The sequence below is a fragment of the Homarus americanus genome, unplaced genomic scaffold, assembly GCF_018991925.1.
Source record: "Homarus americanus isolate GMGI-L3 unplaced genomic scaffold, GMGI_Hamer_2.0 scaffold24260, whole genome shotgun sequence".
NCBI lineage: Eukaryota > Metazoa > Arthropoda > Malacostraca > Decapoda > Nephropidae > Homarus > Homarus americanus.
Genome location: NW_024721079.1, coordinates 3,182,027 through 3,326,205, shown reverse-complemented (window position 1 = coordinate 3,326,205; position 144,179 = coordinate 3,182,027). Strand labels below are relative to the sequence as shown.

Here is a 144,179-nt window from a genome sequence, read left to right as displayed (position 1 = left end):
AATAGTAATTCATAATATAGATATTTTTTATTTACTTATTTTTTAATAATATATGCTTCAGTAAACTACGGCACCGTATATCTCGGCTTATAAGACGGAATTTGAACATTAAAAAATCTGCCCAAAGTTAGGGGGTCGTCTTAATCACCAAGTATAAAATTCTTACCTCTTAAATATTGCGGTTTAGCATGTCAAGAGTGGTGATGGAAACATGGTAAACCACTCACAAAGTCCTACCAGGGAAAGTGACCTTGACTGTGACCGCCTGTGGCTATTTTTAGCCGTCCTTGTGTTCGGAGGTGGTCAGTAATGCATATCTGTATATTTACTGATCATAATACTTATCTCCTATAAATAATTAATTTAAAATTAATTTTTTTACAAAGAATATTCAGTAAATGACTGCGTTAATTCTTGAAACTACCGACAGTGGTAAATTTAGGATATAAATGATGAACAGAAGTCACTTCATGGAGTCATGGATTCGGAGTTTGGTCCTTAATGATCACCTACCAGTTATAATGCTAGCCTCCCTTTTTCGCGAAACAAGTATATAAATTAAAGAAAATACTTGCAGTGTGTTTAATGTATTACAGTATATTATAAATAAATAAATAAACAAATAAATCGGCAAATCTATTTTAAGTAAATGGAAATATTTTACTCACACCAACATTAGTTCCAATTAAATAACTGCCGCTTAAGTGAGTCACTAGTGTACACCAGCCGGTATAATTTGATGCCAATACTTGAAGTGAATTGGCATTATTTTAAATAACCAACAATAAATAAATGGAAAAAAGATCAAAGGTGAGAAACATTATATTGTATGTATGTTGTGTTGTCAAAGGAAGAGAAACAATTGAAACTCTGCAATTGTGTGTAAATGAGACAGAAAGATAAATCAGCAACCTAAGACTTGGTCACAATTTTCGTGATGCCATATGGAAGTAGGGTCTACCATTAGACAATACTGTACATTGTGCTTCCAATATCTTCCCAGGCAGTAGAATCTCCCCATTTGGTAGCTGCCTAAAACTTTTAGTAATATTACTTTGATACAACATGATAAATTAGACAAACAATGAAAATAAACAAACAAAAGTTATTTACCAAGACCTCTCTGAGAACAGAGGGATGTAGGGGGAAGGAAGGAGGTTGAGATAAGACAGCTATTTATAGCCTGTCTTTGTGTAGGAAGTCGACCACACTAGAAATAATTAATTTTATTATGGTAGTGTTGTGAGGATGTGTGAGTGGTGTGGGGGGTTGTGGTAGTGTTGTGAGGATGTGTATGTGGTGTGGGGGGTTGTGGTAGTGTTGTGAGGATGCTGTAAGAGTAGTGTGGGGGCTTTGTGGTACAGTTGTGAGGATGTGTAAGTGGTGTGGGAGGTTGTGGTAGTGTGAGGATGTGTGAGTGGTGTAGGGGGGGTTGTGGTAGTGTTATGAGGATGCTGTATGAGTAGTGTGGGGGCTTTGTGGTTCAGTTGTGAGGATGTGTGAGTGGTGTGGGGGGGTTGTGGTGGTGTGAGGATTGTAAGTGGTGTGGGGGTTGTGCAGTGTAGTGTTAGGGAGGATGCAGTATGAGTAGTGGGGGGCTTTGTGGTTCAGTTGTGAGGATGTGTGAGTGGTGTGGGGGTTGTTGTGCAGTGGTAGTGTTAGGAGGATGCGGTATGAGTAGTGTGGGGACTTTGTGGTTCAGTTGTGAGGATGTGTGAGTGGTGTGGGGGGGTTGTGCAGTGGTAGTGTTAGGAGGATGCGGTATGAGTAGTGTGGGGGCTTTGTGGTTCAGTTGTGAGGATGTGTGAGTGGTGTGGGGGGGTTGTGCAGTGGTAGTGTTAGGAGGATGCGGTATGAGTAGTGTGGGGGCTTTGTGGTACAGTTGTGAGGATGTGTGAGTGGTGTGGGGGGGTTGTGGTAGTGTTGTGAGGATGTGTGAGTGGTGTGGGGGGGTTGTGGTAGTGTTGTGAGGATGCTGTATGAGTAGTGTGGGGGCTTTGTGGTACAGTTGTGAGGATGTGTGAGTGGTGTGGGGGGGTTGTGGTAGTGTTGTGAGGCTGCTGTATGAGTAGTGTGGGGGCTTTGTGGTACAGTTGTGAGGATGTGTGAGTGGTGTGGGGGGGTTGTGGTAGTGTTGTGAGGATGCTGTATGAGTAGTGTGGGGGCTTTGTGGTACAGTTGTGAGGATGTGTGAGTGGTGTGGGGGGGTTGTGGGAGTGAGTCATAACCACACACCACCCTCAACACACTACCTCTTTCCTGCATCACCATCCAACACTACCAACGTGCAACACACCTGGTCACCTCTACATTATTAACACCTATACTGGAGTTGATTGGGATCATGTGCTGTGTACATCGATGTATTTCTGCCCGACACTGAATACGTCATCAACCTCTAGGGTCCAGGATAATATTAAGCCCTGGCACGGTGACTCCTCTCTCTTAAAGTGCATTAAGGTGATTGTATTTGGCGTCATCTAATCCCTAACTTCATAATGGAGTTGTCAAGGCTTCACTGTAATTACAATCTCCAGTTTTTTAGTTTCGTTTATTCAACTGGTATTATATCTACAAGAGTTATTTAACCAGACGTGGACATTTCTTTTTGTAAAGTCATATGTAGTATGAAATACAATATTTCAGTATACGAGTGTCATGTTGAGATGGGAGTGGTGACATTAGTGGGGCAGCTAAATGCAATTTTTCAAGAGAATCATGAAAATGGTGGTACAAGCACCAAATTTGGCATGGTAATTCTCTAATGGTTACTAGTCAAGTCTGCCTGATTGGCCATTTAAAAATTCAAGATGGCGACCATTTTTCAAGGTGACCGCCATATTGACCTTCAAAAGTTGATTTTTCTTATAGAAATTGATGTAGTTGGTCAATCTGGGTGATCTTGGTGTCGATATGTATGTTTTCAAGCATGCTTAGATGATTTTTTATAGTTTTAAGTCCATTGTAACATTTTTATCCACATAAAATAACACTTTTAGTAAAAAATATAACAAAAAAGAACTTACTAAAAAAAAGTACGGTAAACAGTGGGAACACAGTCCCACCACCGAGACGAGGTAACACTCCCACCACCGATCGTCTCGTGTGAAGCAAGCATATAAATTAAAGAAAATACTTGCAGTGTGTTTAATATGTTACAGTATATTATAAATAAACAAATAAATCGGTAAATCCATTTCAAGTAAATGGAAAAATTTTACTCGACACCGACATTAGTTCCAGTTACCGGTAAATAGCAGACGCTTCAGTGACGTCACTAGTGTTTACACTACACCAGCGGGTAACATTTGATGACATTACTTGAAGTGAATTGGCCTTATTTTAAAAAACCAAGGATGGTTGGTAGAGGACTACTGAGTCAGTGGGTAAGTGTCACATTTGGGGTACTGGTCTTATACAGCGAATAGAGCTCAAAAGCTACTTTTTAAATGGAAATTTGGGGGGGCCGTCTTATGCACCCCGACGCCTTATAGGCCGAGATATACGGTATACAAAATATTATATTTCTGACACCTACCTCAGATTTTTGGTTTTCATGATGAGTATGTTACTGTATATAAATTCTTTGTAGACACATTTGCATACCAAGATATCCGCACACATCTGTTTGTGCTTATGTTTAATTATTATTACATACTTTTAAATTATAATGAAGCCTTTGCAATGTGTTTCAGAGGTGAGAGAGATAGTAAATGAAAATCGGTCTGTGAGAGACAGAGCAGAGAAACTCATGAGGGAATATATGAAGAAGCCTCACACCAAAGCAGCCTTGTCACATTTCCTTAACCCAATTGATCCAATGTACAGGATTAGCACTATAAAGTAAGAACTCTTAGACATTGTGTTATTGTATGTCTCATATTTGATACTGTGATGATCCTTATCATATCTGCCATTCTTCACTCCTTCAGGAAGCTCCCCTCTAAGGAGGTGACCATGACAGCATAGCCTCCAAGCCACCTTATTACTACATGTACCCTTTTTCCTATCTGTTCTCCTTATTCTCTTCTTGTTCTCTTCTCAATGCATTGCTCCACTTTTCTCTCCCTGATGTAAACTATCTTCCCCTACCCAGTGTACTTATCATGTTGCCTCTCTCCTTATATGTAAACCTTTAGAAGTGACCAGGGAACAAGCGATAACTTTATAAAAAATTTCTCTCAGACTACAGCCAGGGCTTGTGAATCTGGTTAATTCCTCCAGTATTATATACCTTAACCCCTCAAATACAATGCCCATTGGTGTGACATGAAGAAATTTTGAAGGTAACCTTTGTGAGCAGTTATCTGTCAGAGCTGAAGAATGAATAGGTAAATTTAAACAAATTGACAGAAGTATGCGAAGAATATGAAGCGTGTACGACAAGAGTGGACAAAGTACTACTACTATGGTCAAAAGCAAGATTTATTCACAAAAGGGTAGGGAAACCACCCCTGTATCCCAAGAGAGGGTCAGTTACTCAGAATGGAAGTACTGTATGACAAATTTTGCTATTAAATAAAATTATCCATGCATCACTACATGCAGGGCTGACAGGCAGATCACAGAGAGGAAAGCACCAAAGGTCTCCCTTCTTTTTTTTTCTGCCGCTTTGCCACTCTGGTTGTACGCGCCTCATATGGTCTAAGCACAAACATAACAAAATTAATATTCTTTTGTTCAATAAGACTGACCAATACCCAACTCAAAAGAAAGTATATAGCTACAGTATATACAGGCAGTTAGTACAATATCTGACCTATCTGCAACTGCTTTTTAGATAGAGGGAGAAAAGGTAAATCATAACATTTACTCTCGAAGATGTGACTGACAACTTATTCCATCTGAACCCAAAGGTTAGCTTCCCCACTTCACTCTAAACACAGTTCAGGAAATATACTGTATTGGACAAAATTATTTGTTGTCAATAAATATCATAGAGGTGACTTTTCAGCTTCCGAAGGATCTTCATAGTACATTATATTATGTTGGTCTAAATCATATTTATTTGAATGTGAGAGGAAGTGCTTCACTGTCATGGTTGCTTATATAAGTGTAGGGCTGAGGAAATGGACTCTGAGTCTTCCATTGCATAACTGAAAATTACAAATGCTCATCTAGGAAGCTTCCACTCCAAGTTTAAACTCAATTCACTTAAATTACAATGCAATATTGTGGATTGTTTTTCTTTATTAAAGTGAAAATATATTTGTTAAAAAAAATAATTGACTACCAAGAAAATCATATAGTTGATTATTTTATAGGGTAAACAGTGCTTACCTTGCTTCTTCATAATACAGTACGTTCATGTTATTGACAAGATCTTCACACTTGGCATCTGGTCATCACACCCAAAGCGTTAAGATGTCTTGCTCAAGGAACTAGTTCTTCGTGATTAAGAGGTTAAGTGATTGATGAGATTGAGGAGTGAATGATGGAATTTAGCAGTTTGATTGTGTAGTAAACATGAATTACAGAGATTTAGGAATAAAATAAAGATTTACTTGTTGAAAAAAGAAGGTTGGGAAGAAGTGAAGGGAGGAGGATGAGGAGGAATAAAGCTTATGTAGTAAGAGTTATGGTTTTACTAATCAAGGATTGTTCATAACATTGCGTGCGTGCGTCGGCTCCCACCTGTCCACCACCGCGGACATCGATGAAGAGATTCAGCATCAGATCAGATGTGCATCTCAAGCCTTTGGCAAACTCCGTACCCGTGCCAAAGCAGCTACTTTACAGTCACCTAATGAATAGTAAACGTAATGCTGGCGGGTAACTGAAAAGGTATAAGGATAGTCTTAAGACAAACCTGAAAAAGTGCCAAATCGACCCCCTCACCTGGGAGGGGATTACTCCACACTGTAAGGCTTGGAGGAGCACCACCCAAGGTGGTGTCAATACTTTCGAGCTAGCCCGACTGCATAATGAAGCAGACAAGCGCCAACGCCGAAAAGACGCTGCCGCCGCCCCTCCCGCACTAGATGGAGCCCTCCACATGTGCAACATCTGTGAACAATCTTGCCGGTCCCATATCGGTCTCTTTAGTCACCTCAGAACTCACCAACATAGGTGACATCCTTAATAACTCGTACCATTGTATCATAGCTGGATGATCGTCATACTCGATTCTCAGTGACTACAAGGTAGTAGTATTGTGTGTGTGTGTGTGCGTGTGTGTGAGTGCTTGTGTGTGTGTGTGCGTGTGTGTGCGTGCGTGCATGCATGCGTGCGTGGATCAGATATTAGTTAAGTATTGTGTGTGTGTGTGTGTGTGTGGATCCAAGATACAGTAGACCCTTGTTATTCGCGGGTGTTAGGTTCAAGGAATAGCGTGAATAGGCAAAACCGCGAATAGCAACTTATACTGTATACCTACAGTATATGCCACAACTGACCAGCTGCAGCAGCACTCATCCCCTCTTTTAACTTATCTAATTATTCAACATTCTTTGTCAGGGTCATCATTGACTTCTGCCTTTTACATTTTACCCCACTAGCATCACTAGCACTGACACTAGGCAGTCTTTTAGGGGCCATTTCACACAGAAACACTAAAGTTTTGAGAGTATAACATGAGATGTTGTATGGGGTGACTCGTTGTGCTGTGGGAAAAAGCTTGCAAGTTAGCTACCATCAGCTTTCCATGAATTGTCGAAATTGCGAACCGCAAACCTGCGAATGGCAAGGGTCTACTGTACTGTAATTGTCTTTAGGCTGAGCCTTGAGAAAATGCTGGACAGCACATATATATGAGGTGCTTAGGGCATGAACAAGAATTTAACTCTGTATTCTGGTGTGTTGGTGTTTTGTATTTTGTATTGTTTTATCTACGTCTCGCTTGAGTGTCTCGTACGTTCTATTGATTAGCTAGTCAGTGTTTGTATGTACATCTGATTCAGCTGTCACGAACCAACTCCAGGCTAGAGAACACTTACTGCTAGATTTGTTTAGTTAACGTGCCACTCTTGCTGCTAAACAAGAATGTAATAACAAAGCTCAGGTTACAGCAACATATCAACACAAATTAAGTTTGCAAAATTTTGCTTTATTTGCAAAGGGTTTATTATTTTACCCAGCTTTATGATCTTGTTCTGAAGGTGTGTCAAATTCCTCTTATGTTTTTTCATATGGGGATTAAGATCATATGAGTATAGTACCAACTCCACATATGTAAATGATAATCAGATCAAAGACAGAGTTGTACCTTACATAATGGTGTAGCCATTTACAGCTTGTTCTGTTTTATCATGTTATTTTGCTACTTTGTTTAAACTTCCTTGTGAACATGAAACTAATTGTCAGAGCAAGCATGGTTGCAATGATATTGTAATACACTGTACAGTAGATATCATATGATGCATCATCATCTTGATATGACTCAATATTCACTGTTTTATTAGGTCAGATGAATGCAAACCCAAGGACAGCAAAATGGCTCCCCTATGGCTAGTGTTTGAGAATGGTGACCCCCATGGCAAAAATATTTATTTACTCTATAAATTTGGTGATGACCTGCGACAAGACATGCTGACGCTGCAGATGATCCGTGTTATGGACAAAATTTGGAAGGATAATGGAATGGACCTTAGGTAAGTATCTTCTAAATTTATTAGTTCTTAATCTCATTTTTACATAATTATATACATCAGAAAATATGTAGATAGATGTTCCTCCAGTTGTTAGTCATCTGAGAGAAAAACAGCTCTTTAGTTTTGGATCACTTGTTTGACAGAGGAGACTACAGTATGATGTTAGATGGTAGAGTGGTGAAGTGCAAGTCTGGACAAAATACTGTACACCGGGAGTCTTGAATACCTTTGTTTACTTTGGACTGTACAGAGGTAACAAAACATCAAATAAATATTTTGCTTCAGAACTTTATAATGGTGCTCAGTGATACAGCAGTGCTGAGGTAATCAACTTACGAAAGGTTTAATAAATAATCATAATAGTACATAATGCCCTGACAGTTCACAGATTTTTATTTGAGAACCTGACTATTCGTGGAGGACACCCTGGATGTACACCAAGAATGTCTTAAGGGTAGTTTTAAAGTTATTGGCATTTTTGCGGCTGGGACAGGGAGCCATTCATTCTAGAGACAGTAATTTCTTTCATTTGTATTGTAAATTTATATATATATGTGTGTGTGTGTGTGTAGATACACACACATAAAACACATACAAACAAATAATAATGGGAAAATCCTCTCACAAATAATCAGAAACAAGACAACAAAATTTGGAAAAAATGTGAGTCTACCCTCAAGTCAACTCTGTGCTTATGTGTTGGCCGTTAGGATAATTATTGCTTTTACCTGTATTGTATTGTAAATGTGTGTGTGTGTGTGTGTGTATAAACACACACACACACATACACACATATAATACAGGTAAAAGAAATAATTGTCCTAACGGCAAACACATAAAGGCAATATACATTTCTTTGCACAGAAGTAAAAATATACCCCCCTACCCCCCCGGTACCCCGGTCAGCAAATGTTATTCGAGGATTTGGCTATTCGCGGCCATTTTGAGAACCTAACCCCCGTGAATTTTAAGGGCATGCTGTACCATAATAAATAAATTTCTCACTTTACAGAATGAGTCCCTACTCATGTATGTCTACTGACAATCGGGAAGGCATCATTCAGGTTGTACTGAATGCTGAAACTATTGCTAATATTCAAAGACAAAAGGGAATGTTCTCAGCAACTTGTGCATTTAGAAAAGGATCTCTGTTAGGTAAGTGTTATTTTCTTTTAGAAAAGGATCTCTGTTAGGTAAGTGTTATATTCTTAATAACTATTAATTTTTTTTATTGGATGTTATAGGTAGTGAGTAATTTAGATATGTAGAACTTCCAATGTATTGTGATTCAATACATCGATTTCATTATGTAATGGCACCCTAAATTACAGTGGCCCCTCGGTTAACGAACTCAATCTGTTCCAGAAGGTCGTTCGTTAACCGAAACGTTCGTTAACCGAAACCATTGTTTCAATGGGTTTTTGGGTAATTGGTTCCAGCTCACCGAAAATTTCCTAAATTCAACAAAAATGGTAGAAAAGTTCACTTACTTTGAGGTGTGTATGTAGAAGGCTCCTGGATGATGATGATGATGATGGGATTTAGAATGGGGTGGAGGAGAAGGAAGAAGAGAAGGCATTGGGGTGGAAGAGAAGTCACCCCATGGTGCCATTTCACCCATAAAATTTTAGCTCTCTGGTTTAATTCAAGATTATTTTCTTTAAATCAATGCTGCACTGCATTATATATTGTCAATATATAAAATATATTTCAAAATGACCAATAATTTGCTTGGAAACACAGAAAAAAAGCATTTAGTTGAAGAGAGTCTCAAGCAAGATGTTACCTCCAGTGAAAACAGAGAGAGACTGACGCCTGTTTGCTGTGTTAAGAGGCTGGATGCCGCGCATTAAACTAGTCACTTTACCTTCAATTTCGTTCAATAATTGTTAAAATGACTAAAAAATTGAATATTAAACTTTTAAAATTATTGAATAGTATAAACTTCTTGATATTTACAAAAATAGTAAGGAATTTAAGCCCTAGAACCGATTAATGTATTGGCGGACTGATACTAAAGCTGGTTGCCCGGTCAGTGCAAGCGAAAACATGTTGAGGTCGGTTCGTAAGAAGTTCGTTAAGCGAATTTTTTTTCGTTAACCGAATTGAAGATCCTTATGGAAGGCAGTTCGTTAATCGAAATTACGTTAACCGAGGTGTTCGTTAAACGAGGGGTCACTGTACTCACATTTCTTTATTTCTCGGTCAAACTCTAATCTTGCAGTGCAAGCTCAGAAAAATAAATTACTTTTACACTAAATAGACCACCACATTCATCATTTGACAACAAAGTGTTTGTTGTTTATTTTATTATACCCTCCAGTACTTTGAGCAAAAAGAGAAGGGAAAGTAAAATAAATGCTGCTGCATCTGGTGATGTTAAAAAGAAAAGGTATACTATTACTTTGGATAAGAAATTTAAAATATTCCCCTTCAAAGTCCCCCTGAGAATTACCCTTTTACCTCCAAGCAATAATATCTTCTCATATGTAACTATTCCCCAAGTCCAGTATATAAATGTATGCCATGATTTAAGGTTAGAAGCAGAGGAACCACAATATTCTGTAGAGGTGACAGGAATCATTCAGCAGTAAAATCAGCATATGTTGTTGGTAAGAAATTAGACAACATTAAAGTGAAAATATTCAGGAACATATCTCAGTCACACTGTTGCTGTGCTAAAATGATATGAAGTTCACCATCCTGAATATATTTTTTAATTTTAAAGTTTGAGGTACAGTGGGGTATGCTATAACGAATCTAATTGGTTCTTGAACCTTGTTCGTTATAGCATTCGTTCGTTATAGGATTAATCTGTTCCAGGCCCCCAAATACAACCACTTAACACTGAAAAATATAATATAAAATTGTACAAATTGTAAAAAAGTGCATACATATGCATCTAAACCCCTGAAATAAAGAATATTATGAATACTTGTAATAAAAAAACAATAAATTAGTAAAATAAAATAATTTTTTTTTTTTTAAATAATGTTCGTTGTAGGAGTTTCGTTCGTTATACTGTAGCATTCTCAATTTTATAGGTAAAACCGTTCGTTATAGGAATATTTGTAGCAGGATCCGTTCGTTATAGCATACCCCACTGTACATGTTTCCAGAGTCTGGGAATTACACACAGGGTGTCACAAAATCAAGATTTACCATGGAGAGCGGCATATAATTAAAAGTGTGTATACCTGCTTAAGTTATTGGTTTGGGCTATCTTCACTGTCATGAGCATTGTAATCTTGCATTATTGGAATGATGGCTACTTATCTAGTTAGCCAACTGTAATTGAACACCAGACACCATAAGCAGAGCAGCAGTATGAATGATACAAAAAGTTAGAATTATATTTTTAAGGTATTTGTTAGAAAACTGACATGAGATTTTATAATTTACCCAAGATTGACTGATTTATTCATTTTTGCAGCCTGGTTGAAGGATCACAACCCTACTGAGACATTGCTCAACAAAGCAATTCATGAGTTTACACTGTCTTGTGCTGGCTACTGTGTTGCTACTTACGTCTTGGGTATAGCTGATCGCCACTCTGATAACATAATGGTTATGAAGAATGGCCAACTTTTCCACATTGACTTCGGCCACATTCTGGGACACTTTAAGGAAAAGTTTGGTATTAGACGTGAACGTCAACCATTTGTCCTTACGCATGACTTCATCAATGTCATCACCAAGGGGAGACAGACACGCTCAGAAGAATTTGAACATTTTAAAGGGTATTGTGAGAAGGTGAGTATGATTTTTGTATGATATTTTTGAAGGATGTTTTGCATAAACTGTTCTCAGTTAATGACAATGTTTCTTACATGTTTATATACGAGGTCTGTCCAAAAAGTAATTTAGGGTGCTGCACTATATCAAAAGTGTAGTACAGTCTCAAATTGTGCTATATTGAAGGTTTATTATACCTGGAGATTAGTGAATCAGTATGTAATGATTTATGTATTACTGTATGTTGGTAGTATGAGTAAATAAATGATATCTGGAGATGATTTTGGTTCCAGTAATATGGAAGTAACAAGGAATATGGAGAAATAATGTAACTTGCATTATTATTTCTGATATTATACATTCAATTTGAGGTTGCAAGCTTTGTACGAGGTCTGTCCAAGAAGAAACCAACCTTTGAAAATACAAATTTATTGCTTTACTTACAACTTAATCAGACTTGTCTCCTTCAAAGAACTCCCCTCCATTCTTGATACACCGCTCTCAACACTTTTTCCAGTTCTGGAACGCGTCCTGGAACGTGTTTTGAGGGATGGTGTGCAGGTCTCGTAGCGAATTTTCTTCTGTCTCTTCTATGATCTGAAATCGGCTACCTTTCAGGGTGGATTTCAACTTTGGGAACAAAAAAAAAGTCCGCAGAGGCCAAATCCGGAGAGTAGGGCGGCTGAGGGACGATAGTCGTCTCAAGCTTCGCCAAAAAGGCATGGATAAGGAGCGATGCGTGAGCAGGTTGCATTGTCATGGTGCAGCATCCAGGTCTTGTTTGTCCACGCCTCGGCCTCTTCCTTCACACTGCCTTCCTCAAACGCTTCAGGACCTCCAAGTAAAACTCTTTATTGACTGTCTAATCACGTGGAACAAACTCACGATGAATGACGCCCTTCCAATCAAAAAAGACGATCAACATCAACTTCACATTTGAGTGACTCACCTGCTTTTTTTGGTCGTGGCGACGATGTTCCAATCCACTGCGATGACTGCCTTTTTGTTTCGACATCATAGCCGTACACCCACGTTTCATCACCTGTTATGACATTTTTCAGAAAGTTTTCATCAGCATTCGAACGATTAAACAGCTCCTGACTGACTTTGACACGGTTCTCTTTTTGCTCATCTGTCGGCAGACGCGGCACAAATTTTGCGGCAACACGATGCATCTTCAGTTTTTTGGTTAAAATCGTGTGGCACGAACTTTTACAGATGCCTACTTCTTCGGAAACTTCACGGACAGTCAGGCAACGATTTTCACGGATCACAGCACGCACTTTCTCAACGTGATCGTCATCCGTTGATTTGGAAGGCAATCCAGATTTGGGATCGTCTTTGAAATGATGGTACCACATGTGACATTGCGTACGGCTCAAACAATCCTCCCCATAAGCCTGTTGAACATTTGAAAAGTCTCCTTAAAGTTTTTTCCCAATTTGAAACAGAATTTCACGCAAACATGTTGCTCTTCAAGATCCTTCATTGTTCAACTTGCAACAAATCGCCAAGTGCACTAAACACACGTTCACTCTAGCGCGTGTAGCTCGATGACTAATTGATGTGGCGTGATGCGGGACTAAAGCTCAAGGTCACCGCTACACAGCGCTGCTGTCGCGTGCACGCTGCGCCGGCTCGTTATTTAAAAAGTTTTGGACAGACCTCGTAAACTATTCGTATTGATATAAAAAAAAACCCATAAATCTGTTTTAAAGAGATCTTATGTAGAATTTTGTTACATCTTGGGCTAATTTTTTTTTTTTTTTTAATGTAATAGTTGGTATACAGAATTTTGATTTACAGAGAATGTTTTATAAAAAGTAATCCCTCTCTAACTATTTTGGGAGACCATACAACAATGTAAACCATTTCACTGCATCATATATATCTGGCTAGCATTCTAAAAAAAAAATTTAATTAGAAAATACTGTATGAATTCCAAATTTTATCAGTTTTCATATTTTCACTTTAAAACTGAATAATATTAATTATTAAGTGTGTATTTATAAGCATGATACTGTACTAGTAAGCTGTCATATGAAGTTTTCTTTATACAGCACAGCAGAAGCTCTACATAAACATGTGTGCTTTACTTTCAGGCGTTCCTAATTTTGCGGAAATACGGCTCTTTTATCATTTCTCTTTTTGCTATGATGATATCTACTGGACTCCCTGAGCTTCAGAGTGAAAAAGATCTCAACTATTTAAAGGAAACTCTGGTAAGTATATTTATATTGTACATAGTTAATATCCCACGAGAACATGCTGATGTAGTAAGCACTTGATTTAATTTAATTGGTGATCACATTTTTCAATAACCTGGTGTACAGATGTGGGCAAAATTCCCTGTACACTTGGACATTTCAAGGACTTGAGGATCATTAGGTGAGGAGGATTTTCTTCATGTTAGAAATGATTTTTAGTTTTTGCTTTTCCCTCCATTTTGTGATTGTGACAAAATATGTGAAAAGCAACTTTATTTTACATAAGTCAGACATATACAAATATAGCACCATTTATCCGGCGCCCCAGTACTGTATCTGGAATGCTAAAAAAAACTGGCTATGTTCTGAGCGGGGAAATTTCCACACGGCCCTTTTTAGGCTATTATGGGACCCACTTTCACACCAGTGCTGAATACCGTATGCCAGGGGTCAGCAAACTTTTGAACACACTGTGCCAGTTTCTAACATTTCTACTGCCCTGCATGCCAACTATAATTTTCAATATGCAAATTATTGTCATGTGTATTTTGATAAATAATGTTATTTGAAATACACACAATTACATATGAATGGTAAGATATATAATCAAATACAAAATACTATAAAATGCTCTCACCAATTTAGTGTGATCCCTGTCACTGCTTCCGCTTGCTCAGTGTTGCTATGTTGGGAGTATACTGTATCTGGACACCTTAAGCAGCTTAGGATGGGAATCTCATGATCACTCACAGTCGTTTCAAGTGATTTACATAGTTCCGTGAATTCTGCTACCCACAATGAAGACGACTTAAAATTGATCAGCTGCATCTCCAGGTTCCCTTCCATCCACTCAAATAAAGACACAAGTCCAAGTCACTCTCCTCAAAGTTTTCAGGTTTAATTAAAAATGAAAACATTGGGCCAATGTGCTGGAAATCTTGAAATCTGACAAGAGACCTCTGACTTCAGCTCTTGCATGTATGCTGCAATCTCTGTAATGTTCACAGGATGATGTGCTGACTACCTTTTCAGGTGCTTGAAGTAGCGGAAAGTTATAGTTTCAATATCCACTAAGTAAACTGCCAGCTTTGCAACAAAAGCTTTCCAAGTGTCATACAGACCTGCCACTGTTTGTCCTGAACCCTGCAGGTGAAGATTGAGATCATTGAGGTGTTTGGTGATGTCTGGGAGAAACATAAAGTTTTACTACCCATTGGTCATAATCCAATTTGGGGTATTTTTGGCCGTTTTCTTTCAGAAAGATCCTGATTTAATTAAAGCATTCCTCGAACCATTCTAAAACTTTCCCGCAACTGGAATAAAGGGGGTATGTCTCCATATGCACTATTCATTTCATCAAGAAAAGATGGAAATTGTCTGTGTGTAAGAGCAAATCATGCAACCCCCCCCCAAAAAAAAAACATTTCACAGTGGCCATTACTTTATCGAGATAAGTGTTTGAAATTCTGGCTCAGAGATTTTCTTGATGAATAATGCAGTGTAACTTCAGGATGGGGTTCCTGATTTTATCCTCAATTTGCTTGGCAAATCCCCTGTGTTTTCTACCATAGCAGGAGTGCCATCCGTTGTAACTGCAAATATCTTTTTAATATCAACCCCTGTCTCCTCAAAATTATCAATGAATGTTTCAATGTTATCTCCCTGGGTAGTTCCATACATAGGTTTTAAGCAGCACAGCTCCTCATGTACCTCCGTGTCACTGTACCTGGCGACAATAGCCAAATGTGGTATGTCATTTATATCAATGGTCTCATCAACAGCAATACTGAGCACAGTTGCATTTGTTAATGCAAACCATTTTCTGTTCTCTTATATTTGCAGCTATGTCTGATATGTGCCTCTCTACCTTGTAGCTGGCCTCAGTTGCATGATCTTTGTTTGAACTCAGGTTCTTCATTACGCTGCTTTGTTTTTCATAGTGGGATACTGTACTGCCTTCTTAATTGCTTCAGCTTTGTCCGCATTATCCTTAAATGTCTTCTCATGTTTTGTTTCATAATGTCTCTTTACACTTGATGTCTGGCAAACAACATTCTTGCAGCACAGAACACGCACAGCTTGACCATTCTGAAGAATAAATCCAATGTCTCTTGTCCAAGACGGTTGAAACGATTGAATGTTTAATTTGGCTTTCTTGGCAGCTGCCATTGTGGCTACTTAATAATCAGTAGCTTCTGTCACCGCGGCTGAAAGTACTAGTACACTGACCGTGCCTGACGGTCTGAGTAACCAGTGTTGCCACCTACAAATAGAAACTCTGCAAGTAATATAATCTGGTAAATTGAATACTAATAGGATGATGATTGTTTAATTTCAACAAAAGTGTTGTAAATACATATTAAAATTAATAAAACATATATCTTATACACTACAATTTCTTAGATATAGAAAATATCCGAGAAAAAGAATACAAGGCAAACTATGTATTTCATGTTTAGCTAAAATGGCAACACTGGGTCTGACACGACACAAACTACAGCTGAGCAAACGGGTACTGGCTGTATTAGTTCTAGCTCGAGCTTATGTCACAGTTTGTTATTTGAAATGGCACTATTATTTTTTGATTTTGTAATATGTTTTTTAAATCAGGCGTGCCATGGTCAACCTTTTCGCGTGCTAGGGGTTGCCGTCCCCTGCCATATGCTAACCAAAATTACTCTGATGATAATAAACAAAACTTTATACTGTACTGTATTATATAAAATCAGTGTTACACCATGCTTGCTGAAAAAACATGTTCCACAAGGTTTATTTTGGTTGAATTTATTTGGGTACATAAATGACATATATACCAATCATCAAATATCAAACTCTGACTATTATGTTAATAACGAGAGCCGAGAAGTTATTCAGTGTGAAACTGCAGTGATTTTTTATATAATTTCATTAAAAATTACACATTTCTGGTGATACATACTGTACATGTTACCTACTTTCTGATGGTTTTATTGAATTCTTTAAGTTCAAAAACATATACTGTAGTTTGATACTAAAATTTCATATCTAGCCAGAGTAGTTGAAAAGTTTTGATGATTCTGTATATATTGGGTACGTGTCTTCGGGTGGCTGCCATTTTGAATTCTGACCGAAAAAATGAAGTTCCACAAGGTAGATTTTGGTGAAATTTTTTTTGGTATAACCTGACATACTCGTATATACTAAACATAAAATATTAAAATATGGCTGGGTTCAGCCAAATTTATGTAAATTTTTACTGGCCTAATACTAACACTAATACAACATTACTTTTACTTCCTTTTGCAGAAACTGGACTTATCAGAAGATGAAGCCCGAGATCACTTCCGTTCAAAGTTTGATGAGGCTTTGTCCAACGCATGGAAAACTTCTGTCAATTGGGCTTTCCATTCAGTGGCAAAGAATAATCGTTAAAAAGTATCCAGGTCTAGTACTTTATCTTTGGATTTTGTTTGTTTGCTGCTAATATTACCTATTAGCTCATTGACTTTACCAACAAGAAGAAGTTACTCCATTCTAGGGAGTTGTCCTTTCCTGTTAGAACACTGCTGGAGCTACATTGTCACAAAGTGGATTCTGTACATGGCTGGAATATCTCTACAACAGTTAATCACAAAAGTTATAATTGAATGGCTTACAGTGTTACAGTTGACAGTATTTGGCAATAGTTTTGATTTTTGTTTTTAATATTATTTTCATGTTAACACAAGTTGATGCAATACACTCAATTATTGTGCATAAATAAAATTGGTAATGACTTATATACTTTTGAAGAGTGGTAATGAAATAGTTTTATTTGGGAAATGAAGTGATTAATTTGGGGGCCGTCTTATGCACCCCGACGCCTTATAGGCCGAGATATACGGTATTATCTGAGACAAATATATTTTTCAAATGATATCATGTTGAACTTGCATGTACAGTAAAACCTTGATAAATTGGACTTCAATATATTGGAATTCGCCTTTCTTGGACTCTCTGAGGTGCTCTGGACTGCTCCTCTATTCACTAGAAATGTTAAAAAAATTATTTGGAAAATCCAGTACGTATTAGTCTCTGTCTGAGTCCTACCTTCAAATCTACAGTATCAGTGTGCCACACCTCACTACCTACACTCATTTACTTGAACTTTTTGTAGAGTACATAGTATTTTTAACAGGGATACTAGAGGGTTTTAAGAAATAGGTTAAAATTATGTAAGTACAGTATACATATTTTAAGAAATGGGTAAAATAAAAAAAATCTTATGAAAGCAACAACAACACTTGCTTACTGAATACTGTACAGTGATCTAATCAGACATGCTGTAGGCTTAACGAGAGCTAAGACACTACATATGTAAGCAGGCTGGTTGCGGGGAGTGTGGAGGCGGCCTGAAATGGGAGGTTGCTGCATTTTTCAGGTTTATTTATTGCTTCAGTATTATATTCTTGTATGATCAACCTCTTATGGTGTATGGTTCATCATGATTAATATAACATCTTCAATAATAGAGAAAAAATACAATATGTAAGTTGTAATTTGACTTGAAAATAAAAGGGTAAGCTGTATCGGAAGGTATTCACTCAAGATACCTTCGTGTGAAAGTTTTCAGCAAACCAGCTTACAACAGGGTGACTGTAACACACTGTATAGTAATATCTCTGTTAGCTGGAATCCCTCTTAGCTGGAACTCTCTAATAGCCGGAATTTAAATTTGCTTAGAATTTGGGGAAAAATTTCTCTCAATTCTGGGTTTGGGAACGATTTTCCAAGGTTGAAAATTCGATGCATTTTCTGGAAAATTATGAAAATTTTTCAGAAACTCTTCAAATTTTTTTTTTTTCGGGTCTGGGAACAAATTCCAAGGAAGAAAATCAGCTGTATCTTCTGAAAAATCTGGAAACTCTCTGCAAATTTATTTTTCTGAGTCTGGGAGCAAATTCCGAGGATAGAATAATGTATCATTCCGGAAAATTCTGAGACAATTCTAGAAGCTTTCCCTTTTTTTTTCTGGGTCTGGGAGCAAATCCAAGGATGAAATAATACGCAATTTCCAGAAAATTCCGAGAAACTTTTCCTGGTATCATGAAAAATTCTGGGATGGGGAATTTTGGGGGGTTTGAGAGAGTCGTCTTGTTCCCCGGAAATCTGTCATTCCCAGAAGTGCCCTGCACAATTGTTCCAGCTAACAGGGATATCACTTTAATATGAAGATACCTTCCTAATGTCATTTATTACCTTTAAGTGATACATGATGGCTTAATTTGGATACTTGTACACCTAAACAATGGATAAGCCAGTGTATATGCAGATGCATAATACTGTACAATACAACATTACTTCAGTGCTGATAAATACACTGTAATATTATGTATTAGCTGATGATAAATACACTACAGCACAGTATTAATTTACGAAGTGCTGAAGATGGTGTTGTGGTAAGCATGAGTCGTGAAGGAGCTAAACCAATCAGTTGTTAGTCCTTTGTAAACAAACAACTCATGGTGTTGAATGTGGGATTCTTTTTTCAGGAAAGTTGCTTCTTTTATGATAATATTTGATCAACCCAGCATCAAATTAACCTAAATTATATGAGAATTATGATGAAATTACATAAAGAGATGCCATGGTGGAACATCTACTGTGAAACAACCTTCTAAGGATTTCCAACGTGGTTTATGCCAGGATGCTCTTGCTTAACACAATTACTCAAGGTACTGGATGTTTGGACTCAAATTCTAGAACAGGGCGGTAATATCGACAATATATACCTAGATTTTGCCAAGGCTTTCGACAGCGTACCCCATGAAAGGCTGAGAATTAAACTGTAAGGGTAGAGGATTCAAGGAAGTGTCCTAGCATGGATTGAAGACTTTCTTCATGATTGCAAGTAGTGTATGCTGATATAATGGCAAGAAATCATCATGTGTACCTGTGACAAGCAGGGTACCACAGGGCAATGTACTGGGCCCGTTGTTTGTTTTATAAATAACATGCCAGAAGCTATACACTCCTCCATACAAATGTTTGTGAATGATGCCAAGTTATTCAGGGAAATTAAGAACCAAACAGACTGTGAAAAGTTACAGAAAGGTCTTTTGTCAGCTTCAAGAGTGGTCGAAGAAATGGCTGGTATGATTCCATGTCCTGAAGTGTAAGAGGATGCGCCTAGGTCTTACCAACAGTAAGGAGGCATATCACATGTCACAACAGGATGAAGAAACTGCATTAATAGAGATCGAATATGAAAAGGACCCGGGTGTGTATGTTGATAATGAACTGAAGTTCTCGGGCCATTGTGAGAAGGTGATTCAAATAATTAAACTAGTAGGTCTTATAAGAAGGTTGTTCAGATATCTAGGAGGTCCGTCCCTCGTAGCGATCTTCAAGAGTGAGGTGCTTTCACGCCTGGAGTACTGTCACCCCACCCAGTACCCGAGATATGCTAGGAACTGTCAGTTCATTGAAAATGTCCAAAGGAGGGCCACTATGGCACCTTAGTTATCCAGAGAGATTAGAATGGTTGCAACTTCCTAGCTTATACTACAGATGGGAAAGGAGTGACCTAATTAAAGTGTATAAACATCTTAGAGGGCACTACTCAGTCCATACCTGGGGGTCACAGCCACTAGTCCAGAAAACTGAGAATTCTGAACTCTTGGAACAATCTGCTAGAGAGTGTTGTAACAGCACCGAGTGCGAGTTCCTTCAAGACCAGACTTGACCAACACTGGAGCAGGTTTAGATACATTCAGGAGCCAGTGCATGCCCAGTACTTACCAACAGTGTGTAACAGAGACATGACCGACCGGCCAAGTGGCTAACGAGCTGATCAGTGGCAAAGAGTATAAAAGTAAAAGTAAAGGGATCTTTGGGGGGAGGGAGCCGGGAGCCACCCACCTGCACTATCTCCTCCCACCTGCTGTTTCCAGATCACTCTCGTCTCCCACACACAATATACCCCTACGATGATTTTTTTCAAATTTTTATCTTTATAGTACATTACCCTGTACTGTACATTATATAGTTTTCTCTTTATTCATAAGACAACTTCTGTGGTTACTTACATATAAAACTTTACAGTACCTGTACATAACAATCATCTCGGTGGAAACAGTTATACAGGCAACCAGATTTAGGTCTGATTTTCAACCCAGAGTGTTTTGTTTCATGTTTTTTATTGTTGATGTAATAGTGTTTTAATAACCTTGTTATACATTATAACAACTTATTTTCTTTAACACAGTCCAGATAAGAACTGTTATCTCCACCCCCCCACCCCCTTCCTCCTGATTTTTGCATTTTTCAGACGGGTCTGCTCCAATTAGTCCAATTTATCGATGTTCTACTGTATACATAGTAATACTACTATATGGTTAAATTTGTCCAAATTTTAACTGTTGTAGCTGACGTACAAAGCTCTATCTATGTACACAGTTTCTCATTATTTAATATTATCATCACCTTCAGCTTCAAAGAAGTAATGTATATAGTTTGTATTCACTTAAAAAATTAGTCATTGTTATTACAATATTTTTTCTCTCCTAAGCAGACAAATAAATTTTTTGATAAACCTCTTGATATCAGAGGTACATGTTGTGATAGATTCATTAATCATTGTATACTGTACACTAGTGAAAAGCAGTATGGTTGTCTTAGCCTCAATAGTACATTTTAAATATAATCTGTGGCTTTGAGTTACTCATACTGTGATGATTGGGTACTGACTATACTCAATCATTAACTTACAAGTGTGTTAATAACTGTGAATTTAAAACAGAACCTTCTCATGATTTGCAATTTCAGATCAATGTTAGTAAGATAATTAACACCTGAGGAAAAATAATTAGGGTGACAGCGATGACCTATATTTTACCTGGTACTTGTTTGGTAGAGTTGTAGGTGTTATTGTTATAGGGATGAAATGGGTAATGTAGATTCTTTCATATCATCATTTAGTAGCTGTAGCCATACTTAGTTCTAATGCTTGATACCCATGATAGATTGGTTCCTATCTTAGAACCACAGGACAGCTGGGGCCTGTATTAAACTATTATCATGTAAGTAAGACTTGTGCTCAAAGAACTCATGTGCAGTTCTCCTAAGAAAAGTGTTACAGAAATTACAAATCTTAATTGGTTAAGTAATTCATAATTCTTGTTACACTATTTACTTTAACCTGAAAATTAAAAACTGTGTACTCTATGTTGCCGTTAGAAACATAAAGTACTGTATATTTTCACTAGTTTAATCTTGGTCTTAAGATTTTCAATAATATCCAGATATACATTTGTAATTCTTGATACAATATTGATAGCGGTTTCATCTTGTGGCACTGAATTGTTAGGTTCCATTTTTTCTGGAGTCATTACTGTTATTAAGCTAAAAGTTTGAGATGATTGACTTTTATTCAGGTTGTGTAAGCCTCCTCATGAATTACCGGGTATGTTTATTTTTCTCATTCCTATTATTTAGTGCGAAAGAGCAGTGTGAGAAACTTACTTGAGAATTTAAAAAATCACAACTTTCATGCATTACCAGAAATTTCACCACATAGATTTAATGCTTGGTGTATACTGTGTATATTTTTTATTTATTTATTATTTTTTTTTTAAATACTGTATTCACAATGCACTTTACAAAAGGCCATTCTGGACCAAGTATTTTCACCATAGGTGACCTTTTTATTCAAGTGAGTTGTGGTGGAAAAATGGTTATTTTGAAGATATTAGAAGATACAAGAGGGAAATTTAGATTCTCTCTCCTTTCATAGGTGAAGTATTTTGCCCTTATTTTATACCCAGAGGAACATTGCCCTACAGTCTATAGCATAAGTTAAATCAGTAGCCACCAAATATAACATTAATGTAAAATCTGCTAATTTTCTTGGAACAGAACTTTAGTTAATGAAGTATTTGATTGAAAATGAATACATGATAATGCACCATCATTATTACATTTTTTAAGGAGTGTCTTGAAAAATTTCTTTGTGAGATATATGTAAAAGTTACGAAAACAATGTTTGCATCAGAATTTTTCATGTATGGCTGAACCAGTTATGAAATGTACTGTAATGTTAGAGGTAATCCTGTGACCAGATACTCTTGAAACTGGGACATATTATCTCATGACTGGTCTGCAACACACAAGAGATCCAGATTACTTTCTGACTTACTGGTAACTCATAAAGTTAAACATTGAAGTACACTGTTATTTAACCATGATCTTGGGAAAAAAAATTATATTGAAAAGCAAAAGAACCACGAGACATCAATATTCAGTTGATGTCATGAAATTGGCATGTTCAGTTTCATTTGTATCATTATCAGTAATTTTTCCATTTTAGGATCATAAGCAGAATGTTGTGAGCTCTCCTATCTGTTTTGTGATACTTAGGTCACAGGGAATTTTTTTTATTTCTGTTTCTTTTCATAGACATGGGATACCCTAGTATTTGGGCTCCATAGATGGAGCTGTACTAACTTATACATCTCTATTTAGTTTAAAGTACGTACTGTATACAGTACTGTACTGAATTTCCTAAAAGTTATTGATAATTTTTAATCCTAAATTTTTTTTTAGGATATGGTGAAACTGAACAAAATGTTCAGAGCTAAAGTTTAATTCTTTTACTAGTATGTAAAGGCATCATCATATATTTTGAGTTAGAAATTTGATTCATTAGACGTTGTACAGCAGAATAATTAAGTCAGACGTTTTATCATTGTGTGTGTGTGTGTGTGAGAGATATCAACCCTGGCATTATCTGTGTTGGAATTGTGCCTTGGTCACTGCCAGCACAGTCCACACTGGTTACTTGATTGTGGTGATTATGATCCCTTTTATCGAACATACTGCCAGTTAACAGTGAGATGAAGGCAACAAGATCTTTTCATGAAGGTGAGCTGCACAGGTTGATACTTCAGATAGTTCTTATATGTGGTGAAGATTGTCATTTTATCTATTAAATAAGTTATTTTACATGTATTAATGCTTCACGTGCATTACAGATGACCCGATGAGGAAGGAAAGATTAAAATACTGATTAAACAAAAGATTCCTTAATTGAATGAAAAAAATTATGTCTGCCTAGCAAAGAGAAATGCAGAAAAACATGTATACATTAATGTTTGAAAAACCAACACTATGTCATCAACATGAGTACACTTGCTTTCATCACCAGATACTTGTTGTCATAAAGTGCTGCTGCTGGAAGGTGGCAGCATGTACGATCACTTGGTGCTCATTTTAAATTTAATGAAAGGCTAATTGAGGCATTGAGAAAGTATGGTCTCGCCCAAAATTTTGTCATCTCCTTTTAGCACTTAATGCTGAAGTTGGGTCAGATGTCATGCATTTTAATGATTATATAGAAGAAATACTGAATGGAATGATAAAATTCATGCATACAATCCAGCCGTTGTGTCAGTACTGTACTGAGTTTTGTGAGTTCTTTTTGTATTTAAAAAACTATGTTTTAAGAGGTCTCAGCCTATTATCTATTTTTCAGCATACATCAATGTTATTTATGAAGGTGTGTTAAAAAAGGCACTCATTTTTGTAAGTTGAAGATGGTTCTACAGAATTGAGCTCAAAATATGTTGTACTACATGTACTTTGTAAAGTTGGAAAGGTGCTGCTATGTGGTCTTCCTACTGTTGAACTTGTTCCTCAAAGCTATCCTGTAGGTGTATAGTTACTTCAAATACCCATACCTCAAGTACAAAATTTAACATCCTTCCCAGATTTGAGACATTTAAGATATTCCAGCCCTGTGCCTTTGCAATGAGTTACCATATGCTGTTGAATCAAGGGAGTGAAGCTGAACCACTGTCATCCATGACCACGGTGGTGCTAGTCATTTACACTCTCTTGATTTATGGCCAATTAGCCTCCCACTGTTGTTACTAATTTTCTTGAATTCAGAAGATATTTGTCTTTGTGATAAACCTCATATATGGCATTTTGCAATACATGTCATTTGAAGGTGAACAGTGTACAGTATATGATTATGATGGGGATGTACATTCTTTATAAAAAATTGTTTACTTATTATGATGTTTATTGAGAATAGGGTAGGGCCGTGATATTATATGTTGTCCTTCACACCAGTTTTATGTCTTGCACAAAAAGTAAGTGTGGTTTAAACTAATTGGTCAAAGAAATTGTTAGAAATTTTAAGTAAATTATTTATTTCTTATTTGTATTTGTTGGGGAAAAAATCATTAACTATTCATATTCCTTAATCCTTGTGATAGTTTATTAAATTTACTGAAGATTTACTACTGGGGAAGTGTTGTTTAACTCTCTTAATTTTACTTAAATGTCAGGTCACTATTTCATTAAAAGTGTATTTGTTTCATGTAGGGTTGATCCTTAAACTGGTTGATGAAAATACTACAAGTATTGATGTAAATTCCATGTGTATTATGGAGAATTATCTGTTCTTCATATTGTTAATAAGAAAATATGTGTGATATATAATAAAGAGGTCGGAGTCATTTTTCACTCGTATGTTATTATCATGTGGTTCTTGTTGCCAAGAAGTTATTTTTCAACCATTGGAAATTTACAAAACATTTTTATCTTTTTTAATGATATATGCTCTAAAATATTTTGTAACAGCTTTTACTGGTACATTTGGTTAAAAATTGTGTCAGTCTTCCATCCCACCCAGTGTGCCATCTGTGGGTCCAACAATGTGCGATGTCTTGTATTCACAGGTTCATATGTCTCGGGGCTCGTGGATGGGATGGAGGACTGACATGATTTTTTTTCTGTGACTACCATAGCCACAAGTTTCATATACCTGTACATACATACAGGAAACCCCCAATGTACGTATGTCCTATACTGTATATGAAAATTTGTTTTAACAAGTCATATTTTGACACCCATTTACCTCTATACAAAACCAAACATTCACTTTTAACAAATAACAGTCACATTTTAACATCTTTTTTTTCTGTAAAGAATATAAATATTGTGTTAACAGATATGTACAAGGACACATTTTTGCTCTACAGTGTACTCCTCAAGGTTCATCTGCACTTGCCACCCCTCATATGAGCAATGTGCTGTTTTCTTTCGCCACATGCAAAATTCCTGTCCTTTTGTACAGACCCTACATACAGTATACAGACCAAGATGCCTGGTCAATGTAAGGCAGAACCTTCCAGCACTACTCCCAACCATGCCAAAAGGCAACACAGGGCAATTATCCAGGAAACTGAAGTTGGAGGGGATCAAGCAACATGAGGCCGGTGAAAGGCCGACAAGAATTGGTCAGCCTTTTTGTTTAACAGCCTTTGTTTTTGGCCTTTCTCTTCATCTTTGTCTTTAGTACATATATGAAAAATTCTCCAGTTGAGAAACCTTTTCCCTCCCTGGATTTCACCTCCCAATAATACATAGACTGCCATTCAATATACTGTACTTATTTTTACTTAACATATGAATTTCTAGGAATGCAATCCCTTCGTTTATTGAACAGGTTACGGGTCCCAGAACCCCATCCATTGTGTAGGCTCTGTCAAATTTAGGCAATGATAAGTGTAGTAATTTGACTTATTACTAAGCTGGTTTCATGAGGGCAAGAGCATTTTCATGTTTGCACTGTTCCTCAGTTTCTTATATTCACATTCATTATTGAGCTCTTCGCATCCAGCAACATGCTCTTCTTGTGCAGCCTTGTCAGTGATTAATTTCTGCTTCTTGTCTATTAGTCTATGGGTGTCCTCAGCACTTGAGCCTGATTCCTTAACCTTTTCTTATACCCTACCTGGTATATCCAACAAGTATATTGATATATTGACCATCAACTGTAGACAAATTATGTGTTATGAATTTAACGTAGAGAAATAGGTGCTGATGGAACCCATTATTTACAGCCAGGAAGATCAAAATATTCAGTTCATAGGACTAATTTGTAGGATAGAATTAATGTAGGTCAGGAGACAAAAATAAAATGGAGAAATATGTTTACCTAACAAAATACACAGATCAATTATATTGCTCCTAGAGTCCCTATAAACTGAGAGTAGCAACATGGATGGTCCTGGAAAATGAGATCGCTCATTACTGGCCGCTATATTGTTGTCACTCGTGCGTTGAGAGCCCACCTGATTTTACGTCAGTTACCATCTGACCATTGCTTTAGATGGATGGATTAGTGATTTTCATTTGCATTATGATGGGATGTTGTGTATTTAGATGCAACAATAGGTCGGACGAGACTTAAGATGCACAGATACCCAGCAGATCCCAAAAGAAGGAAAGCGTGGGAAAATAAAGTTGGAAATCTCTACCATCATCATTTTTGTGTTGGATAAGCTTTATGGCTGCACAGTACTGTTAAACACTTGGAGAGATGCTTCCTCCTTTACCTGGAAATTGGTATTATATAAAGTGAATACTGTAATATCCATGAGAGAAGCAGATGACAGTCTGTAATAGTGGAAGATAGCGGGTGTAATCTAACGCTAAACTCTTTATTACCACTATTATTGTTATAATTATTTTGATTAAAATACAGGAAATGTGCAACTTATAAAACAATTTATTTAAAACGGTACTCTGCAATACTGAATTATGGTACTATTTATCATTTGTGCTGTAGGTTATGTTAGTCTATAATTAAAGAGCATGTAAGTACAGTATCGCCTATTGTATGATACTGTATAGTAGTACAAATAGGTAAAAAAATATGGTAGTGCGAAAACTGACTAAAAACGTAGAATAAATGTACAGTACATGAAATTCTTGTCTCAGTGTAAGTGCATTTCATTATTGGTTGTTACTAGACTAATATGTAGCACACTACTGAATTTTTGCATTTATACAAATTGTACATGTACTATATATCGGTAGAGAAAATGGTAATCAAACATTCGAAATACATGTACTGTACACACATTTACCAATACATGTACTAAACTGTATAGGTATTCACTGTTACTATACAGTACTGTGCTGCATTAAGGAAAAATATTATTAAAGTATAAGTAGCATTTAACTATAATACATAACCATTGAAAATATTCCAGATTCAGTGAGTGCAGATAACCATACAAATTATTTTATTTACTAACTTCCTTTAGGACCCCATTATGGAGATGGGATAATTAAGCTGGGATCTCATGGGATTTAAATTTGTTGACTGATATAGGTTATAAAATTTCTGGAAGCAAGACATTCATTTTTGATGTAGAATTATGTTTTCGTTTGCTGCTGTCTAGATGATTTATTTTGTTTTCATTGCCCAGTCCGCTATTCTTACCAATCGTTATTATATTTGACAAAAATCTACATAATAATATTGGAAGTGTATTTAAGAAAGTTTAGCCAAAACAATGTTGACTCACTAATTGAAAAACTACAGATTGGGCAACATTTATTTTACATAAGTAAATAATGATATTGTACTTAATCATACAAGAAAAATCTCTCCCTCACTCTCCCAAAGTACAGTATAGTACTTGTGCCATTAGGCTGGCTTTAGTAGCATAATTACTGATGTTAACGAACATTTTTGCACTTTCCAAAAGATTTTAAAATGTTGTTGAAAAATCTTCCAGCAACATTGCTATTACCAAATCTGTGGAAGATAAACCAGAGTATGAGTGGACATAAACTTAGACAAGAAAACATGTATCCTTGCCTGCATGAGAAAGTTTAACCACAGGGACGCACAGACACAGATGGACGAATGGGCGGGAATAGCAAAACATTTAATACCTGTACCACCTGTCAAGGGTGGTGGGTGGGGGCATAGTAAGTTCAAGACTATCTTGAGATGGAAGTACAGTACCTAAGATTCATGAGGAAGTAAAGCTGAAAAAATGGTTTCAGGGAGGTGATGAGTAAAACTTAATATGATAAAACAGTAGAGTTGTAATGTTTTAGCACTTGCATTTATTTTTAAAATGTTATAGCACTGCATTATAAGGCCTATACAGGGTGTATCAGGTCTACAAGGAAGAACAGGTGTACTTACAGAGAGCCAAAAAACGATGCATAACTGTCACAGTCTCCCGTACTGGTAGTGTGGGAGGACTTTTCTGTACTTGTGTGATTTTTCTTGCTGGGTTCGTTGATGTTAACTTCTCTGGCATTACTACTATCAATTTTCACACTGTTAATGTCTGTTTTGTCGGTATCATCATTCATTACACACACACCAGCTCTACACATCTGAAAAGATGGTGCAGACAACAGTGCCCAAGTGAATGTGTGCAGGGTTCAGGGTCAAGTAAGTCACCTCACCAAGGATAAGATGCCAAAGCTGCCAAACACTAACCGGGTTGTACAGAGCTGATAATATACAGCAAATGTGTTTATGTGTGTGGGAGAACTATACCTTGTACAGATTCCTGATTAGAGAACATCTACATTACTGTTTCAAAAATGTAATGTATACACAGTGTTTGTACAGTACAAGGTATCTAAAAAAAAGTACCCGTATCTCCCAGGATGGGTTCATGACTTTCGAAATGCTACAGCAACTCGTGATGTTCTGGGAGGGTTGGTATGCATGGCTCTGGCATTGGGGTGGAAGAGAAGTCACCCCATGGCACCATTTCACCCATAAAATTTTAGTTCTCTTGGTGTATTTCAAGATTATTTTCTTTAAATCAACACTGTACTGCATTATATATTGTCAATATGTAAAATATATTTCAAAATGACCAATAATTTGCTTGGAAACACAGAAAAAAAGCGTTTAGTTGAAGAGAGTCTCAAGCAAGATATTACCTCCAGTGAAAACAGAGAGACTAACGCCTGTTTGCTGTGTTAAGAGGCTGGATGCTGCGCATTAAACTAGTCACTTTACCTTCAATTATGTTCAATAATTGTTAAAATGACTAAAAAATTTAATATTAAACTTTTAAAATTATTGAATAGTATAAACTTCTTGATATTTACTAAAATAGTTAGGAATTTAAGCCCTAGAACCGATTAATGTATTGGTGGACTGATACTAAAGCTGGTTGCCCGGCCAGTGCAAGCGAAAACATGTTGAGGTCGGTTCGTAAGAAATTCGTTAACCGAATTTTTGTTCGTTAACCGAATTGAAGATCCTTATGGAAGGCAGTTCGTTAACCGAAATTTCGTTAACCGATATAGTAGTAAACGAAATCACTGTACATACAATTAGTGGCTTTGCACATATAATGTGTTCTGTACTTCATATTTTCTTTTCTTCAATGTAGTTATCAGCATATACATGGATCACGTGCACCTACCTGTACAGTGATTTATTTGCACACACACACTATATATATTATATATATATATATATATATATATATATATATATATATATATATATATATATATATATATATATATATATATATATATATATATATATATATATATATATATATATACATAGAAAAATAATCATTATATATGTATTTTTTATTATAGTGTTAGTGTAAATAGAATCATCAGTACAGAAGATTAAGAGAGAGATCATCATTACGTGTATTGCAGTACATGTATCAGTTAAAGCCTTTTTCACGATCACGGTACTAATGGTAATATTGTCAGCTGTAACTCTACACTGCAACACTTTCAAGCACTAAAAAAAAATATATACTTGTGTGTCCCATTATTTCTCTCCAGCGTCCAGCGCCGAGAATAAGTGGGTCATCCTACGTGTACCATCATTCATAACAATGAAATCGTTTAACTTGGAACAAACGGGGTGAAGTGAAAATGAACCTTATAAACCCGAGCATCACCAGTTGTGTGACACTGTAATGGGCCCTCCCCCACCCCTACTACCAACCCCAGCACAACTACCACCATCACCCCGACCTCAACACCAACAGTAGCATCGTCACCACCAGCCCCACCGCCGTCACTACCGTCTCTACCACCACCAAGGTCCACCAACACCCATCTATGGGATAGGGTAGGATGTCAAGTGCCTGTACCGACAGACAATAACTAACCCATGACAATCCTAACACATCATTAGCTTAGTTAGGCGGTCAGCCCGCCCTCTCTTACCTCTTCCTAAATTTCTTCAATTTTCGAACTATAACTTCCTTCCCCCACCCCTATTCTTCTTTCACCCCTCCTTTCTCTAAAAAAAAAAAAAAATAATAAAAATAATCAGTTTTCACCACTCCTTACGCTAGCAGAGGGGCGACCGCCTTAAAAAAAAGTCATGGGTGAGGGCGCGAGTAGCTGTGAGGCAGAAAATGGATGCCTCACATTACCTAACATATACATGATGCCTCTCTTCACCCTACACACACACACACACACACACAGGAAGTAGCAGATCATATTCCGTATGTAAAGGACGGTCCTTACATCATTGTAATCCGGACACAGCTACCACATCCGCCAGTGTCGTCTGTCTGGCTGTTGGAGTCGGACTCGAAGATGAATGATGTTATGTTCAGTGTTACCCACACAACGTAAATAAATATATTGTTCACAGGAGTCATCTGTGTTTAGTATATTTGTCATTATAAATAAACGTTCATGTCACGGGTCCACGTTTATCGCCTTAGGCTTACTGTTTTGAAACGCACGCGTGTGTGTGTGTGTGTGTAAAGAAGACTTTTACAGTGCCTATGAACCCCAAAATCAGTCAAGTCACGTTAGACATGTACAAAATTCATATAGTTAGACACACACGTTGTAATATAAAAGGTAAAATCGTGGTTTGTATTCTTGTACAGCTGTAGCTCACTGACATAAGGTATAATCTATAATATAGCATTCGCAAACCAGAATAATTCATCCATGTCTAATACACCTAATAAGTTATTTAATGTGTAAGTTAGGAGGTAAGTGAATCGCTTATTTACTTAATTAGGTTACTTGGGCTTGTTCTGAACGGGGACTATATTCCTATATGTCTAACGGGAGGGGTAATGGATGTAGCAGGGGGATATTGGATATAGCAGGAGGGGTAGCGGGTGTAGTAAGAGGTGTACTGTATAGTGGGTGTAGTGGGCGGGATAGTGTGTTAGTGGGCGGGATAGAGGATATAACAGACGGGATAGAGGGTGTAGCGGGCGGGATAATGGGTTACTGGGCGGGGTAGAGGATGTAGCAGACGGGATAGAGGGTGTAGTAGGCGGGGTAGAGGTTGTAGTAGGCGGGATGGGCGTAGCAGGAAGGGAAGTGACTTTACAAATATTTATTAAATGCTCATTAGTGGAATACGACATGTTGAACTGTCGAATGTTACTCCAGTCTTTCGGCGAATTTAGGGTCAGTAAGGATACAGCAAACTGAAAACACATTTCTTTGGTACATCAGGAGGCAATGTAACCAGCACTGCATTCGACTGCCCTCACACTCCCAAATGTAAATTTAGGTCCCATTCATCAGTAACCCTAAGGACAGGAGGTGAGTATTGTATCCGTTCATCTACACAGCACCCAATTTGGTTGCGGTAAGTGCTTCAAAAAACACGTTAGGCACCCTAGATCAGCCAGGTATGTAATTTTTGGCCTCATAACAAGGCTGCCACGTCCTTGACCCGGCCAGAGAATGGTGGAATGTTATTACCCCAGTGTGTGGACTGTGATTGAGTGCAGAGAGGCAGGTGTGATGACATACAGGTAAGTACTTGTTTGTCTACCTGCGACCTAACTTTCCCTCGCCTGGTCTCTTATAAATACTAGCAAAGGGAAGTGAAAAGAGAGGAAGAAACCTAAGGTAGAGAGAAGAGAAAAGGGGAACAAAGATGAAAGAACTATACAAGAGAGAAAGGAAAAAAGAACGAAGGATGAACAATACAAGAGAGAAGAATATAGAGAAATGTATGAGAAATATAAGAAAAATGAAAAGAAGAGAAAATAGAAGAAAAGAGGAAAGCACCTGACAGTTTTGTCGGCTATATCCTTGGTCAAGTTGTTTTACTGTTTACCAATGTCGTTTACCTACACTGTCTCAGGCTTACGTTACCGTATACTTACATTGTCTATATTCATGATAAACTGTATAACTGCGTAGCTTATAAACATGTTTCTTCAATTGTAAACTTGTGTGACAAGTGACTGAATTATTATTATTATTATTATTATTATTATTATTATTATTATTATCATTATAGGGGATGGCAGGCAGCTCCACCAGAATCATTCCGTCCACTTTGGCTCGCCCCACCTCCACAATACATTTATTATGGCTGGCCCAGAGGACGTATATATATAATTACCTTCTACACACGAATATTGAAATTAAGAGCTACCAGGACAGGAGCGGTAGAGACCTTGCCTCGTCACAGCGACCTGGGTGTGATTCCGGCTCGGAAGCGAAAAGGGCGTTGTCCAATGTGACACTACTGAACATAGCAGGTTATGTCCGGGTACTCTAGTTTCCTCCTCCACTAGCACTGGACAATAGAAGGCAAACACACAACGAACAAGCTACCGGCTTTCTTCCTCCTTCAACAAGGTGACTTAAGATGACATGTTCTACTACACAGATATGACCGAGCAGTGACAAGATAAGTGTCCGAGAGTGTTATGCATATATTGAACCTCTTTCCTTCATATGGTTACTTTCAGATGATTTGTGAAATACATACACATATTTATATATTAATACACATTTGGAGCCTTGTACATGCACGCATACAGAGATTAACCAACACGAGTGTCCGTCAACCCTAGTGGTGGCCAACAAGCAAGTCCTGGTTCACGGATGGTTGCATGAAGACCATTAGGATAAATCATGTTTTCTCTTATATCATCTATCTATTTTTTCTTTAGTTCGCATGTAATAAATTCTCGAGTTTACAATTATTCAGATCATAGGGATGTATGTGTTATATTTAACCCGGACTGTAACACGAGACTGGTGATGGGCTGATCCTTTATCTGAGTGAGGTTGAGCGACCTCTACCTCCCATAGCTAATTCTGAACTTTTTCTATCTTCCCATTAAATAGTTTCATGGCAAGGAAGGGTTTGGATCATCCATTCTCATTATTTCATCGCTTACCTTGACCAACCATAGACAGGCTCACGGAGTGACGCTTAAACTCTTCTTGAGTGGAAAGTGAGTGAGCCTGGGTGGCAGTTCTAACATTTTGAAGGCATTGACAAATTCCCAGGAAGGGCGAGGGAGCGGCCAACTGATACAGTGTAAAGTGTTTCGACCTTTAGAATATTCCCCCGAAGTTCACAATGGTCAAAACCACCTCAAAAATATTATAAATATAGGCTAATTGCAGTAAAACTGATGTATGTCATACTGAGATGAAATTAATAGTTTTAATTAACATTTTAAATTAACAGGTTTCTTTAGAATTTATCATGATACAACTAAAATAAATATGAGAATTAGTTGGAAGAGCAGCAGGAGGGGTTCAAGAGAATCCCCTGCCTTATTCCAGACACAAGTAAACAACTTGTGGAGTTTGTAATGGGGTGACCAGTAGACACATGTAAAATTTACTCCATTTCACCACAAATAAAAGTTAATTCACTTAAGGTTACTATAGTAAAGTGGTAAGTCAAAATAATTATAAATCGAAGTTATTGGTGAAGGCCTTACGAAGTAAATATTGCATCGTGAACACACACTGAAATAAATCTTACAGCATGCATACTTAGCATCGCATTTAAAACAACATTCAAACCTCTACACAGTGTACTGTTAATCAAGTGAGCTTATTGTAAGCGGTGGGTTGTATACAGTCAATGGGAATTTTTACCCACCAACCCTTCCCGTTCACGTACTTGATCTTCCTAGGCTGGCAGTGGTCACTCGCCTTTATGAACGCTTTACTTATCTTTGATGTTTTAGGACCCTTTATAGTCGACTTACGAGCGTTCTGCTTTGTCTTCTTCTTAATTTTTGATATCTGACTCTTTTTCTTTTCCGTCATGCAGTTATTATTACATTTTGCTTCCGTAGGACTTCTGTTTTGGTTCCCCGCCTCCTCCATCATTCGCCGTGTCTTTTTTATCTTTATAATCTTTATCTTCCATCCTTTCCCCTCTACGTACTTCATCCTCTCCTTGATGACGATGTGTGTTGGGGTTTCTATTCTTCTAATTTTCTTGGGCGTTTTCTTCGTCTTCTTTATTGTGTTTTTCTCTTTAATACCTGTCATTACGTCTTTTTTGGTAATCGCTGTCTTGCTCTTGTGTTTATTTTCATTGTTTATATTCATGGTGTTCTTTTTGTTGTTCTTTTTCTTCACTTTTCCCCCCTTTTTGGGTACATCGAACTGACTCATCTCACTATTTAAGGTTTGTGATTTATTTTGTTTTTGAGGATTGTTTGTTTCTCCCGTTTTTGGTTTCTTCGATTTTTTACTCGTTTTTCTTTTGCTGTTTTTCTTTTTAGCTTGATTCTTTATTTCCTCTGTGCTTAGTTTAAGGGATTTTGAGGTTCTCCCACTCCCACCTTTATCATCTGTGACTTTTTTCTTAGCCTTAACGCACGTCCCCCTCTTACACACCTGAAAGAAAATTGACTTATAACAACACTTGAGAATATGATATGCCCGCCCCCAGACGTGGTTCTTATAGCAGTGTGTATTGTGTTTATCCGTATATTGTTTAGTACATTCAAGGTGATTTTTTTTTACTATCTCTTGCTTCAATTTTCAACTTTTTCTTAAACATATTATTTTTGGCTGCACGAGAGAGTCATTGTTATGGTGTACAGTGTCTGTAGTCCTCTCCAACCACTCTGATATAATGACAACAATTGCCACTAAGCTTATCAGCCTGGGAGACCCTACGTCGATGTTCTGGCGTGGTTCCCCAGATTTATAGTGGAGTGAGTGAATGAGTGGGGTGGAAAGATTGACCGAAGAAGTGAGTTAGTAAAAAACGGGTGGAGCGAACCAGCAGATGGTGGGGTGAACCAATGGGTGGAGTGAACTAGTGGATGGAGTGAGTAAATGGTTCAAGTAGTGGGTGGAGTGAACCAAAGGGTGGAATGAATCATAAGGTGGAGTGAACCAGTGGATGAAGTGAACCAAAGGGTGGAGTGAATCATTGGGTAGAGTGAACCAATGGATGGAGTGAACCAATGGGTTGAGTGAGCCAGTGGGTGGCAGTGAACCAATTACGTAGAATATGTCAGAGAGGGGTATCACACACACACACACACAAAGGGGATGGTGGTATGATAATGAGGATGTTAGAGTGTGGGTTAGTGGCGGCATGGAGGTAGTGGTATGGTCTTGGTAAAGAACACACAACAAGGACTACGTGTATAACTGTACGGGGTTGGATGACTCACCTTAGAACCTCCACACAGTGTTCCTTCTAGAGCGGCGGCTGAGGGTGTCTTGAGTAGTCGACCATTACGGCACCAGATCTCCTTACACACATCCTGGTAAAGGCGATACCAACACACCATTATTAACTTAGAAAACTGAATTCAAATTAGTACCAGCGTGAGACGTGTCCAGCTTGACCACATATCTGGGAAAACCACAACGAAGCTTGACACGAACTCGGGAACACCACAACACAGCCTGAGATAACATCTTTATAATATTATACGGTGCACAGGTATTTTGCTAAGGTATATTATGCGCTTTAATGATGTGTATGCAACTGGGCTATTTGTGTGTGTGTGATAACTTACATTAAAAGGCTTCATAGAGTTTGTAAAGTGTCGCCATTCTCTGCCGTACATATAGTGGCACTGCTCGTCGGCATTGAATCTCTTGCCGGGGAGTTTACCGTGATGGTTCTCGTCGTTGTTCTCGAGTTTGCGAGTATTGGAGGTGCTCAGACACTCGCCTCTGTAGGGGGAACAGGTTCTGGTTAATTTACGCTAGGTTAAGTTAGTTTAGGTTAAGTTAGGTTAGATTGGGTTAAGTTCTTAGAGTTTAGTTTGGGGTCAGACTGGGTTAGTTTGGCGAGGCAAAGACAGAAAGAGAGATAAATATGTTATAGCTAGTCGATTCCGGTGAGAGGTCTATACTCACTTAGTGTTGAGGAAGTTGTGAAGGACGTTGCTGGAGCAGGAGGACCAAGTGGTGGCTCCTGACGCCATCACCGGAGACATGATGAAGTTGTTCTTCTTGCAGATGCTGGCTTTCCCTGTACCGTCGTGTCGCATGTTGAAACTGTGGCACACAAGACAAGGAGGTCAGAACTCGAAATGTTCTAAGATTACACACTGTCTCCAGGCCTACATACCTTCTCCAAAGCTACATACACTCTCCAAGCCCACACATTGTCTTCAAAGCTACACACAGTCTAAAAATTGGTACTGTACTTGCTTCATGTTCTAGCAGTAACTACATCTGTTACCAAGGGAAACAGCAATTATTCGAGTAACGTCATCACTGTCAGAGGTAATGCGACGACGCCGGGGGGACTTACCTGTGTCCCAGCTCATGGGCTATGATGTAGGCGGCGGCCAGGGAGGTAGCCTCGTTGACGGTGCAGGAATAAGAGCGGGAGCACATGCCCCCGACGTACGCCAGCCCCACCGTCGAGTTCTTGGAAGGCCTCACGTTCCACAGGTCTTGACCAGACAGTAGAAGAGCATGATCCCAGCTCTTTGACGTAGTCTGTACAGGCCAGAGGACACTTTGTCATAAAATAGGCGAGATACAGGAATGCTTGGAAGAAGACTAGCCTGTGAACAAAACCCCCTGGACACTTCTGAGGGTCATGTAGGTGAGGTCGATTGCGGGGTTTTGATATGTATTTACTAAAAAATTTCTGTGTATTATAAGGTTTTTCATGTTGTTATTTCATCTCTTTATAATAACAGCAACATTCACCATCAAACACCAATGACTCACAAATAAATGCCAGACATTGATGGGTGTCCTGGGAATTATTACGCCACTATACTTTTTCGTCATTACTTACCCGCGGGTTTAACTTGGCCTGCCACCTACAGAAGTTCTTGAGGTATTCGTAGATGTCGCCCTTCGCACTATTGGGTTTGTTGCTGCCCAGGACCTCAACTCTCTTCACCAGCATTCCGATCTTGGCGTCTCCCAGCGAGGGGTCAGAGTACAGTCGGTGTACCTGCAGACACCAATACGGTCAGGGAGAAATAATAACAAATTAGTTCAACTACCTTGCTTATAGAAGCTTAACTGTACAGAGTGCAGTATCCACAGTCTCCACCAGAGTCATGCTTATTGGACTCGCTTTCAGTATTAATGCAATATTAATAGTAAGAATTGTACGCTGCTTTGCATTAAAAAATCTCTCAAACTAATTTCTCTTCCACTGTTGTGAAAGTAGAAGCCTTCTTAGGTTTAGATAAAAACACAACTTATATGAATACGAAAATTTGGTCGCTTAAGCTCAAGGAATACTTTGTCGTGAATCCTTAGTCGAGATTACTAGGGATTACGGAGAGTTCCAGTGAATCGGGTATTGGTGATTTCTGAAAGTCAGTTTTACACCTGACGTCTGAGCTGCTTCCCCAATTCTCTTGGTGTTGTCTGAGTATTTATCTTTACTTATGTGGCTGACCTGTATTCAACTTAACAGATAAGTTATTCTTGTTATTATTGTTAGGAATAATATTTAGAATGTTTAATAGGAGTTTAAATTAAGTCACCATTGTGTTTTACTTCGTAATGTTCGCGCGTGAGTTTTCTTTGTAAATATATTGGTTTGTTTTAAGTGTATTTTTCACTCTGGGTTTTCTCCTTCACATTTATACAACAATTGACCTAATTAAGCCTGTCTAGTTCACTTTGTTGTACATTACAGTAATTTTAGTGCGGATCAGTATTCTCCCAACCTGACTTAGATCTTTAATATACTCTCTTCCACATTTCACTTTGTAAACGATAAAACAAAAAAACTTATACGATTAGGAGAGCTGCTAAAAGGATTGTGTCTGAATATTTCTAAGGTATGACAAAATAAAGAAACAGCAACTTCAAGGCATAAACTTACAGCATTAATGAGGGTCATAACAATCTCAATGAGCTTCTTGTTGGTGTTGCTGTTAGGGTAACGCTTTTTCACGTACGAGAATAGCCCAAGGTCCATAAATACGGCCAGCTCCACAGTGTATGACGTGTTCTCATCTGTCCGCCGACGTACGCGATCTCCTCTTCCGTCTGGCGTCGTGGCGATCTCCGTCCCTGTTTCGTCGTGAGACTTCGTTACATCACCTCCATGTGCCTTAGTAGCAGTATCCAAAGACTCCTCAGTACTGATGGTGAAGCCCGTGTCTCCGTCGAAGTCCGGTAGAACAGGAGGGAGAACTGTTGACAGAAACAAGGGACTGTTGTCTTTGTTGACTCTGAATGGTCTTTGTTGTCGTAATACACCTCATATTGTTCACTTCAGCATAGTGACAAGATGTTGAACAGTCTCTTAGCCTTCTTACAGGAGACCAAAACAACAAGGCAATAGGCAAAACAAAAGATTGACTGGACAACACAAAGAATGTCAAACCTGTTTCGTGGGCAAGGTTCGTCTTCAGCGGATAGATCACCACCAGAGTCTCCCGTGTCCCCCTACGGTATCGAGACTTCGGCTGATACTCCTCCTGGCTCACCTCCTCCACCTGGTAACTCTTCCCGCTACGCTCCACCACGCCCATCTGGAGAGAGAGTGTGACGCTACTAAACTCCGAGGACCCATCATTATCTTCATTCACTCACCAATATCTTCATTCACTCACCTCCATTAACATCCACCCACCAACATCCACTCACCACCAACATCCACTCACCACCATCTACTCACCACCAACAGCTACTCACCACCAACATCCACTCACCACCAACATCCACTCACCACCAACATCCAATCACCATCAACATCCACTCACCATCAACATCCACTCACCACCAACAGCCATTCATTGCCAACATCCACTCACCAAGCCGCTACAGGTGGAGATGACAGCCCAGGTGGTTGAGGAGCCGCCGGCGTAGAAACAGTCAACAGGGATGTCGTCTGCTTCCACCTGCTGACCCGGGAACTCGTGGAAACTGCCAGAGTGACCCGGATGGAGGATGAGTTACTACTGTTACTCAAGAGGAGGTATGGCAAATAAACTTTGATATTTTTGTTAATGCAGCTCAATGTGTTGTGTACTTTCCTGTAGGTATATGTTTTTTTTGTATTTCTTGTACCTCCTTGTAAATGCGTAATAGTATTTTTGGATTTTTTTGTAATTCTTCTGTTAATATTTTTTTTAATATCCTGTAAATCTGTTATTTTATATGTCCCCATAAATGTGTATAGTATTTACTCATACATATGAATAGTATTTTCTCGTAAAACCAAGCTTTTATTTTCTGTAAATTATTTCGTATTTACCTGTAAATATTTGTGTATTTTACTGTCGTTATTATTTCATATGTATATGTATACTGTATATCCTTGGTTCATACGACTAGTGTCCCCCGTAAGTGGAGATGTAAGAATGGTCGACTTGAACCAAGACATAAACATACACTCACACAAAATAACATACACACAAGCGTCAATAATACACTGAGACTATCTTAACAGTGTACCTTCTCGTAGCACCAATTAAGAGAAGACACGAAGCGTACGTAATCTTATGGAGTAAATTCTATACATTGTCCGTTAACTGAACCCGCCTGCGTTCTAACACCTTACCTGGTAAGAGGAGGAGGGTGGACCTACCTCAGTTGGAGGTCCTGCGCTGCAAGATTGACATTTTGGAGGACGAGGTCAACCTGGGAATCAGGAAAGGGTAGCTGGAGGGAGACAGTGGAGGCTGAAGACTTAAGATCGTGGTGCAGGGAGCGTCGACTTCGTTCCGACCAGCGTAACACACGATACTCGCCAGCTGCATCCGGGGGTGACCACAACAAAATGTTACAAAAGTGTACCGGTAGAAAGTAAATATTACTCATGAATAGAAAGTGAAACATTACCCAGATTTAGAGAATCACACTCACTCTTTTTGTTAGGTTAGATTAGGTTAGGGGATTAATTTCTCCAGGTTAAGTTTCTGTGGTGCAAGTTTATCTTGTGTTCTAACTTGAGGCACATAATACAATAATACCATATAATACCCAAGACTATAACATTATATCACACATCAACCATATGAAGACCATGGTTATACACCTTAACCTCTCCTCCGACCATGGTTCACCTCCCACCATCATACTGCGCCCCAACACACTCCAGGTTGTGAATGCCACCAAACTCCTCGGCGTCACTGTAGATGACAAATTAAGCTAGAACTTACACGTCAGTACTATCGTTAAATCTTATAGCTATCGTATCCACCTCCTCCGTTGCCTCGAAACCTTTGGCCTTCCTGCGTCTGAGCTCAAGAATATTTTCACAACCTTCTTCCTTAGCTCTCCTACTTCTGCTTCAACTGTTTCACAATAAAGACACTTAAAACTGTTAATGTACAGTCATATTACTAAATGTGGACAAACTGAGGATTCTTTTCTCCAAAGTGCTCACCTTAAGATTCGCTCAATTTAATCTACCTGAACTTTAATTAGCTGTTCTTGAGGTGACGGTGGACCTCGGTACTCGCCTGAAGATTGGCCCCAGCTTACCTTAACATAATTTTAACCAGACCAATGTAAACTAACGTACATTGAGGTTATTATAGCAGTATTGTTAAAAAAAAATACCAAAGAATGCACCTTCACTTATCACTGTAAATGCTAGACCGCGGCTGAACCATTGCTTGTGTATAGGAAGAGGGGCAGCATCTCTTGTCTGGTCTATTCTCTTTTAACTAGCTGCGAATTTGGTCCTTATGTTGACGATACTGAAGACCTAAACAAGAGTGGGTGGCGTTCGTCCCCGATGATGCCCCGGTTTACGAGAACAGCAAGAAACATTAATTTTCACAATGATATCAGGACCGCCGAGATGGATTAGATTTGCTTGAAAATGCCGCGTGCTGTTTAAGACAGTCGCCATCTATTGGTTAAGTGTAAAGGTGGTGAAGACTGCCAAGAGTCGCCATACTGGACTGTTTTAATGCTTCGACTCATTCATTCGAAGTTTGGTGTTGGGTTAAGTATTTTAATTTAAACCACCCGAGATTGTGGACAGTATGGTTGCCGGCTGTGGGTCTCACTTCCTTCTCCTCCATAGTGGTGAGTACATTATTTGTATTGTGTGAACTGTCTTCACTTATAAGTGTTCCTGCTCTTGTTCGGTTAAGTACTGTATAATGTAATTGATTTAATTGTAGGTTTAATCGTATTGCTTTGTCAATGGCTAAATTCTCGAGCTGAGTAAACTTCCTATTTAGCTATTTTGTCATTATTGTTTCTTGTATGCATTGTAAATAGTTTATATTAATTATATTATTTTACCTGTTGGTTTTGCTTCACCGATATGTGAAGTTAACCAGTCTTTGAAAACGTTCCATGGTAAACAGTCGTATTGCTCGAGAACACGGGACTGGATGATTCACCAACACGTTCACTCTACAGATACTGTACATTAACCTGCACTAACTACAGGTGTGGACGGCACTGGCTACAGGCAGGTGTGTGGTGGCACTAACTACAGGTATTGGCGGCAGTAACAGGTGTGGACTGTACTAACTACATGTATGTACGGTACTGAGTGCAAGCAGATGTGTGACTGTACTAACTACAGGTGTGGGCGGTAGTAACGGGTGTGGACGGTACTAACTGCATGTGTGTACGGCGCTGAGCACAGGCAGGTGTGTGACGGCACTAAATACAGATGTGGGCAAGAATATCTGCAGGTGTGGGTGGTACTAACTACAGTTGTGAACGGCACTGAGTTCAGGCAAGTGTGTGGCTGCACTTACTACAGGTGTGGGCGGCACTAACTACAGGTGTGGACAACAATAACTACAGGTGTGGGCGGTACGAACTGCATGTGTGTACAGCACTGAGTACAGGCTGGTGTGTGGCGGCACTTACTACAGGTGTGGTCGACACTAAATAGTAAATACAGATGTGGGCGAAAATAACCACAGGTGTGTGCAGCACTAAATACAGGTGTGGGCGGTACTAACTCCAGGTGTGGGTTTGGGGGACTCACGTGGGTGGAGAGGGAAGACAGTGGACTCCAACTGAGGGTGGAGCAACTGCCCAGTGTCTGCCAGGTGAATCTGTGGAGGTGAGGCTCATTCTTAGCTTCCATGGTTAAGAGGGGTCCGTGTGAAAGGTAGGTTAGTTTAGGTTAGGTTAGGGTTAGTTTTGGTTAAATTAGGGTATGTTTGGTAAGGTTAAGGGTAGATTAGATTAAGTTACGTTAGGATAATTTTTTGGTTAAGTTGGGTTATAGGAAGATTAGGTTAAATAAAGGTTGATATTAGTTAATTTTGGTTGAGTTAGATTAAGTTAGGTTCGGTCTCTCCTTTTGGACACAAATAAAACCTGCTGACCGTATATGTATGTATGTGTGTGTGTGTGTGTGTGTGAAACTTTCTAGACCCAAGTTCATTATTTACAAAACTCCTTACACCATAAGTTTATTATGTAATTAATTAATCTGTACATTTGGGTCATGTACATTCACACGCCTGGGTTATACACATACACACACACCTGGCTTATGTACACATAGCTGGCATATGTACATATCCATACACACCTGGGTTATGTACACACACACACACACACCTGGGTTCATTCGTAGGTTTTGTGTGTTGGTGTGGGGCAGTGTGTGTCTGCTACCCAGTGTGCGTCAGTACCAGTAGTATTACAATATCACCACCGGCTCGTTGTATGAGTCAGTACTATTAAAAATAGTACCGACTCACACACTATCAGACCCTGGGTTGACTATCTCTGTGTGTGTGATAAGTGACCCAGACCCTCGATACATACACACTAACGTGAATATAGGTCACATTGTTAGGTACACGTCATGCAACTTCCGCTGTTGCTTCACAATGTTATTTATTTATATATTTTATTTTTATTTATTTTTTAGCACGTCATTATTATTGCTCTTATAACTTGACCCTTTGCCTGGCAGTGGTCTGGAAGTGCTTGTAGCAGGTGAATTAGCTTATTTTGAATGAGAAACTGTTACTAAATCTTCAATCCCCCTTGTTTATATCTAGCGGCAGAAACTCAAGGAAAATTAAATGTTTAAACTGAAGAAGAATGCATTTAAAAGCAACGTAAAAATGTATTAAGTAGCACCTTGCTTGAGACTAGAGGTTGTGAACTCTATATTGTGGTGAACGAAAGGGAGTCACATGCAGCTCCCAACTTTACGTTTTATTTAAAATTTTGATTCTGATAAATATTTCCTACAAATATCCTTAATATTTGGTGACCTATTACCAAATCTCACAAACTGGACTGCTGTATATAGGCGTGGAGGAGATCTTACCTCCAGAAAGAACTATTAAGGTGCAACATTGGGCGACTAAATTATTCGTGAACTAAATCGTCTCGATTATCCAAGTTGACTGGAGGCTTTAGGAATGCAGACTCTAAAGACAAGACGCGATAGGCAGGATTTCATAGACATTCTAAACCTTGAAAGGGATGGAAAACAGTATACTATATAGTGTCTGAGGCTTTAGGGTGTGTGTGTATGTCTGCCGAGTGGATACAGCGCTCATCTCCTGTCTCAAGAGACGCTGGTTCGACCCCCAAGTTCATCCGGTTTTGTATGAGTGCCCAACACTACAGCTTTATGCATTGCAGTAGGTAATTAAGGTTATACAGAGCTCAGTTCTGAAGTTTTAGTTCACTCCGTTTCCCCCGGCTTTGTTATTACTATCACACTACAGTATAGCCATAACACACTTGAGGCCTTAGTGTGACGAAAGTTTTGATAAATTACAAGTCTCCACAAAGCGGAAACCTAAATATAATAGTAATCCCAAAGCACCAGAAACAGTGCAAAAGAAGTTTAACCAAATGCCCCCAAGCGTCGTAAGCCTTCACGTATTTGTGGTCTCAACGTACTATAATCAACACAGCAGAACCTAAATACAGTCTACCAGAAATACCAACACACGAGTCTAAAGCTACGAAGGACCTCCACATACCGGAGGCTTCAACAGATCAAAAGCCTCATTCTATGAGAAGTCTCAACATACCATAGCCTCAATGCATCGGCAGCCCCTCCGAGACCAATGTTTAGCAACCCTAAAGGACTTTGTCCTCTCATAAAACATTAATAAAACTCTTCTATCATGAGTAACTATGAAAGTTATCAGTAATTTTGAGCGAGACCAAATAATAACGGATGAATCGAAAGCATACCTGCATTCCCGTGGTAGAGGAAATTAGGAACACAAAGTATAGTAATATCCAATCTGCAACACTCATGTCACTGATTCTGTATGTGGAACTCTTCATATATCACAAACTGGCTGACACAGGTGTTCTCCCGTTTGCTGTCGACTACTGACTCGCTGATTGCAGCTCCTGTTGCTTTACAATTCATTAGCAGGTGAACGGTGCGAGTTGCCACTTTTTTCACTAATGAGTTTTTTTTCAGTTGCCACTTGTTTCTGTTCTTTCAGAGGCGTTTATAATTTATATACTTCTCATACTAACGTAACAAGCTTCCATGCGTTATTAACACAACCTTAAGAAGCTGATACTGTGAAAGCTAAAGACGATAGTTGTCAACAATTGTGGTGGTATTCAGCTTGTAGGCCATGGGTGGGCGAGATGATGACGTTCACAACCAGAGTTATTGTTCATATGTCGCTCGTGGAACCTTAACAGCCTTGTCCAGAACGGAAATACCGGAGAGTATGTGACGTATGTAAACGGCCGCACTTCCTGGGTGTCCGGTAGGTAGCCATATTTAGCCTTCATTCCCGGCACTAGTGGCACTAACACTGAACACGCTTCTTTGGATCTCAAGTGGCACTTCGAGTATCACCTCTTGTTCCTTGTGATGTAAATTGTGCAAACATTGAGCAAGGTGTCACCTCCGAGGTCCAGGAGACATTAATAAGGTGTCACCTCCGAGGTCCAGGAGACATTAACAAGGTGTCACCTCCGAGGTCCAGGAGACATTAACAAGGTGTCACCTCCGAGGTCCAGGAGACATTAACAAGGTGTTACCTCCGAGGTCCAGGAGACATTAACAAGGTGTTACCTCCGAGGTCCAGGAGACATTAACAAGGTGTTACCTCAGAGGTCCAGGAGACATTAACAAGGTGTTACCTCCGAGGCCCAGGAGACATTAACAAGGTGTTACCTCAGAGGTCCAGGATAATTTATCAATGCGCCAACTCTAGGATAGTAAGAATGATCATCCAGTTATTAACTTGACAGCGCCAGAAGTGACACTTGACACACGACTTACTTTCTGGAGACTAAAATAATGCCAAGCTAACTCCCGAATCCAGATAGGGAATCGGACCCGAATCTTCATCCTAAAACTGCGGGTTTGGTAAAATTTGGGTTGGGTTACGTTAGGCTAGATTAGAGATAATAGGTTAGATTGGGGAAATCAGGTTAGGTATAGTTAAGGTAGGTTCGTTTAGCTAAAATTAGACGAGTATATATTCGGTTAGGTTTGGCTAGGTTATTACGGTAGGTCACGTTAGCTGAAACTAGGTTGTTTTACATTAGGTTAGTTTCAGTTCCGGTTCCAGGTCCGGGATATAGAGTTTCCGAGTCCCACTATTTACAATGGGCAATTTACCCAACAAGAAACCTCGTTATCAGTACGTGTTTATGAGTCACGGGTAATGTATTATGTACCAGTGTGTTGTAATACCACCCAGTGTGTCATGTACCCGTGTGATGTAGCTCCACCTAGTGTCATGTACCCGTGTGTTGTAGCTCCGCCTAGTGTCATGTACCCGTGTGTTGTAGCTCCACCTAGTGTCATAACATAAGAACATAAGAAAATAAGGAGTCTGCAATAGGCCGGTTGGCCTGTGCATGGCAGCTCCTGTCGAGAGTTACTACCACTCTCTATCATCCATGAATCTATCTAGCCTCCTTTTGAAACTTTCCAGAGTTCCAGCACTTACTACAAAGTTGCTAAGCTTGTTCCACTCGTCCACCACCCTATTTGTGAACCAGTTCCTTCCTATCTCCCTCCTAAACCTAAACTTATCCAACTTAAATCCGTTGCTCCGAGTCCTATCCTGCTCGGATATTATAAGAACTTTATCTATATCCCCTTTATTGATTCCTTTCACCCACTTAAATACTTCTATCATATCTCCCTGCACTCTTCGTCTTTCTAGGGAATGCAAGTTAAGTTTCTTTAACCTATCCTGATATGGAAGGTTTCTAAGTCCCCGTGTGTTGTAGCTCCGCCTAGTGTCATGTACCCGTGTGTTGTAGCTCCGCTTAGTGTCAGGTACCCGTGTGTTGTAGCTCCGCCTAGTGTGCCATGTACCAGTGTGTTGTAATACCACCCAGTGTGTCATGTACCCGTGTGTTGTAGCTCCGCCTAGTGTCATGTACCCGTGTGTTGTAGCTCCGCCTAGTGTGCCATGTACCAGTGTGTTGTAATACCACCCAGTGTGTCATGTACCCGTGTGTTGTAGCTCCGCCTAGTGTCATGTACCCGTGTGTTGTAGCTCCGCCTAGTGTCATGTACCCGTGTGTTGTAGCTAGTGTGCCATGTACAGCAGAATAGCAGAAATAAGAAGTGAAGTGTCACAGGCTTAACAAACAGATACTCTTGTACACATGTCTATCTGTCTTTAATGAGTCATGTCAGAGGTTCAGAGTTGTATGTGTGTGTGTGTGTGGGGCAAGAGACCATGTGTTTTCGTACTACATACACTCAAATGCCTCCACACACACATACAACTCTGAACCTCTGACATGACCCTTTAAAGACATTTCATCTCTTTTCGGTCAGTCAGCACCAGCTTGTGGATAAAAATTAACCTACATAACCTTCATACTTTCTCCCCCTCTCTGGACGAAGTATTTCAAAATGTTTCCGAATATGACCTCGAAATAACTGTTAGCGGGATGAGTGTGGGAGGTTGATATAGTATGGCTGGAGAATGTATGGTCTCTCACAGTAACGACTAATGTTAATTTTGGTCACCTGAAGATTAGTCCCTTAAGATTAGCCACCATAATGCTGATCTGACCTAACCTAATCTAACCTGTTCTCCTTGGTAGTGTTAGGGTCTTGAATCATCAGGTGAAATAAACTAGGTTAATCTTCAGGTGATCCGTTAATTTTCTCCCCAAACTGGTAATAAGTGAACGTGTCTCGTTACAGTACTATCAGTGAGATGTTGATGCCATTTTGGATTAATGCATTTGTTAAGTCGATAAGGTTCGTATCCTGTACCGTTATATACGTGGAATATTGAACGTACGATCTTTTAAGAATTCTGCCACAGGTTCATGACTTAACACTGGTGTTTGTTATTCATTCACAGATTTCGTGGCTACTGCGTGACCCAGTTCCCCCAAGAGGCACGAGAGCGTCCCACCAGCTGATGAATTCCGCTCAACATCGTTACTCTACCGTCAGGGAGTGACACAAAAACGACTTCATTTAGGGTTCACCTTATAATTAGAGAGCCATTATGTTGTGATACATCATACCTGTCGTCCTGGTGAAGTGGCAACTTACAGAAAACGGATACTTGGGTTGCGTGTGCGCGGGGCGTCACCAGTGGCAGCCTGTTGCTCTGATCAATACATACCCGTCCGATTTCTTAACAACAAGTGGACCTCGGGAGTAGAAACTATTTTTAGGATGTACTGTAGGCTCATGTACCCCGAACCCAACTTTTACGGTGGCTGATGATTTGGTAGTGCTTCGGGCAGAGGGTTGTGGCGTCAAGGAACTGCCACACACGCCCACGGTATCAGAAAGTAGCGGGAACCTTCTCTCTTGGCTTACCAAAACGGACGAGGTGTAGTTTTGTGGGAGATGTTGATGTTCGAATGCTGGAGACAAGTCGATCCGTAGTGAGCGTCTGTGATAGTGGTTGATTCTTTCAGTGGTTGTGATGAGTGTGGTTGAGTAAGGGATAACCGTACAAAGACAGTCGCGGGAGTACAGCTCGGAGGACATCGTGCGTGAGATAATGTCTAGCATCCTGCTTACAAGTGAACGCACCCTGAGGATATGTGCTACAAGTGAGGGAACGGCGGTGCCTGTCTGACCTACAGCATTGCTCTGGAAACTAAAAACTTGGATACTTCAGAGAGAGAGGAAAGTGAGTGATGGCTACAGCAGGCATGGTGAGCAGCGAGTCAGGAGGGCCACTCTGTGGTACTCTATGCTGGTGAGGGTTAAGGCGTAACAAAAGCAGTAGGACCACGGTGTTTCCCAACCAATGTGACCCACGCCCGCCCGTCTGCCCTGCCACCATCACCAAATAACCACCCACACACGCCCACCACGCCACCACACTCCCACATGTTTGACGGTACAGCTCCCAACGTCGTCACACCAGACGCCATGAATGACGGTCGCAGGTCAGTAAAGTACCCCTTTACCTTTGCACGGTGGGGGGGCTCGGTGCGGAAGGAGTAGGGGAGGGGAGTTAGTGGGGGAGGACGAGGGGAGGGAGGAAGGGGAGTTAGTGGGGGAGGACGAGGGGAGGGAGGAAGGAAGGGGAGGGAGTTAGTAGTGAAGGAGGAGGAGGAGGAAGGGGGGAGATAGAGGAGGAGGGGAGGTAGAAGAGGAGGAGGAGTAGGACGGGTAGTAGTGGGGAAGGACGGGTAACAGAAAAGGAGGAAAAGGGGTAGTAGGGGAGGAGGAGGAGGAGGAGGAAGGTAGTAGCGGAGAATTATTCTTAACCAATATTCTCCTTTAATCGACGTCAAACAAAAGGATAGGACGCCTAGATAACAACAAGATGTACTGAACGATTGAAATCAATGGTTCAGCGCATTTGGTAGTTCCAGTGCCATTTAAAAGACATAAAATCAGCAAATGGCCTTGAGTAACAAATTAAATGTCAATGAAAATGAAATGGGTGTTGGTGTTGAGTGAGGTGGATTGTCTTTGGCGAATATCATAATTTCTTTACTGCCAACGCTCACACTAATATTTCTACGTAAAAGTGAGTGGGGGAATGAGACGACTGAACCTGGACTAAAGTATGAGTTGGGAAGTTATTTCTTAATACTTCGGCCACTAGTGTCCTAAAACTTTATGGTTAGAGTTGAGACTGATGATTATTTTTGACACCAGCTGCAGACTATAATTGCTCTTCTACAGGGAAACATTTTACGTGAGTTAGATCTTATTTTTTTACTGATTTTATCCAAAGCGGGAGACTATCAGATATGAACCATATGAATTCAACCAGTCAGCAGGTCGATTTGTCAGGGAGTTAAGGTAGAGAGGTAGTCCTTAGAGCGATACTTGGACGAGGTCAACGGAAGTCAGTCAGACGACATCCTCAGGTAAGAATCAGTACTAAACTAAGAACTGGAACCTCGTCGAATAACTGTGACCTTAACTTATGGGCGATCATAGTTTAAACCACTAGTGTGGGAAAAGATATTCTGTGCCGGCGTGACTGTGTCCACTGCTGAGAGAGACCGTGGCACTACTTGCACTGTAGTATACATAAAGGACCATCCACTGATTAAAGTATAAAGGCAACACGCCAATGAATGCGTCACAAAGAGATAATTACATAGTATACATGATCCATCAGATAATGATAAAAAATAAAAGGTTATAAAGTATACCAAACACTAACAACTTACTTAGCCATTTTAGACATCTTTGCGACCCTCCTTTCGTAGTGAACTTACTGTACTGTACTTCCCGAATCAAAACGCGCGTCCGGAAATATGATAACTAACATAAAACGTAATTACATCAACTAGCAGACATTGTTGGTTATATACATAGCCAGCATACTTTTGGTTTCTCTTCCAGTCTTTGAAACACTTCCCTCAAAGTGGCATCTGGATAGATTTTCCATCATTAGGAATTATCAGAGAAATCACTGTTAGGTTTAATTTACTTCCCTTGTTCCTTAATTGCTACTTTAATCCTCTGATTCCTTCTCTAGTGCCGGTATGACACAACCCGACTCAATATTTTAAAGAAGTCTTTTTACGCCCCTTTTCCAACTCTTAAACAGAACATATCCTATCTTTTAATCTATGATGGATGTGGCGTTATTATCAGGCTATAAGATTAGGTTGGGATCATTTGCACCCTACATATGCAAATACCCTACTTCATCTTTAACCTGTTTATTAAGGTAAACACAGAACAGTGTTACAATACCCCATAATAGATACTGTAAAGTATAGGATATTGGGGTTTGGCACTAAGAGGCAGGAAGACCTATTTTGTGTAGATTTTGCGCCAATTTGTATGCTTCCAACCAAGAACAGTCGCTCGTTATCATGTTTAATAATACATTATTACGCAATATATGGATTTGAATCTTGTTGCACATTACTTCTTAAATCACATTTTAGTAACATTAGTTACATTACAGTTAAAGTGGTTTCTCATATTTTGAAATCGGTAACTGTATAGTGTTGTTAAGAGCACAATCTTGCATTCTTAATAAAGCTCCAATAATTGGCTGGCCTAATAGTGTCTGGAAATCACTTGACTCAATGTATAATCTGCATATCCGTGCGTTAGCTGCACTAAGAGTTTTGCCTCTGGTAGAGGTGAATTTCATTTATGGCTGACGTAAGTGAAGCAACCGAACACTACACACTTGTTGGTCATGCTTTCACACTTTGGTTCCCCACTCTGTTGACCTGCAAAAGGCAAGAAGCAAGGCTACAACATAAAGAGTCAGTGAGTACTGTAGTGGCTTTGGCTGCCTGACTGGAGGCCAAGTGACGCCATGGGCGGAAAAGGATGATTTTCTTTCACTGGTAGCTAACCTAGTGTTCTATAGACCTTGGTATATACAGTATGTGCAGTATATGTTTTTCATTGACTTGCAGTTAGGGAAGACTTTAGGTGTTGGCTAAGATGTTAGGAGAGGTGTTAGATGTTTGCTAAGACGAGGTACTTCGGGAAAAGTTTATTTTGAGTTTTTGACTCGTTTATGTCAAGGCATAGGGAACGATGTCCATTGCTCGTGCATGACATGACATGGGTGAGGTGTACATTGAACGTGTCTTATATCTTCCTATTCTTCAGCAAATTACTGTAGTAAAGAGAGTATTTTAATTCTTGATAAATATAGTGCTGCACTGTATGATAAACCGTGATTGAAAAGAGTAATTAAATTCATTGTCACAGAAGTGTTACACATATCGACCAACCGTGAGCCCACGAATGATCGTATGGTAAAAGAACTTATCGGTAAGCTTGGCGGAGATAGATCCGAATGTTCACAAAATCCAATATTCATATTAATTAAGATGTACAATTATTCTACCATCCATATGTTAACAGCAGGTCACCTACAGGTACAGCATGCTGGAGACAGCGATCGCCATGGCCGGGGTGTTGAACGACGAGCCGGACTTCTCCACCTTTGAGAACAAGACGGGACTGGCGGAGGACATGAAGTTCCTCGCGTCCATGCCTGAACTGTGTGACGTGACCTTCCTCGTGGGAGACACGCGCGAACCTGTCTGTGCAGTGAAGGCTGTGCTGGCCGCCCGCAGCAGGTGGGTCTTTAACAGATGGTGCAACAGGTGGTGATACAGGTGGTGACACAGGCGAATTTGAGTTTTGAATTTTGGTGCAGACAACAGCTAGCTTACTGTACACCCCATACTCATCCTGTGTGCGGCAGCGCAAACAGGATTGAGGAGCAGAAGTCACAAAGAGTGGTTATCAGGTACCAGTGGTCAGTATACTGTGGTATTAACTGATGGAACATTTTCAGTACATTTTATATCTAGTTCCTTATATAGGAGCTGGCTTATCTGTAAAGTGCAAAACGTGAATACCGTTTGAATATATTAACCATCATGCCGTCAGAGACGAGATGCTGTGCCACTGTACAAACGCCAATATTTTCGAACCTGTCCTTAAAAAGACCTATTTTCTCAGTCTAGGAGGTAGTGTTCGAGTGTGTGGCTATATTTTTGGTCATACACTGTACATTTTGTTTTGTTCACATCTGCATGCGACACACATTGCTTAAGGTACTTTTATCCTCATCTTAACCTAGCGGTTATAACATCTTGTGGTCTACTAACTTGCTCCATATACAGTACATGTTTTACTTGATGCATTTCATCATGGTAGACAATGTATCGACTGATGCCTGTTTGTTCTTGTCTGTTTACTTCGAGTTCACCTGCAAAATTGTTTCCAAATTACAGCTTTTAGGATTGTGTGAGATTTCTAGATTATTTTCAACAGTGGATTTGCTAGACGAGGTGATGCAAAGCTCACAGATGAACTACTCATTGTTCCAAGTCCACAGGATGTTCCACAAGCTGCTGTAGAAGCTCTGGTGCTCATTGTTCCATGTTTACAGGGTGTTCCACAAGCTGCTGTATAACTCGTACTCGCCACAGAAGAAGAAGGAGCCAATGAGCAGGGAGAAGAAGATCAAACTGTTCCTCAAGAGATCCTCTGAACCACTGATGAACCTGCAGGGTCAACAGCAAGGAAGGCAGGGAGTTAGTACAGAGAGAGAGAGAGAGAGAGATATCATCAATTTTTAAGTAGTTGTTAATCATCTTAACTAATATTAAGTTTCAGGTATTTCAGGAGGTACGCCACTATTCAGACGTCATTTTAGGGGTTCAAGATGACATGATACTATTTTGGAACCCGTGTGTCTGTGTTAAGAAGACGTTTATAGTGTATTCAAGGGCCATGCTAATATAAACATGTACAAAAATTAGTATGTGTTGAGGAGCTATACATATCCTCCTAAAATACCTGACTTTGTGTACATGTTTATATTCACTGTCCCTTGACACACTGTGCACGTTTTCCTTACACATACAATTAAATACAGTATCCCTTGAATCCCTGATCTGACCAATAACGCCAAAGACAAAATGGAATATGCGTAATAAATCTATATTGAATAAAATCATTACAAATAATATGAAAAAAAGGTATTTAAAAACAATTACATAAGCTACCTTAGGTATTCGATTAATAACATCAAGATTACGCAGCAATTAAGGATCGAGCAATAAATATACGCAAAAAATAACTCCCTTAAAAGAACTGATGCCAGAGTAACAGTTAGTCTTGTAACAGCCGCTTCCCGACCCCTTTACATGCTTGTCAGTGTTGTCATATCATATCTGTTGAAGAATTCATATCTGTTACATGTCTATAGTATGTCCAGAAATGTTTACACTGTGTCTTGATTTGCTCATTTTACATGTCGGGCCATTGGTTAACCATCTATGTACAGTTACTGATGTTTAATATAACTTCTTAGTCCGTATTTGGAGTTTTGGTGCGATGAGAGGCTGGTGATGACAGTCTCTTGCTGGTGACTGTCTGCTGGTGTTCGAGTGTCTGTCTGCTGACGTTGACTATCTGCTGATGTACGATGTTGGTAACTTGATGTTATGACGCTGCTGAATGGTTGTGTATGGAAGAATGCTGCTGATTGGTTGTGGATGAAAGGGCGCTGCTGCTTGGTCGTAAAGATCTTGTTGTGTGGCTGTGGTGAATACTGTCGCCTACCAGCCCTATACGCACGCGAGGGCTAGGTGTCATTCCACACACACACACACACACAGGTCCTTAACGAAGGGTACTCAGTCCTCAAGGTGTGAATGTTTAACACGTGTTGAGAGGCCACTGCTTCTCTCAACACCACGTCTGAACGGTCAGCACCGTAGCTGACTATAGTCCGCACCATGTCTGATCAGCCACAAGAATAATGTCTGGTTAGTAAGCATCCCGTATGACTGATCTTCAACACCATACATCACAAATACACACCAAGCCTGGCAGGTGACTTCATGTGGACACAACAATAACCTCGCTCTCTGGGTGTCTCTTGATGTTATTACTGACGCAAACTTTCCTCCTCATTCTTCAAATTCAATTGTCCCTCTCACAGAAACTGTAGCTTTATTTAGTTCACTGTACAGTGTTGCTTCTAACGTGTCATAACAGAAGAGGAGGTTAACGGAACTTTTGCCATATATGGACGCAGTTTTTTATCTTAAATATAATTTATGCTTCATATTTATTCAGCACTGGAATATCCTTCCACGTATTGAACTGAAAGAGGAGCCCATAGAGGCAATGTGGATACTGGATACAGACCCCTGGATACTCAGTCCTCGGGTACAGAAGGAGACAGTGCTCGGCACTGCAAATCAACAGTCTTCCTCCCTAAACCGTAAAGCAAGGTTTCCATTCACAGCTGGGTCGACTGAAGGTTCACTGGGGGTAAACTGATTAACCTTAGGAATGTAAACAAGCGCTATATCTACGCGGCCACCGTACCTGTTGACAGTTACTGTACTTTGAGATATAAAGGAGTTTTCCTACCCTGTTCGGTGGTCAGCTCTAGAAGTTGTGGTCGTGATAAATCAACTATGGTCCCAGTTTCCTGCTGTTTTCGATTTTTTTTTTCACTGGAACCAACAGGCCAGGCGGCCCACGGGGACAGTGTGGAGGCACAGCATACTCCGTACTAAACCGTTGGGGCAGAAGAAGTGAATGTGTCCAGCAATGAACTCCATAGTTGTCATTTCCCTGACTGTTAAGTACCCACTTACAGACGGGTTGACTGGGGCTACCCCGGGGTCCAATCAATGAGTCTTAAGACAGGAGGTGAATACTGTATCCACTCGGCCACCGCGCACATGTTTTTGAGTAATGTTGTCCACCTTATCATGCCACCTATGGACACGAGAAATAGCTTATCTAGTATAAACTGCCATCTATCGAGGTTTTATCATAAAAGCGTTGCCATCCTGCAGGCGTCGTCAGGTAAAAGGTAGCGTCTGGTGACCGCCTCCCTCCACTTGTTATTTAAAAGTGGTTGAAAGGGCAAACTCCATCGATTCCACTGTTCTTAGTGATTCAGTTCTCGTGAAGTTAAAGGTGATGTTTCCTTATGAGGTGTGACACTGAGGGCTGCTTTACCCTCACTTAGTGGACCCGCCACCTGCGCCGCCGTGCTCTGGTGGGTGTTGGTAGGCTGGCCACCTCATGTACTGAACTACAGTAATGTGGCGGTACATAATAATCTGATCGTCTCAGTCATTGCTAAATGCGTCAACAGGTGTGTGTGTGTGTGTGTGTGTGTGTGTGCGCGCGAGTCTTTGTGTGTATGTGCGTGGGAGTCATTGTGTGTATGTGTGTCAGCGTGCGAGTCATTGTGTGTATGTGTGTCAGCGTGGGAGTCATTGTGTGTATGTGTGTCAGCGTGCGAGTCATTGTGTGTATGTGTGTCAGCGTGGGAGTCATTGTGTGTATGTGTGTGTCATATTGTGTGTGTGTGTGTGTGTCAGTATGTCATCTGAGAGTCCCCCCCCCTCCCCCCACGCATGGGACAGCTCGAGGCTAACGTGTGTGTTGTGTTGTTTTGTCTGCAGCGTTCCGGCTACACGCACAAGCTGGACACCATCCCCGAGGTAGGCTGCCTGCCCCTCTCTCACGGACAGTCTTGTCTCCCTCTCTGCCGACTTAGTTAGTGCCTCCCCCACACAGTAGTTTTGCTTTAAAAAAAAAAGTGTTATGTATTATGTTGTGTTGTCCTGCCACCACCAAAACGTTGACAGGGGAAACAGTAGCCATATGAAAGATTATAGTCACTAAATTATAAATCATCGCGTACTGTACTGTACTGTAGGCGTCACTCGAATAAAATGAATTTGAACAAAACTGCGATAAGTTTACAAGTGATGGAAATTTTGAGGTGCGACATAATGATAGAGTTGTCATGTATGAGCTAAGTTTCCCCTGTTAAATACTCACTTCGCTTTCTTATGAATGAAAACAAAACCATCGACAATTCAGTTTTCTTCACTTCACGGACGTAGCCTTTTGTCGGAAAACGAGGAGGTAGCGAGGCTGGCACTGCAATCAACCGAAGAAGGTGAATCATACGAAGAAACCAGTAGGACTTGCACGAAGTTCTTACACGTATCTAGATAAGGCTTCTTGGTAGTGTGGTGTTCCCCGCCTGGAGTACTGTCATTCTGTTTGGTGCCGAGATATGCTAAAGGCTGTCAGTTGATTGAAAACGTCAAAAGGCGGGCCACCAGACTGGTGCCTACACTTAAACACCCCTCGTACCAATAGATATTAGGATGCCCTCATCTGCCTTATTTATACGATGGACGGGAAAAGGGTGATTTAACCCCTTAACTACGGGGACGCCACTTTTAATATTTTATTTGGCTAATGCCAAACGATTTTATTCAGCTCAGATGCGACCCCGTACACAAGATTATCATATCTGAAGCTAACAGATGCCTGCCTCACTAGAGGTCACAGCCTTCAGGAGCAAACATCTCGGCCAAATGTAAGTCGTTTAGCGGTCTCCCCCGTCTTTGTGATGTTGGTCAATAATATTTTTTGCTTTCATCCCTTCATGACCTAGTGTGGGTCGTCTTTGACCTGCCGGTGACATGTTGATGACCTGCCCGATACCTGTTTTTGACCTATGATGACCTGTCAGACCTGTTGGGACCTGTGTGTGACCTGTTAGTGACTCCTGCGTGACCTGTTGGTGACTTGTGTGAAAATCTTTTAAGGAGTTGTCTGTTGACCTGTTTGTGAACAGTTCTGACATATAATTGATCTGTCTGAGGTCTGTTTTTGACGCGTATATGTGATCTGTAAGTGATGACCGTCCAGTGACCTGACCTTGACCTGTCATTAAATCACGTGTGAACTGTCTGGTAACTCACTACCAACTCTCGTGTTATCTGCCTTAGTGTTGCACGACCTGTATTACTTCCCTGGCATTAGTGCATGGCTTGACGTTAGTTCTTTTATTTGAATAGATGATAAATAATGTGCTGAATTTTTTGGTGACTCTCCTTTCGCCTTAACTGTAACCCGGAAAACAACTAAAAAAATCTCCCATTCTGAAAATAAATAAAATTGTTTGTTTTTTCTTTTTAAATAATAATTGTTTTTTCCTTATTTACTTTCCTCTGTTCGCACCAATTAATTATGAGATTCTTGTGTTAATTACTTGTTCCGTTCTCAGTTTTATAATCTCTCCTGAAGTAGTTATAGAGACAGCAGGTGTTCGGGGACAGATGTCCTTCACACCCGTATTGACGACATACAACACTGGCGTACCATAACAACCGCTACTTGGTGTTCTCAACTCAACTTATGATTAATCTCTCGTTGGGTCCTCTCTGTTGACTGTCCTGGTAGAGAGTTGAGACCAGGGCAGACATCAATAACAGTTTATCTGAAATAACTAAATACTCGATTTTAGATATGATAAAATTTTACTACATAGTTCCACCTAAGACACATTTACCCTCAAATTATGCTGTTAAAGTGTTAATTACATAGCTGATGAGGTTTAAATTAATCATGTGGTGGAATTATCCCCCCCCCCCCCGTAAATAGTGAAGGGCAAGAAAGGTCCTTCACAAATCGGGAGGACACAATACAGGGGGTAATCTTAGGTCAACATCTCTCAGGTAATTTATTCAGACCAAACCACTGTTGAAGAGTTAGCAAGTTTGTTGAGATCCACCAGTGAGTGAGAGCACCTCCAGTTACACGTCTTCTCCCATATCCACAAAAGACTTTCATCATAATCCCATTAAAACCAAAACATACCAGAGTGTTTCATAATAATTTCGCTTTGTTATGTTTAGCTGTCAAGTTTCTTTTCATCCTCATTTTTGTCGATATTTGTAGCCTTTAAGTCCCCCCAGAGATTGTTTCCCCCCTCCCTGACAGGTGTGATCTGTTTACATTATTCACCTGACACCTTCGCCAACCCAGTGTGACTCAGATGCCAAATGTTGTCTTCTTCATCCCCAGCGACACGCTCTTGTCTTTCACACCATCACCAGTGACACGGTTCATGACCCCCCTCACACACACCGCAGTTCATGACCCCACACACACACCACAGTTCATGATCTCCACACACACCACAGTTCATGACCTCCACACACACACCACAGTTCATGACCCCACACACACACACACACGTTTCATGACCCCACACACACCACAGTTCATGACCCCCACACACACACCACAGTTCATGACCCCCACACACCCCACAGTTCATGACCCCCACAATTCGTCCTCAACAGCCACAAGGCAACGTCCACCAGACACTGATTGTGGAGGAGTTCGAGCCAGACGTCTTCAGGCAGTTGATTGAGTACATCCACACCGGCTGTGTCACCCTCCAACCCCGCACCCTCCTAGGTGAGTGTCATAATGTGTCCTCCTAGGTGAGTGCCATAATGTGTCCTCCTAGGTAAGTGTCACAATGTGTCCTAGGTGAGTGCCACAATGTGTCCTCCTAGGTGAGTGCCATAATGTGTCCTCCTAGGTGAATGCCACCATGTGTCCTCCTCGGCGAATGCCATAATGTGTCCTCCTAGGTGAGAACCATAATGTGTCCAAGGTGAATGCCATTATGTATCCTTCCCTACTTAACCCGTCATTCTGTCTTTTGCTATATGTACGTTCAGGGGCGCTTAATTTTGGTGCAACTCCAGACTTTAACTATTATTCATTGTCTTAAAAGAAGTCTTTCTTGTCCCCAGTGATAATTAATCAACACATTGTCTTAAATATGACCTCTGTATATAGTCCAGTGTCGCAGTGTTGGACGGCTTACATAAATGGATATCAGGTAGACTAGGAGTGAGCAATTGATGAGTTCATGAGCACAGTGATATTATTTGACTCCCCTCACGGGATGGGTAATCGAGGTGAGTCTCTACGGAAGCACGGAGAGAGTTAGTGACATGACGCAGTAGTGAGGACCATACCTGCCCTGGCCACCCTCCCACCATAACACTGTTACGTTACAATGTTCGCCCTGTAACACTGCTCATCCTGTCACACTACACACCTGCTGCACAACTCACAGGTGTGGTGGTCCTCCCCCACAGGCCTGATGAACGCGGCGGACTACTATGGGCTGGACGAACTACGGAAGGGGTGCTCCGGGTTCGTCCAGTGCTGCATCAACGTGGACACCGTCTGTGCCCTCCTCGCCTCCGCTGAACGATACATCCAGTACAAGTGTACCAAGTCCATGGTACAGAAGGTGAGTCCCTCTGCCCACACCATCCCAAGGTGCTGTACGCTCACCAACTTGCCTTACGTTCCTTACATTGTGCTCTCATAAACTCCCTGCCTCATTTTTAACTTTTGTCGACGTACTATAATTCCTAACATACGTTTTTAAGTGAGGTGTTCCTGAAAATTCTTTGTGCTGTGCGTATAAGGAACCCGGTGGTCCGACTTTGAATCAAGACACACAGAAGTGAAGCCTCGTGTGTGACTCAAGTTGGGTGATGCTCTAAAGTCTGAGCTTCCATTTAAATTCTGAATAATCGAATAAAAAATTCCATCTTGCCCATAACTCGACAAATAATTTTCTTTTGGCACGTAAGTCGCAAGACTTATTTACACCTGCCATGTTTGTAATAACATTATGGACCTCTACCACCTCTTGGCTGGTTGCTGGATGTGGACCTGAGGGGGGGACAGAGAATGGTCGGTGACCTGTTGGTGTTGTTAACTGTGATGTGTTAAAAACTTCCCCCCTCTGTGTCATCTCGGCCCAAGGAACGAAACTTACAGCGATGTAGATTTTAATTATTACTGGTGATATCGGCCGATTATCTTTAATTTTGATAAAGACTCATATTTATTTTTATAACTACGGCGACAATATTTAAAGGTGAAAACATGATGTATTCCGAACTCTTTGAGCTGGACTTCAGAGTTCTTGAGAATTAAATGGAACTCCAAGAGTCCCAGACTTTAATAATTTTAGGTCAGTAAATTCCTTAAGGCCCATTCCTTATTATTCTCTTTGAGTTTATTATATATTTTCATGGGGGTGGGAGAGGGTTGCATCTCTTGTTAGTTTTTCACTGAAGGGACACATCCATCCAGCTCTGTTAGGGGAGCGTTTGTGGGGTCGTTATCGATACAGAAATTTTGATAAACCTTTAAGTGAATACGACCAATCAGTACGACCATTTCTTACGCCCATTCTTTACGACCCTTAAGTAGACTTCTTCTACTTTTTCTTTTATCCTCTTCATCACTGATCGGCTCGTTAGCCGCTTGGGCGATCGGTCACGTCTTTGTTGTGCACTGTTGGCAAGTACTGGGCATGCACCGGTTCCTGAATGTACCTGAACCTGCTCCAGTGTTGGTCAAGTCTGGTCTTGAAAGAGCTCACACTCGGTGCCGTCACAAAACTTTCTGGCAGATTGTTCCAAGAGTTCACAACTTTCACTCCGAAAAAGTTTGCCCTCACAGTTTTCTGGACTTGCGGCTTCTTCATCAGTACTGAAAATCGCATCAGGAGGTCAAATGTCTAATTTAGTACTTTAAATATATTAGAACAAATACCAGGAAAAGAAAGATGGAATTAACTATTGCAAGTTACTTGAACATTCTTTGTAGGAAGTAGTTAGGAACTTACAATAAGGTTAGATTATGAGAACCATTTACTGTATCACTCAGAACTATGTATCAGACACAGTGTCGTGATACAAGTGCTATTTGGTATTGATACATAACTTGTGTGTTACTTGAATATGATAAATGTATAAGTTGTAGGAATAACATTTGATTGTATCATAAATTAAAACTTGGTATCAGAAAAACGTTGAGTTACGACAAAGCTGACCACTCGACACTGACACCTGAGGTTTCCATCAGGTGCTGGAATTTGTGGACGAGCATGGCAACGAGGTGCTCAATCTGGGCTCCTTCACCCTCCTGCCGCAGCACGTGGTCAGGCTCATCATGGCCAGGGAGGAGCTGCGTGCTGACGAGTTCACCAAGTTCCAGGTGAGGTCCGCTACCCCCAGGTGATTCTAATTGGTGCCAGATAAGTCTCACTACTCCCAGGTGATACCAATAAGCTTCAGGTGAATTTTTAATGTTCCCAGACAAACCATATTAAGTTATTACTGTATACTGAAAGCTAAAAGTTTTTAGCTGGTAAAAGAGAGTGTATATGTATTTTTTCTGACAGGCTGGTCTGATGTGGTCCAAGAAGCACTGCGACAACCAGCCCAACACCGACCTGAAGGAGGTGATCGGGAACTTCCTCGAGTACATTCAGTTCTACAAGATCCCGGCCAACATTCTCATGAAGGAGATCCACCCGCTGGGCCTCGTGCCTTACCACATCATTATGAACGCCCTTGCCTACCAGGTGAGTCTTACTCGACTGACAGCCTACCAGGTGAGTCTAACTCGACTGACAGCCAACCAGGGGAGTTTTACTCGACTGACGCCTACCAGGCGAGTCTTACTCGGCTGACAGCCTACCAAGCGAGTCTTACTCGGCTGACAGCCTACCAAGCGAGTCTTACTCGACTGACAGCCTACCAGACGAGACTTACTCGACTGACAGCCTACCAGGCGAGTCTTACTCGATTGACATTCTCTCAGTTGAGCCTTACTCAAATAACAATCTTTTAGGCGAGCCACAGTCCCGCCTTAAGCTGTCAGGTGGGCAATCGTACAAACCTACAGACAGACAGACAGACACATTATGTATATTATATTTAATATGCATATATAAGCACATACAAGTATATTTATTTATGTTCATGACGTAGTAGTTTATTGAGGTGTACTGTATATGCAAGGTAGATGAGTTCTTTGTGGTAGATGAGCTCTTTGTGGTAGATAAGACCCTGTATAGTATTTTCCATTGTTCAAAATATTGGTAGTACTTTTCTCAGAAATGTTTATGTACAAAGTTTGTATATTATATCCTTTGAAATGTTTTGTAATTTGCTATGTGCTTAATTACAATTGTTCCGTACGAGGAGACAGTTATGTTGGTGGGGTTAAAGCTACAGCCGGTGTCATGTGGTACTGTGCCGTCTCAACAGATACTTCAAATTTTTATCATGGAATATGTGAAATATATTTCTATCAAGTGACCATATTATGTATACAGTACATCCTTGGCTGTGACTCTCGTCTAGTAATGCCTTTATACAGTAACTTTTATCGGAGTTAGTTTTCTTCCATTCATTACTCTATCATAGTAGCGTGTGAACTAGTATTGGTAGGGTCCAACTTTACAGTCTTTCAGAGTTGTTTATTCAGTAGATGGTGACGCATGTGCCACAGTAACAGTATAATTATCACACCTGCTGAGTCTGTCTTGCTAGAGGTAACACATGCTTGCTACGGATGATGTTATGTAGAGGTTGGCACTCAGTGGCACTCATTAACACCGCTACTGCACGAGGCACCGCTACCACCTCCGCTTTCCTCCACACTCTACTCATACAAACACATTTCTTAATATATATATATATATATATATATATATATATATATATATATATATATATATATATATATATATATATATATATATATATATATATATATATATATATATATATATATATATATATATATATATATATATATATATATAATTTTTTTTTTTTTTCCCACACAAACACACTCAAGAGACTAACTCTCACTGTCTTCTGTGCCTCAAGTCTGTGTACTCACCATCTTATAAATAACTAATGTACCGACACTGGACATATAAACTTCGTACAGTCGCCAACAGTCATCAGCAAAGAATTTTCCATGTATATCATCACTGCTACAGTTATTTCTGTTAAGTATTTGAATGACAGGGGGTTCAGTGGAAGCATTTAGTATTGGCAGTGTTCATAAGGCAAGTTCGAATCCTTTACGGGGATAACTGCGACAGAAAGCAATATTCTCATGTGTTGTCACTCACAGATGAAGAGAAACAGTGTGTGTGTAGGTCATAGGCAGCTTGTGATCACATTGTAGATGTTCGCCATGGTCTCGCAGCTCCATTGCCTAACCTAACCTAACCATACAACAACCTAAACGTATTATAACCTAAGTTAACCTTACCTAATCATAACCTAACCTAACATAACAGAAACCGAACATAACCTACCTTAACCTGACCTCATCATAACCTAACCGTTATCTATCCTAACTTAATCTAGCCCTAGCACAATATAACCCTAACCTAACCCAACCCACTGTTTTAATATAATTATCCGGGCTTAATTCGTAGTTTAGAATTGGTATCAGTTTTGCCCCAGTGTGGTGTTCAGATAGTGGACACACACACACACACACACACACACATTAATCTTATGTAGTTGCTGTAGTTGTAGATAAATAGTTGTTTCTGTGAGCTGTAAATCACGTTCCTTATCAGGGCGAGTGGCTTACTGCATCATCTTTCACTGGAGGTCGACAATAGAAACTCAGGAGCTACGACTTAATTTCCAATTTAATGGAGTGGTAAGAGTGACATTCATTCACCCGACGAGCTGGCAGTTGTTGTCTTAAGATCGTATGACCGCTGACCTTCGCTAATCCGCGTGTGCAGTATCTTAATCCTTGCGCAACTGAGTCCAAACACTCCTCCAGGCTGACTCACCCTTCTTAAGTCTCCCTCTCGGTCTTCTCCTTCCTCAATCCTCATACTCCTTTTATTTCCCTCACTTATTCCTTCTCCTTCAACCTTCACATCGTGTCTTCCAGCAGACCAGGACAAACTAAAAAAAAAAAAATGTGCATTGGACATTCACTTCCTAGAGAGAAGGTAACTTGCCATCATACTATCTTCCAGAGTTAAAACCCACTTTTTTCTCAACGTGTTTGCAAGAATTTAGTTCACTTTTATGGCATGAACATCACAAGCAAACATGATTTTAGTGGATACAGGAATCACCCAAACTCCCTGGTACTATCACCGTCTTTTTTAACTACCAGAATATTTGGTGCTGAAGAAAATTCAAACGAAGCTTTTAGTACGTACCCAAAAAAGTAAATAATAACCTGTTGTAGTAAATCCCTAAAGTTTGATTCAATTTCCCTTATCAACAAACCAATTTTAAGAAATAAATTATCTCTGGAGAGGCTTATCTCTATAATTCCATCCAATTTGACTTATCACAGCTCGTCTTAAGGTGAAAAATGTGTTGTTTAGCTCCTCGGACGCCCACGCGCTTACCCTGACAAGGAGCCCGTGATAAACCTGAGTGAGAACTTGTGGTGTAGTGTTCTGGTAGTGGCCTGCGACACGGCCCTTGGTAGAGTTGTTTGTAAGTAGTCTTTAATTATCATACTGACACGTAAGTCTGTTTAGAAGCATGTAGACTGTATTTTAAAATCATTACTCCTGAAAAGTTGTCAATATTGATGATTTCCTCTTTTTTTTTTCATCTTTCCTTCCTGCACATCCTCCTACTTGACGATGTTGAACTGTGAACTGCTCCTCCATCCTCCCCTTGCAACTGCCTGTAGTCGGACCCCCCTTGAAACATGTGGGTAATACGTGTGCGGGTGAGGTGGGCCAGCACACCGCCTGCCCCACGCTAGGCCACCGTCGACCCCAACCCACCTCCCGCGACCAGAGACTAAGTTCTCCACTTTCTCATCTTTACAGCACACAGAATCAAGTTACAACTGGTTGTATGTACTGATTTCCACAACAAAAAATATTTATATAAATGTCATCACATGTAAGTCATATTTGTTTAGTCCAAATTGTTGAAGGAAGAAGTTTGTTTCAGATAATCCTTTAAATAATACCAATGTTTTTGACGTTTGAAAAGAAAAAAAAAACACGAATTATATTTGATGAAGTATACTGTACTGTATATAGAAAACCAAATTTGTATCTAGACAACATGTACAACTGAAATAATTATACTGTACAAGCACTGTGTAAAGGAAACGCCATTGTCACTACAGTATAAGGAAGTGTACGGGTGGCGGGACACAGGTGTGGCCCTCACAGGTGTAGTCCTCGCACACCGGGCGGTAAAGGAACACAGGTGTGGCCTTCACATGCCAGGTGGTAACGTAGCACAGGTGTGGCCCTCACATGCCAGGTGGTAACGGAACACAGGTGTGGCCGTCACACCAGGTGATAACGGAACGCAGGTGTGGCCCTCACATGTCAGGGGATAACGGAACACAGGTGTGGCCCTCACACACCTGGCAGTGACGGAACACAGGTGTGGCCCTCACACACCAGGCAGTGACGGAACACAGGTGTGGCCCTCACACTAGGCAGTGACGGAACACAGGTGTGGCCCTCACATGCCAGGGGGTAACGGAACACAGGTGTGGCCCTCACACCAGGCAGTGACGGAACACAGGTGTGGCCCTCACACACCAGGCAATGACGGAACACAGGTGTGGCCCTCACACACCAGGCAGTGACGGAACACAGGTGTGGCCCTCACACACCAGGCAGTGACGGAACACAGGTGTGGCCCTCACATGCCTGGGGATAACGGAACACAGGTGTGGCCCTCACACCAGGCAGTGACGGAACACAGGTGTGGCCTTCACACACCAGGCAGTGACGGAACAAAGGTGTTGCCCTCACACCAGGCAGTGACGGAACACAGGTGTGGCCCTCACACACCAGGTAGTGACGGAACACAGGTGTGGCCCTCACACACCAGGCAGTGACGGAACACAGGTGTGGCCCTCACATGCCAGGGGATAACGGAACACAGGTGTGGTTCTCACACACCAGGCCTACACTGTTCCTCAGCCATTTATCACCTGCTCCACTGTTAACACGTGACTCAGTCTCCACTCACCACACGGCTGAGGTGTGTTCACTCCAATATGCGTCTGCTGCCTCTTGGTGGATCATGTTAGGGGTCAATGGTGGTACGATTCTGTTTTTTTATTCTAAGTGTGCGTGTGTGTGTGTAAAGAAAGGTTTCTAGTGTGTTTCTGGGACAATAATCACTGCAGTGCCAACTAGGAACACACACACACACACACACACACATACATACATACAAGCTCCAAAAAAGTACCGAGCCATCTTTGAACCTCTACCATGGTCTCTTAAATCTATTGAGATAGTCATAATATTGTGTACAAATTCCTATTCATAAAGGGACTTCATTCATTTCCATCGCTCGTGACATAGAGGCACTGGTTAGGTTCCATCACCGAGAGATTCATTGTGACAAAGACTCCTCCTGGCCAACCACCTGTATCATCCACAAGTTTTAATATTCACATGTGTACCTGTTGTCAATGTGTCATTCAGCAAGGAAACATTTGTAAATAACCCTCATGTATTTTATCACTTGCTGATGACTACATATCTGATATCACTTCACCTTTGTTAACTATTTCCGTATGCGTAAGCAGTTTTATAAGAGAGGCACAACTGTACTTCTTTATTTGTGTTCTTGTTTCTCTCCTTTAAGCTTCCTGCTAGCTACTATCTTCGATCTTTTACCCTAATGTAAAAGTTTTGTCGTCTAGAAATAAGTCGATTGGGTGCATTTGTACAGTTTGTTGGGTGCAGTTGTTCAGCCGCTGAACACCATGTGTGGTAAGGACATATATCTGGGCTTGACATGGAACTCCTTTGAAAAAAGATTTAACCTCAAAATGACAACCTACACAGGTATGACACAACCTTGCTGTAGGCTGTTCGTTTCGGAACAACATATCTCCGTTGATCCCATTCGTTCATAGGAAAGTTTTAGAAAAAAAGCCTCAACACAGACACCCCCGTCACTTGCTAATCGACTGAATAAGAGACCTACCTCTCTTATCCACTCCCGTTGATAGCGTTTAAAGTCAATTATTATAAATTCTTGTTTGTTTTCGTTCTTCCTCATTTCCGCACGAGGCTGGGTAGGTCAGTTTCCCTCTGCTCCAATGAATTTGAGACTATTTTTGAGTTTTGAGTTGCCCCTTAATCGGAGCCTTCATTCACAAAAAATCTGTACGTTCACCCTAACTGGTGTTTGCTGGATGTATCGAGTAGTGTAGAGTCTCGGCGGAATTTTTATACTATTTTGGATGTTTTAGTTAATGTTAGATAGACGGCCCACAATTATTTGGTCTTCTAATGTAAAGTGAGTATTTGTCACCCCGCTTACACTAGATATATCAGCCACAGTTTGGCACACCTCTCACACTGATAATTTCCTTACTAACAGTAAACCAAATTTGCAAAATAAGAATCAATTAGAATTATTTAAGAATGGTGTTGATCTTTTGGGTTTTATGTTTAATACAGTATGAAAAAAAATCTTAATAAAATAATCCTTATGCAACCTAAAGAATTTGTTTTCTAGAATAAATGTAAAGTGAATGGGAATTAAGGTACTTATTTATAACTGCATGCAATGCGAAACAACTAAACTTAACCAAAATATAAGAGTGATACAGTAATTTGTTTTCTGTTAAATGTGGTCATAAATGATGACTGCTGTGACGGTTGATTAGAAACAGCTGTCACCTTTAGCAAGTTCGAGCCCGAAGGCACTTCCACTCCACGAGTTGGGAAAGTAAAGGCGGTCGAATGCAGTGCCGGTCACGCTGCCTCCTTGTGTACTGAAGGCTTAGTGTGTGCTATGTCCACACTGTCCCTAACGGGCCGCCATGCCAATAGGACGCAGTTTTACTGTCACATGAAGTTTGTTTGCAAGACCGTGGCGCTACATGGTCGCCTTATTTTCTAATGTCACTCGTGTTGTGTGTAAAGCATTGTTGAATAGTATGCCAATGAACTCCAGAGTGCATAAAGCTTATGTTGGTGACAGACTTCAAATAATCTGAAGATTAGACCCCAACTTCTTTTACTTTAAAATTAACTTAACCTAACTTAACCTAACCTAACCCAAAATAAAATATCATAACAACATAACCTATCCTAACATAACCTAACTTAACCTAACCCTTCAGGTAGAGTTAAGGTGTTTAATCATCAGGTGAAATAAACTCGGGAGGATTGGGTGCTAATGTTCAGGTGATCCGAGACGTCTTATATTTCGTGCTGTGTTCATTATGGTGCCCTCAAATACTATGTTTAGTATGATACCCTCAAGTGCTATGTCTAGTTTGATATCCTCACATACTATGTTTAGTATGAAGCCTTCAAGTGCGACGCTACCCATTGCTTTATTAGATAATTTTCCTTACATTTAAGAGATTTCACCCTTTACTTTAGCTAACGTCTTACGAAGTTACCTGATAAAGTTTGTCAGCAGGACATGATAACATCTGATCGCTATACGTAATAACATTGGCGGCTTTATTCGATAACCTTTCTTAGATCTACCTGCTTTTATGTAATAGAAATATTTATGTAACTCTTTTTGGTAGTTGTATTTACTGTGTAGGGCAGAATCTTGTAAAAGGTCTACAATCTACATGATCACAGCTAAGCCACTCAAGAAGCCTCACTGATGTCTTCGAGCCAACAATTAATATTACTAGATTTGTAATTGACGATCAGAGGTTCTTTTATGTTTTGCTTTATCTCTTTATTTGATTACTTCTTCCAATGAATATTAGTTCCCTAGAGAAATATCCTTGTGAATTAAGTCTTCGCCATCTGTCTATCACTAAACTAAGTCGGTTTAGTAGCGCTGTGCCTTCTGTCTCTACCAACTCTTTTAGAGTAGGCTATTAACTCCCTCTTCCCTAAGTTACAACAAGTCTAACAAGAGCAGTTGAGAGTGTAATTTCAAAAGGTGTAGTTGAGCTGTATGGGAAAGGGAAGTTAGATATACAAAGCAAGAAATACTTAATTGTGGGTAAGGAGGGCGACGTTGTTAATTAAGAAGAAAACTAATATTGCAGGAATTGAAGGAGTTAACATTATTCTGAAGGGCAGATGATATAATAAAAAGAGTTGGTATGTTATCCAGGGAACAAAGTCTTTAGTTATGTAATTTTCAAAATATAGAGATATGAGTATATGACATCACACTGATGAAGCCTTCAGGGGCTCGGTATGGTTATAGCGACACATCCCATACTCTAATAGTGATGGCGTTTTCATTATTCCCCATAAGACTTTAATTATGTTGTAATGACCTCACAATATACGGAACAGTTGAAATACAGAAGTACTGATTCATATATAGATTCAAATTCATATTATGTACACGAAACGGGAGGTATGTTGTGGTACGGCGTAGAGACTGTATAAACAAGGTCATGGAGACTGCTCCAGACACCGGGTGAAGCACAACACAAAAACTGAAATTATAATTTTTTCACAAAAGGAAGCCACATGAGTTCAGAATTGACACGATATTGCAAGTAGAGTGTGTGTGTGTGTGTGTGTGTGTGTGTGTGTGTGTGTGTGTGTGTGTGTTCGTATCTAGTGAATTTACTGGCGAAAACATCAGTGTTATACCATCTTTGAACAGCTACAGTCACCTTACGGGTTCAAAGTTGGCACTACATTTATTTTTGGTCCTTATTCCTTACACACACACACACACACACACACACAGGCTCTAAAAACAGTGTCTTGCCAACTTCTAACATGTCAATTGCTTAAGCTGTTACAAGGTGACAGGAACAAAGCTTCCTCCTACTGGTAACAGTACACGCTGTAGAATGTGTGTTGAAGGGGGCCGCAAGTGACAACGGTACGGAGATAAAAATAAGAATGCATTAAGATCCTCGACAGCTGTGTGTGGTCGTGTTCATTTAGTGAGATATGCGAGTCAACATGTACTTCGTAATCCAACTGAGTATGAAGCTTGATCCATTTTTTTTATCAAAATCTTCATCTACTTATCCATCTGTAACCGTACCTCTCATCTCTCCTTGCCTCTTCATTATTAAGTAGGAGTTTCATCTTTCATTTCAAGTATTCATAGCATAAAATCCAACTTGGTAGTACATGCAATTATTATTACGTGTTTAGGTCATTTTAAAACATTTGACAATGTTTAACTTTCTTAATGTTTTTTTATGTCGATGTATATGTATCACTGTTAATCGTAACTCGATTCTGTGCCTGATTGTATTTGATGTGCAACAATAAATTAGATGAAATTAAATGTCGAACTAGTTTCTGGTCGATTCCCTCCTCAGCAAAACGCACCTCACCGACTCCTGTACTCCCCATGGACAATATCTGCGAGTAGTGGCTGCACCCTTCACCAGCAGCAAACCTGAGTCCATTATCATTTCTCTATCAGTTGAAGAAAAAAATATTTGTAGAATAGATACACGAGTGACCCTCTAAACCACAGAGTGAGACATATGCTCCGTTGCCCAACACTCACTTCTTCACCCTGCGACCCCCTCCTCTCTCGCTGCCTACCTATACACTCCTCTCCTCACTTGTCATAATTACGCCTCGTTTCATTACGAGTATGACGTTCTACTATCTCCCCTCAGTATTCTCTCGGTGTCTCTATAGTCCCATCTTCATTTGATCTAACACGTGGTAGCAGTTTCATTGTCTCTATCCTCACCACTGATCATCGCATGATAGCACCCGGCACTGTGCACTTCTTCACCACTACCATGATGTAGCACCGCCCTTCTTCGTCCCCTTCCACAGGCCGATCCGAGCAGCATCGACCCAGCCAAGCTGTCTCCGAACAGGACCCGTCGCTACCCTGGCGACCGCTCCATGTCCGTGCAGAGCTCCCTCGACCCCCTGGGATCCAACACAACACTTTCCTCCTCTGCTTCCTCCGAGATGGAATCTGGAAGGCACTCGTCTGAAGGTGCTATAGGGGGAGGAGGAGGTGGATGCTCGCCACTCAGCCACGGACGGGAGATGTAGTAAAGACGTCCATGTAGGATATAGAGGTGTCCTCCGGACTGACATCGTGGGTGTTTTGTGCGGGAAGTATTTGTGTATTTGTAGAGGCATACATAGAATGGTATCTAAGAGGGTCTATTTGTGGGGTCATTATTACATAAATTGGTTGACGGGTCAGGTATGGAGACATTCTCTGTAAAAGCAGACGTTTGGCCTTCGAGTGTGTGGGTAAACATGGATGTATTTTGCTTTACGGTACATATAAATGTATTATTTGTTGGGGGAGAGAGGGATATGTATTTTTGGTGAGGATAAATCTTAATGTATTTTTTGAATACGTACACATCTGAGTATTAATCATAGAGGAAAGTAAGGATGTTTTCTTTCAGTGTGACATATACTGTAGAAGTAATCCCTGGGAGATGATGTGCATGATTCTATTTGGTATAAACACAGGTTAGCTTTGTTGAGGTTGTCTTTGTAGAACAGACACAATACACATACCCTTTTTTGATACGTCAATACGAGTATGTGTATATTAAAGTAAAAAAGAAAGAAGTGCTTTTTGTCGACTCTTGTGGCGGCAGACAAACTGAGAGTTTCATGTGAGTAAATTTGACAACGTTCTCTTTCCTAACGGAGACTCAGAGATCATCACTATAAAGGGACACAACCTGGTCTGTTGTTGTCACAGATGGAGAGAGAGAGCCTGCCTTAACCTTGAGGGGAATTTAAAGTTGTCTCTTTCATAGGGAAACACAGGGCGGTATTTTCTTAGAGACAAGTTATGTTATTAAAAAGAAGCGTCAGCTCAGGGTGCTTGCCAGGAGGACGTCAGCTCAGGGTGTTTACCGGGAGTACGTCAACTAAGGGAGTTTATCAAGAAGACGTCAGCTAAAGGTGTTTATCAGGAGGACGTCAGCTAAGGGTGTTTATCAGGAGAAAGTCAGGTAAGGGTGTTTATCAGGAGGACGTCAGCTAAGAGTGTTGTCAGGAGGGCATCAGCTTAGGGTGTTTGTCAGGAGGACGTCAGCTAAGGGTATTTGTCAGGAGGACGTTAGCTAGGATGTTTGTCAGGAGGACGTCAGTTAAGGGTATTTGTCAGGAGGGCATCAGCTTAGGGTGTTTGCCAGGAAGACGTCAGTTAAAGATGTTTTTCAGGAGGGCGTCAGCTGAGGGTGTTTGTCGGGAGGACGTCAGCTAAGGGTGTTTGTCAGGAGGGTTTGTGTGTGTGTTGTCTGACAATGACGAGAAATTATTAGGGATTAACGTAAGAGAACTTTTCAGAGCCAAGACGTTTATAGAATATTTAAGGTACACAAATCAGGTGTGTTGGATATATCTGATGGCTTGTGTAAGTTCAGGGGCTGAAAGTTTGCATGATCATTAGTGTGTGTGTGTGTGTGTGTGTGTGTTTGTGTGTGTGTGTGTGAAAGACTTACATACAATAGTGTGTGTCAGGCTTCAAATTCAAGGTCTTGGTAACTTTGAGCCCCAAATTTACATGAAAATTCAGCTTTATTGGGATACATATGTCTCCCAGCACATGAAATTTTCCACACACACACACACATATGCTTAATAATAATGCCAAACCTTGACTTTCCTTATGTAAAGCCCTAACAGAAAGTGTTATTTAATCTGAAAATCGGTTTGATGGGTCAACAACTCGCTGTGGAGTGAGGTGCTTCACTATCAGGTTCGGTAAACAGCTGTGAGACTCTGGTCAGACCAAGGAAGGTTTACTAAACTATAACTGAAGCGAAAAGTATGTGTCCCAGGCAAGTACGCTATCCTTCACCCCCCCATACACCACAGCTATAAGGTAAGCTGTCCTCCACACCACACATTCCTCTCACCAATGTACTGACTTAGTCACCACTATTCTGGCATTCGTGGATCGATTTTAACCAGGGTGAAATAACAGGAACAGAATCATGGGCTATAAACTAATTCACTCATCATTTAATATTCCGACGCATTAATAAACATTAACAATACTTAGTAAGATATGTAAGACTTAGGTCTGGTTATATCAAGATAGTGACGTAAGACTCGGGGGTGTGACCACAATGACCTCAAGACCCTCAACCTACGACTTTTTGACCAGAATACGCCGCTAAAGTGAACCTTTTTAATGAACTTTCTGAAAGGCAATATCACTGTGCTAAGGTAAGATAAGAAAAACACAAATCTCGACCTCACGTTCCCTGTGTGTGTGTGTGTGTGTTTACGCATAGTAGAAAGTGAGGGTCAAGAGTGACGTTAATAAGTATGATAATTAAAGACAAGTTTAGTGTTAAGAAGCAGAGCGTAGTGAATTGGTCAACGACGCTGCTGACACCACCATCTGGTTGTACTGTACTCAAGTTGCTACACTCAGACGCTACACGTGTACTACACATATAACCTCTTCAAGTGCTTGTGTTTGTGACCATATGAGGGAAACATCCAACTACTTTCAATAAAAAAAAACTTAAGAGAGTAAAGTGTTTTATTTCTACCATAAGAGGATAGTGTTGTGTTGTGTTGTGTTGTGTTGTCGTAACTACACATCTGTGTTGATATCCATTGTCATCACCCGACCTAAGACACAGTACATGAAAAAAAAATCATCGATCTTACGAACTGCATATTACACAAACAATAAATTACACCATTAGGTTCACTACAATAAGCACCTTGAACATTCATTCAGTACGTCTTGTAACTTTAAACTTTAATTATCTCATGAATATTTACGCTGTTTTATCTCGCACATCAGATTTTAACATGGCAAACTTCTCAACCACTGATATAAACCTTTCATCACCCCTCTCCACGCACACTACCACCCCCATCCCCCGTACACGCTACGTCCTTCAGAGAGCTACAGCTTAAAGACGACAGATGAGTCGCAGGTGGCATCAATATTTTTCACCCCTCAAGCGGACGCCGTGGTCGACTCCAGGGAGGGTCACCCGCACAGGAGAAATGTTACTCATGTAATTGTAAAGTGAGAGCATTTTTACAAGTCACGGCTCATACTCTCTCGGGGAACTTTATGAAAGATTAATTATCTTCGCTCTCCAGCTGCTGTAAGGCATTCCGGATTAGACGCCAGAGAGGATATAAAGCCTGTAAAAATAGTTCAAATCCAACTCTATGACTGCACGAGGTGGTGGTGGTGGTAAGAGGTGCGTCATGTTGTGATGCTGAAGGTTGTAGCAACTGTCAGCGGTACAGGTAAGGGTATGTTGCCTTGTCTAAATGATAAAGGTTGTTCTTGTTGTAGAAGTTGTACGACAGTATTGTACACGAGTGTTCACGCTGAAAAACAAAAAAACTTATGAGTGAGTCCCTCAGGTAGTGGAAAAGATATCCTATCTTATCTAGCGTAAACCACTTTTACCACTAAGCCAGTGTTCGCCAATAGTGTGTTCAAAGACTCCCCAAAATACTTTATCTACATGTACAGGTAAGTGTGTTTATATCATCATCCTGTTAATAAGCATAACTTGAGGGTATTAGTATACTGTACATAGATTTCAGAATTATATCAACATTTGTAGTGTCATTGGTAATCATTCAAGTTAACAATGAGATAATCCTTCGTGATTTTACTGGGTTTAACAAACAAACTTTACTCTTTTCTGATTGTCGCTTAAGCTTTTTCCCCTTAAGGTCAATTTCAAATAGGAATGAGAGTCTTAAGTGTTGTTCTTTGAGGTTTAGTTATCCTTAGCCAGCAGTTACATACAGTAGAAAAGAGAAATTCCCTCAACAAAGACCGGACCTTTACAGTGACTCGGGGGATTATACCGATATTTTAAAATGTGACAATTTTCTAGTGATTTGTACCTCAAGGAAGAACTTACAGTATAATATATAGGACTGACACATGGTTATTGACACACACACACAACACACACACACAACACAACACTATTGCAAAATGAACCAATAATATAATCGTTATCAAATTATATGTATCGGGAATACAATAGTGAGTCTGTGAATACACGGTAGTTACTCGTGACGGAAGAGGATGTGGACACTGAAAGGCGTTATGGAACTAAAGGCGTTTCAAAGCCATTAAATTCCTGGATTTTTCCAAGAGCTTTTGTGTATACTACCATTACACTTGGTTGATGGTATACCAGGATATTAAAGAACACGTAACTAAAAACAATTCGAAATAAATGACCATTAGCAACATATCTCTTGGCTACACTGAAAGATAATCTGATGAATGTGTGTACTCATGTATAAGATAGATGTATTATGTGGTCTCATCAATTAACATGAAATCGATAATTTACCACCACCCAAGGAATACATTTGCATCACACTCATAAACGCCTAAAAAAATAAATAAAAAATAAATGCTAATGCTTACAACAGAATGTCTTGCTGTCCTACAGGTTTATTTATATCCTCTTGAATATGTTTCTTAACCCAATTCAAGCTTACGTGATCCTCTAGCTCATTGACATCTGTAAATATAAATATTTTGTTACAGAGGTTTAGGCTAACATGACTGTCAACAGGTGTCATGGATGCCAACATAGCTACAAGCAGTTGTCACTCAGGGTGTCAACATGACTACAAACAGGTGTCAGGGTATCAACATGGCTACAAACAGGTGCCAGGGTGTTAACATGGCTACAAACAAGTGTCACGGATGCCAACATACCTGCAAGCAGGTGTCAGGATGTCAAAATGGCTACAAACAGGTGCCAGGGTGTTAACAAGACTACAAACAGGTGTCAGGGTGTCAACTTGGCTACATAAAGGTGTCACGGTTACTACCATGGGTACAAACAGGTGTCAGGGATGCCAACATAGCTGTAAACAGGTATCAGGGTGTTAACATGACTACAAACAGGTGTCAGAGTGTCAACTTGGCTACAAACAGGTGTCAAGGGTACTAACATGACCACAAATAGGTGTCAGGGTGTCCCAAATGGCAACAAATAGTAGTGGAGGCAGCAGCGAACCCTGAGGTAATAACCTTCTCTAGATTTTTTTTCTAATTAGTTTTACCAGTTAGTCCTTAAACCTATCTTCTGAGATCTCACTAATGATGGAAGGTGAACTGATGTACAATTGTCCCAGTAAACCCGAAAACGTTTAGATATGAGAATTGCACTTCGATTGATTGTGTGTAGTGGTCATACTTTACGTCTGTGGGCAGTATGACTATTTCTGTGAAGTGTGTTAGGGGAATCGTTTTACTATGTAGTGTGAATACTTTTATGAAGTGTGTAGTTGTTGTATAATGGTCAACAGTGTGGTGGGTATCGTTTTATTGTTTAATGAATATTTTTCATTATATGTGGAGGGAGTTCTAGTAAAGGAGAGTTCTCTTATGGGAAAAGTTTGAATTCAGAATCTAGGGGGGCTAGTGTTTACTGTTTTAGTTGAAACTTTTCTTGTGTTGTGAGAAATATGAATCCTTAATAGTTTCTGGATATCGAAGGTAGAAGATGTTGCTGAGGTTAAGCCTGTAGTAGCCTGATATAGTTGTGTACGCTGGGAAGCTAACGTGAGGTCATCTGCGTAGGAGATTAGTGCAGTGGAGTATTGAATATGGCACATAGCGTCCTCCTTGCCAGTCGTGAGTCAGACCTCGCGAACACATGGCCCTGGAGAGAGTTTTCTCAACACAGCCAGAGCTTCCCCAAGTGTGGTAAGTGTTGCTTAAACTTATATATGTAGTATATACCTTGAAAGCTGAGAATAATTTAACGTGTATAAATGTGTTGTTTGGTTTACAGTGATACGTTAAATCATCAGGTACAGTACACCTTAATGAAGTAGATAGTTTCAGTTGTTTGTTCCGACTTATTCATCTAAAACATAATCTCTCGAGAATGTCCAGGACACCAAATACGGTATAGAAGGCTTACCTTGTCAATCAGTCAAGGTGCTTTATTTATGTCTGAGGGTTGGCGACCGCGATCCTCCGCTCCAAATGATTTCGGACTGACTCTATGAACACAGTTTTACATCTCTTTAGGGACCACAGCTTTTACATTCATTGATTCCTATCCTCAATTTTATTTATTAATATCTTAGCATTATTCCTTCATCTCCAATTATATGGCTAGATTAATTAGATATATACAGTATATATTTTTTCTTTCTTTCTTCCAGCTTTTCAATCATTACTTTGTTTAGTACACCGCCCTTCCACCCCCATCCTGTTTTTCTTTCTTATTTGATGTCTTGCTTATATCTCAGGCTAGGAACCTGAATATTGGACACATTTGCGAGCAAATAATAATAATGATAATAATAATAACTATTTTTATAATTATTATATTTTTTAAATTTTTTACTCGTCTTGTTCATGCATGGCCTGGGAAGCGGTGTACACTATTCATGGTATCATTGGTATGATACGGTGTAAACTTTCCATGATATGGTATGGAGCCCCCTTAACACGCCTATATGTTATAGCACCTTAAATGTAAGAACGTCCTTATATGTCAGGGGAGCCAGCATAGCCATAGACAGATGTCAGGGTTTCAACAAAGCTACAAACAGGTGTCAGAATGTCAACATGACTACAAACAGGTGTCAGAATGTCAACAAAGCCACAAACAGGTGTCAGAATGTCAACATGGCTACAAACAGGGGTCAATGGTGTCAACATGGCTACAAACAGGTGTCAATGGTGTCAACATGGGTACAAACAGGTATCAGGGATACCAAAATGTCTACAAACAGGTGTCAATGGTATTAACATGGCTACAAAGGTGTCAGGGTTGCCAACATTTCCATAAAAGTAATTTTGCTTGCCAGTTTGGTTCTGTTCTAATAATATTGTCATAATAACACCATCAGTTACCACGTTTATAATGCCTGAAGGGTAATATTAGTATTACCGCTTCATTTAAAGCGCTTATGAGTTATTTGTGAGGCAAATATAAGAATCGATTATCAATATTGTTTTCGTAATTATCTCAGGTCCTGGAATAATTATACAAACCAAGTTTCTGACGTTGAAAAGTTATTCAATTGCAAGATCATTCAGAAACAAGTTGTTTAGTTATTATAGAAAATATTACTTGTAACAGGATACTGTGTGTTGATATTACTACCTGTTAGATTAAAGGATTTTGTGCGGGCAACATTTTCAGCTTTTTACTAAACTTATAAAGTCATAGAAAACCTTCTGGGAATATTTCTACTAACAATCGTATCTGGTATTATTTACTTGCTAATTATGTTAGAAATACACCTCTTTAGTCTGAACTTGTTTGTTTGTCCTGACCACTTCATATTGTTAGGTGATGTGTGACGTCTGTGTAACCCCCCTCTATAAATACATATATACGACCGTGTTCTGTAGCCCTTCTCTATACACACGCACACAGTATGTGCACATATAAAAGGAACTGTGATGTTGTTGCAGGTGTGATGCGGTCTGTGACTGTTACCTTGTGGGTGGTGCTGCACGCAGCAGGGGCGCTGTACACATCAGGTCAGTTCAAAACAACTCCTAATCACTTCGTACAAGTAACTTGTTAACCTAAACTGTGTGGTCGTTTTAGTTACCCTAATTTAACTACATAACTTGGCATAACACCGGTGAGGGGGCAAAACGTTGACATGGTACACCTAAGAGGAGTGGTGGGAATGGTAGAGGTATTGCGCATATTTATCACTATTGTGTCCTGGGTTCAATTTCCGTCTCGAGACAGATGTGAGTCTTTTCAGCGTACTCCGGTTTTCTTGCGTACTAACACTGACCAATAAAAGTCATAACAAAGGTTTGACCGTGCGGCTAGAAAACTGGTAAGTTGTGAAATTTATAAAAGCTTTTATTTGGCATCAGTTAGAGGACAAAGCAAATGTACGGAATCTCTGAGTCCAGACCGTGGCTAGCACGATATGTGGTGATGTGGGTAACGTAAGGTAAGTGTATAGTAATGCTTTGTGTTACAGGTGATGGTGATGGGGGTGGTGGTGGTGATGGTGGTGGCGCCTGGCAGAGTGTCGCTCAGGCCACCCTCACCAGCGGCCGCCCACTCGGTTTCAGGTACTTGTACGCCTCTTAGTTGTCTTCTTCATTTCTCATGCAGCTTGTCTCCTCCCCTCCTCCACTCTCTCTACCCATAACAGTGAAGACAAATCACATTTTGTTTAAAGCAACAATATACAGCTCACCTACTAACAATATATGTTCATCTCTATACACAAGAGTATATTTTTAAGTTGCGACAATAACTCAGCTGTGGTCCACGGGGCTGAGGACAACCTGTAATTATTATACCTATGCTGGTATGTTTAAGCTTAACTTATTTGTTCCCAGATCAATATTGCAGTATTGTTTTTTATCTGATTTTGCAGTTTTCCGAAACACTAACTTTATATTTGGCAAAAGATCATTACTGGTTTCATTACCAGGAATTTGTGTCATCTTCAAGTACAAAGCGCTAATGGTCTTACTACGCGAAATCTCTTTAATATTTATACCTTTACCTCTAATGGTTCCATTACGTGAAATATTGACATATTTCTTCATTTAGTTCAAAACATAATCGCTTCACTCTTAACCCACAATTGGCAAATAATTTTGGTCATGGCACAAATCGTCTAATAACCTCTACTTAGCTATTCTAACGCGATTAAATGCATGTAATCACGATTGTTATCGATTACATCACTTTTTTATAATCATATTTGATTATATTACCAATGTAATCGCCCATGTTTGGTGGACACGGCACTTGTCTCCTGTCCTTAAGGTCACTGGTTTGCTCCCTGGCCACCCCTAATTCACTTTATAGTTGGGGAAATTAAGATAATCGAGTGCAGTGCCACCCACTGAGCACTAGAAAAGGCTTAGTCTACAGTTTGATGTATCCGCACTGCCCCTAATGAGTAGCAAGTTCTACAGGACCCACCTACACTCCTCTCGTGTGTTGTGTGTTGTGTGTGGCAGTAAGAAATTTGTGTTGACAGGTTCTCACGAGCACCACACTTGGTGGTGGCGGCAGAGACCTGGCCACCCCACATCTACTTGCACTCAGCCACCGACGGGTCAGTTAAGGTGACGGGTCCCATGGCTCTGCTGCTGGACGCTCTGGCTTCCTCCCTCAACTTCACGTGAGTTGATCTCTCCTCCTGCGTCGCTCACAGTATGTTACACATTTTCTACTTATCTGTCTATCGGTTTCTGTAACGCCTTTTCGCCCTCTGTAATAAGAGCAGTATAGACATAAGGGGAGTTCCTCGCAGATAGATTTCCTCTTAGGTAAATGTACAGGTATCACTGGAGAAGAGAGTAATCATAATCTGATATAATAACCATGGTGAAATATGTATTTTTCGACGTTAAGAGTGTATTAGAGTGTACCAGAGTGTTGGGTGATTCATTGCCTTTTACATACTTCCGTCCTGAGGCTCCTGTAACTTGTCAGGCAGTGGAATTCCAGTCTGAGGTTCTATCAGATAGGGTGTCCTTATATCACAGGTACAGTATGCTGCAGCAGACTTATGTTACAGGTACAGCGTGGTACAGGGAGACGGGTACTGGGGAGCACCTCAGAAGAATGGGTCGTGGAATGGCATGATTGGTACAGTGATGAGGGAGGTGAGTGCCGCCCTCACTCTTGCCTTCACTTGTGTAGTGCATATCGGTCCATCTTGCGGTATTCTGTACAGGGGAAATTCATGGTTGAAAAAAAAAAGAAAAAGTTTAATCAATAGATTTTCTTCCAGTTACTATTAATATTAAGTGTACGGAGGCCGAGTGGAAACAGTCCTCTCCTCTTGTTTCAAGGGTCAATGATTCGATTCCAGGACACTTCCATTCCATTCAGTTGTAAATGGATATCACTTTTTACGGTTGCGGGAATGAAAGTGATTAGTGTAGTGCTGGTCCGCTACTTCCTTGCATATCGAAGCCTGATTTCATATGCCCATTATTATTATTATTATTATTATTATTATTATTTTTATTATAAGGATAAACATTACAACTGTCATTATTATCATTAAAACCACACTCACTGTCAAGACAGGTATATATATAACTGCTTGGTGTGTGTGTGTGTGTGTGCCAGGAGGCGGATCTCGGACTGGGACCTTTCGGCATGTCGTACAGCAGGAGTCAGGTGGTAGACTTTACCATCCCTGTGTTCCTGGAGATGCTTCACGTCCTGGTGACCCGCCCCTTACCGCAGCCAGACCCCTGGGGCTTCCTTGCGCCCTTCACGTGAGTACTGTAATTTGTCCTCCTTAAAGGCTTGTGTGACTTACCTCTCCTCCCCCAGGACTGTGTGACTTATATCTTACCCCGTAAAGCTAGTATGTCGTACACTATGGTCTGTTTTCCTCAGCCCTTGTGAGAGTTGTTTCACTGTCCGGTCATCCTACTTTTGCCTCAGTCATATAGTGAAATAGTAATAAACAAGTAAGATAACATGGCGTTACTGGGGCGGCAGGTGGTACGTGTGGGTGGGTCTTCTGGCGGCGCTGCTGGGGATGGTGCTCACTGCTGTCATCTTCGTCAACCTTCTGGGCTTCGGAGGACCCAAGTCTACGTGGCGATATGTGTGGGCGTTCTACAGCATTTCCTTCACGCAGAGTAAGTATTACTATGACCCGTCTGTGGTGGAGCTTCCCATCACTACATTAAACGATGACAACATCCTCAGTGCAAAAGCCTGACAACTATTAAGACTAGGCAATATCACAACCATTTATTGTCAATAAGGTTGTTTAGACAGTTTAAACAAAAGGGACAGGTTGGTTGTATTCAAATTCACCTGTCAATATTGTGCCATTCAGTGTGTAATAGTAGTCTGACACCGTGGGATGAATAACACATTTCTAGGGAGGAGGAGCCTGTTTTTGTTAGCACGTGTCCTATAATGGAAGAACAATATTTGTTTACGTGGCGTGGTGCCCCGGGATGGCAAGGTGCCAGTGGTTGGTGTGGTGGCCTGGGTTTGAATATTGTGAGGGTTCGAAAATTCTAGGAGTTTCAAGATTCTTCAAGTCTTAATATTCTGCTAATATAAAGTTTCTTAGTTTCAAAATTCTTCCTTATATTTGTAACAGTTTATACTTATATTCGTGACACATCCCATATACTTATAACACCTCCCTATACTTATGACACCTCCCTATACTTATGACACATCCCTATACTTATGACACATTTATTCTCGTGACACAGCCCTTACGCTTATGACACATCTTCATTCTCATGACAACGCTTTATATTGGCAGATGTCACTTGGCTACCAACCACCGCCTCACTCCGGTTTATCTTCTGCATGTGGCTCTTCATAGTACTGATCGTCGTCCGAAGCTACAGGTAATGATGATGATGGTGATGGTGATAATATGATACGATGGTGCTGTGATGGTGATGATTGTGATAATGATGTTGTACTAAGATGGTGATAGTATGATGGTGTGTTACTGTGGTAGTGAATGTGTGCTGTTGTGACAATGAAAGTGTGTAGTTATGATGCTCATGGTGTAGTACTTCTACAGTTGACTTCAGGAGCTTACAAACTCTGACACTAAAACAACCCCCACAGTGTTCCTCAGCTTGGCTCTAACATATCCTGACTCTCACACAACTTCCACCGCACTCCTGTCGAGACCCTGACACACTTTAACAACAGACCCCCCTAGTCCCCAGGAAGTCCCCGACACACCCTGACAATAACACCAACTTTATTCTGGTCCTCAGTGGGGCCCTGACGTCACTGCTGGCGGTAAAGACGGTAACGATGAAGTATGACTCCCTGAGGGACGTTCTGGATGATCCTGGCCTCACGCTTCTAATGGAGGGGTCCACCGCCCTCACCGCCCACTTAGAGGTACTGTACTCCCCCGCCTTCACCGCCCACCTATAGTCTCGCCCACCTAGACGTACTGTACCTCCCCTGCCCTTTAGGTACTTCCTCCACGTACAGTATATCCTTCATGATGAACTTTTCAGGTATCACACCGTCAAGGCCACCTGTAACTTTGGTGGTTAGGTATTGCGTGCACACCAGCACCTCAGGTATCAAGGGGGGATTAGAACATCTGCAGCTGATAGTATAGACGGACATGGGATGATTTAATAGAAGTTTATAACCACCTCAGAGGACATTACTCAGTCAAGTGTCCATATCTGGAGCTAGCGGATGCCCACGCCACCAGAGGTCGCAGAAGCTATAAGTACAGACACTTGTCAGTTATTTTTTCGAGTAAGGATTGTAAACTCCTGGAAACACCTACCAGACTGCACCAAGTGTGAGCTTATTTAAGTCCAGATCTGACCAATACTGACGCAGGTTCAGATACATTCTGGAGGTAGTACATGCCCAGTACTTGCCATTAGTGCAAAATAGAGACATAAGTCACATAACCGACCGCTGAAGTGGCTAACAGGCCGATCAGTGGCTAAGAGGGTAAAGCAAAGTGATAAGGACATAAATCAATACATCACAAGCTGAGTTTTTAAGTATTTGGTTAAATAAATGTTTCAGTTTAAACAACGTTACCGAACTTAATACAATATATGGCTTAGGATTATTCAATCATTCGCTGATAACTTCACAACTCGTCCCACGCCTTAATTCCTTTCACAATTCAGACAGTTACGGGAGGCGTGTACGGGGAGCTGGCGCGGGAGAGTCGTTCCCGGGCTAAGTACGTCCGAGCCAGCGAGACTTACGGGGCCGCCTACAGTCTCATCCCGGACGGCCGCCACGCCATGCTTGTAGAGAACGTCGTCTGCAGGAAGATATACTCCGACCACTTCAGTCTCACAGGTCAGTGGGGGAAGGTGAAGAGTGTAAGGAGGGCACCAAGAAGGAGGAGGAGGAGGTTAGGAGGGATGGAGTTTGAGGCAGGGGTTTACAGAGGACTGAAGGTAAAGAAGAAGAGTAGAGATAAGAGACACAAACAGAGAAACCTACTTACTCATCATAAAAGTGCCATGTACTCCCCCAGGTCGGTGTGACTTCTACATGTCGACTGGTAACTTCTGGCGTCTGATCTACGCAATGGTGGTGCAGCGAAACAGCCCCCTACGCCAGCTACTGAATGCAAGGTGAGCTACTTCCAAAACCCTCACTACCATAAGTGCCATCCACTGAGTAAATTATTGTTGGCACTAAGTAACGCCCCAGGCTCTAAATAGCACCCCGGTTATTGCAGGATCCTGGCACTACGAGAGTTCGGGATCTACGACCGATGGGCGACGAACCAAATGCCTAACATGACCCATTGTCTCAAGACACCCAAGAAGATCAAGCTCCAGGAACCTTACTCCTTAGTTGACCTCTGGGTGAGTGAGGGACATGAGTGACCGATCCTTAGGTAGGAACACTGGCTGACAGGAATCACACATTGAATCAATAATCTATAAATACATTTTTCGTTGATTTATAAAAGACTGTGAGGTAAGGTAAAGGAATTATTTGGATAGGTGAGCATTACTGCCTGGTTAACTTGTATAGAGAAGAATCAGGGTTAGATGCTAAGTATTCACAGGTGTTACACTCGCTTGATATACTGATTAACCTTGACTGAATAATTGATCCAACGGAGTGGGTCCCGACTGACGAACCTTTACCTAGATGAATGGTTCAAGCTCACGGGGGTAATTCTGTGACTCGTTAGAATAGTTGTTCTTCTAGAGATACAACAGATGATAAGACTATGTGAAAAATTTAACAAGAGGAGACAATAAGCAAGACCAAACGCACAAATTGTGAGTGAGGAAGAAAGACCCACTGACAAGTAAATTGGGCTATTGGTAGGTAGAACTGCTAGTTGATTGGTGACTTAATTTCTCTGTCTGTCTGTCTCTCTCTTGGTGTATATCTTTGTCTGTCTGTCTGTTGCTTTCGCTCTATGTGTATCTCTATCGCCCTCCCTATGTTTGTATCTCATTCTGCCTGTCTACTTGTTTTTACCTCTGTCTTTCTCTATGTGCCTCTCTCCTTCCCCTCTCTCTGTCTGTATTCCTTTTGGGTGGACCTATGCTGGAGTGGGCGGGGAAGCGGATGCCTAAATTGAATTTATATATGTTTTTTAGCTTCAAATTCTTCAATGTTAACTATTTATCCATTTATGATGTGATTTCTTCTACATATTTCTGGCTTGTTATCTTCCATCAGGCGGTGTTCCTCCTGCTGGGTGGTGGCGCCTTCCTCTCTACTGTTTCCTTCGGCTTCGAGTTGTTGCTGCCTCCCTCTCACTAATGAAGAAACCCTATATATCACCTTTATTTGTGAAAACCCTAAGTCTTCAACCTCACCAATCTAGTAACCCTTTTTCTCCACCCAAACACCTTTTCACAGTTCTTAATACCTAGGGATCTTCAAGACAATGCTGAATAATATTTGTTGCTTTCCCGAGCGGCAGCTTACATATTTATCGGGTCCACACCTCCCTCAAACATTCAACTACAAAGTGTTCTTATCTGATGATAATGGTCATTAAAAAAAACTGAATGAATAAAGTAAAACTGACACCCATTAAAAAAGAAGCTGCGTATAGTATTTTGCTCCATCTTTGAAATATATAAAAGTTAATCTAATTTGTTTTTTGTAAGCTTATTTTCTAACACACAGTAGGTAATATTATGTTATAACACTCCAATTTTTATCTTGTAGCTGAAAAAAAATATAGGCTTACCTTTTGAACATGGCAGTTGTAATGTTGATATTACTCCATTCTTACAAGTCAGACTTTCGGTAGTTCAAGTTGTGTATATTTCAAGTTTTCCTCAAACGCACTGACCTCAAAAAGCAAGCTGCATATATGGGCTTGGAAATTCAACGATGCAGTGTACTGACAGACGAAAAAGGACATTTAATTTTATTACTTAAGTAGCGATAAGCTTTTGGGCTTTAAACTACTGTATTGCCAAGCTTACGATATTTTACCCTGGACAAGATACCTTTTTCTCTTGTCGTGCGATTTGTACGATAATAATTTAGGTAAAAATCTAAGAGCACGGTTATTGCATACCCAAATTACCAGTATCATTATGGCTGTCTTAGTCTGCCTCCTAAAGTACTAAAATTTTCAATGAGTGTCTTATTTTTCCTACCAACATTACCGATAGCTCATTAATGCGGAAGTTGATGACCAATGGAGAATATTGCCACTGTATCAGGATAAATTAATTGATGGTGAAACTGAGCCACGATAGTTTCTGGGCTGCAGTGTCACAAAAAGTGTTAACAACGTCAATCAAAAGGTAACTTTCCAATAAATAAAGCAAATGTACGATAGTTTTAATAATAAAACAATAATTTGAGGATCCAGCACATCTGAGACCCTGGCACAGACTCTAACCTGAGGAACATAACAACAGGCGAGTCACAAACAAGAGAACCACCGCTGCCTTACCGAGCGTTCCAATGCACTTTAAACCCAGCAGTACATACAAACATGGTGATTATTCTAACGTTAACTACTTGTAGGAAACCCAAATTACCAAATATTGGTCGACGTGATCGTTAGAGTAGATTGTAGAAGGTTCGGACAGCCCGGACCCGAGCTCTGCCCTTGTGTAAATGAATCCTGTCGCAAAAATGTAAACATTGAACTGGGATTATCATTTGCTTTAGGCTGGACCGAATCTTGTACTGGAACATAATTGAGGTTTAATTAAGGCATTAAAGTAAAGTTTAATGGAATTTTATTGAGTGTAAGCTGAGGAGGTACATAACTACAGATGGTGACCAGTGAGACCCACACATTCACAGACCTTGAGATGAATTGAGGTGATCGTCACCGTTTATATATACTGAGGTAGAACACAAGACTGGCATCCTCTGGCACTGTGACAACTGGCCTCTACAAGACTACGTGACATGGCTTCAGTGGTGAGTGAACCTTGGTGAGAGAAGCAAGATGCCCAGATATAAGTACCTGGCCAAGGAGGTGACTTGTTGAGCCTACTTTACAGAGGCCTTACTGTTCATGTAAAACAGTGTTATACAGTACTGTACTCATATTCCTTATCCAAGAATTGTTTTTCAAGTTATCAAGATCCAGACAAATTTTTTATGATGTCTTGTACAGTTATATTTTGAATGTGTTTTTTTTGGTGAATTTATAGTCTTGTGACTAAGCGAATGTAATCATATTGAAAAATTAATATCTCGTTTATTCTTAATTTCCTGTGGAAATATCATAGAAGAAAAATGTCTTAGAATTGTGTAAACATTACGAAGACCGGCTCACGACTATAAATTTACCTTTTATTTTATTGATAATGGTATACTTCAGTAGCCACCATATTAATAACAAGAACAAAATGACTTCCCAAAATAACACTTACATGTGTTTTTGAGCCTCTAGCTCGGTAATTGTGCCCTTTAGACTCGCACAATTACCGCAGTAATGGTTTACTTTATTAGGAGTTCTTATTTAATGACTTGATTTAATGGATATAGTAGTGGCAAGTAGGCTGTGGCCTGTATACCTTCAGTACATAAACAAATTGAAGAAGGAATCTGTATCTTGGAGCAGATGGCTAACACCAGAACGCGTTGTTTGATTTCGTTCATTTTGTACACATGTTCTTTGGGTGATATTAAGAAATTAAAACGATACAGCAATCCACAAAATCTAATACAGTAGAACTTGACCTCACAAACCAAAGAAACCTACCTAACCTTATCTAACATCCTAGCTGGGAAGTCTGACCCCCGCCATATTAAACAGAAAGAACTTATTTTTATATTTGGTACCAATTAAGTCAACTTTGTTGAAGCGTCATGACTTAATTTTACTTTTTTGTGGATGTGACAGTGCCCTTGAACCGAGCTAGTCAGTTGTTGTATGTAAAACAAAGAGCAGATAACAACGCTCCTAGAACTGCAGATTTTTCGGAAGAATATTTACGGTAAATGATAAATTTCTTCACGTACAAAGCACATAGAGATATCATTTTAATGTGATATAATCTGCTTTTCAGTGTGTTGAACCCTGCAATTTCCCTCTTCCTTCATACCTTATTCACTACAGGTGATTTATGATCATAGAGAAAACTAAAAAAATCTGTGGAAAAAAAATCGAACAAGTCCTTCTGGTGTTAGCCATCTGCTCCAAATATTACCAAGGAATCTTCTACAGAGATTTTTGTCAATATACGTTAGTGACCATACACAGAACTCTGTCTTGATTTTTATATAGGAAGATACTTGTATAGCAATAATTAAATAAATAAATACTGTAAATAAAAAGAAAAGTAAATACAGTGGGGTATGCTATAACGAATGGATCCTACTACGAATATTCCTATAAAGAACGGTTTTACCTATAAAATTGATAATGCTATAACGAACGAAACTTGTACAACGAACATTATAATTTTTTTTTTTTTTTACTCAAGGGTTTAGATGCATATTTATGCACTTTTTTTACAATTTTTACAATTTAATATTATATTTTTCAGTGTTAAGTGGTTGTATTTGGGGGCCTGGAACGGATTAATCCTATAACGAACGAATGCTATAACGAACAAGGTTCTAGAACCAATTAGATTCGTTATAGCATACCCCACTGTAAGGGTAAAGGTGGAGGAAACAGCCTAAATTACCACTTGCAAGTAAATTCAGATAAATTCTTACAGTAAGTGGTGAAATGATAAAAAAAAAATCCATTTCTAATGAAAGTGAGGATTTGAAATAACTTTTATTCCCAATGACTGCATGGGAATACAGTACAGTAGTGGTGTTTGACTATCCTTGACATTTAGCTACCAGTCAAGCCTCTGGCATTAAATCAAATTTGAAAGATAATGTAAACTACATTTACAGTACCAAACCAATCTATTAATTTATTAATTATTATTTTTTTAAATAGTTTAGCATAGTTTGGTTTATGTCCCTTACAGATGGAGAATGTTAACAATGGTTACATTCCTCTCTGATTCATGAGGAATATTTGGTAAGAAATTGTATTTCTCTAATGTTATATAACTTGTTGTTTCCAAACTGGGAATAAATTCTTAAATAAAAGTTATGGTAGTGGAAAATTTTGGGTACTGTATATATATTTGGGAAGTAACATTAGCTGTGATGGTAGATGTGCAAAAGAAACCAACAGATACCGTCGTCTTGAGCTTGTGATGCAGGTGGACCAAATGGTGATATGATACAGAATGGCCTGCTTTGTCTTATAGCATCTACTGTGGCAGCTGGTCTAACTGTCCTCTCCCTCCATGAAGGAGAGAGGCACTTCAGGAGTGACATGAGAGATATCCATCACCAATGAAGTGCTGAGTCATGATGATGGACAGGATGATGACGAACCATGTGGTGGTGGTAATGTTAAGGTGGTAGATGTTAAATATCTGAAGTTGAGGGCTGTAGGCTGGAGCCAGACACACTGTCACCACTGGTACGAGGCAATCCGCCTTACGAAAAAAATCTCTTAACACCTGAGGACTGGAGCGGGGACCTTGGGCAACTAGTCCCCAATCTTACGCTGTTTCATCTAGGTCCTTTTCTGCAGTTCATCAGCAGCAACTGTTCTCATCTGAAGGTTCTGGTAAAAGGGGAGGAAGCGGAGGATGTCAGTGGTGGCTGTAAAATTCAGGTCGTCGTCTAGGTGTGCCCTCACCTTTCTGAGACTGGTGGTGGGAATTTCCTCCAGTTCTTGGTCTCTGTCATCATCTCATCCTGTCATTCTTCATAGGCCCTGACGACACCAGCTGCTATTTCTCTGGGGTGAGAGCATCTTAGCCACGATTATTGATGTCCACTTACAAACACTCATCCACGTCCTCTTCGGTCACAGCAGTGTCACCACTGTCATGAAAAAGACATTGGTTTCCTTCCACTTTGAAACTCTTAAAATCTGCATCCATCTGCTACACAGCTTCTGCAGCAGCACCGCCACCACCATTCAGGAACTTCTTCCACACCATTCCTCAGTGTAGTTTCCCTAATCTTTTCCCACACTGCCTTGAGGTTGAACACTACATCCCAAATGTTGTAGTCCTTGATGTTCTTCAATGTCCTGGCTTCCGAGTGTCTTTTCCCCCTCTGGCACTGATTCCACCACCAAAATATCATTTGAAAGGAGGTGCCTATTGTGGTGTTTGCAGGCCAGAATGATGCCCTGGCCCATGGGATGTATGAGTGAGGTTAGGCTTGGCTCTCAAGCATTTTGGATCTTTGAAATTCTACTGTAATCTCCCCCTTTTTGTTCTCACATTTAACCTTTTAAATCCAAAGGGTACTTCACCCGTGTCCTAACATACAGCCGAAGCATGTATGTATTGCATATGTCCTCTGTTCACCCATCCAAGTGTAAGTGCTTGAATGGTCTCTGTATGTATACATAATTGAAAAACATAATTTGTAATATTTTACTCGTGTAAATTTCCACAAGCATCACTCACTCTTGAACAAAATGGCAGAAGGATATAGATCTGACCACGCATCTGGTAGCTGGGGGGTTGGTTGTGCATCTGCCCTTGGCAATTGCAAGTGCCCACTGACCATAGAGGAAAAAGTGGAAGTGTTATTGTGCAAGCATGGTAATACTATAATAATTTTAAGGATGAGAACTTCTAAGGAAATAAAAACAGTGATTCAGATGCTAATTGCAGTATATGTATGGGAAAACACATGCACAAGCAGTGGAAAGTGGTGATAATGACATTGATAGTGTGAGTCAGGGTGACACAAAGTTCTGCCTCTAGTGATCTGTTTACCCAACAAGTGTTCTTCATATTAGAGAGAGAAGTGTGGGGGAGGGGAGCAACAAATCCTCAGTCTGCCACTTGGGGTACCAGCCTCTTCCTCCTTTGCCCAACCTGTCATATGACAGTGGAAATCATAGTGGGATTACTACTACAGTGAAGGTTTGTTTAATTGTTTTTTTTTTTTACGCCTGTTTACCATATATATGTTGATTTACAAGATCAGCGTGTTTCTTATATCTTTTATCGATTACTCTACTGTATATTTGTATACCTAGCTGGGGGGAATATGGTGCGACCCACTCCCAGTGTTAAGGGTTAATTCTTTCTGTTATATAGTACAGTAGTTTAATCACCACATGTTATTTCACATCGCTTATGCATCTTCAATATTAAAAAAAATCAAATCAAATCAAATCAGATTTTTATGTCCCTGCAACCATCTGCTGAAGGCAATAAGTGTTTACCTTTTCTATTTGTTCATCTGCACATCTGTTTGTGTGTCCATGTTAGGTTTGGCTTGGTCAGGTCAGTTAGGTCCATGAATGTTGGTGGGTCAGGTCATATAGGTCCTTGTATGTTGGTGGGTCAGGTCAGTTAGATCCATGTGTGATGGTGGGTCAGGTCAGTTAGGTCCTTGAATGTTGGTGGGTCAGGTCAGTTAGATCCATGTATGTTGGGGGGTCAGGTCAGTTAGATCCATGTATGTTGGGGGGTCAGGTCAGTTAGGTCCATCTAAGTTTGGACAGAATAAATGCTCAGTCAAATGAAATTAACTATCCTTACCAGTCAACTCATTTAAATGGACCGTTCTACTCAACTTAGATGCAATGATTTACCCCCTGTCTCTCTATTCTTCTTATGTACAGGTCAAGTTGACATTTGGCCATGCAATCCTATTTTTGCCCAAATCTCTTTTTTTTTCCTGTTTAATAATTGAGTACATAATACAATATGTACTGTTAGGCAAAGGCAAATGTTTGTAATGAAGAAGGCAAATTACTTACTGTTAATATATCTAATTGTCGCTTTCTTTTAGAAATGCTGTAATAATCACACAATAGCTGACATAAACGTAGGCTTATGTGGACCTTTGTGTTGTTTGGATATGATAGAGTTTTAATTTTAATTGGTGCTTCTTAACAGTTAACACATACCTGAGCAAGGCTGAGTTGTGTAGCTTTATGTAGGATGTCTGACTAACTTTTTTCACTTCAGGATAGGGTTTCATTGTGCTTTATGTTTCCTAAATTCTGTTTATTTTTTACCTTTATTGAAAATTGACATTATGAGTTAACGAACACCTTTGGCTTGAAATAATATCTTAAGTTAAAAATTAATTTAAAGACTAAATAAACTATACTGTACTGATATTTACAGGTAATTCTGTTTAATTTTGCAGGTGTTGGAACAGCAAAAGGTGGCCAAAGGGAATGTTCTACTAACTTCAAAGCCTTTTGTATATCTTGTGAATGGATCTCTCAAAGGGCTTTATTGTGATTACTGCCTAAAAAAGTATGTTTTAAAAGAGGCTTTATGTTCATTTGTGAGGATAACTTAAAGATTTAGACTGTGGGTAGTATAGGTAGTATCAACTCAACAGGCTGATATTTAGGCATACTGTACAGATACTTACTATTAGTTGTAGTGATCCTAATACATAGGAGTTATGGTTCAGGGGCTCTACCTCCACAACTTCCCTCTCCCTTATAGCTGGTATGTAGAGAAGAGATACATTTGTTTATCTTGCATCTTTAGGTAGAAAAATTTGCTTATTTTATCTCATTGTATAACATGAGGGGCCAAGATGATCAGTAGAGAGGATCTTAGTTTAGATATGATTTAGGTGAGGACAGAGTGCCATGGATGTTGTCCTGCTTCATTACTGTTAGTTCATTACAGGCAGTGCCATATTTGTGTTTATTTGGGAAGGGCTTATAAGTACCCATAGTACCTTTTTCAAATGAAGAATGTATAAATTTTTCGGATGAAACTTATGGAAAATGACACAAGCAAAGAGTTGTACCGTATACTTTGTGATTGTTGCCCAAATACAATACAGGAGGTTTCCTTTCTTAAACAAGCTTCTTCATTGTGGTGGAAACTTAGATTATAGTTTATATTCAGTAAGGTGTTGAAACCTTTAATCTGAAGTATACGCTTGTGAATTACTTGGGTTTGCTCTCTTCCTTTTAGTTTTACAGTACTTCCTATTGATCATTAATGAGTGGCTGGTAAGATAGTGCCAGCTAGAATAGTGAATCTGTACTCCTTGCCCGGCTGTAGAAGTTAAAGTTGTCTCCATTTATAACGGATACAGTGGCTGGCGCGTTTAGCGAGATGTGGCACCACTGCTCACCAGACAACAGATAGGAGCTAATGACGTTCTACTTGGTAATTTAAATTAAAACTCTAACCATGTAGTAAATGCACATATACTGTACACAGATAGAGGAGGGACTGCTTATTTAGCATCCTTGGTCTGGTTACTAAAACGAGGGTAGTTCTGCTCATTCTGCTAGTTTTACGACTATGTAAACAAACAGTGGTGCCACATCTCACAAAACACGCCAGACACTGTACCCATAATAAATGGAGGTAATTATACATGTTATCGGTTCCTTGTTCTTTTTATAAAAAATTGAATACAGTATACTCTCGATTTAACGGAATCTGAGACTATAACGAACTCTCGATTTAGCAGAAGGAATTTTTTCCGTTTTCACTTGATTTAGTGAACTAGTTCGCTAATTCAGGATTAATTCCATTAATACACTCACAACTACAGAAACACCTCAGACACATGATATGTGCCGGTATGTAGAAATATTTGAAATATTATTCCTGGCTTACCTTAAACTGTAGGGTTCGGTGTTTGTTTTAATTTTTTTCTATGATTTCCAAACTTTTTTCTAATTGATAGCCACACTCTTTTGACTTTCTTCCCCACACCACTTCCTTTCTGAGACTTCTGAGAGACTTTTGGGATGATGTCTATGCACAGTAGTTAGTTGAATGAGATGCAGACTGAGAGGTAGCAGTGAACAATACACACGGTGGCGGCAACACAGACTCAGCACATGTAAACAAACCCCACATGCCAAGCGGCGTATTTGGCGTGGAATTTAACAGACTCATGCCCGATTTATTGAATTAGTTTGCTAAATCGAGCGAAAATAACGGAAATTTGATTTAGCGGAAATTAAAATTTAATGGAAAGGGGTGGCTCGAATTACTGTAGTTCGTTAAATAAAGAAAATACTGTACGTCCTTGGGGTTTTAACTATAGGTGCTCAGAACAAATGAATCCCTTACACAAAGGGTTAAAACTCAATTAGGTGTTATGACAAGAGGTGGGCACTGCCAGGGGTATTTAACAGTAAGGCTCTCACTGGTCATTCATACGACAGTAAAGTACTCGGTTCATAAAATGTGATATCGTGCTTCAGTTGTTTGTTTCTTAGATCTGACACATTATTCACAACATACACACTCATGGCAGGGTCAAGCTGTTATATATACCTGTATATATTTTGTCTCTTTTTGGAAAGGGTTTATACACAATGATATTAGGGATGAAAGAGGTTTTTAATGGAAGTACAACAGGTGAAGAAGGAAAAGGAAAACAACACATTGAAACTGAAATATGCACCTATAAATAATTTTGTTTGCTCAGTGTGTTGACAGTGTATTGTAATACAGTACAGTACAGTATTTGCATTAGTAGTAGCTGTATACCTCAGAAAGGTGTAATTCTGTGTGTGTGCGTGCATGAGTTCTTTTCTGCTGTGTAGTTTAGCATACCAGCAAGAAACTGTTTTTATTTTAAAGTTCAGTTTACAATACTAATACTGTAATTTCTTGCTTAATGAGAACTCTCTCTGCCTAAATGGGAAGAGTAATAAATGATCTGCTCCTTATTAGTACAGCACCGTCCTTTTTTAAATCTACTGTATATTTGCTACCGCACATCTCAATGTACTCAATCAGATGAGATATTTTTGTCACTAGAAATTCCGTCATTCCACAGCCCTCTAACCCTTTTACACAATAATTGTATAATGTAGTTAGCCACCTTCCACAGTCCTCTCACCCTTGTACACTGTGACTATAATGTAGTTAGTTACATTCTACTGTATTCTTACCCTTATACACTGTAACTATACTTTATAATGTAGTCAGCCACATTCTAACATTTACCATCTGCAGTGTTTGTTAAGTCTTCATAATTTGTATCATGTCTGGGACAGGAAGAGAATATGTACCCTGCAACGCTGCTCGGGCTGCAAGGCAGAATGTTATTGTGACAGAGACTGTCAGCGTGGGGCCTGGGATATCCACCGATATGAATGTAAAAATCTTCAACGCATACATCCCCTGATTCCCCCGGACACTGCCAAGCTAATGGCAAAAGTCATCTTCAAGCTTAAGGTAAGGTAACAAATAATTCTTGTAGCAATACATGTCAAGTCTAATGGAATAAGAATAAATAAAAACTTCAAATACAGTATCATGTTAATATTGGCTCCACCTCAGTGAAGTAAAGTAAAATTATGAATGACTATAAATTGTGTAGCTCTGCTGCCAAAGTCGAAGCATAATTTATTCTGGTTGTGTTTTATCACCTGTTATTGTTTACAGTACCCATAAAAAGCAAAGGCAAGATTAGCCTAAGTCTCTCCCTGTAAGTGTTAACAAAATTACATTAAAAATATTTTTATAATACAGGTACTATAAAACCAAAATTGTATTGTGTGAACTCATGTTAACCATATACAATACAGGGATGGTTACTTGACCATACTAAACCATATTTTTGGATATCACATTACATGAACTCGTAAATAATATGGGAATGCTTTATATGTTGACGTGGCATCCATCAGTGTTGTAAATGGTCTCTTGTACTACAGTACAACTGTATAGTCTTGTGCATAAATACTGTACAGTACCTGCATAAACTTTTAGTCTTTTTACTTCCTATCATATTCTCTGTGATTTCATACCATCTCAGTTTTTTATACTGTATCATTTACTCTCTTCTTAATTCCTTATGTTTCTTAAATGTCATTTAATAAAAATGTAATTTATAAAAAGATTATTAGATATCTTTGATTCTCTTGTAGAATGGAGGTGACCAGATAGAGGAAAAATTATCAGAACGGAAATCAAGAAAATTCAAGGACTTGATGAACCGTAAGTACAGTATTCCACTTTGTTATTGGGTGATGGCTGTGGTTACTGTTGTTATTATTGTATATTTTCATGAGGAGGCATTTACCAATAAACACTAGGTAAAACTAAATATTCCATTCTTTGTAACTAAGTGGAGATGAGCTTGTGCATTCAGTTTTAATCTAAAAACACTATTTTAATTAACCTGGAGAAATGGACATGGAGAAGGAGAGGATCATCCTTTGTTTCTGGTCATGGCTCATCATATCTAGTTGTTAGGTGCCGGGTGAGTCACACATTAGAAGCCTGTACTGCCATCCAGTGAGATATAGGGGAAACTTTCACTATCTTGTTGTAAGCTGATCACTTATCCTCGGCTGATGAATTTTGGGGCCCATTTTAAATTGTATTTAAATTTTCTGGCTTTATGAGTACTACATCATGAAATAAAAGAGTTTGATTATCGGTATGCAATAAAGGTAAATGAGAGTAATTTAAGGTGCAGTGAAATAGCAAAAGCAAAGTATCAAACTGGGAAATAATGAGGGTCTACTGCATAAACACTTGTTTGAATGGCACTACTGTATGGCAAGCACTGTTTTTTCTTTTACTACATGAAGATAGAGACAAAATGATTGTGAGAGCACATGGCTCTTTTCATGGTAATTCTGTCTTAACACTGTATTTTATTTTTTTGACTGATAAATGAAGAGAACCTCATTGATTTTCTCTCATTTTCTTCTATCTTTTAGACTACACAGATTTAAAGGACGACAAAAATCGGCAGGAGCACTTGACTTCACTCATAGTGGTCCTGCGTAAGTACATTGGATCAAACAATCTTCCTAATGAAGTTGATCTGCAGGGCATATTTGGCCGGGTTAGTATCTTGTATTTTCTCTCATACTTTTATTTCAGATAGAAAATTTCTTTGTTGGAATAATGATATTATCTTCCATAAGATATTTGTTCTGTTATTATCTTGCCGTGGATCTGAAATGTGATGTTTATGTTTATCTATGACCCATACCTTACTAATGTGTGCAACAATGTAGAACTTAGATGACATGGTCACCCACTTCCTTATACTGTACTGCAAGGCGGTATGAAGTGGTTAGGTCATTTTGGCGTGAACCTGACCAATAATTTGCCAACTTATTAGGGAAATACTGTAAATTTTCATGAAATAACATGATCAGACATTAATAAAAGCCGTTTGGCAACCGGATTGTTATTATATTCAACTGGGTTTAATCACATTACCAGAATGATATTGGATAAAGGATCAGTTCAATTCTCCCGCTCTTGGAGTCGGTATTTTTATTTATTTTGTGTCCAGGAAGTTGCCGATTTTTGTCTGGATAAAGTAAGCTTCTTTCATGTCCACTTTCTCCCTCATCAGTTTCTTGGTCACTCTTTTCACAACTTTCATAACTTGATTTAATGGCTTAAAGAGGCATCATGTCCTATGGTCCCTGTTAAACTGATTTCACTGCCCTTCCACTGTGTGCTGACAAACATCTTCACTGTATAGTTATTTGTGTACATTTTTTCTTTTTCTCTTGTTGTGGTTCTTACAACTTTTACCTTGAAGCATGTAGAAAACATTGCCATCTAGAAGCAATTTACTTTAGTTGTATATGCTTACAGAATTATGCTACTGTATGTCTTATTTATTGGCTAATTTTAATTGCCATTTCTGTTTCCAGATATGTGTTAATAGTTTCAGTATTACTGACCAAGACATGAACACAGCTGGCACTGGGGTCTATCTGGCAGCCTCAGTGTTTGATCATTCTTGTCAACCCAATTCATATGTGACATTTGATGGTAAACGCCTCATGTGCCGTGCATTGGTAGATATGCCAAGTCTAGATTGGTCCAAGGTTAGTGTATTTGATATGGGACTTAAATGTTATATTACTGTACTGTGTTTCCTTTATTGATATTGCCAGTGAGATGAAATTTAACATAACTTTTTAGTTACATCTTACATTGTGCAAGGTCTCATGTTATTCCTGGGACTTAAGTGACTGATATATTTTCTAGGCCATAACACCTCAGTAAATGTCATCTCTCAGCCTACTCCTTTATCCACTCTTCCACATTAATACTACAAACTTTCTACAAACTCCTATTGCCAATATATTTTTTGACATAACTGACATAACTGAGTTTGTGATGGGGAATGGAAATACCATATAAAAAAGATCTGTTCCAGTAATAAAACAAGATGAGTGGTAGTGAAAAAAGGGAGAGTTTGTGTTGCTCATTATTTTGGACATCCTCTATTATACTATTACATCTGTATGAAAAATAATAAAGAGAATGTTTGATGAATTTTTTAGTGTAGTTTTATCATATCTTGGGGCTATAATTTTCCTTGCAGGAATTTATATCCAGTTGTATAATAAGTTTCTTTATACTGTATACAATTTTGAGATGCATTAAGCTTTTCAGAAATGCATATATTTTATAGAAAGAAGGAAATCTGTAGAGTCAGTGCTTGCTTTAAGTACATGAAGCATTTATGAAAACCTTTACTTTAACCAGATGTAGCTGCTAGTGTCTCTCTCTCTCTCTCTTTCTGAGTTTGAGTTACATCTGCCCACCTGGCACTGTTGGGCTGCACATACCTATATACAAATAGCAAAGGTCAATTGTATCATTAGAATAAGTGATCAGTGTGTGTTATTCATAATCCTTGTATTCCACTTTCCAGCTTAGAATAAGTTATATTGATGTGATGAATACCACCATGGACCGTAGAAATGAGCTACACAGACGCTACTACTTCTGGTGTGATTGCCGTGCTTGCCATAACCCTGAACGAGACAAGCTCATGTCTTCCATCAACTGTGGTTAGTGTTGACATCCTTATGAGTAAATGGAAGATTTATAGCGTGATGGATACTTGTTTGTTTCTTTATAAAGAGGAAGGAGGGAGGCACTTTATAACCTTTCTTATTAACTGCTAAGACCTTTTATTGATCCTCCTTGCCACTGATACTGAGTCAGGGGCTCTTATTCCAAGAAAAAGTTTCATAATTAAAAACAACATCAGACTTTTTTTTTCACTTGTTGATGAAGCAACTTGTAGACAAGAGTACTTACACTTTTACTTGAGTAACTGTTTCTTGAAATTTGTCCACCATTACCCTTAGTCAGCCTGACCAAAAGATGGGAGAGGAGTAATGATAGAGTGTATAGACAGATACCAGGGAAAGCATTGTGATAATCCATGTACACTACTACAGTATACTTCCATAGTAACCCTGGTTAATATGTTTAAAGTATTTCTTGACTAAACCCTATCTTTGTTATGCAGTAGTGAGTGGATACAGTGCTCGCTTCCTGTCCTTAGGGTCTCTGGTTTGAGCCGAGGGCACCGCAGTTCACTCGGTTCACCTGACTGTATAGTTGTGGGAGTGAAGGTGGTTATATACTTGTGTGTAGTGTCAGCCACACTCCTTACTTGTTTATTGAAAGTTTAGTATCTAGTGAGCTGTATCTGCACTGCCTGTAACCTATTGGACCCACTTTCAGTCTCACCATCTTTTCAGGTAATCCAAAATGCACTGCCCCAGTGCATATTGATGAAGACGATGACATGGATGCACCTGTGGGACCATGTACTGTGTGTGGCTTCAACGAACTGAGCTCTGACACAAGAAAAAAATACTGCAGCATTGCCAAGTATTGTAGAGAACAAATGGAAGTAATGAAAGACAGTTATTGTATCCTTTTGTTGAAGTATGGAACTAGTTGATGCAGAAATCCTAGAATAAATTAATATAAGTTAGAAATAAGAAATATTATTGAAGAGTGCAAATACTGTATTGTCTGTATACATATGTTAAATTTTGAAATATTACATGGGATATACTGAAATAAGCATTCCATCCAGTTGACTGCCCTATGAATGCAAACAGAGAAATTGATAATCAGTGGAAGAATATTGCTATATCATAGACAGCACTGTACCTAGGAGTTACAGTGCTGTGTAATACCATACTTGTACAATTACAATTAATTGGTGTAATCATGAATAATCAGTAAAAAAAAATTCAACTCAAGGTGTACTGAAGCTACTCTGTTGAGGTATAGTGAGCAAATGCAACCATTATGGAATAGAAGTCATAAAATTATTGTTACCCAATCTGACCAGTGAGATGTTTTTTGTGTGTGTGTGTGTGCTCATGTAGCAACTCTCTTGAAGACGCACAATTATATCAGCTACTTCTTTGAATTAAAATGTGATCACTCTTTTCAATGTCATAATATCCAGTGTCTCTTTATGAAAAGCTTAGGTAATTAATGCATAACTTGTTATTCCTTAACTCTTTAAAAGATCTTGACCTATCTCAGAGAGGACTAGAGATGCAAGGAGATCTCTTTTACAAACTGAATTTACTACGTGTCAAGTTTCTAGATGCTGCTTTTGAAGCTGCTATTTGTGTGGAGAACTGGGACACTGCAATAAAATATGGCATGCAGAATATTGAAGGAGTGAAGTAAGTTGCAGAAAATGTTCTTTGTAAAATACTTGAAATAATTTATTTTGATGCTTTGAATACAGTACAGTGGTCCCTCGGTTAACGAACTCAATTCGTTCCAGAGGGTCGTTCGTTAACCGAAACCATTGTTTCAATGGAATTTTGGGGAATTGGTTTCAGCTCACCGAAAATTACATATAAAGTAAAAAAGAAGGTGCAGTAAAGTACACTTACTTTGAGGTGTGTATGTAGAAGGCTCCTGGTTGATGATGCTGATGTGAATTTGAAGTGGGAGGTGGAGGAGGAGAAGGGAGAAGAGAAGGAAGTGGGGGTGGAAGAGAAATCACCCCATGCTTGATGCCGTCATTTCACCAATAAAATTTTAAGTTCACTAGATGTAATTCAAGATTATTTTCTGTAAATCAACACTGCACTGCACTATATATTGTCAATATGTTAAATAAATTTCAGAATGACCAATAATTGTACTGTAAAAACGTAAAAATACTCTGTGTTCAAGAGACCCACAAGCAAGATGTTTCCTCCACTGAACAGAGACACAAACTGACGCCTTGGTGGGTGAATGAAGTGGCTGATGGGCGCACCAAAAACGAGTTCCCTGTACTGCAATTATATTAAATAAGTGTTAAAACGACTAATAATTTTAATATAAAACTTGGAAAAATATTGAATAACACAACCTTCTTAATATTTACTCCAATGGAAACGAATATAAGCCCTAGAACCGATTACTGTATTGGCAGACTAATCTTCCAGCTGGTGAGCAAGCCAAAACATGTTGACATGTTTTCATAAGAATTTCATTAACTGAATTGAAGATTCTTATGGAAGGTAATTCGTTAACCGAGGCGTTCGTTAACCGAGGGACCACTGTACTGTATATGGGCTTTTATTGGTGAAGAACATAGGAGACATGTCTCCCCACAGTTTCTCTGTACAGTATACAGCTAGACCCCGACTTACGATGGGGTTAGGGACCCAAATCCAGGTCGTAAGTCCGAATGGTCGTAAGTTCGACATGGATTAAAAAAAAAAATCTACAATGAAATACAGTACAGTAAAAGTAATAAATAATGAGGAATGGATACAGTACAGTGAAAGTAATAAATAATGAGGAATGGATACAGTGTGACTGAGCACTTACCTTTAATGTAGTCAGCTGAATGCACATGGGGCCCCCATAATTTTCTAATTATACATGGAGACTACATTAACTGGAAACTTTTCGGTATAGAAAATGCATGTGTCATTTGGAAAAAAATTAATTGAAAAAAAAAAATGGTCACAACTGCGGCGGTCGTAAGTCCGGACGGTCGTAAGTTGAAGCAGTCGTAAGTCGGGGTCTAGCTGTATATTTGTTTACATATTTTAAGAAACTGGGTGTCATTTCCAGGTGTATTTGGGTCACAGAACACTATGGTAAACTCATAAACATGAAATTCTGACTACGTAATATACCGAAGTTTTTTCAAAATGATCTCCCCAAATTTGGATACAAATAAGGGTCAATTTATAGTACTGTACAGTGTGTATGGTAATTCGATATTTATTTTATTTTATTTTATTTTTATTTTATTTATTTTTTACTAATGATAAGTTCTGACAAAAACAAGATGATTTTCATCCATGGAACTTTTGGCGCATTTTACTTGTAAACAAGATATCGGGAGTTGAAAATCAGAAAACTACTAGAAAAGCTATTACAGTATAGTATACTATTGCATTGTATTTGTTGCCACCAACCAAATCTCATAATTTTTTTTTTTTTGTAAATAATAGCTTAGACAATCTTCAAACACTTTTCTTCTGTGATGTTTCCTTTGCAAATGACGTAGAACCAAGGTATTTAATATGCTGGGGGTCTGGGGGTCGGAGCCCCTGGTTGGGAAGTTAGTTTAGGTTAAATGGGTTTGGTTGGTGCTGTCAACCATGTATTACTAATTAAGTTATCCTGTGAAAGATATTTTAATTTCTTTTATATAATGCCCTGTCCCAGTACGATCCTACCTAATGGTGTTATAAAACTCAGAAATATGCATCATCTTTTGGGGGTAATTTACAATCATATAAAGAAATGGGCCCAATAGCCCCAATTTATGATATATATTGGTGTGATTATAGTGAGATGAAATGGAATGAAAATAGTCAAAATTAAATTTTTGAGACCTGATGACAACATTGTTCATTTATGGTTCATTTAAAAATGAAAAATAAAAGCAACAAAGAATATTATTTCCATTTTTCTTTTGATAGATTTTCACTTATTTCTTGGATAGGATGACAATATTCAAACATCAGTTATATTTAACTGATATTTTGTGTAAGGGCTTCCACCCTCAATCACATTGGCGCTACCATCTTTATAATGCCTAATTCACATGGCTACCATAGGCTTAGACACAACTACCTGCCTAGTGATTTCACAGTTGCTGAGACCATAACTGCCTTCATAATAAGTAGCCAGGTATGGCATGAGTTTGTCATTAACTATTATTGTTGGCTTGCAAAACAAAATTTATTACAAAAGACAAACTTCAATTCTAATAATTTTACAATACTGTACAATGACTATTTGAATATTTTTTCTCCATTTTTTGTTCACTTTAAAAGTGGAATTCGTCTGAGCTGGAGTTGACCTCATGATATGCCCTGAAATATGATTAAAGTATTTTGAAAAATAAGGATAAGGGAAATGACATAGCAACCACACTTACCAACCTTGTCGAGACAACATGAGAGGTATTGTTCAATTTGAAACCCATTGCACCGAGGGGTAAAAGTAATTTATGGTCTGACTGTACAGTTCAGTTTTATTCTCATTTGTTCCAAATCTTTTGTTGCTTCTTGCAATGCCTTCAAAGGGTTTGTTTAATTTTGAAATTGAATTCCAGATTTTGCTATGGAGAAGATCATCCAAACATTGGCTTAATGCTGCTGAAACTAGGCAAGATTTGCCTTCACGTGTATCGAACACAGGAAGCATTGCAGTATCTGAAGCAAGCGGAGCCCGTATTACGAGTAAGCCATGGGACATCACATCCAACATACAAAGAAGAATTGATGGCTCTTTTACAACAGGCACATGAGGAGCTCATGTTTATGTCACAGAAGAAGAAGAAAAGGATAAATGACATTTCTGTGGTGAGCTGAGTGTATCAGATCAAGTTTAATGTTTATTCCATCCCTAATAACTACTTACAGATATAATAGTGTAAATATTTATTTCTGTTACAATAGGCTTATATGATAATGCATTATATTTTTGTATTAATTTGTACTATATTTTGTTGTTTTTCGGATAATTTTAACCCTTTCATGACCTGCCGATAACAGTGTTGGTCAGAGCCAATGTCATGTTTATACAGGTATCCCCCAATTTACGATAGGGTTGCTTTCCTGGAAACCCTAACGTAAATTGAATTAACGTAAATCAGGAGACTTTTAATGTGGGTTTAAATGGGATACGTTCCTGGCTTGTCTGACACAGACATGTATCGCAGAAAAAGCTATCCTACACTAATTAAAAAAACAAAAAAAAACATAAACAACACTCACCACATTAATAATAACAAGCCTGCCACTTAACAATGTCTAACATTGTCTCCAGAGACATGGTCTACTCAAAACCTTGACTTTACCAGAAGTGGGAGACTCCGTAGGATACTTGCTCGCCATTATCAAAGATATTAATTACTTCACAGTCACCAAAGCAGAGCAAAATCTGAATGATATTGTTTTCCTCTCACCATTAACAGCAAATATCACAGCGATCACAAGGTTATGCAACAATAAATAACGATAAAGTTGGTTACACTTACGAGGGCAAGTGCGATCACATTGGAACAAAGGGTGGCCGAAAGCAGCGTGCATTTCGGTGAACTGCGTATAGGGTGGAAAATCAGTTCCTGCACATAGCAGCCATCTTGGATTTGACCAGTAAAGGGAGGGATGTGTTGCCCCAGTGTTTACATTCTGCGTCAACGAATTTAGCCTCCCGATAGCTATCGTTAACTTGGAATTTGCCGAACATAACTCTTAAGAGGGTGTTAAAACCTGACTAACATTAATGCAGATTATTGTAAATTGGAGAATCGGGGGATACCTTCCTGCTGTGCTCAAAATCTTTGTCATAAAATACTGGCTTGTTTAGTCATCATTTAAATACTGGTAGCTTTATGCTGAGCTTCTTTCAGCATTGTACCTGAATATTTTATATTCTATGTTGGTAGATGATGTATATATTTCGTAAATATAACTCATACTAATACATTGATACTTACAGGTACACTGTGAAAAAGATTTTAGCGAGATATTTTTACACTGCATAAGACTTTATTTCAGTGAAACTCCTTTTCATCTGTCAGATGTGAAACTATACTACAGTATGTAAATATTATTAAGAATATTGTATCACAACTAGCAACTAATGGAAAAAGTGGCTTTGTAGGAGTACAATGACTGAATTAGACAGTTTGATATGAAATAGTGATCAGTTTTATACAATTACCGGGTATATAATGTGTACTCTTTTCCAACTGACTGATTTTTCATTAGTGATCCTACACTGACCCCTACTTTGTTTATGTGACAATTATAGAGTAAACTGACCCCTACACTCTTTATGCGACAGTGTTGGTCAAGTGCGGTGCCGTTACAATCTTCTTTGGCAGGATATTCCAAAAGTTCACTACTATTACTCCACAAACATTAGTTCTGACAGTTTTTGTACTTAAGCTTGAGGCTGTAACCTTTAATGGGGCAGCCATTTGCTAGCTCCAGATAAGAATATTTGACTGAGTAATGCCCTTTGAGGTTCTTTTACATGTTTCTTCAGGGAGACATGGTTCTTCAGAGGACATAGTTCTTCTAGGGATACTGTTCTTCAGGGGATACACTGTTCTTAAGGGGCTACTGTTCTTCAGGGGACATAGTTCTTTAGGGGACATGTTTTTTGTGATTATTTTTTTGTTACAGTGTCTGTTTTAGTGTTGGTGATTTGAGAAACAACATAAAAATTGATACAAGAATTCATCTCTTAATACAAATTTAGAGACTGTACCAAAGAAGTCAACACTATTTTAGTTTAGTACCAGCAGTGGGATGGGAGGAAACCCAGACCTACTCTTAGAGTTTGCAAACAATCTGCACTCACACATTATACACAGCCCATACTCAATTCAAAGCTTACTCTATAGTACAGGGGCATATTGTTCTTCAGGGGACACTGTTCTTTGGGATGCAATGTTTTTTGGTGGGTAATGTATATTTTGGGACACTTAGTAGGTGCTAGCTATTGTCAGAAGTTTAAAATCTGAGCTTGTATGCAGATCATATGTGCTAGGTATAAAGACACCAGTGATAGCTCAGTTGATGTGAAAGTTCGTGAAAATTATTTAGAGATGTAGCTCAAAAAGTTGAAGCTGACCTGCCCTGTACAATGATTTTTTTTCTTTCTGTTCAATTTTTTGCTTTTTTCTTCCCAAATACCCACGAGGCCAAAATTTTTAAAAGTAATATGTTAAATACAGATTATGCACCAACTAATAATACTGTATTATGAAATGAATGTTTTCATAGAAATATAAACAGTAAATGTCTGTATTTATGATGTAATGAAAAGAGTGATGCTTAAAGTGGATAAGGTTAAGTGTGACTTAATTAATATGTTGAAATGAAATTACGTACCATGTTGGTTCATGGTAAATCATCTTCATTAATTCTTCATTGCTTTCTTAATTCATGAGGTGGTACAGCTGCACCCAACTTCACAGAAAACTATGATAAGCCAATCATGATCAGAAGAGTTTAAAAAATAAACTTGAAGACCTCTGTATTTTCTGAATGGTTGTTTCATAACTTACAAGTTTGCCCTGATATTTTGCATAATAATTTTCATTATTTTTAAAATATGAATTTTATCTATGAACCCAAATGATAGAAGTTAAAGTACAGCATGCCCTTAAAGTTCGCAGGGATATGGTGTCTCAAAATGACCGCGAATAGCCACATCCGTGAATATTATTTGCTGACCAGGGGTGGGGGGAGGGGAGGTGCATTTTTACTCTTGTACAAAGAAATGTATACATGGGTATTTCCTTTGTGTTTGCCTTTAGGACAATTATTTCTTTTACATGTATTGTATATATGTGTGTGTGTGTGTGTGTCGACACACACACACACACACACACACACACACACACACACACACACACACTCATACATACAGTATACAATACAGGTGAAAGAACGAATGGCTCTCTGTCCCGGATGCGAAAATGCCGGAAACTTTAAAACTACCCGCAGACATTTTTGGGTACATCCAGGGTAATTGAGGACCGTGAATTAAAGATCCGCGAATTGTCAGGGCATGCTGTATCACTAATCATGGATGTATAATTATAAAAAAAAAAAATGAAACATGCAAGATTTCTAAGTGAAAAAAAAAATAATCAAGTGAAGGCTACAGTATTATGGTGTTAGTATAGCTAATGTGAGCCAGGTTGAGCTCAAGTGCGTGACCAGTGAATCCTCTATTTGTGCAAGAACCTTTTATGGTAATAGTATCCAGTGATGTAAATTATCCCTGCAATTGTGCTTAGTATGTACAGTAAAGTCAGGTGTACAGCAGAAAATCGTTCACGTATTTAAGATTTTTAACTCCATTTGATTGCTCGCAAGACGTTAGATTTTCGTTGTTTTTGAAAACCTGGAGGTGAGATTTGATTTGAGCAAATTCAAATTCGGTATGCATGAGGCTATCCAAGCACTTTATCCCTTCATAATATAGAGCTTAATGAATGCATGAAGAAATGACCAGCAACTGGTGGAACATTATATATTTATGAAATAGTGAAGATAACAAGAATTTTCTTTATACCTGGTACATAATATTAAATGGACAGAAGCCTTATCAGTGGACTGTGATTTCTGGAACGTGTAAATAGAAAATCTCTCGGAATGTATATGAAACATGCGTAGTTGTAATTCTAATTCCAATTCTTTTTTAGATTATTGAAAAGAAATTAATGTTTAGAATGCTTATACATAATTGAAATAAAGAAATAAATAGTTACCAAGTAGTTAAAATTTTGATAATTATTTAACCATTGAAGAAGGACTCCTGGTTCTGAAAATTTTTCAGCAATATGATTTTATGTGTTTGACCTTTACTCATGATGAACTGGAATACAGAAAAGTAATTACAGTATCTGTTTATTTTTTGATAATGTGTAAGTAATCCATCTCCAATATAAAATCTAATATACTATACAGTAGAATTTAATTTCGAGGCTTCAGAAGGACATGCAGTAATATTACATATTAAAATGAGGTAGGCGGGTAGTCTTTGATTACCTCGGAGTTGCGACCCTGCCTTGCCAGCTATTCCCACCCTGTGGGTTGGTGTTAAGAAGAGCATCCAGCCGTAAAACTTTGCTTCAACATACCTGATGGCAAATTGGGTCATCAGAGCTGTGCGCTTACCCTGGTCTCTGCTGCACTTTCTGGGCAGGTACCCTGAGTTTGCAGCGATGAGTAGAGAGGAACATCCTGTAATGGTTTTACCTATCAACTGCCACCAGATAATCATGACTAACTCACGCAAGTGTGGAAAATGGCCGTAAAACGTTGATGATGATGATGAGATACAGTAGTTGTGTCTGAAAAGAGAGAGTTCTCTATCTTTGACCCACCCTCATTTACAATAAGGTAAGTGATCCTTACTAGAAGCAATTGGCTTTTTCCTTACTCCAAGTTTAATTCATATTTAATAAAAGTAGGTAAATTAAGACATTCACATTCCTTGATTGGTTCACCCTATTCAATTTACTCACTATAATGAGTCAATAGTGAGATCCCTTTTAACATTTACCATTCCTTTTTCACTTATAATTTACTTGTCATGAAAAATCATTAAATAAGTCCAATAATTTGTAATATGGTCGAGAGATCTCAATAAATATTAAGTACTAGTGCAATGAATTTGCACAGTACACTACTCAGTACAGTACAGTACTTTGTGTATAACATTCTGCAAAATAACTCCAAAAGATAGATGAGAAAAGAATGTTCAAGTGATTTAAGTCAAAATGAATTATGTAATTCAAGTACAGTACAGCACAGAATTTGTTCATTCATCAAAATGCTTAACTTGCTCTAAAAGATTTTTAATGTACCTGTACCTGTATTGTACAACTACTGATCACTTGTTCATAACATGTGACACAAAATTTGTTGTAGATTTGCAGAACCACCTGTGGTTAAGTAGCGGCAGGCCTCACAAGTGGTGGTCTTCTTTGGTCTGCAGGTGCTTGTTGGTCAACATTGCCTCGTCCGGCGTTCCTCTCTGCTTTTCCTCGTCTGATGTTCCAATCTGCCTCTCCCCGTCATTTGCTTCTCTTCACCTAGCGTCCTTCCCACTGTTTGCCTCTCATGGTGTAATGTACCTACTCTATATCTCCCCAGTGGTTGAAATAATAATTTTTTTCAGAGTTTATATAATGTTGAAGTTGATGTATGTTGTTACAACTCCTCTTTTAATCTTGTATAATGAGGCATTAAATAATATGAAGCTGAATTTTGGATTTCTCATTGCACAAAAGTCATTGTTGGTTGCAACTTGGTATCTCAAAGTACAGCACTAAACAGTACTTTATTATTGAATCAGACTTATACAGTAGATTATTGTACAATACGTATTGTGTATAGAAAATTAAGATATGAAACTCATATAGTGCCACTTACAACTGCCTAATATAAAATTGGTTTAAAATCCACTAATTCCCATTATCCATGACTTATTACTGGTATTATGACCTACTTACTGTCCAGGGGCCTCATTCACAGAGGTTTCTATGATGTATACTTCTCATGAATGACGATGTAAGAATGATCCTGACTGGGTGACTTTAGCTAAAATACTCCTGTACAAAAATAAGATAAAGGATATTACAGTACGGTATCCCCGTTAGTTGGAAATTTCAATCCATAGAACTTTCCATTACCCAGAAAAAGATTGGAGCATTCCGAGAAAAATCTCTCCATTCCGGGCATTTAAACAAATTTCTGAGATTGCATTATGCTTCAACGTGTGTACAGGTTTCTGGCATGTGGGTGGGCTAGCTGCATGGGGAACTTAGGCCTTAGGCTTGTGTGCTGTGATTGGCTACTGTACTGTCATGTGACTAAATGGGATACTTGTGATTGGCTGATGCATCTCCCAGCCTATCTCCTCAAACCCTAGCATTATGATATACTACTTAGTTCATAGTCTGCTGCCATTGTACATTACAAGCTTGTTCACTCACTCTGTTGTTGTTGCATAAGGTCTGTGTTATGCAGTACAGTACTGTCCATGACTGTACCAGGATAGAACCAGCCAAGAATACAGTTAAAGGCAGTGTTAAGACATAAAAAATGATTACAGTAACTTGTAACCTGTACAGTACATTCAGTAAGTGTGAAAGTACTGTACATACAGTACTATGCCTACTGTAGCCTAATGTGTAGAGGGTGTGTTTACGTTACAATGCACAGCATGTGTACAATGTCAAAAGCTACAGACAAATCTTGTGGCACTAATTTGCCACAGTAAATGGTACAGGACAAAACAGGCCATCCTTTATCTGATATAATCATTTGGCCTGCCTGCATCACAAGCTCAAGACGACAGCATCTGCTGGTGAGTGCAGTGCGGTGTACATATTGTGTATCCAGTAGTTTACAGTATTTTGTTAATTTACAATTTATTGTACGTGTAGTAGTGTAGTCGTGTACAGTAATGTTTGCATAAATAAATACACCTTTGTGTCTGGCTAATTATAGTTAAGCTTTTGTAGCAATGATGCATAATTTAGACGTGAAAACATTCACCAGTACCCGGAAAAATTCTGTCGATAGATGAATTTTTCCAGGGATAAGATCATTCATCTCAATACCTGTACCTGGAAATCTCTCAAACCCAGAAATGCACTGAACTATTTGTTCCAGCTTTCAGGGATATTACTGAAGAATTATATAGAGACTTCATTTTAACTTAATACCCGGTACTTTAATATTTTACTGACCATAGATTAAGAGGATTACATCCTGTATAAAGTTCTTTGTGAAGAATTTTACTGGAACTTTATCTGGTGTTAAGTTAAAATATCTAGATAAGGTAGAGTCGGAGTATAATTTTGATGATATATCTCTGTTATTATACCCCTCGTGTACTGGGCCACCTCTGAGTTGAATAAAATTGTCTGGCATGAGCCAAATAAAATATTAAAAGTAGAGTCCCAGTAGTGAAGGGGTTAGTGTTTTAGCCTAAGTCCAACAGTCGAGTACATTATTATATCTTAAGTAACAAGGGATATTCATCGTATAAACATTGGTGAAACCAGACCCTTGCAAGCCTCATAAAAACTCTTTTGAGATAAAAACTTTTGGCAAAAATAAAATTTGAATCCACAAAATTAGTTTTGTTTTTCCTCAGATGAATAAAAATATTGTGTGTCCCTGATACATTTACATGATCCAGTAATCAATGCCCTGTAGAATTCCCCAAGAAATTTGTTGAAGTACAGTATTAGTACAGTACAGTAGTTGGTATCTAGCTTTGAAAGGTTTGGAGAGGTGTGTAGGTTATAGTGTAAGTATGGATGGTCTAGTAGTGCCACAGGGAGAACAAGTATGTAGATAGTGAAGAGTGTGTTCTAAGGCCACAAGGAGAATACCAGTAATTGTGTGGTTAATTAAGAGTGTGTTCTTAGAACCTCAGGGAGAATAAGTGTGTGGTTAATTATGAGTGCATTCTTAGGCAGGTCCGTAAGTACATATGATGGTCACCGAAGTCCGGACCTCAGCAATTTTTTCCCCCATTATTTAATTTTTTAAAGTGAATAAAAACATTAAAAACTAAATATGATCATATTGTGAACTTTAGACTTTAACTCCTTTCTCTTTGATCCCGCCAGATCTCACCTCATTGACTGCTTTCACTGCTGCATAAAGTTATATCTATTTTAACTAACTACAGTACCTAACTAACTTTACAAGTCAACTGAACCAACTAGTTCTATTGGTGTGGTGCCTGCCAAGAAGAGGATGACAATGAAACAAAAGCACAAAGACAATGTACTCCCCAGACAATTAACGAACACTTTCGGTTGAACCTGTTCTACCCATTCATTGACCACATTACGAACCAACTAGAGTAGATATTTCTAGAGAGAGATGAACCAGCCATGTTGCATGTTAGCATCCTAATTAGTACCAAAATCATTGTCAAAACTAACCGAGGAGAAAGAGGAAAAGACAATAGATTGGTAGAAAGGAGACCTTCCTCATCCAGACACAATTAAGCAGGAGATTCAGAGATACAGGCACAAGTTTAAAGATTACACTGCAGATTCCCTGCCAGCATCACCCATGGAGACTGAAGATTACCCAAATGATCTAATTCCCAAACATTCTCTGCATTCTCAAAATGGTCTTGTGACCTCATGCTGCTGTGACAGATCATTCTCTGCCTTGCACAGATTGAAGAATTGATTCAGAGGAAGCATGTCAAATGAGAAACTCAGGACTTGCCATGCTGCATGTTAACAGAAATTTGACAGTGGATCCAGACAGAGTCCTTGGGAACTGGGATGCCGCTGACCACAAAAGGATAACTTTTGGCTTTGGCATTCAGTAAAAAGGTAATGCTCAAAGATGTTATTTTATACATTATTATATGTACAGCATTTAAAGTGAAATAAGAAGAAAACATTTTCTATTAAACAAGTGTAAACTTCCAAAAGTATGTATTTTTTTATTTTAGGATAAAAATGGAAATTTGTCTTTGGGTTCCATTGCGTGTAATTTGCCGAGGTAAATGAAAAGCATTTGAAGAGATGGAGGTATTATTTGAGATTAGATGTTGTTATTCAGCCTCCATGAGGATTTATGATTTTGAGACTGCCCTGTGAATATAATCAATCTATTGAAACTCACCAAGTGTAATACATGTGTCTCTGCCTTCACTCTTTTCAGTGAGGAGAACTCGAGAGAAAAGTCTACATCACTTTATGTATGTGGGATAGGGATGACGGATGAGGAGTTCTGTTTTACTGGCATAGGTGAGGTTGGAATTAAATGGTGTACCCCTTATGTTCACAGAGGTACCCCCTTTTTTTATTTTTTTTGCTACCTATACAGTATTGTACAGTATATACTGTACATCACAGATCCCCAAAATATCAGGGTAGCTTGAAAGTTCAAGTAAAGATATCACAGATTCGGGCAAAATGTGATCCCGTCCCTCATGGCCTTTCCAGACAGACTGTCTCTGGTCATTAGATGACAAACTCAATTGACCTTAGAATATGCCCTCATACCCAGTGCATATGGCCTCAAAATGCCTCCGAAATTGGTCATATTTCAATAATTTTCTTGGTGGCTTGCTGTGCACCTCTGAAAGTTCCCCTGCTGGATGAGCTTGTCATGTGTTTGTGTTACAATGTTCTCTTTTCACACATTGCGGTTAGGTTATGCTCTAGTACTAGGAGATGGGGAAAGAAAAACTATTGGACAAATATGAAGTTTATTCTGCATCTCAGAATCTGCATGCAGTTTCAAAACCAAAATACCAAATCCATGGATCTTTCATTATCATAAATTTTTAAAAGGCTTAATTAAACTCCTCCCACACCATTTTTATTTTATTTATGACCTATCGCTGTCACTATAAAATCATTTCTTACCCATGCACAATTGGTTAATGTATTTCAAATTCGGCCTCCATAGAGGGGGAGGGGGGGTGCAGTGTTTCTACTTTGCTGAACACTCCTGTGAGACATAAGGACATCAGTTTCCAATCGGACGAGTGTGGTCCTGTTGGATGTCGCTTGAGTTAAGTGGGTTGATCCAAAACTTGACGGTGGGCTGATTTGTTTAATCTGCAATTTATAGTGTAAGAGTCCCACATAACCCTCCTCCCTCTCTCCATTGAACTGGTAAAATAAAGTTGTAATGCACGTTGGTGTTTTACAGGTACATTCTATACTAAACTTGTACTTAGCCTGTGATAATATACAGTATATATATATATATATATATATATATATATATATATATATATATATATATATATATATATATATATATATATATATATATATATATATATATATATATATATATATATATATATATATATATATATATATATATATATATATATATATATATATATATATATATATATATATATATATATATATATATATATATATATATATATATACAGTATATATATATATATATATATACATATACATACATTATATATGATACTACGGTATCTTTACATCATCGAGTCATGCTATTTTTCTCACTTGCATACTACAGTACTACAATAAATTCTCACTATGTTCATGTTGAGTTATATCATTCATTACACCACTGACACTAACCATCACTACTGACACTAACAATCACCACTGACACTAACCATCACCACTGTTACTAACCATCACCAGTATCACTAACCATCACCTCTAACACTAACCATCATCACTAACACTAACCATCATCACTAACATTAACCATCATCACTAACACTAACCATCATCACTAACATTAACCATCATCACTAACCATCATCACTAACACTAACCATCATCACTAACATTAACCATCATCACTAACATTAACCATCACCACTAACACTAACCATCATCACTAACACTAACCATCATCACTAACATTAACCATCATCACTAACATTAACCATCATCACTAACACTAACCATCATCACTAACATTAACCATCACCACTATCACTAACCATGATCACTATACTAACCATCACCACTAACACTAACCATCACCACTATTACTAACCATCACCACTATTACTAACCATCACCACTAACACTAACCATCACCACTAACAATAACCATCACCACTATTACTAACCATCACCACACACTAACCATCACCACTAACATTAACCATTGCCACTAACACTAACCATCACCACTAACACTAACCATCACTATTACTAACCATCACCACACATCACCACACACTAACCATCACCACTAACACTAACCATCACCACTAACAATAACCATCACCACTATTACTAACCATCACCACTAACACTAACCATCACCACTAACAATAACCATCACCACTAACAATAACCATCACCACTAACAATAACCATCACCACTATTACTAACCATCACCACTAACACTAACCATCACCACTAACACTAACCATCACCACTAACACTAACCATCACCACTAACACTAACCATCACCACTATTACTAACCATCACCACACACTAACCATCACCACTAACAATAACCATCACCACTATTACTAACCATCACCACACACTAACCATCACTATCCAATAAATACACCGACGTGAACATTCTCTCTCCCTCCCCTCACATCACCACCTATTTCCGTAGCAGAAGCGGATGTATGGAAGTTGACCAAATGTGGTGTGGTAGATGCCAGGTGCGTGGAGTCGGCGGGTATTTCAGGCACACGGGGGAGAGTGAGTCAGTCAGCTGTACTTGGCCTGGGAGGAGTTGAGAGTGTGGGAGAAAGCCAGAAAGCCATATTTTAGCACTGACACCTTCCTTATTATGTTAGTGGTTTTGTGAAGTTATGATTTCACATGTTTATTATTACTGAGTAGGTAAAGCGCTTGCCTCTTGTCATAGGTGTTGTTTGTTAACACTTAAGGACCGCTGCCCTAGTTCACCCAGCTGTAAATTGGGTACCTGATTTCACAGTTGGGGAAGTGGAAGCGGTTGAGTGCACTGCCAGTCACGTTACCTCCTCGAGTATTGACGGTTAAAAGTTTATAATTTCGCGGGCTCTATATTGGCCTTAAATGGCCTTAAATGTCTATGTTAATCCTATGGGATCCACTTCCCATTATTCCTTAAAGAGAAATTTTGTGAATTGTCTTTTGGGCAGAAGTTAAATTTTATTAGCTTTTCTGCATCTCTTGTCATTGTGTCAGTCTGCCTATCAGTTTCCCCCCCTTTCTCTCCTTTATTCTCTTCCTCTTTCCTTCCTCTCTTCTTTCTCCACCCGAGTCAAAGGTCATTAGGTCAGTAGGTAATAATCAGTAAGTCAGTGCACGGAGGTCTTCATTACTATCAGTCTTCATCACTGTAGGTGTTTAGTCAGCCAATGCCCACCTTTCATGACCTGGCTGATGGATTTTTGTTTTGAGCTTGAGGGATTGGTCACCTTTGTTATGATTCTCCATGAATTTTTTCTTAATGTGGGTGTCCCTAGTTTGACAAGTCTTGGTGCAGTTGTCAGCAGTTTCTATGATTTTCCAAAGTTTTGTAATATACTTCTTTTTTAATGAAATAAAAGGAGTTCAAATAGGTCCTGGAATTCTTGGGAAGTCATTAAATATTTATAGAATCACATGGTAATAACAATAGTCACGTTACCCACCCAGACCCTCTACGTCCTAGTCATTGAAAAACTACATCCTTTTAGGGTTAGGTCGAAGCATATTCTCTGTGCGATGGCGAGGCACTTTATGGAACAGTCTGCCAGGTCAGACTGTGGAAGCGGGAACACTCACCACGAACATCAACACTGGTCACCACACCCACCACCACTCACCACACCCACCGCCACTCACCACACTCGCCACCACCACTACTCACCACCACTCACCACACCAACCACCACCCACCACCACTCACCACTCCAACCACCACTCACCACTTCACCCCCCACCACCACCACTCACCACACCAACCACCACCCACCACCACCCACCCCACCAGTGGGCGGAGTATATTGGCATGGGGATTGGGGGGTGAGAGATATTTACGTGTTAGTCTCGTCCTCGGAACACACCAGCACACACCCTCCCTCTATCCCGGGACACACACTGTCACCCTCCCTCTTCCTCCAGGTAACTCATAATTACAACATGGATATTAATTTACCTGTAAAGAGGAGTAATTTGAGTGACCGGAAGTGCTGTTTTTGAAAGCTTTATGTGTGTAGCATTTGTTGATAGCGTGTGTGTTTGTGTGAAAGTGAGTCCCACAGGCATGACTGTTCGTTAGGGACAATGTGGATACAACACACTGTAGTAACTCATCTGTTCGCAAGGAAGCAGGCTGGCCGGCACAGTACTCTATCACCTTCACTTCCTAAACTTGTAAAGTTAGGTAGCTGGGTGGACTAGGCGTGCCTGGGGATCGAACCACTGGCCCATAGGACAGGAGGCGAACACTGAGCACTGTATCCACTTGAACACCGCACTTTCTTTTACATATGTATAGAGACATTAATGGTGTGTACAGTAGTATATATAGGAGACCTAAATGCATAGAAGACGATAATACTGATCTATGTGTGTATCTGAAACGTTATTAGTGAGTTAAGGGTATAAAGGAGACGTCAATAGTGAGTTTATGTTCGTTAAGGAGACGTCAATTGTGAGTTTATGTTCGTAAAGGTGACGTTAAGTAGGATTCTATATATGTATACAAGAGACGTTGATAGTGTTTATGTGTGTATAGGAGACGATGTCATTTTAGTGTATGTGTGTACGGGAGACGATATGTATATATACTAGAGACTACACTGGAGTCACTATATTTTAAATTATTCAGACATTGTAGTGGAACGAATAAGACAAAGGTGTCTCTCCCTGTGTCTCTCTTTCAGTTATGTCTCGTCAGATTCCCATGATGTACCGAGATCCCTTCTTCCGTGACTTTTGGGGCGATCGAGGAGACTTCTTCACCGACCGGCGGGAACAAGTCTTCGACCGACCGTCCAAGGTTTTCGACCAGGTAAAGACCAAAAGCTGAAGTGATTCGACCAAGCCCTCTACTTTAAGATCTTTCTACCAACTATGACATTATAACGTAACTTAACTTTACCTTACATACTTTAGGTATAAACTTACCTATTTTATTATGGTAAACGATATCTTAATTTTAACATGTAAATTGATGAATATTGACATTATTGGATAAATAGGTAGATTGACAGATATTTAAGTTAATAGATAAACACATAGTAAACAGCTCAATAGATTGAATTAGCATATTCTCTGACAGGTAAATGCAATAGGTAGATTGACAGGTAAATAGATTACTTTGGTAGATTGACATACAAGGAAACATATAGACAGACGGTTGAATAGACAGATATATATGTATAAGCAAACTGGTAGACAGAGGGAATGTGGGTAAGGTTGACGACACTTTACACACAGCACTTCGGGTCAGTGATGGCGGAGGAGGATGTGTCTGCACCCAGCGCCTCTCTCTACACCCGTTGTCGTCGTCCCCCCAAAGAGCGATCAGGTATCTCCACGATGTGTCAAGAGAAGAACAAGTTCACAGTAAGTGGTTCATTTGATACTCCAGTTAACAGATCACCTGCTATAATTATCACCTGTTCCCATAAGTATAACAATAGATTTCACTTCATTTTTTGGGGGTATTCATTTCTGCTCTTCCTTTTATTTCACGACAGATGTCCCTGGACGTGCAACAGTTCAAGCCAGAGGAGCTGAAGGTTCGTGTGGTGGAGGGCGTCGTTGAGGTGGAGGGTAAACACGAGCAACGCCCTGACGAACATGGCACCATCTCTAGGCACTTTGTCAGGTGAGTGACATCTGTGGCACCTTATCTAGGTCTTTAGGATACATTTTCAGCCTCTATTGACCTGCTAAATCACTCATAAGGTTGAGCTAAAATGGTGAGGACCCGTTTGCCATTTGATCCATAATATCTTATTCTTTATCAATCATGAAACCATAGAAAAGATTCCGTCTATATCGACCTTTTCTAGTCATACAACCCCCGACATGAACTGGGACAACTTGTTTATATATATCATGTGTTTTAATTGCGAAAGAACGATAATCTTAATACTTTTAGAACATTTAAATTGATCTGTATTTAGGGACGATCATGTAGATAATCATACTACAAACTACAGGCAAAAAACGTCATTAGCAATCTAAGCATATCTTACATATGCCACTTTAGCCATAGTTTGGTTACATTATGATAGTCAACGGTATTTTAAATGTCCCTATTTGGCAGAGTCATTTGCTTTTTAAGGCTTTGTCGGCAGATTAACACACACACACACACACAATGTAAGTTTGTTGAGTGGTGTTCTTATCTCTCTTCAGGAAGTACACACTGCCGGAAGATGTCCTCACAGATATGGTGGGTTCTTCTCTCTCTCCTGACGGCGTCCTAACCATCGAGGCCCCAAAGAAGGTTCTAAGTTCCTAGATGATTGCCTTAAGTATCATTAACAGTTATATTGCTCTGACAACTGTAATCTGGTCAGTGTGCTAGGCAAAGCATCCTAACCAGACATGAAGGTGGTGCAGTACTGTACTGTACTGTACTGTACTGTACTGTACTGTACTGTACTGTACCAGGTGTAGCAAGAGCCAACAAGTAGTCACTTTATCATTAACATGCTGATCGTAATATGTGAAAAATATATGTGAGGATATGGATATTAATTTTACTTGTATGTATATTGTATATTCATGTAAGTCAAAGTTTGTACGTACACATACTTCCGTGTATATGCATACTCGTGAATAATACTCGTTTGTGTACACATGTACATGTGTATATACATTGTGTCTATGTATGTGTATGTGTATGAAAATACAGTAAAACCTGTGTAACCAGACCACCCAAGGGACTGAGCCAAGGTGGTTTAAATATACAGATGCAACCACTTAACATTTCCCCGACCAGTTTACTGTAGGTCTCTGAGCTTACACAGGGAGTTGGTGTTGGGGAGAGTTCTTGTTTCTCATTTGATGTAGTTGGGGCTCTCATTTCTCTCTTTGTGTAGCTGGGAATCTTCATTTATCATCTGGTGTTGGTAGGTGATGAGGTCTGGTTTTATGGGACAGACCGCCAGGCACTGTCCTTAACACTTGTTTCCATTATTTTCGAATTGGAATTGTCACTTTTGTATATCAGTTGTGGATTGATCGTCAATCTTTGCCCTGTAATGTTGGCGGGAGGATGTTGATAAATGCAGGTGGGGAGAAGGAGGTGGGGATAGGGGGCCCAGCAGACTGGGCCTGGCACCTGCATCAGCAGTGCCTAGTAGTATGCCCTCGTCCCTTGGGGACTGTAGACATGTGAATGTATGTATGTATGTATGTATGTATGTATGTATGTACAAGGTGGCTAGAAAAAAGTTTTCACATTAAACAGCATTTATTTCAGAAACAAATTTGGCAAGTGAATTGTTGTGACCGAGAAAGAATCCATTTACTTTGTAGGAGGTGGATCAGAAGTCAAGGTCAAAGTTCATGGTTAATAATGTTAACCTGAGGTGGAATTTGACCTCCAGTAAACAAATTTGTAGTATTGCTGTTGTAAACATTCCATATCCCCAGCCCGTGGAGCCTCCCCAACCAGCACAGCGCGACGTCCCCATCCGCAAGACTGAGGAACCCACTAAGATGTGAGGTAGCTCCCGTCATCGTCGACAAGATGGCTTCTCGCAAGACCATGGTGCTTAGCGATACCACTCTGCTGCTTCCAAGATGCTTTTTACAATCACTCTGCCGCTTCCAAGATGCTTTCTACAACTAACGTCATCTACCGGAATGAAGATGACGTCCAGCATCGTCACTCTGTCACAATATCTACTACTACTACTACTACTATATTACCACAACCAAGATGTTTGGCACTAGTTTATAACAGGGCCACGACGGCTACCACAAACATAAACATAACACCACCACCCGTTATCAACAGGAACCATAGTGATCTTCTCAACATGGTGTTATTATGCCCAGCTTCTTACGATTCACTAGCACAACCTGTTATCTGTCTTATCACTACGACCCCTTATTAACGTGAACTTCTGTAACCTATACCAAATGTCGCTCATCCACGAAGTTTTCTAAAATGGTTTTGTCATTGTCTTTATGGCTCAATATATAATTTCTTTGTGTGAAGGTTAACTAATTTTGTACTATGATCTTTTTTCTTCCTCCTCTAGCCAAGGGGAATTTGATAACATTTTAGATCGTCTTTTCTTACGCTGACTCAAGTAAGTAATGGACAGTTAAGGACAATAATTACTTTATATTCTGATTTGAAACTCGTTCCAATAATTTAGGGACTCGTTCCAATTGTTTAGGGTCTCGTTCTAATAGTTTAGTGACTCGTTCCAATAATTTAGTGACTCGTTCCAATAGTTTAAAAATTCGTTCCAACAGTTAGAAGTTTCCGACGTGTAAAGGAATTTTGTTGGTGACTGCACATTGCTACAACAGGGGCTGCCGCCTACATTATATAGTCAGAACTGTAACTTAAGTGAGTTTGGTTATTTCATCAACAAATTTAATTAGATGATTCTTAAAGAATTGTTGAGTTTGTTTTACAGCATTTCCTGTATGTGTCGTGAGGAAATAAACGCCTAGTGAGGATACTATTCTTTGATGACTCCTAAATGATCTAAGTTCAGGAGCGCGGCAGTAGAATTGGTCTTAAGAATCTCAATGGAAATAGACTTTTAATAGGTTCTTTGGGTTACTATTGGTTGAATGAATTTTTTTTTTACCAGTCGGAATACTGATCCAAATTACTCATGAACATAAAATAATTTGGGTAGACCCGTTTTGGAGGTTGCTGTTTGTAGCTACACCCGCTGCCACCAGGTATTGTGAACTTCCCCAAATAATTATCATTATAGTATCTGAAATGTCTAGATTAGAGACAATGGATATGTTGTCATACTGTTAGAGGAACAGTGTAAAGATCACTTGAATATTTTCAGATTATACTGCTTTAATTTTATTGGTTGAATCAGTCGACCCAATGCCCGCCTCTCCTGACTGATTGACCACCAATGCCTTTTGCGTGTTAGATCACCAAGGAGATGAGACAAATAAGTGTGTACGAAGTTCTAACCCCTCCTACAAAATTTTCCTCGCATTCTAACTAGTTCATTTGGTTTGTGTATTCACGCCCTCCAATTACAGTATGACGGCTGAAACAAACAGTTCGAGTCCCTCAGAGCACCTGGGAAGTGTTGAGGCAATGTTATATAATTGACTCTCTGGGCAAACTTGTATGCGATGACAGTTACAAGTGCACAGAATTATCAGAATATGACCCATTTTCTGTTAGTCATCTGATCAGTGTGTGGTACTCTCATGGTTAAGTGACTTAAGTCATTAACTTGTGTGTTGAGTGTGTATATGTGTATGTGTGTGCGAGTGTGTGTTTGAGTATTTAGTAAATAATCTCTGTTTGCTGCATTGTTGCTTCACTCACCTCTCATTTACAGGTACTGTGGTTGTCGGGCACACTAGGGTGGCCCGTTATAATACATCCTTCATTCCTCACACAGCCAAACTGTGGAATGCTTTGCCTTCTTCTGTGTTTCCATCCTCTTACAATCTGCCTCGCTTCGAAAAACTGGTTTTCCGGCATATTCGTGGTGTAGATTAACGTATTATTTTCTCATGTCTCCCCCTCCAGGCCCCGTTTTGGGTCGATGACCTGTGGCCGGGTGGGCTATTCCCCATAAAAAAATGTGTGTGTGTGTGTGTGTGTGTGTGTGTGTGTGTGTGTGTGAGTTCTTGTCATGGAGATATTCAGTGGGGCGTCAAAAGGAAAAGAACTCTTGCATTATCCCGTCAAGTCAATATGTACACTCCATTAACGCAGAGAGAGAGAGAGAGAGAGAGCCATAAAAACCATTTCATGTACTTTATACATAACGTTTTTCACAAGACTCCACTAGCACACACACACACACACACACACACACACACACATTTTGTCAATACTTCTGGAAATAAAAACAGTTTGATCTGAAATGGAAGAGAATACGCCAGAGTTACTGCTGTAAAGGTTAACTATATATAGTAATAGTAAAAGTTATATATGGATGGAGAAGAGATAAAATGTTGAACGGTATCGGTAACTCTAACAGGCAACTACCGCAGGGTTAACAACAAAAAGTAAAGGAGCGTTAACTCTAATAAAACAACAGCAACAACAGCATTACTCTCATTAGCATACGAGTATTATAACAGGTAAGGGATAATGGTAGATTTGGTGAGATTAATAAGTCTCCGTCCATAGTGACAGGTGATGTCTTTTATCACTGAGAGATAGTATTCCATCTACCTGTCAATTAAGCTTCCCGGAAGCAAAACGTCCCAGCTCGGCGGGAAAAAAAAAAGTCCCAGAGTCTAAGCAAATTTCAGGACCCTTTCAGTGAATTTTTGGGTTAATTTTTTGTTATGGTATTATTTAGTCTACAACACTGTCAACTGTATCATCAATAACGACTACAACACCGTCAACTGAATCATCTACAACGACTACAACACTCAACTGAATCATCTACAACGACTACAACACTGTCAACTGAATCATCTACAACGACTACAACACTGTCAACTGAATCATCTACAACGACTACAACACTGTCAACTGAATCATCTACAACGACTACAACACTCCCAGAAACATCACCTCCTTGCTGCCTGACTATGCCCCCTGAAGTTCAGCAGGAAATTGCATCCCTCAAGGAGAACATGTCTCTGATACAGACTAAAATATCCCTGGTGACTCAGGAACTGGTGGAGTGTATGAACAACGCCACTATTCTCGATCGTGCCATAACGCTTACTAATACCCTACGTGACCTGGTGTTAAGGCTGAAGGAGGTCTTCGTCAGGCTCCAGCAGTACCAGACCTTACCTCAGAGGAGCAGATACAATGATGCTTGCGGGTCAATTGAGCGATCGCTTTTGCAGAGGAGCTTAAGTGGCATGGCCGAAGGTAAGAGTAAATTCACGTTTATATACCTATAAAAATAATTCAATATGCGAATGTGTGGATTGGGTGAGCACTGTAAGGGTGTGAGAAACGTACGAGGGTGGGTTGACTGTGAGGAGTACACGTACAGTGTAATTTGAGTGTGTGTGTGATGATCGTGTTCTGCTTTGGTGTTCTCCTTATAAAACTTTTCTGAGGAAGAATTCCTTGATACGTGTTTGTGAGTAAATGCTTCATGTAACCTGCAACACTTACGTACCTTAAGTCTTGTGATAGTTCTCTTCTTATGTACTGTACCATCGTTATGACTAGCCATGGTTAGTAAGAGAAGGTAGGTTGGAATCTCCCTTAAGTGTTTAAACTAAGCTCTTATTACTAATCCGTGCAGGTGCTGGATTTTGTTTATTTAGTTAATTAGGTTAAAGTATCAATGAAATTATGAATGTCTATTATAAATGCTCGGATAACAGAAGCACTTTCTAACATCTGTGTCCCGTGATGCAGTGGAATGTGGGATGAGGAGCGAGAAGGTTGTGGAAGCTCTGGAGGAGATGATGAGGGCCGCCAGGGAGATGGCCAGCGACCCCACACAACACCAACTGCAAGACAACACCATATGTGCCACTCGGCACCTCGTCAACACCTTCACTGCGGTATGTTGACTGTAGATGATTATGTTATATTAAATTTGGTTAGATTAGGTTAGGTTAGGTTAGGTTAGGTTAGGTTAGGTTAGGTTGGATTTGTTTAAGTTAGCAGTACTTCATGTTTTGTTTATTTTTCTTTGCCTATCTCACCCCCCCTTTCTCTCCTTGTGTGTTAGTTTGAGGACAATCTGTCTCAGGCTGAACATTTAACCAACCGGTAACGCCTCTGTTCACAGTTAATACGAGGGTCGGAGGTACTGAGTAGAGAGGAATCTGCCACCTTGGACCAGCTGCTTCAGCAATTGACGACCGCCAAGATGGATCAAATTCACCGCGCCATTAGTGACGTCAGTACCTGGGCTACCCCTTACTACCTGTTCTTCCTCTCTTTAATAAAGTATCCATAATAATAATAATAATAATAATAATAATAATAATAATAATAATAATAATAAGGTCCTCCTATCCATTCTTAATAAGTCCGTTACCATTCTGTACACCTTTATTTTTGTCTCCACAGAGTAAACATGCCAACGATATCTGGGAGACAACCCTAACGGCGGAGCTCGAGGCACTCGCCCATGTTAAGGAAGACCTGAACGAGAAGATACAGGATGTCCAGAATCGGCAACAGCAGGAGCATCAGGACAACAATGAGACTTAGAAACCTTATTAAACAGTAGAGGAATGTAGAGCATACAAGGGACCTCTCCATAGTGAAGCCAACACTATTTTCAGGATGACTTCGAAAGGTTTTGATGACACATCCATACCCGGCTGGCTGGATTAAAGGTAATTTTAGGGATATCTTAGAACAATTTATTCAAAGAAAAGCAAAATATGAATTGATGATAATTATATGGTCATAGTTAAAGACTTGACAACTAATGTGAATTGATAATAAGTACTGGGTTATCAATTAGGATTCTCGACCTCGTATGTCAGATAATTCTTAGAAAAGCTTCACTTGTGTAATACTGGAACATTAATATCACTGTATCTTGTTATCTTACACCAGTTGTCACGTTATCTAACAACTGCTATTATGGTTATCTTACACCTGTCATGTTATTTAACACCTGTTGTTTTGTTATCTAACACATGTTATGATTTTAACTTATACATGTTATGGTGTTATCTAACACCTATTATTTTGCTATCTGGCATCTGTTACAATGTTATCATACACTTGGTAACATACATGTTAACACATTTTATAAGATATATTGTTCAAATACTTAGGAGATAATAATTCCCGCCGCATTAAATTATTTCATATCGTCAATTATATTATATAAATCCTTTTTATAACTCAGGCTTATATAAGTAATCCTTGTTCCTACTTGTTCATCTTAAGCTTTTAATACAAAGGGAAGATAAGGAGTGAACACACAGGTTATCTCTGGATCACTGAAAACTTGGTGTTCCCGATTTGCAACGAGCGGCTCCTTGGTACTCTGCATGTCTCGACTTAATGTGTTTAGTACAGTACCAGGAAAGACCTTTGTTTTATACCATAGAAAATAACATTTGAAGGATTTTTAACAAACCTCAGCAAAATCAGTTTAAATTAATTTATTCCCTCAGGTAAATAAAAAGTATGATCGTTCTATACAAAAGGTGTTTTGACTTACAACTTCTTGAGAGGTTACACACACACACACACACACACACACACTGACTCTTTAATGTTCTCGTACTACACCAGAGCATCCACAGCTGACTTAGGAATAAGCAGTGTCGTAAACTTCATCCGAGGTTTGAGACACATTGTCCCCCATGGACTCGTATAAACTTCCATTATCCACGCTAGGACCCCTACGCTGCTGGCCTGGGAACTGATGAGACCTTCTTGGCATTTGGCTATTATTTGTGGCTGCGACATTGATACGAGCAGGTAGTGGTACTATCTGATGCAGCCATTGGTCGCTGTTGCTTGGGGCAGGTGGAATGGATCGTGCAGTGAGTGGAGGAGGGAGCGGTCGTTGCGATTGTTCCTGGGTGGGTGGCTGAGGGAGTGATCGTTCCTGGATGGGTGGCTGAGGGAGTGATCTTTCCTGTGTGGGTGGCTGAGGGAGTGATCTTTCCTGAGTGGGTGGCTGAGGGAGTGATCTTTCCTGAGTGGGTGGCTGAGGGAGTGATCGTTCCTGGTTGGGTGGCCGAGGGAGTGATCGTTCCTGGGTGGGTGGCTGAGGGAGTGATCGTTCCTGGGTGGGTGGCTGAGGGAGTGATCTTTCCTGGTTGGGTGATGATGAAGGCTTGGGATTAATTCTTCGCCTGATCAAGTCAAGGGGACTGGCGGTATACCTCTCAGATTGGGTCGCTGGGTTGTCAGGGGTGAAGGCGTTGTTCTTGTACCCAGCATGTGGTCGGTTGTTCTGTCTACGATGCTGCATTTCATGAGTGTGTGAGCTCGCATTCTCACTTCCACGTAATGGCTTGTAATACTTCTGATAAACGAAATAACCCAAAGCTGCAATGAGAAGCCCGGCGGCTAACCCACCGAAGAACGCCCCGCATATGGCCCCCGCAGCAGAGGGACAACCACCGGGCGAAGGGGGTGTTGGAATGGGCGTCGTCACAATGCCACAGGCCACGCTGATGGAGGCCACGTTAGAGTTTCCACCATCCTGTAAAATGGTGTCGTACGCCTTCACACTGTAGTAAAATTCTTGATCACATTTTGGCGGTACCAGCTGTACCTGGGCAAGAGTGCCACCCTCCACCACCACGTAGGTGAGGTCCTCCAACCGCTTCCACTCCTGGACCTGCTGACTCGGGTCACTCCAGAATACTCGGTACTCCAGCGCTGCGGGCAACAAGATCAGTTAGTTGTCTTATCTCTTTCTTATTAAAATCGTGAACATAATAAATTGAAATAAAAGAAAAAGGTAACCCGGAGATTATTGGAGCAGTGTGTGTGTGTGTGTGTGTGTGTGTGTGTGTGTGTGTGTGTGTGTGTCAGTTCGACAATTTACAATACTATCTATAACTTACAAGTCCCCATACTCAGTCCTCACTAAATAAATCTCATATAAAGCCTCCAAACAGAAATGTTTGGAGTGGATAAGACTATGTTTCTTAATCCCTTGTGTATACAAACGGGTCTATGAAGTCGTTAACATACCATGAATAAATGAAACCGAGGTTCAATAAATGTGATAGTAATTTAAGACTAAACCTGGATTCAATGATCATATTATTCATATTAACGGTAACTATGCTCCCCTTGTGTGACTAAGTCTTCTTATCACTCAGTCACTTGCTGCTGGTAGTTTAGATTAAACACCTCTACTTCAAGACGAAAGCTTGAAATGTACTTTTTTTATTGTCTTAAATCCTAACACCAGTGAAGATGTCCTATTTTTCTTAATGCTGAAGTTTCTAGCTTGGAGGAGGGTTGGCCTCTGTTACCTAATGAAACGAGTGGGAGGAGGTACTCTACCAACGTCTTCAATATGGGATAATTAATTTATATTGCATATGTTTTTTTGTATGCCTGTACTGGCATTTCCTGTATTACTTTCTAACGCTAATTTGTAAAAGAAAAATCATTTTCGTTTTCCATTTGAATGATTTTAATCTATAACTAAATTTAGATTATTACTTATAATTCTATTGTGTGAGTTAAATGTAAGAAACAGCAACTTTTGGTGTTACCTTCTGTCAAATGGTCACTGTGCTATTACCTACTGTCAGTGGTCATTGCTTGTGGTGATATCTACAGTACTGTCAGATGGGTCTTTCTTGTGCTACTGGTATACTATCAGTTGGTCTCTGCTTATGCGCAACATTTTATAGTTGTAGGACATTGTCAGGTCACAAAAAACCTACCATAGCCTCGGTCGAGGTCGTCGCCAGGAGCGGTGAATGTGAGGGTGACCTTGTCGCTGGATGGTTGACCTCGAAGATCCGTGACCCGGGCTGGAGGGAAGACGTCTTCCTTACCTGCCTCACTCGCCACTACGGCTGTACCCACCTGGCGGCACGAAACACCTTTTTTATTAACTCTTTAGAGACGAAGACACACGTTCAAAAGTTGTGTAATACTTTCTAGTTGTATAAGTCAAGGAAGTAGGGTCAGCAACCCCATGGATCCAGAGCTGATGTACACGGAGCGTTTGAAATCACGGAGGATCTCATCAGGGCCACGTGTACAAAGATACTGTACTCAGGACAGTGTAGTGGCCACACCGTATGTTGAAGAAAACAAAAAAAAGTGGGGGGGGGGGCTGTATAGTGACGTATTTACACAGTGGAAAAGTTCCCATACAGTAAGACACAATGTTGGAAAGTATCCACACGACAGGAGACTAACCACTTGGGTAAAGGTGTCAACGAAGTCTTCTGCAGGCAGGTGGTTGAGGACGAGTACATTCCCACAGCACTTCAGTCCTGCAGCAACAATACATTATCTCGCCAGTAGGTCACACCAAAACAGCAAAACGTTTGTACTATACAAATGTTTAAATAATCTTGCAAATATTTCAGTGGGTGAAAAAAAAAACCCAATAAAGCTTTAAAAAATGTCTGAAAACTACAATTACGTGAGTTGTCTATAAATGTTAGTAAAATAAAAGTACTGTACCTTTTTGTGACATTGAAACAGTCTTGTAAATTTTTACGGAAAATTTTGGAAATTGTTATGGAGAATTTTTGGCCTCCTTCATAACCTTGTCTAGTAAATCAAAGCATTACAGCTGATTCACGAATTCACCTATAAGCTCATGTAAAACTGTCTCTACGCTCAAGGGTTATTCTTCCAATTGTGGCTTAATGCGGCTAATATCATATAGTTCCTGGTCATCTTTGTTTGAACACCGAGTTGTACTTGTAAAAGCTACCCGAGGAGAGTCATCCCTGGTAGATACTCACCTGTTTCGACCTGACTGTTGGTGTAACCCACTACTTGGGATGACGACGTAGGCGACACCTTCACTACTAGGGTGTAGATTTTAACACCTTCGGGGGCAAACACCCAGTAGCGTGAATACACCCCGTCATCACCAGTCACGTCCGGGTCTGTCCACCACAACACCCAGGTATTAACATGTAGAAATTTATTAAAACTATGTCTTATATTTAGAAAGATGAAAATATATGACGTTGATGAACGAGTCTACTATTAATGTCATAAGTCTTAAGGAATATAGTTCTTCATTTTCAAGTTGTAAATTTATCAGAGGACGAACACCATGCATGTCTGTAAGCAAATAACCCAAACAAAAATTCTCACACTAGGGAAACCAAAATAATTATATACAACTTTGATATTATCTTTCCAAATTTTAATATAAATGTCACATTACACAATTCTGTTAATTTATGAATAATGTGTAGACGTGAGGGAGGAACAGAACACTCACTTCCACCGCCGTTGTCGTACAGGGGAAGGTCGTATGCGCTGCTCCCCACCTGCATGACGACCACTACCTTGGCGCCCACGACCGGACGCTGCGCCTTAGTCACCTGTATCCACACGCATACACATATTCATTATTTCATAAATTTAAACAGGTAGATATATACTCCGCCAGTACATACTCAACACTATATTCATTCCTCTGACAGCGAAGTGTTGAAACTCTTATACGGTCAAGATTTTTACAGGACAACGAATTAATTATCTTAGTATTATTTATCATTTAATCTTTTTGTTGTCTATTTCTCCCTTATATTTGTTCTCAGAAACACTGAAGATGTTAAGGCTATCGTTCTCAATTTGAAATAATTAGTATATTAATGAAAACTTCAATACTGAAAATTTCGTACACAAAATTTACAACTGGCGTGAATGAAGTATTGTGAAGAATTAGGGTGCAACAAGACCTGGAGACGACACACATTTTGTACTACAGCTGATGCGTACAGATGGCACCTTGGTCGCCCACCTCCCCCCGTCCGTGACAACTGTAGTACCAAACATCTTCCATGGCAGTACTATATAGGGAGCCAGACACTCTTATAACATCCGCAGCAAGCAAGCCACCAACTACCTAGTCAACGTTTCTTGTCTTAATATAAGTCAGGTTTGCCATTACCTCTGCAACGCTCCTTGGGTCAGTCACACTTCCCAACCATCTGTTCCACACACGTAAACTTCGCCTCCTACTAACCTTGACAAAGAGAACAACTGGGTCGCTTCCATTTCCGAGGTTAAGGGTAGACAGGTCGTGCGAGGACCACAACTCCACCTTCAGGTCGTCCTTCAGTGACTTTACCATCACCTCCAACTGATGGGACTCTAGTGTTTGCGGGAACACGATGTTAATACTGTAGCTACCATTCTGTGTTTAGGCGAGTGAAAAAAATATTCATCTCAGTTAGTAAATATGGGAGTTTTTATCAAGATTTATTTCCTCCACGTTACCAGTGTGGATCAATAAATAAATAAATAAATAAATAAATATATATATATATATATATATATATATATATATATATATATATATATATATATATATATATATATTATGTATACAACTCAAGATAGGAATAATTGCGACTAGCGATAACTTCTATGTTTTCTTTTTCTTGAAAATTTCTGATTGACCATTAGCCCCTTACCTGGCCTCTGGAAAGAGGCACCTTGAAGGACGTGTTGGTGACCATCTGAGTATTTGCTTCATGTCCGTTCACCGTCACGTAGCTGGGAATCGTTGACGAATATATGAAGAGGGCGGCCGACTGTGTGTTAGCGAAGGAGTTAAGGCTCAGGTTGAAGGTGCTCGAGTCTTTATTCAGCTGCCCCTGATTCATCTGTGTCGAGGAGGAAAGGAGACGACACCATTTGTTAGGCCCCTACTACAAACTACAATTCCAGTACAAACAATCAACAGCACAAGGCTCTCTCCTTCAACCTGCTAACAATGCAGTTTTGAAAGTTACACCAAACGGACACTGCATTGTTTCTCCCTTCCTCTGAGAATGATTGAAGAAGCAAGGAGTGCCATCTCTCACAACCTAAAAGTCGCTGAGGCAATCGCTAAAATTCGATAAGCTTCTCTAAAACTAATCTTAACTCTGCAAGATTTACTAAAATCACCTTGAACCTATTAACCTTCATTAAAATCTGCCTAAACATCCTGCTTGTATGATGAAGGTTTAGTATTCAGTGTAAGGTATCCCTAATGGGCAGTGAGACACATAGAACCTGTTTTCACTACTGTATACAAGAAATATATTTTGACTTGTATATTTATCTGAAAATTTGTTTATATATATATATATATATCTGTTGATGTTATTTTTAATTGAGATATTTTCCATGTCATCTTCAATATTCTCCTTTTCATAATATATATATAAAGTCTCCGAGATTAGTAAACACAAACCGGAAAGTGTTATAGTTGAGGGTCATGGATGATTCATTTACAGCAGTGTGAGAGAGATATATACCCTGTACATGAACTCGCCTGCAGCGTCGGGATGTAGGAGGTGTAGCGAAGAGCGGTGTCCTGGATAGTACGTAGTTGTTGTATCAAGTTTCTCTGCACCTTTACCGACTGTTGTATCCCATTAGTCATGTCTTCCACCATCAACACCCGCCCTCTTGTCTTGTCTGCCAGGTCCTTTAGCGGGATAAATAAAAACCAGGATTATTCTCCCTTAATCTATTCACAAGAAGCACTAATTTATACTGTCTGAATTAGAGTGTTTCAGGTCTAATGCAGTATGTTTTAAATCGAATTGACTCGTGATATAACAAATGAGAGACTTTAGGCGACAGATTTTTTTTGTACTGATGAGAAACACCTGCGAGATATGTGTAAAGAAACCCGACAGATAGGTATAAAAACATCTGCCAGATATGTATAAAACACCTGCTAGATATAAGCACGAAGCAGAAAATAATACTCTCAGCTCTTGAGGACGTAATATAGGTCTTTGTAACTCACCTTGAAAAGAGTGACAGAACTAGCTGAATTTTCAACCATGAAAGGGAACAGGATTGGCCAGACAGCGTTACCATTGGCAGCGTTGACCATGGCTTCAAGCGAGTCTGAGGTCGTAATGCTTTCAGGTGATACTATCAAGATGATGTTGCCGCCTTTACCCAGCTGAGAATATAATAGGCGAGTTTATATGTGTCTGAACTAATATTATTTTATATACATTTATTAATTAAGAGAGGCGATGCATTACCAACTCACCATAGACTGGCTCACATTTTGTAAAGCCGGTGTGATGCTCTTAGAATATAAGATGCCAGGGAGGGTGCTTGACACAGACTCCGCAATTTTTTGGCGGGTGGTGTTGGATATTGTGGTCATAGAATTCTGCAGATGAAATGAGGTATCAAATGTAGCAACACCGAGCATAGAGGCATCACTGATGTCCTCCAACACCCAATGCATCACAGCTTTCTTCAGCATATTCCATCTCTCCTGCGGAAACAAAAGAGCGGGCCACATAAGCGAGTTTCCTATGCACCTCAGTCCATCATTCGAAAAATTAAGACCCATTTGCGTGCCTCTAGTCCTACACATTCTCGGCCTTTAACTGCTAATAAGGCTTTAAATAGATACATGAATACAGATACAGGATGTTTATGTTTGTCGGGCTACACAAGCTGATGGTCGGGCAGTACACCGAATATGTCTGTATGAGGCCTGAAAATGATGTTGAATCTGATGGACGGAATATATCTGGTGTTGAACCTTTTATTATTATTATTATTATTATTATTATAATTATTATTATTATTATTATTATTATTATTATTATTATTATTATTATTATTATTATTATTATTATTATTATTATTATTATTATTATTATTATTATTATTATTATTATTATTATTATTATTATTATTATTATTATTATTATTATTATTATTATTATTATTATTATTATTATTTATTATTATTATTATTATTATTATTATTATTATTATTATTATTATTATTATTATTATTATTACTATTATTATTATTATTATTATTATTATTATTATTATTATTATTATTATTATTATTATTATTATTATTATTATTATTATTATTATTATTATTATTATTATTATTATTATTATTAATATTATTATTATTATTATTATTATTATTATTATTACTATTATTATTATTATTATTATTATTATTATTATTATTATTATTATTATTATTCTTACATAGTTTGGCCAGTCAATGAGAAATGACTGAACAAGCAATAAGTAGACTAAACAAAATGACCCCCAAATTAATGCTATTGAAATAAAATGAAATTCCACGTAAAAATTCCACCTTTGATTTGTTTATATGATATAAGGGGAATTAAGTGAGGCCATGTCTAATTAGTCTGTGGGGAAGATTTCACCAGCAGACGACCACTAATGCTACACTTTTAAGGAAATCTTTATACAATGGAGTAACTGCTACTCTGTCGTAAGATGATGGTGGAGTAACTTCAGGACAAAATATCGTTTATATCTGCATTAAAAAAAAATATATATATATATACAGTATATAACTATATATATATATAAAAATATATATATACATATATATATATATATATATATATATATATATATATATATATATATATATATATATATATATATATATATATATATATATATATATATATATATATATATATATTCTTGTTGGGGATATATGGTTTAGCGGGCCCCCGCTTGAAAGCCACGTGCGATCTGTTTGGTAATTCTTAAAACATAGTAAGAGTAAGAGAGAGTTACTTTAGCTGTGATATAGCAAGTGACTAGTGGGCCAATAGAATGCAACTAGTGGGTCATATTTAAGAGCTAGTGGGTCAATAATAGCCCTGTTACCGCATGAACAACTGCGGATCTAATACCTATTGGCTAGACATGAGTGATTAGTTTATAACTGGTGGACGTTGTATTACGAAATTTGTCAGAATAAAAACTTGACCAAAATATCCTATAATGAGAAAAAAATCGATACCAGTAAAATGTTCCTAGTCTGCAACTGTACTTGCATATTTACAGACTTAATAAATGAGGGTAAAGGCGGGTTAGCCTAATGGCTTCTTTACACTTACCGACATTTGGGTGTTGCTCATGACTTGTGTTGCCTCCATCAGCATGACATATTTGGCCAAGGAATTTATGTCGTATTTGGCAATCGCCATTCTTAAGGTGGCGCCGTCGTTGTCAGCAGGACTGGAAGATAGACCAGACGGATCACACGACTTAACATTCTCATAAAAGTTTAAGTAGTATCTCTCTCAAATAGTAGAATAGGTTACTCAATAAGTATTGCAATAACGTAAAAGATGTGAAGGACAGAGAAGAACTATGTAATTTATAACGTCCCAAGTAGATTGAAATGCATAAGGTTGACGGATAAACAAACAGAAATGAAACAATGATTTCGAGGGAACTGACTATCGCCAGGAGTCTTGATGACGAGCGTAAATCTCCATGACACTCATGCCGCCACACTGAGCATTGTGTTTGGTCGGTGTCAACGGCAGGTGGGTCTCGTTGTCGCAGAAGTTGGTAACCTGACGGGACACACAACCTACACGTCATACACACACTCGGGGTATTTCATCAAGAGCATATATTACCATTACTCCCTCGTATACATACATTATGTCATGGTATTGGCCGTAACATTTTGCTGTTTATTTTTATTTTAGCAGCATAAAAGACAACAGGGACACCAGGCAGTGGTGTCTGCTTGAAACAGATGATTGTTCCACACCTCGGAGAGACGAGAACATTAAATCCTGTTAGACTGTGTGTGTATATGTCCTAGGTGTGAGGCGCACAAAACTTCATGTTGTGTACAGAAAGAATGGCGAGAAAAGGTTGAGTGTCTTATTCAGAGAAGCAAGAGTTTATATGAATATGATTTAAGGAAACTTTGCTGTTATAAGACATAAAAGGATATCATTTCATAGGTACAATAAATGAGTTTTACTCATAAAAGTCAGTAGCATGTGATGGGACCACAAGGGAAGTTATTTCTTGAGGGCCATCCAGCAGGTGGTAGCAACAATAACCTTACTGTACTTACGGATGCGACGGTGGGCAGGGCCAGTAGGGAGGACGTCGCTTCCTGCTCCTCTGCCAGATAGAATGGACAGTCTGGAAGCTGGCATGACTCACTATGGTTGAGGAACAACTCACTATTACTCTTGGGTGCTCACAGAGGATACAGCTTAATATGTTGTTTATATTTTCTTTTCACTAAACCAAGAAGCACAGAATTAATATATATATATATATATATATATATATATATATATATATATATATATATATATATATATATGCAAATAAATCACTGCTGATAATCACAAAGGAAACAAGAAAACACGAAGTTTCCAAGTGCTTTCGTGTAAATCACATCTTCAGGGGTGAGTACAGACTCACCACTGAAGATGTGACTTACACGAAAGCACTTGGGAACTTCGTGTTTTCTTTTTTTCTACGTGGTTGTGATTGTGTCAATGGTGACAAATCTTCCTTTAAGGTGTTAATTGATTTTTGGAAACAGCAAAATTCTTCCCACAAGACCAAACAGTCAATCAGGCTAGTTATGTAGAAACCACACTTGGCCCTGAATTATATTTGGCTGTTTCCAGAATTTGACCCCCCCCCCCCAAGAAAGAATATTGTGTTTGTAACCACTGAGGATAGTCATGACTATGACAAAATTAGAACCAATGTTTCCTTACTTGAAAGTACCAAGGAGGTTTACGTCAGAGCAGTAATTGGGGAGCCAACCGTCCACATTATCAGGGAGGGTGGCCGTCTTGGTGTAGGCCAAAGGAAACACTTCGTCGCCTGCTATACCCAGCTCCTCAAACACGCCCCACCTGAGCTTAGCCCACTCGTGAACCACACGCCTTCCTGCCCGCCACCAAGAGGAGGCGAATAGTGAGTATTTGTTGGATCACCTGATACTGTCTCAACTAATATATTAATGAGAGTATTACCACTGAGATAGGGAGAATTATGGTACATTATTATGAGTTAAAACCAATTCAGAATTTTACTACAGCAATGAGAATAACGTTCACTGGTTACTGATAATTTCGTTATTAAGGACAAATGGTGGTTGATGCAAATATATTTCGAATTGATATATATATATATAAGACACTCGTAGCTGAACGTGTGATTAATGTTCATATATATATATATATATATATTTTTAAATTTCGACAGTTTATTCCACATTATAGGAAACAGGGTCCTAGTGCTGTCACTAGGTACTCCTGTACAATGTTACCAGCAGCATCTGGCACGAGTATCAAGTACTTTACATACAAATTAAATAATATAAAGGGGTTTATTAAATCCCAAGGAAGGAAGGAATATTATTTACGAAATATCTGACCAGCATTCTTTACTGCCCCCATCATGAAATGCAAACAATTTATTTTTACCAAGAGATAAGGTAAACTGTGTTTAGTGTTCGGTTATTATGATGAAAACTGTTTCAACATATTTATCAATCACGGACAACGTCACGGGGAAGAGGGGGAGGCAAAGGAAAACGACCAAGGCGTCTGGGACAACGTTATAGGTGACAGACACGTGAGGTGGTCAGCAGCAGTCCCTCACCTCTCATCAGGAAGGACGAAGACGACATATCTTGCCTGAGGAAGGACTGGGAGAGATAAAATAAGTCCCCAGGCTTGCCACACCCTTGAGTTTGTTGCACCCATGGCTCCCCTCCGAACAGCGGGTGCTCCTTGCCTGCCGCCACGTGCACCTTCGGCCACTTGGATATCGTTGGAGTTTCTTCGGGCTACAGTGTAGCCAGCACCAGCACCGACAGGAGGAGAATTAAAGACAGGACTAGTACATATTACCACTACTATACCTACCAATGTCTCTACCTCACCTAGATGACCGAGACAGATTTTCCCTTCACATACAAACACACTCATTTAAAATCACATTCCCTTCATTCGCTCTCATTCATCCAGTCTCATTCATTCACTCTCCCTTCATACATCCGAGCATCACCCATCAGTAAAGCCTCTCAGTACTACCTGAATAACCTTTCTTGATATCAACGTCTGAATCATTCTCTCTCTCATTCTTTTACCGATTTATCATATTTATCATTGTACGTAATGTCACTTTCTCTTCACTTCTTCCTCCAATTCCACATCTTCTAATTATATATCCATGTTTCTTGTTCCTTGTATTCTATTCGCCTTACACATTCATTTCAAGCACATCATTACATGTCGACTCTAATCTGATTCTTCTTTTTGTTTCCAGGGTTAAGGATTCACACCTTTATAATACTGTCAAGTGTTTGTGTTTTGTTCAAGCCAATTATATATTTATTTCCTATTCACTTGCTTCCTTGTCTATTTTAGTAATTGTAGTAATAGTAGTAGTGGAAATACACACACTCAACGATAGTAGTAGTAGTAATGGGAAGAAAAGCCAGTCAACAGTAGTACAGTAGTAGTAGTAGTGACAGTAGTAGTAGAATAGTAATAGAAGTAGCAGTTGAAAAGGGGCCACCCAGTACACCTTTTTGCACTTTACTCCCACGGAAATTCATAATATATAGACAATATTTATTGTACCACTGCGTCACAACCTTTGACACCATCTCATTATAATCGACATTCCATCAGATTACTTCGACATATATGCAGATATTACACCGACAGATCACCAAAATACATAGTCAACTGTATTGTAAGTATGAATATGGGTGTCTTACGGTATTCGAACCCATAAAGCACTCAATCAGTCTCCTAGCAGTACAGCATTCCGCTTTCGATAATGTTACCGTGTATATATTGTAATATTATCAGTGTTATTATTATTTGGCCTTTTGGCGCACATATTTTTATAAAATGTCTGTTTAGACACACTGTGTCTGACTGTTATGAAGCGTGTCGCGAGTATTGTTTCAATGATATTCCTTTTTTTTATGAAACTGATTCGAGTGATATTTAATTGTTTCGAGTTCTGAAATCTGTTCAAAATAAACTGAAAAGTATTGGGACAAAGTGCAAAAAGGGGTAGTAGTGTGAAGAAGGACAACTCAAGAATAGTTTCAGTAGTGGTAAGAAAGAGCAGTGGACGGCGGCAGGAAGAGTAACTTACAGTTCCACAATCTTGACTTAAGCTCTCTGGCACTAACACCGTGAACTTGGTGAAGGCGAGACGGCCTTGCGTGGCGTTGTACAGCAGCTGCGACGCCGACTCCAAAATTTTCTGCAAAACAGGAGTAGAGATTGAGTATCGTTGTTTTGTTTGGAGGTAAGTGTCACGGGCCCATGTATTTTAGTGTTATGGTGTCTTAAGTTATCAATGATTTAGACAGATAGCTATACTGTCCCAAAACTTCCTCAAGGAAAGGGAAGGGAAGAGAAGGGGAGGAAAAAAATAGAGAGATAAATAAATCAATAAAAACGACCCCCTATCCTCTTGATCAGGGGTCACCAAACTACGGCCCGCGGGCCGGATCCGGCCGCGACGTCAGTTCATCAGGCCAGCCGACGGTACTTTATTGTAATGTTTGCTTTCGTTCTGGCTTGCAAGTATTGAACAGAATGATTATGCGGCCCGCGCTCGTCATTCTTTCAGTTATCCGGCCCACTGTGAAAAAAGTTTGGTGACCCTGCTCTTGATAAACGAACATTGACTAGGAAAAAAGAACACCCAGGTTATCGACAGAACAATAATAAATACGACATACTTATCGTGAACGCCCTCGGGTGCAGTACGGGGAATTATATTGATTTTACAATTAAAAAAACACCATAAAAATACCGAGGGATTAGATTACAGGAAGGGTAGCTATAACGCCTGCACAATGTACGACTGAGTCAGGCAACCACGATCCCCTGTAATCAGAATCGCTCATGTTATCTACCTACCTGACTTTTGATACGGTTGGCGATACTGGAAGACGTATAAAGAGTTCCATGCATTACCGAAAATGTTACTGAGGTCATTCATGCTTCCAAGTGCATAGTATCTAAAGAGTAAGTTAGGATATTCATAGTAATTCATCAGTTATGTTGATTTATCATTGGTTGCTAAATGACTCAAACCTCTGAGTACATAATTATCGTACTCTTGGGAGTCGTCGTCATATTCAAAGGCATTGAGATATCATACTAAGGGTTTAAAGTTTCTGTAGTCAAGGATTTATATATCGTGCTTAAAAGACTAACATAATCTTTACTCAGTGGGCTAATTTAATGTACTCGGGGTTATAGCATCGTACTCAAGGGTTTAACATTACAGTTTGGTCCACCAGTTTATGAAATAATTTCGTTAATAAACATCTTAAATCTGTTTCAGAAATTAATATTGAGAGAGTTTGTGTCCGTCCCTACTAGAGATGACGTGTAAACTGGACGTATTCAGAATGCGATCCTTTACTTGGCCACTCACGGTATTATCAGACAGATAGACAGACAGAGCGCGAAAGATGCATGTATTACCGGGTATTATTATTATTATTATTATTATTATTATTATTATTATTATTATTATTATTATTATTATTATTATTATTATTATTATTATTATTATTATTATTATTATTATTATTATTATTATTATTATTATTATTAATCACTTATTCTATGTATTCGTTCATCTGTAAACAAGACCTTTTCAAAATGAGTGAATTTTTTGTTGTATAATTGGCATCGTTACTTTTAATACTCAAAGAGCCAATACTTATTTATTTATTTTTATGTTTATTATATTTACTGTGTTGAGTTATATAGCTTAGGTTGGCACATCGGGTGGGGAAAGTTTATTGCACATATAAATATAATTGCTGATAAAGTAAGTGACATTATAGTCTTAAGTTTGTTATTTTTTTTAGTTTTATTATTGTGTTTTATTAAATCCAGACGAGGGAAAAATTATCACACCCCCACATCTACCACACATATACCAAATGCTACTACATACCTACCAAATACTACCACGCACTTAGCACATATCTTCCACACTACCTCACAATACCATACACTACCACATACACTATCATACACTATCACACATTACCAAGCACCTGCTAGCCACTATCACACATTACCAAACACCTGCTAGCCACTATCACACATTACCAAACACCTGCTAGCCACTATCACAAAGCTACCACATACTACCACAGAGCTACCAAACACGACCACACACTGTTGCAGACGTACCAAACATTAACACAGACCTACTACACACACTACCATACACTACCATGCACACCACACACTACCACACACTACCACACACCTACAAAGTGTTCCCGATGAAGTAAAAAGGGCAATTGACCCTAAAACGCCTTACTCTACATGACATGACAAGATGGATGTGAGTGGAGAGTTGACATGACCTACACTGGAAGACCTACACTGAAAGACCTACACTGTATGACCTACACTGGCAGACCTCCACTGAAAGACGTACACTGTAAGCATACCCTCATATTGGAGACGAGAATATTACAGTTTTTCACGCCGGGGTCCATTCTAACAATCAGATTCTTGTATGGATCATCATCGTCTTGAACATCAAGTAGGAGGTCCTGTGAAGCCGCCCGGGACATCCACACCAGGAGCACCGTCAACCCACACCACCACCAGTGCTTAGTCATTACCTCGGCTACTGTGTCCCCCACGGTCACACTCTATACACTAAGGTCCCTCTGAGTCGCTGGCCAGTGATCTGTGATATTGTTGTTTATCTACCTCAACCTGTGACGCAATTGGTCAGAGATAAACGTTATCTTAGGAGGATTGCAGCTCCGACTATAAAAAAAAAAAAAAAATCGAGAATTGGAGGACATATCTTTATGATTATGGTAAAGTGATATCACATGTAAGCTATGAAAATGATGCTGCTATTGTTACAGACAGTGAAGACAAAATACGAATATATCAAACAAAAACAACTTTTGATAATAATCTGAGAGACCTAATGAAAAGCGAATTTAAGTTAAATTTGAGAAAAAAAAAGTCTGCTGAAATGCTACGTATAGGTCACAAGCGTGAACACTTTCCGCAGACACCAGAAGAAAGTCAGACGCCCTTAAATGTGGTGCTACAGGAGAATACTAAAAATAAGTTACATTGATGGTAAACAAATGAAAAAGTCCTAAGATTGGTCAAAGGGATTATAATAAATACTTGAAGTTTATAGAACAGGGAAAATAAAAAGCTTTGGCCATGTGATTGGGGATGAGGAAATAATAGCTGAAATATCAAATTAATGGGCAAAATTGAGGGTAGGAGGGCCAAGATAAGGTTGAGGCTGGAATGGGTGAATTAAATTAAAAGTTGTTGTCCCCAAAGAGATGCAAAATCAAGCCTGAAAACGTTTAGAATGAGTTAGCTGTGGTCGTCATCCCTCAGATATAATGGTCGAGATAATTGAAAGTATGTGTATATGATTATTTTAGGGGTTATATGTGTGTTTATGAGCATATGTACGCAGGTGTGCCTGTGGGTATGCATGTATTGACAAATTCAGTTGATAAGATCATTTATCACAGTGTTGCTTTCACAGACGATAAGGTGTACACGAACATTGGTGACTGTTACTCACCCATGCGGTAACTGTGTACCAAGTGTGTGCACAACTGACATCCTCGTTTAGGATTCAGAAATGATTGACATAGCTCAGAAGAGAGAGACGGCCAACTAAGAGAATCTTGTTTTATCATGTTTGTTCTAGTCAGCCTTTCACGAAATATCTTATCCCTTTGAGTACAATGACTTTACCCCTTTAGTGCAATATCATTGTATTGTTATCTTACCAAAAGAGTTGACATCATTGTACTTAAGGGACTAAGATGCCTAACTTAAAGAAGCTAATTAATTTTACTCCAGGGAGGGGGCGTCGTGTACGGAGTTAAAATTATAATAAAAACGTGAATTTTTTTTAGCGAAATTTGTAATATTAATCTTCCGACAACGATTTAATTTATTCCCGGACAACAGCAAACAAAAAACATGTTTTATCTTTGTAGGTGTGTTGTCGATCATCCAGGAGTGCAGATAACGTGCAACCTCAGTACGTCTTCTTATCTCTGTGTTACTGTACTTCTCTGTTGATAACACCATAGGCACAACCTACCTCCTGTCGGCCATGTTACTTCTTTTGTTATTACCTTGTCCTCTGTGACTGCTTGCCAGGGTGTTGTTATCAGTCCTGTATGTCTGTCTGTGTCCCCAAAATAACTCGAGGACGGGTAAGCTAATTTGAACAAAACTTGATAGGTTTAGTCAGCATGTGACAAGGTCCACAAAAGGACCCAAGATTTGATTTTTTTTTAAATTTATTGATGTTTCGTTGAAAAAAGTTTGACCAAATTTATTTTTCAAGCATTATATACGGGTATATATTTTTACAATAAATAAAGAAAAATTAATTAAGTTATATAACGATACATATATATTTACACATGTTAGCAACACACACTTTTGATAATTAATTAGTAATATCAAATTATATCAAATAAATACCAGATTAAAAAGAAAATGAAGTTAATAATATTGATTGGTTTTGATATTCTTCAAGAGGAAAGGGCGACTCATCAGTCGAACATTTACTGACGTCTGACTGCCCAAATAGTTATCAATAATAAAAAAAGAAGGAAGTATTTCACATTTGTTAACCATGGAAGCCTGTAATTGGCCTGGGTGTGTACTGTAATTTATTGTGGTTTTATGTAAATCATTTTAATAATATTCTTTACACAAAATTTGGATCTTAGTACAATCTGTACATATCAATAAAATTGTCTTTGTCATGAAAATAATTCGAGTTTTGTTGGGAAAAGATAAACCGTAACAACCATCCTCATTCCACAATAGTTTGCTGTACATGAGGGACCGAGTCACGCCATATTTCCTATTTTCTACAACGTATTTCATTTGTGATTAATGAAATAAATGGTTAGAAAATTCTCTAAAATTAACGACTTTAGGTTTTTTAGTTACTGGCAATAATATCTAGTTTACGTTTCGAGAGGAGAAGCATTTTCTATTTTTTAATTATCGGACTCTGGCAGACAAGAGAAGTGAAGACGGCATGAATGACCCGTGTGTAGTTGCAGACCCGCCGGGCAACTAAGGGAAGAGGTAGACCACGCTTTTGTTGCGAGTGCTGATGTGTCACCCATTGGTTGACTTAGACCCTACAACTTCCAACGGCAAAATCAGATGCAAGTATGTATTTATTAGAAATGTTCAAGTATTCTAGTTCTTGTTATATAAAATCAGGAAATATGATGTCATGTCTGATTCGTACTAGGCTAACCGAGAACTAGTTTGGAGAGAGTTCACATTTCTTATGTATCTCCTTAATTCTGGAAAGTTTGTCGATATCCAGATATATATAGGAAGGTGAGACATTCATCTTGCTATATGTGGCCGAAAAAAAATCTGAACATTTTTAATAATCTTGAAAAAATTAAAGTTAAGTACATCGGTATGTGGGTTTCAGGTGGCAACACCGCGCTTGTTTCAAGACGCGAGGGAAGATTCCATGTAGTTTTTTAATTTTGCAATGTCAGTCAATATCAGTTCACCCAAAAGACCGAGAGGCATTGTTTTTGCCACGCCTAACAAAAGAAAACAACAATATTGTCCAAAATAGAAGAAAAATAGTTACATCACTTAATTCACCGGCGACGGTCGTGATGCTTAACACTTAGAGAAACTTGCTCTGTTTTCTTAAGTATACATAGTAAGGTAATATCCTGTTGTCCAGAATTCCCCCAGACATTCACCTTGTCATGTCAGGCAAAAGGAAACTCTTTACAATGCTAATAAGCTCAACAATTGAGTTGCTTCGTCCATGCCATCAGCGAAATATCAGGTTCTATTAAGCTATGTGCATTATCGTATCTTGTTTTATTACTTATCATCCAAAGAACATCTGTGAGAAAAGTGAGTGAAACTGAACAACTCCTTGTATTAACCTCCTGCTCCTCCTTTACCAGACATTATATACGAATTGTCCATTTACATTATTGACCATTTTCTTTGAGACAGCATCATAAAAAGCGTAAATATAATATGAGTAACTATATTATTTTGTTTATGCAACTGTGATATAAATCTTAAGAAATTGTAGTCTAATGTGGACTTCTGTCCTCAGTACTTAGTGTGGTTCATTTTATTGACGATAAATAATATAAGGTATCGCTACAGTATCTGGTACTTAAAATTCTGGACGAATATTGACACACCGCTCGTGATTTTATGGCAGTTAAATATGATTACCATAGTTTTAATTGTCCATAATATTATTCTGAAATGTTATTTATAATT

The 144,179-nt window shown here is 39.3% G+C and overlaps 8 protein-coding genes across 20 annotated transcripts in view; 6 read left to right on the top strand and 2 right to left on the bottom strand.

The window, feature by feature from the left end:
* The window catches only part of LOC121861444 (phosphatidylinositol 4,5-bisphosphate 3-kinase catalytic subunit delta isoform-like), a 58,569-nt gene extending 41,232 nt beyond the window's left edge, over positions 1-17,337 (top strand). For all 5 annotated transcript variants that reach the window (XM_042359178.1, XM_042359176.1, XM_042359177.1 and 2 more), the window contains 6 exons: positions 3,696-3,843; positions 7,401-7,589; positions 8,602-8,744; positions 11,023-11,342; positions 13,427-13,546; positions 16,817-17,337. In XM_042359178.1, coding sequence (XP_042215112.1) covers positions 3,696-3,843; positions 7,401-7,589; positions 8,602-8,744; positions 11,023-11,342; positions 13,427-13,546; positions 16,817-16,942 — 1,046 coding nt within the window. In that variant the 3' untranslated portion in view covers positions 16,943-17,337. The remainder of the gene's footprint in view (positions 1-3,695; positions 3,844-7,400; positions 7,590-8,601; positions 8,745-11,022; positions 11,343-13,426; positions 13,547-16,816) is intronic.
* Positions 17,338-27,889: 10,552 nt separating this feature from the next.
* LOC121861443 (A disintegrin and metalloproteinase with thrombospondin motifs 16-like) lies at positions 27,890-44,810 on the bottom strand. Of its 2 annotated transcripts, XM_042359172.1 has the most exons (13): positions 44,672-44,810; positions 42,483-42,552; positions 40,107-40,272; positions 39,331-39,442; positions 38,901-39,048; positions 38,394-38,707; positions 37,344-37,505; positions 36,846-37,036; positions 36,446-36,586; positions 36,100-36,259; positions 35,749-35,841; positions 28,506-28,702; positions 27,890-28,106 (listed from the first exon to the last, which is right to left on the bottom strand). In XM_042359172.1, exons 1-13 carry the CDS (start codon positions 44,765-44,767, stop codon positions 28,028-28,030), a joined length of 1,929 nt encoding a protein of 642 aa, XP_042215106.1. In that variant the 5' UTR covers positions 44,768-44,810; the 3' UTR covers positions 27,890-28,027. The 2 variants fall into 2 exon arrangements, with proteins under 2 accessions (XP_042215106.1, XP_042215105.1); XM_042359171.1 differs by lacking the exons at positions 27,890-28,106; positions 28,506-28,702 and adding an exon at positions 33,748-34,957.
* A 3,190-nt stretch (positions 44,811-48,000) lies between these two features.
* Positions 48,001-73,527, top strand: LOC121861441 (serine-enriched protein-like). 3 transcript variants are annotated; one of them, XM_042359168.1, is made up of 9 exons: positions 48,003-48,841; positions 51,773-51,976; positions 52,798-52,942; positions 55,847-55,885; positions 58,553-58,670; positions 59,366-59,523; positions 61,158-61,289; positions 61,477-61,659; positions 70,837-73,527. In XM_042359168.1, the coding sequence occupies exons 1-9, from the start codon at positions 48,783-48,785 to the stop codon at positions 71,062-71,064; spliced, it is 1,266 nt and encodes a 421-aa protein (XP_042215102.1). In that variant the 5' UTR covers positions 48,003-48,782; the 3' UTR covers positions 71,065-73,527. The 3 variants fall into 3 exon arrangements, with proteins under 3 accessions (XP_042215103.1, XP_042215102.1, XP_042215104.1); XM_042359170.1 differs by lacking the exon at positions 70,837-73,527 and adding an exon at positions 64,779-70,327 and having other exon boundaries at positions 48,006-48,841; XM_042359169.1 differs by lacking the exon at positions 55,847-55,885 and having other exon boundaries at positions 48,001-48,841.
* Positions 73,528-74,191: 664 nt separating this feature from the next.
* LOC121861440 (probable glutamate receptor) lies at positions 74,192-86,236 on the top strand. Its single transcript, XM_042359167.1, has 13 exons — positions 74,192-74,268; positions 78,446-78,514; positions 78,979-79,072; positions 79,999-80,142; positions 80,542-80,629; positions 81,102-81,253; positions 81,483-81,625; positions 82,273-82,360; positions 82,745-82,874; positions 83,639-83,816; positions 83,998-84,097; positions 84,205-84,334; positions 85,170-86,236. Exons 1-13 carry the CDS (start codon positions 74,235-74,237, stop codon positions 85,251-85,253), a joined length of 1,434 nt encoding a protein of 477 aa, XP_042215101.1. The 5' UTR covers positions 74,192-74,234; the 3' UTR covers positions 85,254-86,236.
* Positions 86,237-86,349: 113 nt separating this feature from the next.
* LOC121861439 (histone-lysine N-methyltransferase SMYD3-like) lies at positions 86,350-110,867 on the top strand. 6 transcript variants are annotated; one of them, XM_042359165.1, is made up of 11 exons: positions 86,350-86,454; positions 92,124-92,236; positions 94,972-95,152; positions 95,848-95,917; positions 96,649-96,776; positions 97,606-97,782; positions 98,619-98,757; positions 99,460-99,633; positions 100,248-100,410; positions 103,305-103,554; positions 108,652-110,867. In XM_042359165.1, exons 1-11 carry the CDS (start codon positions 86,452-86,454, stop codon positions 108,673-108,675), a joined length of 1,422 nt encoding a protein of 473 aa, XP_042215099.1. In that variant the 5' UTR covers positions 86,350-86,451; the 3' UTR covers positions 108,676-110,867. The 6 variants fall into 6 exon arrangements, 5 of the variants coding, with proteins under 5 accessions (XP_042215099.1, XP_042215097.1, XP_042215098.1 ...); XM_042359163.1 differs by lacking the exon at positions 86,350-86,454 and adding an exon at positions 86,511-86,946 and having other exon boundaries at positions 107,924-110,867; XR_006088024.1 differs by lacking the exon at positions 86,350-86,454 and adding an exon at positions 86,512-86,946 and having other exon boundaries at positions 103,305-108,120.
* A 5,378-nt stretch (positions 110,868-116,245) lies between these two features.
* Positions 116,246-120,887, top strand: LOC121861438 (alpha-crystallin B chain-like). Its single transcript, XM_042359161.1, has 6 exons — positions 116,246-116,348; positions 117,113-117,240; positions 117,669-117,797; positions 117,932-118,062; positions 118,599-118,689; positions 119,844-120,887. Exons 2-6 carry the CDS (start codon positions 117,115-117,117, stop codon positions 119,913-119,915), a joined length of 549 nt encoding a protein of 182 aa, XP_042215095.1. The 5' UTR covers positions 116,246-116,348; positions 117,113-117,114; the 3' UTR covers positions 119,916-120,887.
* A 120-nt stretch (positions 120,888-121,007) lies between these two features.
* On the top strand, positions 121,008-125,183 carry LOC121861437. The gene is made up of 4 exons (XM_042359159.1): positions 121,008-123,258; positions 123,760-123,908; positions 124,139-124,249; positions 124,423-125,183. The coding sequence occupies exons 1-4, from the start codon at positions 122,967-122,969 to the stop codon at positions 124,564-124,566; spliced, it is 696 nt and encodes a 231-aa protein (XP_042215093.1). The 5' UTR covers positions 121,008-122,966; the 3' UTR covers positions 124,567-125,183.
* Positions 125,184-125,462: 279 nt separating this feature from the next.
* Positions 125,463-140,548, bottom strand: LOC121861436 (calcium-activated chloride channel regulator 2-like). Its single transcript, XM_042359158.1, has 17 exons — positions 140,324-140,548; positions 137,986-138,096; positions 136,471-136,657; positions 135,579-135,753; positions 134,915-135,005; positions 134,278-134,396; positions 133,932-134,052; positions 132,056-132,289; positions 131,801-131,962; positions 131,318-131,473; positions 130,470-130,661; positions 130,019-130,189; positions 129,269-129,371; positions 128,778-128,924; positions 128,221-128,297; positions 127,737-127,881; positions 125,463-126,711 (listed from the first exon to the last, which is right to left on the bottom strand). Exons 1-17 carry the CDS (start codon positions 140,495-140,497, stop codon positions 125,627-125,629), a joined length of 3,450 nt encoding a protein of 1,149 aa, XP_042215092.1. The 5' UTR covers positions 140,498-140,548; the 3' UTR covers positions 125,463-125,626.
* Between the last annotated feature and the right edge of the window lie 3,631 nt (positions 140,549-144,179).

Coding starts and splice junctions, on each gene's coding strand:
- LOC121861439 (XM_042359162.1), top strand. CDS start 86,917: ATGCCCAGATATAAGTACCTGGCCAAGGAG. Junction 86,947..92,123: donor ATAAGTACCTGGCCAAGGAG/GTGACTTGTTGA, acceptor TTAATTTTGCAG/GTGTTGGAACAGCAAAAGGT. Junction 103,555..108,651: donor GGATAAATGACATTTCTGTG/GTGAGCTGAGTG, acceptor AATTTGTTGTAG/ATTTGCAGAACCACCTGTGG.
- LOC121861443 (XM_042359171.1), bottom strand. CDS start 44,767: ATGAAGAGTTCCACATACAGAATCAGTGACATGAGTGTTGCAGATTGG. Junction 38,708..38,900: donor GAACCTTGCCCACGAAACAG/GTTTGACATTCT, acceptor TTCTGTCAACAG/TTCTCCCTCCTGTTCTACCG. Junction 34,958..35,748: donor CACTGTGTGGAGGTTCTAAG/GTGAGTCATCCA, acceptor ATTTTCTTTCAG/GTGTGTAAGAGGGGGACGTG.
- LOC121861436 (XM_042359158.1), bottom strand. CDS start 140,497: ATGACTAAGCACTGGTGGTGGTGTGGGTTGACGGTGCTCCTGGTGTGG. Junction 136,658..137,985: donor TAAGTCAAGATTGTGGAACT/GTAAGTTACTCT, acceptor GCTACACTGTAG/CCCGAAGAAACTCCAACGAT. Junction 134,053..134,277: donor CATCAAGACTCCTGGCGATA/GTCAGTTCCCTC, acceptor TCTATCTTCCAG/TCCTGCTGACAACGACGGCG.
- LOC121861441 (XM_042359168.1), top strand. CDS start 48,783: ATGTTTGACGGTACAGCTCCCAACGTCGTCACACCAGACGCCATGAAT. Junction 52,943..55,846: donor AACAGCAAGGAAGGCAGGGA/GTTAGTACAGAG, acceptor TTTTGTCTGCAG/CGTTCCGGCTACACGCACAA. Junction 61,290..61,476: donor ACGAGTTCACCAAGTTCCAG/GTGAGGTCCGCT, acceptor TTTTTCTGACAG/GCTGGTCTGATGTGGTCCAA.
- LOC121861438 (XM_042359161.1), top strand. CDS start 117,115: ATGTCTCGTCAGATTCCCATGATGTACCGAGATCCCTTCTTCCGTGAC. Junction 117,241..117,668: donor CGTCCAAGGTTTTCGACCAG/GTAAAGACCAAA, acceptor CTTTACACACAG/CACTTCGGGTCAGTGATGGC. Junction 118,690..119,843: donor CCATCGAGGCCCCAAAGAAG/GTTCTAAGTTCC, acceptor CCATATCCCCAG/CCCGTGGAGCCTCCCCAACC.
- LOC121861437 (XM_042359159.1), top strand. CDS start 122,967: ATGCCCCCTGAAGTTCAGCAGGAAATTGCATCCCTCAAGGAGAACATG. Junction 123,909..124,138: donor TCGTCAACACCTTCACTGCG/GTATGTTGACTG, acceptor CTCTGTTCACAG/TTAATACGAGGGTCGGAGGT. Junction 124,250..124,422: donor TTCACCGCGCCATTAGTGAC/GTCAGTACCTGG, acceptor TTGTCTCCACAG/AGTAAACATGCCAACGATAT.
- LOC121861440 (XM_042359167.1), top strand. CDS start 74,235: ATGCTGAAGGTTGTAGCAACTGTCAGCGGTACAG. Junction 80,630..81,101: donor TTGGTACAGTGATGAGGGAG/GTGAGTGCCGCC, acceptor TGTGTGTGCCAG/GAGGCGGATCTCGGACTGGG. Junction 84,335..85,169: donor ACTCCTTAGTTGACCTCTGG/GTGAGTGAGGGA, acceptor ATCTTCCATCAG/GCGGTGTTCCTCCTGCTGGG.